This window comes from Musa acuminata, chromosome BXJ3-7 (assembly GCF_036884655.1).
Source record: "Musa acuminata AAA Group cultivar baxijiao chromosome BXJ3-7, Cavendish_Baxijiao_AAA, whole genome shotgun sequence".
NCBI lineage: Eukaryota > Viridiplantae > Streptophyta > Magnoliopsida > Zingiberales > Musaceae > Musa > Musa acuminata.
In genome coordinates this window covers 2,258,325-2,375,289 of record NC_088355.1, presented here as the reverse complement: position 1 = coordinate 2,375,289, position 116,965 = coordinate 2,258,325, and the positions used below count along the sequence as shown (strand labels likewise).

The following is a 116,965-nucleotide window of genomic DNA, read 5'->3' as shown; positions in this document are numbered from 1 at the left end:
AAATTACGAGGGAAAGAGTTTCTTCTCTAAGTTTGGATATATATCATTTTAGCACTTTGTATTTCCGAGAAACGACTTATCTAAGCACAAAATGATGAATGAAATTGATTTGGGTTATATATGTATATATATATAAATATAAATATGTATATATATATATATATATATATATATATATATATATATATATATATATATATATATAAAAGTTGTTTTTATAAGAATTCGTCCTTTAATTTTTAATATATATATATATATATTATTTTTTTTAATGTTTGGGAGGAACATATGTAGTGTGTTTTATGTTGCAAAAAAGTCCACATTGCAGTTTTATTTCATATTCGTCCTTTTCCTATTGTAAATTTCAACCACTACCCCTCTCTTGGCTTGCACAACTCCTCGAAGAGAGGCGGCTTCCTTTTAAGACGGCGTTTCCTCCGTCGAAGACGACTTCACAGCGAGGGTCGACACAGCTTCGATATCTTGTCTTCACTCTCTCTGCGTTCGATCCTTACAAAAGGCCCTTTCGCCCGCCGCTGATTGTTCGTCGAGGTGGGAGTCGGAGAGAGGGGGAACCCAAAACCCCTCGTCGAAACCCTAACCCTAGATAGAGTGACACAGAGAGAGAGAGGATGGACGCCATCAGGAAGCAGCTCGACGTGCTCATGGGGGCCAACCGCAACGGGGACGTGACGGAAGTGAACCGCAAGTACTACGACCGCGACGTCTGCCGCCTCTTCTTGGCCGGCCTCTGCCCCCATGACCTCTTCCAGCTTACGGTCGATTACCTCACCTCCTCGAAACCCTAATCCTTCGATCCATCTCGCTGGCTTGTATGCCTTTACAGTTTACATATAGATATGGATCCTGGATCCTGATAGCTAGGGTTTTGTTAAATTCTGTTGGTGTGTTCGTTTTGGGCAATTCTCCTGTTATTGTTTGCCGTCAAAATCGTTTTTACCCCTCGTTTTGAGATTATGCGATGTTTGGCTCTGGTTTTTTTTTTTTGTTGAGTTTTTAATGCTTTTTATGATCATATGTTTATATCAGGTCTTCTTAGTGTCGAAAATCCAAAACTTTTTGTACCTGCAGCTTGTTTTAAGTTTATTATTTGCTGGTGTTTTTATTACATTTGTAATTTTGATGTTGGTAACTTGATAATGTAGTTTGTTTTTGCTTTTGTATTCTCTGGTCTGGAAGGGGAAGCTTGTGGAGCTTATAATTATTTTTAGCTTGGTTACTGTTGATATGATAATTTTATACGATAGAATTACTTGAGTTGTGATTTTATGGTTAGTTTTCCTGGCTGTTGATGTTCCATCTTTCGTGCTTGGATTCCATGGTTCATTGCAGCAGTTGGTATCATTTCATTTGCCTTTTTTACTTGACTTGTCTTTTCGGAGTGCCCTAATGATAGTTTTGTCTGTAGTTAAAATCTTGAAATCTCAAACTATTTATCTACTTTTATGGGCGCTGATACATCTATACTGGTTTGTATCAGAAAATGGATATGGGTCCCTGTCCGAAGATTCATTCCTTGCAGCTGAGAAAAGAGTATCTTTCTGCTCAGAAACTATGCATATCTTCTTCTTCTTTAGAGTCGTTGACAACTGTTGCATTTAGAATGAGGACTTCTAGTAAACAATGAACCTTTCCAGTGATTATAATCGTTAGTTTCATATTGGCTATGCACCATGTAGTAGCACATTTTTTGTCGCATGTGTAGTTTTGTGGGACAAAGTTTTTGGACTTCATACAGGATAAAACATCTGCCTTGATGTTTTATGTAACATTGAAGTTTAAATTTGTGTGCTTGCCGATTGTTATGCAGCTGAACAATGACTGTTTCTTCATCATGACTTTAATTATTCAAAATCATATTAAACGGTCTCTAATATCTGTACATTTTTTTCTGGGCAGTTACACAATTTTTAACAGGCATATTCTACAATATGTAATAAGCATGTGTATTCTCTTAGCTCAAGTCTGTTTTGAAGCCAAAGGTTCTGATATTTGACTGCCAAGTTGGTGCTTCTTGGAGTGCAAATCTTGTTGCTTTGTTTGTACCATTGATATGGGCAGAGAAGTTCTATCTATCAAAATTTCACGTCTTCATCGTAATGCCGTCTTATAGTTTTACAGTAATATCTTTCACTATAATGTAATTAGACTTTCACATATCGGAAACATGTTTCTGCTGCTTGATTGAATAATGTATTGCTATACAGGATTCGAACATGTAGATTTGTATGTCCGTAATGAACATATATTGGATAAAATTAATTCTCATGTTTCATTCTTATATTGCCTGAACACCTTTATTTAGTTGGCTGGATGCAGTCATTTGTTAATTAGATAATGCTGGACTTTTAAGTCTTCCTGGTTATTTTTATGTTTATGCACCGGAGCATCTTAGCGAACAATGCCAATACACCCTTAATCTTGGATGGAAAAAGTTATCAGGATTTTGAATGAGTTTCTCACTTATTTGGTCTCCATTGAATCACATTATGGAGAGGGATCAGTAAATTTGTTTCATAATGTTTGGAGCAGCTCTTAGATTTTGACTTCTTTGTGACTTTTTTAGTATATACATGTCAATAGATATTTTCTTTTGCTTTTTATGCATACATATTTGTCATTAGATATTGTATGACCTACATATAAAAGTTCACTGTACACATATGCATGCTACATGTACACATGGATGTTCTACACATATAAAGACATCTGTTTGCCTGGATGGCCAGAATTGCTCCTAATCAGAAACTTCAGTTATTTGATTCCATTTTCTGTTGCTACTGAAGCACTGTACATGTCTTGTATTCCTAAACTCTTCATAGATATGAAGAAGCAAAAGCAAAAGGTGATCATAATTTTGATAGAGAACTTGAAGATATGATAGAAAGACTCATTGTAGAGTGTGAAAGGAAAATTCAAAGAGCCCTCAAGCGACTTGAGGATGAGGATGCTAAGGCTGCTATAGCAATATCTGTATCCAAGGTTACTCAGGTAATTGTTCTATTCTTTTATATGTATGATGTGATAATCAGTCATGTGACAGATACCACAAGTCTGTGTAATGGTTTTTGTCCTTTTAAATTGTAGACGCCTGAAGCCATCGAATTGTCGAAGCAAATAAAGGAGAAATTAAAAGAAGCTGATGTATTCGGTAATTTCTTTTTGTTCATGATAATATTGAAATTTACAAATTTGTGTTTGACGCTAATTTTATATGGGCAATGGGTATGCTGTACTTCAAGTTGACTTCATTTATTGGTTTAAGATTAATGTTTTTCTATGTAGTCTACCCAGTTTCATGCTTATTGAAGGTTGGAAGAGTAGAAGTGAGGTGAACAAAGATTTTCCTCTTTCATGCATTAGCCAACAAAAAATCTCACTAGGAAGATCATAAAAAAGATCAATTGAAGCATTCTCTTGAATTTAGCAACCAATACAAACAGAAAAGAAACAATCTCACCATAAGCATAAATGTAGATTCTCTTCCATCTTTTACCAATCACTGAATGAATATTCTGAAACAACAGTTGAAATTAAAGGGACACTCAGTTTATGAATATTCTCTTTCATTTTCATCTCATGCTTCATTGCCCACAGATTATCTTTCCTCTGCCTCATGCTTCATTGCTGCAGATTATATTTCCTCTGTATGATGGGAAAACTGATCAATGACTTTATGGGCTTAGAACCACACGATCTGAAAGGCTTAAGCCCAAGTAAATGATACTAGGTGTAAGTCTTGACGTCCTTGTCAACATCTAAGTTCCAATGCATAGTCCATAATCATTGCTAGTAGGCGGCATGTGAGGTCCTATATTGGTTCATGTCTTCATGTGTCCCTAGCCCCATCCATGGGTTGCACCTTCCTACTTTGTTCTTCTCACCATGGCTTGTATTGAGTCCACTCCGATACCAACTGTCATAAAGCCCGATATTGGCCCATAACTTGATAACCTTATATGGGCTTGAGTGCAGGTTGGTTCAAGTTGCTTGATACCTTGGCCATGATCCGACTAATTTAAGTCATTTCAGGATGTTCAACCTGAGCCGGACCCTAGATCGCGTGCAATCCTGTTACACGCCCAGTTTGCGTGGTAGCTGTATCTAGATCTTTTAGCACATTTGCACATTTACTTTCTCGTGTATGTTTTACATGCATTTTCAATTGAGTAAATTTCTGGGGTTCCATCTTAGTCATTAAACTTATATATTTCTTTTCCTCCCTGCCATGAAGGCATTTATTGAACATGTGTTTTGAATTGCAAATAATTTCACAATGTTTTCCTACAACTATCGTCGTAGGTACTTTGATCATTGTCAAAATATGTAACTCTGTGGATGTTTTCCATTCTATTGGTCTTTCTTGTGGCTTGTATCTTGTACATTGCATCCATTGCACATGTTATCATGGCCAATAATTCCTTACTGCTTGTCCCACTAAACAACATGCAATATGGTTGCTCTGTGATGCTATAGATTTTGAAGGAAAAACTGATAGTAAAATTCGGGTCCTAGAGGTGGTGGAAGAACTCAAAGCCCAAAGAGCTGACAAACAGGTACCATTCTGCAGAGTCACTGAGTAGATTCAAGTCTTATTATTCAAGATCAATGTGTAACAACTTTGTGCCATGCAAGCATGTAATTATAGGTTGCTTATGGTGCTTCTGAGTGCTCTTTTGTTTAGTCAGTTGTGTTTTTTGGCAATTAAGCCAGGATCTTGTTTTTGCTGCAGTCGGTGCTTCTTCTTGATGCTTTCAACAAAGACAGGGCTTCTTTACCACAGCCAATTCAAAATCCTTCTCCGTTAGCAACTCTGCCTGTTCTTAATCCTCCAGACCCTCATACCCAGGAAATGATTAATGAAAAACTAAAGAAAGCGGAAGATCTTGGTAAATTACTCCCTAGTTTCTGTTGATGAGTAGATATTTCTCAATATGTTTTTGAGTTCAGACCACTCATAGTGCATTTCCCAATATGAATAGATATTTAATATCTTTTGGTCAACTTGCCTCCTTATGCTATAAAAAGTGAAAAATAAATTAAATTTGGCTTTGTTGGAAAAATGTGTTGCTCATGTCATGATGACATGGCCCTGACATGGTATATGGGTGGCATTCATGTGGGCCCACTATATATTATATCCCATTGTGCTGTTTTGGTGGTGATGTGGTGCAGAAATGGCACCATGCCTAGTCCCATGTGGGTTTCAATGGACAGGTTGTACGGATGCTGCGTCATTGTTGACTGTGCTTCTTATTTCAGCCAATCAATTGGCTATGTCAGGACCATGTTAGTATCCCATAGATGCCGACAACAATCAATTTAAAGATAGTTTCACATGGCTATTTCTTTTTAACTTATCATTTAATGCTTGATATGGCATCTCTTTATGTGTCAAAATTCAAATGCTAAGGGCATCAAATTTCAAGGCTGGGTTGTTGACAGCAAGGGTCTAGTGTCTAGTGGAGCAAATTATAGATGGATTTTATGATACTTTTTGGGAAAATGGACATCTGGGAGACTAATTGTAATTTCTTTCATTTTCCTGTAAGGCTTATTTTTTTCTTTAAATTAACAGGTGAGATGGGTATGATAGATGAAGCCCAGAAAGCTCTAGAAGAGGCAGAAGCTCTGAAAAAGGTTTTGTACTTTTGACATTTAAGACATGACTGTTTTGTCTGTCAATTTATGATAAGTTTGTTTGATTTGTTTACATGGTAGAACTGTATCTTATATTATCTTTTAAGAAATTTTGTGCCATTACAATTATGAGTACACTTTTTTTCTTCAGCTGGGTGCACGGCAAGAGCCAGTCCTAGAATCTTCGAAGTATAGTGCTGCTGATGTTCGAATAGTGAGTTCAACAGATATTGTGAATTTTGTTCCATCATCTCCTTTTTGCAACACAAATTGATCTTTAGTATATTTAAATGTGTTCTTTTGTGAGTAGACTTGTAGTTGTATGCTTGTATAATTAAAATTGAGTGAAAATAGTTGATCTACAAACAGTCCTTGTCATACAATTGTAGGAATTCCAAAGGTTGTGGTTTTTGGGACCTTGTTTCTTATATGCTTGTATAATTAAAATTTAGTGAAAAATAGTTGATCTACAAACAGTCCTTGTCATACAATTGTAGGAATTTCAAAGATCGCGGTTTTAGGGACCTTGTTTCTTATATGTGGATGTCATAGCTATCTTTATATTCCAGTCATCCTAACTTTCTGTTGTAGCCTATAGAGGTTCCCGCAATCCAAGTATTAGCATGTGTATTATCATCCTGCCACATCTGTTCTTGTTGTCATGAGAACCTGTTTCTGGTAGGATTAATTTTTTATGGAGTACAACTCTACGTTGCAAAAGCTCACTGGATAAATTAAACAATTATTTTATCTGATGGCCATTAATGTTATGTTAACCTTCTGAGGGGGACTGAGCCGTAACTTGACTATGTAATTTGTAGTTTTTTAAAATTGTCAATTGAGGATGTAGAAAAGACAGGGCAGACTCCTTTGTGAGTGGGGCATTAAGAAAGACATAAGCCAATTAAGTTGTAAGGTTCAACTTGGAAGGATCAGGTATTGTATTGGAGTTTGAGCACAATTTACCAGGTAATGATCTGAGTATGTGTCAAGGCCATTAAGGCAAGGATATAATGGGAATAACAGGGTATGTGTGTTGGTGTGATAGAGTATAAGATACGGGATTTTAGCGAAACATGGGTATCTTGGCTGTAGTAACAGTTATAAGTGGTTTGGGTTTTTCTGTCCTTCCATTTTGGACAGCTCCATTTATCACTGCCTCGATATCTAATTGTATATGTATTTTTGACTTGTCTTGTGTCATTGGCTTTTTTATGTCTCTTTCGTTCAGAGGGTTGCTATAGAATCTAATATAAGAATGATAACACAATCTGGGTTTCTTTCGCAGACTGATCAGAAGTTGCGGGTATGCGATATTTGTGGAGCATTCTTGAGTGTCTATGACAAGTAATTTTCTCATTTTATTGTATAAAAGTTATAATTATTATTCTGAGAATCTGAACCCTGATTTTGAAGTACTTATAATAAATGCATAACATCCTTGCTACATTCTGGCCTTATGCATAGTTTTATGAGAATTACCTTTTTTGTTGTTAATAGAGAATATTGTATTTTATATTTTGCTATATTTTTAGAACTTAAAAGGCTATAACAAATTGGTAAGAGCTATACATATTTTGTATTTGTCCTAATGAATCAGCTGCTCATTGGTGTGGTGTACAGTGACCGTCGCTTGGCTGATCATTTTGGAGGGAAACTTCATCTGGGCTATATGCAAATCCGTGAGAAATTAGCAGAACTCCAGGTAACCTTTACACGTCATTTCTTTATGTACAATTTAATATCCTAGAATTTTTTGATGCATTCTTAGATTTGGAACTATTCACTTTCTTTGGGATAGATGCTGCTGCTGTACTGTACATAAAATCCTGAACAGGATGCACTTATTATTTTGGTTTACATTCTGTGTTGATTTGGTTTGTCTTGTTACTAAATGTCTTTGAAGTTCAATCTCTGAACATGTTCGTCAGGTGCTGGTTTAATGTCTGACATTCTGCAATAAAGAGTTACACTTAAATTTGACATCAGTGAGTTTTCTTATCTCAATGAAAATTCAACATGTGGTTATGTTTTTCTGTCATCACTTCTTTTTGGCTAGCACACTGTGATGTGGGAGGATCTTTGGAATAATCAAAGGTGGCCATATATGGGCTCTGAGAATCAGTCCTATTCCCTGTCTGGACAACTGCAATCACATAAGTGAAAGAAACTGTAAGCAGATGAACAGTATGTAAATCATATTAAAATTGGTAGCTGAAGATTCTTTTCTTTTTTATCTTGAAGAATTTGTTCTTTTTTTTATGGGCCTGGTTTTTAGTTGTAATTTGGGATATGATGCTAAAAACGAAAGAGACCTCATAACACCTGTTAGGTAACTTGTGGGCCATCTTAACAATAACTATTTATTTGATTTAAGTGTTTCTGAATGAATTATTTGGTATGGAAGCGAACTTTTCAAAATATACAATTTGAAGTGAGGACATTGGTATCTGTTCTGGCCCAAATTGTTGGTTTCTAGATCATAAGATCAATTTTTTAGCAGAAAATTGGAAACTCTTTTTGAAAGCTTCAGTTTTAGTTACCATTTTGATTTCAATTGATAAACAGACAACTGAATTGGCCATTAGCTTACGTTTTGCAGCTGACAGTTGTTGTAAAAAGGCTTCTATATAGTTCATTGACCTTGAGTCTCGCTACAAGTACTTTCTCGAGTAGGCATTGATGTGTTCATCCAGACAAAGAACAATGTTAGTTTCATTTGTTCATTCTCTTTCTGAAAAGTATCTGATAAAACCTCTATGACATATCACTGGGAGCCAGTGAAAGTTGTCCAATTGTTTGTGCACTTTATCGATGCCTTCAGTGATATTGATAATTGAAACATTTTCAACTGACAAAGGCAAATTGTTCTTTCAATGTCCGTCTTCAATTTCTTTATTTTCCTTGCTTTTTGACTTCATGACATATTGGACATCATATTCTGGTTGCGATTGACTAGATATAATCCACTTGTTTGTTTTTCAATATCAATGTTTTCACAACTATTTTCCCAGGAAGAGAGAAACAAAAAGCGGAAGATTGACCGTTCTGAAGATGATAGAAGGTATTTACTTTGTTTGACATGCTTTGGACAACCCTATGTAATGCCATTAATCTACAACTATATTTTTAAATTAATGCCTTAGGTCAAAAGAACGGAGTAGGGATCATGACAGGGCAGGAAGCAAGGATCGAGACATAGATAGAGAGGTTCGAGGTGATAATCGAGATAGAGGCAGAGAACACGATCGAAGAAATAGGGATCATGATCGGCATTATGATAGAGATCATAGAGACCGAGACAGAGATACTGATCGATCTCGCAACTATGATTCGAGGAGTCGAAGAAGGTCACGTTCTCGATCAAGGGATCGTGGCAGAGATTATGACCGGCATAGGTATTGCTGTATATATATTTTAATATTTTTATTCTGTTTGTTCATTCAGTAGCTAGTGCAATCCAAAAACTACATATTAGAATTTGTTTTTGCTTTTTTTAACCATATTTGTCATGAGTTGGTTGTCTAAGCTAAACACTGTATAAACTTGTGTGTGTTTGAAAATATTTCTTAAGACATGGTTTAACTTTAAATTTGCAGAAAGTGATGCTAATCTTTTTCATATTAATAGTGACCAAGAGCAAATAAATATGGGATTTATCATTCACTTAGTTGTTGTCATATCTTTGGTGTTCTCATCATAAATTACTCTTTATCAAACTTTCACTTGGTCTTTCGAGCACATTTTAATTTTTTTGCGTTTTTTGTGCAAGGGTAGGTTAATATTATGGTGAAGGTGGGTTTTTTTCCCTCCACTTTGCATTGCCTAGTAGTAGACTCTTGATGGCCAATATTATGATTTCTGTAATCCTCATCCTGCAATATCTCTCAAGAACTCATTTTATTTTTTTCTTCTTTTTTGTGCAAGGTTAAGTCAATATTATGGTGAATGTGGGATTCCATTTTTTCTCCACATTGCATTGCGTAGTAGTAGAGTCTTGATGGTCAATATCATTCTGTGGTCATCAGCTGCGATGTTTTTGTTTTCCTGTTTTCTAATAATTTATTTTTCAATATCATGAATGGAATATTATGTGTGCTTCTCCTTAAAATATTGTCAATGAAATTGTAGCTAATGTCCCTTGAGTCAAGATCAAACAATGGGAGATTATAGCAAAGCAATTTTGATAAGTCATATGCTATGTTAGTGTGTTTTTCAGTATCATGAGTGGAATATTGTATGTTCTTTCCATACAGTTTTGTCATTGGAACATATATGATATCCAGATATCGTGAGTCAAGAACAAACTCCGGCTGACTATGAGAATTTTGACAAGCTCTTTGTCATGGTATTTCAAAATTAGTTTGTAGCTAACAATGGAAAAAAGGAGGAATCGACATAATATGTAAAACGTATTTTTATATTCCAAACAGCTTTTTTCAGTTCACATTAGTTTTACTGTGCAAGCATTGCCTTGCTTTTATTAAATTTATGGCTTTCATTTATTTAAAATTATGACTAGCTCAATTTGACATTTTTAATGTCTTGTTGCAGGCGTCATGATAGGTACTAAAATGTTTTCCCCAGCATAACTTGGATGTCAGCCATGGACTGTGTAGGGTCTGGGATGTATCAACTGTGTTCATGTGGTGATATTTCGTTTTGATCTTGCTGACAGACAGCCATTGATTTTCTCATGTTCTGTGAGTGATGGACGATGCCTGATTAGGACGGCAAAACTGGCAAAAATGTTTTATGATGTTGAAGACCTCATTACGATCTCATTAGATTTGCATGAAAGTACTTTGTAAAATTTTGATGAGACAATGTTCCTCTTCTTTGTTTCCTTTTTGTGCCACTTGAGCCCAAACCTGGGTTTCACATTTAAGTTGGTAGCCTAGATATCGTTCATGGAGTCTGAATTTCTGTGTTTTTTTTGCCTTTTTAAATTAAAGAAAGGATTGGAACCAAAATTTCCTGTATCTTTCTGCACCTGGTATATGGCTCTGGTACATATATATCATAAACACTAGTTTGTTGGACATTTATTGCTCATCTAATGCTCCATTCACTAGTGTTTATTCCTCATCCAACTATTTGGATGAGCAATAAACACTAGTTTTGCAATCTTAGTGATGCTAGCATTCTAAATAGTTGGGTGTTTTTGATCCATAATTGTCCACAACCATGACTTGATTGATTCTGGATAAAAATGTCTACATTTCTCATTTGCATAAAAAGGAAGAAAATAGATATGATGTACTTTTACAGTGCTGCTACACTTGTGGTGAATAGGAGGATGAACGAATCCTTATTTTTCCTATTTATGTTCATAGGCTAGGAGGGTTTGGATTACTCTTTAGCAAAAATTAGATTTGAAATTTTCAGACTACCGATGATTGGGGCAATATATTTCAAGTATCGAACATGACTAAAAACTTTCGTTCATATCTATGATATATTCGTCTAAGATCAAAAAATATTTGAATTTGATAATATTTTTTTTATGCCACATCAACATAATATGATAATATTTTCTTATTAAAGCACTGTTAATTTATTTTCACCCAATCTAAAGATTGATAGTATGTATTAACATGAGAATATATATATATATATATATATATATATTAAATTAATCGCAATAATATATATTCCTAATTAAGAGAGCAATTGAACGGATAATTATCTAAAGGATCACCAAGTATACATATACCATTTGGTGTTCCCCCGTAAGTAAAAGGATATCGATTTATTGTTACTAATCTAGACCGCGAGTTACCAGATTTGGGGCCGGCATCGTACGCGCTCGCTCTTCCTCCCGCTCCATCCCCGCTTAGGGTTTTCAAGAAGAAGAAGAAGACGACGACGAAGCTTTTCGCTTCGCCTTCCTGGTTCTCGGCCGTCTCGTTTCGCTCCTCGCGTGGCCTCCTGCGATTCAGGTAAACCTCCGCTTTCCCATATGTCGTCTCGCGCTTCAGAAAATTCAGAAAATTTTGGATCAATCTGCGTCATTCCTTCCAAGAATGACGAGATTGTTATCTCATCGTCGTTTTTGCGTTTTTTTTTTTTTTTTTTGCACCAAAAGAAGATCTTGATGGTATATCCCTTCGTTCACGATTGCTGCTGGGTGGTCCAATTCACCCAGACTCTGGCTCCCAATGTTCCTGAGACCTCTGTACGAGCTTCTGTTGCGTTTATCTCCCTATGAGTCACCGTGTCGACGGGATGGTCGAATGTTTGGAGATTCCGCCGCTTCCGAGTTCGTCTCTAATCGGTGGTTAGAAACAGGAAGAGAGTTCGCTGACCTCACTTACCTGTCCAATTTGTTCTTTCGTGAGCTAGAGGAGAAGTTCGAACGGTTGTTCTCTGACGTAGGCCACCCAGTGCCTTCCACGTTCACTGATTCATATCAGGAGGGACTCGTACTTCTGTTGAGGTGTTGCATGGTCATGCTGCATTTTCTCGAATTTGACCTCAGCTTGGTTGTAGAGAAATGCAAGATTCTCTTGTCAATTCTCCGGAGGTTGTGTGTACCAAATTTACCATTTGCTTTATGTAGCTGCAAACTCCATCCCGAGGCAGATAATATCATTAGTGGGGTCACAAGCTTAGCTCCTCATTGGTGCCCTAGTGATCTAATTGGGATAAATGGGCCAAATGAGGGAGCTAGAAGGCCAATGCTTTCCTTTTTCCGAAGAATACTTGAGGTAATTTTTGGTATGCTAGTCTTTCATATGAATTGTTTTTGCGATCATTTTCATGTAAGGGATGTCTTCTAAAATGTCACTTTTATCCTGAATGTTGAAAATTGGAATTATTATTTTCCTATGGTTGTCAACTTTTGTTAAGAGTATCCACAGTGTTCACTCAACAAGGGAAAACAAGATAATATTTAGATACAAGAGAACTTACTTGTTCCTACTTTGTAGTAATCTAGTCGACATGACAGATCCGTGAATGCTAATGAAGATTCGTAACAGATATTTCGTGCTCTGTCAACAAACATGACCTTAGACAATGATGCTGTAGAACACTAATCCTTTGTAAGCATTCAGAGCTCAAACTTGATTTTACTTCTCAGAGACCTTATGACGTTAACAATAGTTTGGCATGACAAAAGTTATTTTGAAGTTTGCTAAACTTTAGAAACCTGAGTCTAACATCAATAGTCACTCTCTATCACTTGGGGGTTAACTTTTACATAATGGAGTTCATGCTCAAGATCCCTCCCTTAGTCTTGACCTTTATAGATACAATTGTGTTGATGACCTAGACCTTGAGATAAAGAGCTGCAAGACCTTATTAGATTGATTTGATATCTCAAAACTTAAAACTTCAGGATGATGATAATGTTGCTACCAAATATATAATTGTCAAGAACCAATTTTTGCAAATGGGAAAAATCACAAAATTAATGTTGACAAGTGATAGATGGACCTTTGTTTATTTTGAGATTCCGTTGTTGTTAGGTAAATCTGAGAATATTCTGATTTTTTTACTAATGTGCTAGTTCCATCTCCTAACTTTGTTTGTAGATTTCATGCTTCGGCCAGCCACTATGTAACTTGGTCCACATGATCAATTGTGCTTTGAAATGTACATTTAAAAGCATGCCGCATCTCATGAAATAGCAAAATAGTGAAATATGCATTAACTATATTTCCTTTTCTTCTGACTTATTATTTGGGTTATGGTGCTCATTCCTCTAAGAATTGCAATATTTTTACATGTTTTATTCAATTCTGGTATACACTATTTTCCAATTTATTGATCTGGATAGATGTGTGTGTTTTCTAGTATGTTTATGTGCTTGCATTTTAATACTCTTGCATATTTGAAATACTTATGGTCAGTCACTCCCAGGTGTTTATTGATGAATTTCTGAAGAACTGCCAAATGAGAAAACATTTTACAATGACAGATAATGTTTCCGTCACAGAACAGAAGCTTTTTGTATCTCATGGCAGTTACGGCGATATATATGCTATTCAAGAGATTATTTCCAGTCATTTCCTTCTATCAACTAATGATGAGTGGACATTCAATGGATTTATTAACTCACTGTCTTGGGCCAATGAGGTTGAGAATGATGTATCTGAAATATGCCTGAGCACAATGTTGACATTGCTAGGTTTCCGCAACATGTTCTTCATACCATGTATGCTTGAAGCACATCTGCTTTTGTGGGCTTCCAAATGCATCAGCATACAGAGGCCTAAAGTTGATAGGGGGTTGAATGAGGAACTGATGAATTCCCACATCTTAGCATTTGAACTTTCTGTCAATGTTTATATAGGTCACATTTCAAGAATAGGACTTGTCAGTAATATAAATGGAGAGCATGTTCAGCCATGTTATCATGACAAGAAATTATCTTTTGATTCTTGTATCCAACCCATGACCTACTATAAACTTCAACATCAGATGGACTCTTTGTTTGAATTCTGTTGCTTAAACTCTCAGGATTTTCTTTCTGAAACAAAAGCAGATATTGCAAATAAATCTTTTGCATTCATCAAAGAGAATAGTCATATTTTAGATGACATTTTCAGGGATGAAGCTTGTTTAATTTTACAATATATAGTGATAAATATTCTTTCAGAAGAAAATGTGGAAGACACAAAACATGAAAATGAAAGCAAAATTTCGCAAGAGATGTATTGTTTTGCTGCTGTATTGAAGTTAATGAGTTCATCACTCTTGCAAATCATATGGAACTTGAGACAGAAAGGGTGTGTAGGTGGCTCTGAAGCATTGGGTAATAAGGTTGCTTGCAGGGAATATAATTTTATAGCGGGCATTATCAGTTGTTTTGGGAAATATGAATTGAATCAACTTGTTAAGAGAATTCTGCTGGATGTTATTGGATCAAATTCTGCAAAACATGAGTCAAATCTGATGTTGGCACATTTTGCAAGCTTATTATATCATAGTTTCAGAAGAAGGCTTGGGTTTTTGTGGAATAGTTGCATTATTATGATGATGGTGATTCTCAATCTTCTTATTTTTGAAGAGGGTAATTTGGATGTATTGATGCCATTGGTTGTTATATCGAAAGTAACAATTCAGCAAAGTTCTGAAGAAAAGCAAATAAAGGTATAATACTAGTTGATTCATATTTTTCTTTCTTTTCTTTGGTAGTTTTGTGTTTTGATTTGTAGATGAGAAAGCTCATTTTACACAGGCATCAACTTGTAGAAGTTCAGTAGTAGCATCAAACTTGCATCATATTCAAATGCTCTATTTGAGGTAAGATGCTATGTGTCCTCTTAGGATTAGTGGTATGCCATGCAGATGTGTGAATTTTTTTATTTTTTTTTTTATTTTTTATTTTTGCACAATATTTAGTCTTTTACCTGCCATCTATCTAAAATTACTAGCTGTTAACCTGCTATCTAATCATTGTTTTTACTTATGAACTAATGACATGGATTGCATAAGTTCATTGTTGATCAATCACTATTGTGATAAATTGTTTCATAAGTTGAGACACAAGATGCAGACACAATAATTAATATACTGCTAATATGTTTTCTTGAAAACATATTTTGTACAATTTAGAAAGTTACAATTTTCATACATATAGCTCATAAAGCATTGTTAATTGAGTGACTCTTTGATTGAAGAAAATTTGTTGTAAGCAAGGTTCACAATTTCATGTATCAGACATGGCTTAAACAGGTTCAATACTAGTCCATACCGGTGTATTGAGTATTGGGATGCTAGTGCATATTGAGTTTTGAAAAAATAATGAAAAGAAGCTTTAAAAGACAAAAACAAAAGAAACTGCCTGGTAACAGGCTTATACTGCCCTGTATCGAGTATAAGATGTGTACTGGGTGGCAAAGGTCCTGGACCAGATATATCATCCGATTTACCCTGTTTCACGTACCAGTAGATTGTTGGATGGTAAACATCTACTGTACTGGACAGTATTGCAAACCTTAGCTAGAAGTCAATTGTAAGAGCTACAATATTATAATTAGATGTTGTTTGAAAGGAATATCTTATAAAATAGTATCACAAAGATGAGGATTTTGGGATGCATTAAAGTTACTGGAATATGAAATATCTTGGGTTGTGGCACCAAGTGCAAGAGCAAGATAGAATGCTGGTGTCATAGTATTAGTTGGATTACTCTTTTGGATCGATCTATTTATCTACGCATTCATCTGCTTGATCCATTTCTAAGGTCTTGTGGTTTAGAAAATTCATTAGCTTAATAATTAAAACAAGGAGAAAGATGTTAGATAACTTGAAATTCTGAAGTTGATGACTCTTTCTTATTTTAATTCTTTGTAATATTTTTCTTTCTTCTAAGATATTGAAGTACAAATGTATTAACTATGTAGTTATAAAAATTAACATCCATATAGCGATTAGCCATCCCTTTGTTTCTCAACCCAGCACAATATGTTACTAGAAACTTTTTCATAACATTTTTCTAGTTTATTAAACGTCATATTGCAAGTTTTTCTTCCTTTTCTTTCTGTTTGTTTTATTGTATCAACAACTAAATACGCCATTTCGTCTTCCACCAGATGCATCACCAGAAACAGGTAATAAAAAATAGGGTTGATCCCAACAACCACTTGCTCATTCTGTCCGTTCCTGTCTTTCAATGGTGATTGTTTTTCTAGATTTGTATTTTAATTATCCTTTTTCCTTTAAAAGTAAATAGCCCAAGATCTTTCACTAACATAAAATTAAAGCTTGTGGAGAAGGAATCACGTGCAATGGGATGGAAAAAACTAGTTTTCTTTATAGTTTAAATCATGTGGATATGAGTCTATGAATCAAGTATATGTTACAAGTCAAATTCTGTATTTATCTCAAGCTATCCAGTTATGTAAAATAGTTAAAAGTTTGTGGTGTCTGTAAGTCTATTATACTGTCCTACACTATATGAATCAGTGTGGAAAGTTTTTAAAGAAAAACCTCTATGGAAAAAAGAATCAAATATAAGCGAATTCAATAGAGTTGTTATCAAAAGTAAAGCAAAATGAAAATATAGGAGGATGCATGACAAGCATGATTTGTCAAGCTTATCAGAAAGAAAAAAAAAACTTACAATTAAGCAGTTTTATCTTACCGATTGTGCACCCATAAACTTGAGTTGTTCCTCCACAGTGAATTCCGCCTCATTCATCTTAATCTGCATAGTTCATCAATAGCATCAAATCAAGTCTTGACTAACTAAAATTTCATTTCTTGCATAGGATTTTATCAGGCGACTAACTTGACATGAACCATATGATATTGTGCCAATAGCTGATTGTTTGTCTTTAGGAGGAAGGAATCTGGAAACCATGGATTCAGATATCCTTGTGTACCGAATGTACCATCCATATCATCCCAGTCTACCTATTTGATAGAATGCAATATACTGCACTAATATTGAGGTGTACTGAGACCACCTAATATTTTAGTATTTTTCCTAGCTCGGTGGTATGCTGTACCATTCTAGGAGGGGACTGGTATGTTTGGTATTTGAGACTTGATTCTCTTCTTGGAACTTTGATGTTTGATCCTGCACCTGCACATTAGGGTTTACCCTATCTAGTATTTGTAAGAGTATTGATAATTTGATTTCCAACATCTGTCCCTACTTTAGGCAACACAGACAAAATAAATTTAGATGTTGAAATTGTGAGTGTGAAGACCTATATTTTGGTTAAACAGTCTATAAGTTCACACTACAAAGAAAATTGTGTTTAGTAACATCAAAAAAATTGTATAATGGGGAAGTTTAACTTAAAATGACAAAGGTTCCAAGCTATTGTGTTTCTTATGTACAATTATAGGACAAAGATGCAAAGCAAATGAAATATCTTAATTATTATACTATCCTAAAAATCTTAGTGTACGAACACAAATGGATTTGTAAATGTTGGTTTCTGGAGAAATTTTGTGAATAGCTTGTAGGCTTTCCCGCAATGAGTGTTACGATAGGCAGCTCTAGTATGCATGAGAAAAGGGAAAATATACACTTGGTCAAAGTTACAGATTTAAAAAAGTGCCAGTGAAGTGAAGATAAACTATAAGAAACTGAAAGTAACTAAAAGCGAATTTGGAACTCTTGCATTCCAGAACCAATGTCAATGTGGTTGGGAGAAGTTCCACATCCCATTTGTAGATATTAATTAGTAAGGGCCCGTATTTCTTTAGATTTAAAATAATATGCTGACCTGAGGATAAATATTACTTTGATGAAATTTTTAGTTGAAAAACAGAAGGTGAAGAATGATTATTTTAGTTTCCTTGGTGAAGCAGTTATGGGGCATCGAAATGGTGAAGGGATTCTGATTTAGGGTGAAAGATCCATTATTGTGGGAGATTAATAAGTGAAAAAGAAAAACTACTGCCAGACAAGCTTCCTTGGAAGAGAACTGATATATATTAAGGGAACTGGTCTATATTCCTAACACTTATATCATCCTTTGGAGAGTGGGATTCTTAGGACAGGAAACTAAAAACAACATTATTCTGCCAAGTGATTTCATTAGCATTGATTGTTAAATGCGTTTATGTGCCATTTGTTGTGGTGTTTATATTTTTCTTTTTCATCTGGATAATATTTTTAAGTTATTTCTGTTCTCCAGCATGTACTGAAAATAACTTTTGCTTTTGCCGGATGACATTAGGAAAAACCACACAACAGAAATACATGAAGACCAGTCCACAAAATGTCTAACTTCTATTGAGGATGCAAAGTGTAATTCTTACATTAGTGGAGCTAATACATGTAATGGTGAAACTTTTATTCAGTCTTTACCTGGAAATCAGAAAGATCCATCAGAATGGGCTGATTTGGTTGACTTCATTGAGGGCACGCATGGTAAGGATTACTCAGGTTGGTTAAGACATCGAAAAAGGTTCAGAGTATGGCAGCATGAAAAGAGACTCGTGATGAAAGGGCACAAGAAAGAAGTTGTAGCTGCAAGGAGACTTAGGTCCAAGAGGGCTAAGTGAGATTTTTATGCTATCATTTCTGCACTTTCAGAACATTCCCTTGGACTGGGATGTCTGGCTGACTATTGAATGCAGGTATGGCAAGAATTACTCTGGTTGAACTATTGAAAAGAAGGTTCAGTGGCAATTATTTTTAATAATGAAAAATGCAAGACATTCTGATTGAAGCACACAATCATGTGAGCAAAAGTAAACCGCCGCTTTTGAATTTGGGCACTAAAGCTTCAGGTAGCGATGCAACAAAGTCATCTTCTTGGTGCTTCACATGCGATGTGCTATGATACACAAAATCATTCATATTTTAGTGCACAAGAATGGTAAAAGGATGTACCCAGGGCATGATGCATCCACCAATATAGAAACTCTTCCCATGGGTCAAATCTGGATCACTCAGATCGCAAAGGAGCAATTTTATGCCTGTACCAAGAGTCATTTCAAAGGGTTGGTACTAAAGTTGAATCACGAAAGTACCTTTTAGGAAGAGGAGAGAACAAAAGAAATAGCAAGGGGTACCTATTTGGTCTGATGATATTCTTTATCTTTCAACAGCCAATGGTTCACCTTGTTATATGGTATAGCCAGTTGTATGGACTGCGGGGTCATGATTCCACAATTGATATGTGGTCCTTACAACATCAATGGATAGATTGGTGTAATATTTACGCATCAGGTTGTGTTTTTCTTGTTTCAATGTTACAGATTTAGAATATGGAAATGCCACAATAGAGTTTGCTGAAAGCAGCTCTCACTGGTTATTGTAATCAATTTGTGTTTCATGCTAGATATATAAATAATTTGTAGCATCTCTTTCCAACAATCTTAGAATTACCAGCATTGGATGCACAAAACATGGTGGATTTATTTCATAAAGTATTTTGATGACACAAAAGTGTGAACAGCTTTCCCATGTTATCTCTTTTTGGAGTAATCACCTGGATGTGACTCGTATGTAGTATTGTCATAATTTTGAATGATGTAAATTCCACGTGTAGTGATACATGAATCAGAACACCAGGGAAGCAGTTTGATAGAATCTCATGAACAATGAAGCTGTGGTAAATGAATGCTCATTATGCAATACACTGTAGCATCTTCTGGTTCAAACAATGTGATAGCTCATTATGTTTTGCTGAGGTAGGTAACCGATCTTTCTAATTAATATAATATTATATGAGTGATGAGTGATGGATTTGAGTTCACACATGTGATAGCTCATTATGTTTTTTGCTGACATAGGTAATGAATCACTATGTTTGAGTTGAGCGTCAGTTATGTTATTTGATATAATAATTTTTTATTTTAATTTTAATTTGGAGGGTTATTTATATGTTATCATATTATTAAAATTTATACAGTTATGAAATTAAAACATCTAGCTTCATTTATCATAACGTCGTTGATTTTATCGTCGAAAACATAAAATCAAAGGATAAAAAAATAATTTTAATGTTTCAATTGGTGGTAGCAGACGTTAACATCGGGGGCCATAGGTGGCTTTGAAAATGGATGAAAAGAGCGATGGTGAGAAGTAAGGGCTACTCTCAATCTGTGTCGATGTTGACACAGTTATTTAGTAGCCTTTTCGTCGCTTTGCATTTACATCATTTTCAATGTAGTTGAGAAGCGACGAAAGATCTGCTCGATATCTGTATCGGTACCGACACAAATGCAAGCAGTGTTGCTCGATAACTGCATTGGTGTGGATGTAGATGTAGAGCGACGCTACTCGATATCTACATCAGTGGTTCTTTCGCCACTCAACAACTGCATCAATGTCGATGCAGATGTAGAGTGAACGAAAGGATCGCTCGGGGTGGCTATTATGGATGAGGAGAGTGGTGATGAGATGTGAGAGTCACTTTACATCTGTGTCGACACTGATATAGTTGTCGAGCGGGCACTGATGCAGATGCCTAGTGACATTGCTATTCATCTGCATAAGCATCAACGTAGGTGCTGAGCGACGAAAAGGCCACCGATGTAGATGTCAAGTAGCTCTCACTTCTCGCCACCGCTCCCTTCATCTGCAACAATCACCCGAGCGACCCTTTTGTCCCTTTGCATCTGTGTCAGTATCGACGCAATTACCGAGCGACAAAAGGGCCATCAATGTAAATGCAGAGCGGTGAAAGGACCGTCGATGCAAATGTGGAGCGGCGAAAGGTCCACTTGGCAATTGCATGACATCGATGCAAATGTAAAATAACCCTCACCTCTTACCATCGCTCTCCTCATCCACAACAATCACTCGTGTCTTCAGCAACGTTATTGTTCGTCACCATCAATGACGTTCGTCATCACTAACTAAAATATTAAAATTATCTTTTTATCATTTGTTTTCATATTTTCGTCGGTAAAACTAATAACATTAGGATAAATGAAACTAGATGTTTCACTTTAATAATTATAGATATTGTAACTACATAACGTATAGGGTAATATATAATTAACCCTAATTTGGATGGATATAACTTTTAATTATGCAACCAAGATTATTTACCTATTGCTTCCTCAAATTAAGAGTAAATAATGAATAGATTAGGAGGCTTATGAGATGTATAAACTATTGAGCCAACATGCTTAAAACTAAATTAATAATAATATATTTTAATACTAATTAAGTTTGGTACAAGTGAATCATTAATTTGATAAGCCCTAAACTGGAGACATCACAGTTCTTTGGCTTGCACAAGTCGACGAGGCATGAGGTCGATGAGCTCCAGGTTACACTACTCTCAGTCATATTACATTTGCAGAGATCATGGTCTCGATAATGTAGCCATGGATCGCGTTGCACGCCTGGAAGTCTTCCCGAAGCACGCCATAGTTAATCGTTCAAGCAGAAGATGGGATCTCGGTTTGTCAATGGCCATTTCTTGCTCACCCGGAGATCATGCAAATCCACGTGTTGACTTTCCTGTCAGGCAATTCGTCGAACACCCCAGAAGCATCAACCGACATGGACTCCGGAGCGTCTCCCCGTTTGATTCATGATGCAGGTCGGCAGCCTCGGAGTGCGTCCTGGGTGCTACCAGTTGCTACTGGGATTGCAAAGCTTCGGCGGTAGACGAGTGGGTGGAAGAGGCGACATGAAGTTTGGAGGTTAACGGGGTTCATGGGTTTGGAATTCTGACGTATTTAGAAAGAATGGTCAGGTGTAGCTGACATCTTGAACCCTAAACCATAAACAACTAGACAGTAGTGTGCTGGGGACCCCGCATACAGGAAGAGAGGAATTAATTCCAATTCCGATTCCCTGGTAGCATATTCCTTTCGGATCTCCTTGCTTCCTCCTTGCCTTCTCTCGAAAGGTCTCGTCTTTGCTACTTTTTGCGATCACCACTCCAGGAAACTCTCATTTGTGTGGAGTTGTTGCTTGGTTTTGGCATTGAGGCGGGGAGGAAGGTGGATGTTTGGGGCGACTTAGTGATTTCGGTTTGTTGTGGAATGCCAATTTGATTTGACAAAGGATTTTGGTGAGTGACCAGCTATTGATTTGTGGTAGATTGCTTACTAATCTTAGTTCGCATCTCTCTTCTTCTACTACTTTGGTTAGTTTTTGTTTTGTCTTTTGTTCTTTGGTTTGTGATGATCGCAGGGAATGGTTTGGCAATTTGGATAATTTTGCTTGGTGTACTGTAATCAATTCTTGCTCTGTGTTTATGGGTTATCAAATTCTTTCTTCAAACTCTACCATCTACTATGTTTATTTTGGCATGGATACTCTGTATGAAAATAGGTCATGGGAGAAAGATCAGTGATAACTATTCTCCTTGGCAAATGACAAATGCAGATAGGTTCATGTTCTTCTTGGATGAATTTCTTTTTGAACGGTAGGCACTTAGTAATTTTCTTCACTAATTGTAACTAAGTTTTTCTTTGATATTTTCAGGTACAACAATAAGTTCATAGATCTATCCTGTAGCTGCATTTTATGTGCTTGATAAGGTTCAAGGTTTCATAATGCTGGAGGACGGTATGATAGAATGCAGTAACTGTCATTCCAAATTGCCAGCTCCAGGTGGTAAAGGTATATCTAGGGCATATGACAAAAACAGGAATAAAACACCACCAAAACATCGTGCTCTCAAAGTTCTTCTGGTTGCTGGCGATTGTATCTTGGTTGGCCTTCAGGTAATTCTATGATCAATATGTTAGTTCTAGTCATAGCTGCCTATACTTCAAACTGAATTTTCTTACTATCGGTATCTCAACTGTTCCAAGGTTGACTCGCAGAAGCTTGTTGAAGATGAGGTCCACAACCTCATGGCTTTTGATTTTAAAAAAGTCTCACTGTGCATTTCTGATGTTGTCATTTTTGCTACTGTTTAAAATCTATGATCAAAGAGTTTGGTAAGTGTTGGACTTAAGGATACTTATCCATGTTTATGTGGGCTCAGGAGCCCAATTAACACTAGCAGCAGAAGAGGACCATAGCAAAGAAAACTAGCAGAAGAGCAGTAGCAAAAGAATGGCATGGCGAAAAAGGGTTGGGTGGGAATATTTTGATAACATAACCAAGAAAAAGGACAATAGAAGCTATCTGGTTTCTTTCCCCTTCTTGTTAATCAGAAATCTTACTAACTTTGACAGATAACTCTAATCTGATCTATCAAATAAGTCTCATTCTGAGGTTTGTATCAAGACATCAAAAGAAAGAACTAATATGCTAAAATAAGGAGGCGCGCCTTATAGGCTCTAGATCCTTTTTTGAAAGATTGCAAGCAGCACGCAAAAGTGTAGTTTATTCACATGCATAATTGATTACATGAGACTTTTCTGTTTGGGTCTAGACAACGTGCATAATGCTTGCATCCTGCAATCTTAATCCTCTTTCTGAAACCCCTATCCTCCTTCATGGGTTGTAACATTCTTCTCTAAGAAATGTGTGCATGGAAGGGCAACATGAATTAGATAATTAAAAGAAGAAGAGACCAAAGAAAATTGCAGCAGTTTTAAAATTCTAATTGTGGTGATTACTGGAAGTTTTGACATTTACTAAGGAGAAAACAGTGCTCTTCACCTTGAAATATAATAGCTAATTAATCATGCTAGACATATGGCAGCAGAACTTTTCTTTTAATTTATTTTTCCACATTTTTCTAATAATAATCATCTAGCGGTACATTTCTAAATACGTATATTAATTAAACTCAAGGATATTAAGGAAAAAAAAATCAGAAGTGCAAGCTTTATGTGAACTCAAGGATGTTAAAGAGAAAATGTTAGAATTACAAACTAATGCTATGTTACACGCTTTTCTATTTGTTGCAGCCTATTCTAGTCTACATGTCTAAGGTGGATGGGAGCTTTAAGTTTAGTCCCATCAGTGTTAATTTTTTGACTGAGGCTGCAAAGGTTCTCTTTGCCATCATCATGCTGTTATCCCAGGTATGGTAATATTATCACTAAATTTTTTTGCTTGAGTTTATATTTTTGCTATTTTATTATCTAACTTTTCTATGACATAAAGTGCAAAAGTCACTGTGTTATGAACTATGAAATAATTTTAGGAAAGCAGGACATTAGTAGTTTATTTCATAGTTTTTTGTTATATCCTTCCATGCAACTTATGTGATGGTAGTTGATTGTTACTCATGGTGCATTACCTCAACCTCTTGTTTGTCCACCAATTCTTATACATTACTTTTTATAATAACATAATATTATAATAATTATTTGCAATGTTTTTTAAACGGATGCCTTTTGCCCTTGAAGCTTTCATTGACGATGAAGTATTCCCAACCATTTGTTACAGACTTGCCATCTGTTATTTTATGGTTCCTGTTATGGTATAATAACAGCTTGTTTGGTTATCTACTGCAATTATAATTATTAAATAGCACAGGTGCACTAAGAGAAACCATGCCTTGCCTGGTTATCAAACACATATGTAATTGGGAATCTGATGACAAACTGCATATCTATACATTGGGTTTCTTTTTTCTAGTTTGAGTGGGCTGTGAACTTAGATTCATGCAATTAGAGAGCATGATTCTAATAGTTCCCCTTGAAAAGGATATGAATGTTAGGAAATAACAAATCATATAGTTGCATGACTTCTGAAATTTGTAAAATAGCTAATGCCTTTCATGGACTACCTTGCAATTTTTATTTACTTTTACAGAACTATATATATTGGCTATTTCAGGTATCTAGTTGCATATGATCCAACTTCTGTGGTGTATAGCTTTCCATTTTTTTTCTCTCACCTAGTGAATCAAATCTATGATATATCCATATTTTTTTTCTTTTTGCTTTTTTTTCATTTATTTTGCTGTCTTTGGTATAATTGAGCATGTTCTCGGCTCTAGTATTATTTTATTAATCTTTTACTAGCATATAAGCTGCCATGTCATGCCCTTTACTTATTAATTGGCAGGCTAAAAAACAAAATAAAGGAGACAAACCCCTACTCTCGATATCCACATTCGTGCAGGTAAAACTCTTATGCAATACTATTGACTTTCATAACACAATTTCTATTTTCTTTATCACTTTTTTTCTTTATTAAGGGTTTGGCCTGACCTAATGTGTTTGCAACGTTTTTTTGCAACCAGATCCCCAATTGGATCAATAAGTTATGTCCATCTCATCTTAATTACTCTTTGCTTTTTTATCCAAATATATCATTGTTAGAATTGTTTGAATGACCCAAAGGCAGCAAGAGATCCATGTAGCCACCTCAAGTAGTTGGAACACTATGGCTTTGTTATTTTTGTTCTTGTCATTGTTGTGGAATTATTTGAATCTTCCTGTATAAGAATTGCTTTTCTTGATGTTATACTTCAAATTTTTTTTGAACATTTGATGAAAGTTGATATTAAAATTAATATCTTCTTGCTATTGCATTGTTTTATCAGAAAAAGTTGCAAATTTTGAGAAAGTGTGGCCGATGAGATTTCGTTATGATTCTAGATTCTTAGTATGAAACAAGCTTATGGATCTGAATGTTTCTGGTTGATACTAAAATTAATATCTTCTTGCTATTGCATATTTTATCAAAAAAAGTTGCAAAAATTGAGAAAGTGTGGACGATGAGATTTCTTTATGATTCTAGATTCTTAATATGAAACAAGCTTATGGATCTGGATGTTTCTGATCTCGTCTAGATTTGGAAGCACATTCCTATTCAGTGACATAATCTTTCAGTTAGAAGGGAGCTGTTGATCTGTTCTTTGTGCTTGACTGCTTTTTGTGATAGTTTGTGCATGCTGCTTTTAAAATCTTTTTTCGTATACGTGTTGATCATCACACAAAAAGAATATTCTAATGTTAATACTTTGAATTTTTAAATAAAAACCAAAATTCTTGGAATGTCATACATTTTGTTACTATGCTTGAATTAGTTTGCTAGGTACTAATTGCTTATTGATGTTTTCATTACATCTAAAAGGTTTCATGATAGCAGTTGCTTGTCTAGAATTTGGTGTGACAAGGAAAGATGCATGCCTTGTGAAAGTGATATAAATAGCTAACTCAAGCTATTCTTACAAGGTTTTGCTACTATACCAGAGAATCGGATTTTCCATGGTAGTGGTTTATCCATAATTGCTCTTCAAGATCCTTCCAGTTTCAAAAGTTATAATGCAATTAGTTTCAAACTTTGTTTTAGTGAACAAGCATTAGCATCTTCTTTCAACTGATTTGTTATCTTTGCAGGCATTTCGCAATAATGTTCTTCTTTCTATTCCTGCTCTTCTTTATGCAATCAACAACTATCTGAAATTTATAATGCAGGTATAGTCTTTTTTTTATCAGATCAAGCATTGTTACTTCCATTTTCTTGTTTATCCATTATCTTCAGGAAATATTAAAGTTAATATTTTTCACCCAGCCTATATAGCTGCATTGAAGATTTATATTTTCTTGACTAAGCTGATTATTTGTTCTATGCTTTATGCAGTTGTATTTTAATCCTGCAACTGTTAAAATGTTGAGCAACCTGAAGGTAATACGTTTCTGAAACTATTAGTACCTGTGTGTTAACTTGATTGACAAATGTTTTTGTACTAAGTGCTTTAGGTTGGTTATCTGGCAGAATTTTTCTGAAGCTATTAGGACCTGTGTGTTAACTTGATTAAAAAATGTTAGTAGCTATTTGCTTAATAAGTTTTCATAGACTAACTTCTATTGCAAAAAGCTATATTTCTGGTTTTTTTATTGGAATGTGCATTCTCATACAAACTCTTCACATCTATAAGCTTTTGTTTAGTTGTTTTTCTTTCTTTTCTTTTTATTTGAATTTTTGCTTGAATCATTCAGAGTTAATTTTAAACCAAAAATCTTTCTAGTGGTTTCATAAAGGTGTTAATATATGACACAGCTGACCCTAACACAACATAAATTTGTAGTTTTGGTTTTTGTTTGTGTGTTTGGGTCATAAGCAGTTGACATAATTTGCCTCACTAATAAATTGGTCTGGTTCAGTGTTGAATGTGACTGACAAAACTTGATTAATAATAAGGTTAAATATATTAAATCAACTTCTAGTCCTATGTTGATCAATAAGCTGTCAGGGCATTGAACAGTGATCCTGTTGATGATTTTGATGAAATGAGTGCACTGCTAAGTTGTGCTCCATAGGAGTTAGCTTTAAGAGGGGAACTTTTGATACATTTATTATGCCACTCTATTGTTCATGGCTTAGGTGTGTCTTTATTTAGGGTACATCTGACAAAATCTTCACTTAGTAGCACTATTTTTCTTGTATTCCAATTCTTATTTAATAAATTGGAGGAGTAACTGGCTCCTACTCTTCCTCCCAAAAAATGAAGAGTTCAGCATTTTTATTGCTATTTTGTCTGAAACTATACATTGTTATAATTGATCTTTTACTATGGCAACTGGTTGTTCTATAATTAAATTGCTGAAGTACTAAGAAAGTGTCTTTAACCATCAAATGACTGTTTCTGCTTGTATTTGTCATACCATTCACCATGCTAGACCTCAATTTATTTGAGCCTATTTGGGAATTCTGTAGCTATCATTGATAGGCATCTGTGGATATGGTTATAACAACTAGGACTTTGCACATGATTTTGCATGTGAAGAGGACCCAAACACCATAAGCAACTTATAGGCAAGTAGAACTTCTTCGTCACAGAATGGACAGCCCAGGCTAATATGAAACATAGGTTCCATATATGAACCAAGCACATTACATTCATAGAGAAAAATCATCCGGTGCTTGGTATTTGTGTGTGTTCATTTATTTGTCTTGTGTGTCTCATATTATGTATTTTATCATTTTTGTCATTTTATGTGTTATATTTTGAACATTCCTATATCAAGCATGTTGCATTCATAGAATTTTCTGGTCCTGAATTTGTTTTGCTGGTGCTCTAATCTCCTGCAGGTTTTGGTAATCGCTGTCCTTCTAAAGATCATTATGAGAAGGCGCTTTTCCATAATCCAGGCAAGTTAAAGCTTCATTGATTTATCACTTAAATAGTTTATATAATGTAAACTAGTTTATATAATGGAGGTATGGAAGACAATGTTGTACACGAAATTCTTAGGTTATTCCTGAACATGCCATATTCCTCTTTAGCAGTAATATATATTCAAAATTGATATAAGTTGAGCTATAAGAATAGATGAAGAATGCCAATACTTTTCTAATAATTTCATGCTTTATTATTTGACAGTGGGAGGCTCTTGCACTTTTGCTAATTGGAATCAGTGTTAATCAGTTAAAGTCACTGCCTGAGGATACCAATGCACTTGGTCTTCCTGTTGCAATGGGTGCATACTTGTATACACTGATGTTTGTAAGTGTCATCAACTAGGGGGAAAGAAAGCTCTTTGAGAAACTAGAAATTACTGTTTGCAAATTGAAGTTTCTATAAATGATTGAGTTGTGCTTAACTGCTGAACCGGACATTAATATAAGGATGACTTGAAACTTACCCGATTGTTTTATTTTACTGGCTTACAATTAGATTTCATTTAGTATTAATATGCTATGACATTCTCAAAAATGCTACATCTTAAATTTATATAATGACAATTTTCTAGCTTACCTCTCCAATCAAATTTCTTGTTTAAGAGTCTCAATTTCATTATTTGACATATTGTTTTCTCTAGATCCACGAACTTATCTTTTGACTTGTTTTATAGATGAAAAACAAGATTGATTCTTTTACTATTTTATGTTTGGTATAGTTGTTTTGACTTTTGAGCACATTCACCCTTTTTCCAGCAATTTCACATAATATCTTAATGATACCAAAATATATTACTTTCTAACTAACAATTATTTCTACTAAATCTTTTCAATTGATCTACAATGACCATCATCTAATATTTCCCTTAGTTTTGTTCAAATTTGTGGTCATAAATTCTTACCTTGAAACAAAATTTCAGGTTACTGTTCCTTCTCTGGCTTCGGTCTTCAATGAGTATGCTTTAAAAAGCCAGTTTGACACAAGCATATATCTTCAGGTAACTTTTGTGAATTACCACTATAGATTTCTAGGGGTTATAATAAAAACTGATAGTGACAAAGAGACCCACGTAGCTGATCCCAAATAGTTGGAACATTATGGCTTGTTGTTATTGTATAATAAAAACCTACATTTTATTGTGCTAATAGAAACCTACCTTTTACTATGCTAATAAAAAGGTACATGTTGTTGTGTTTCACCAACACCATATCTATGCTTTTCTAGATGCAGCTAATTTAGTCCTTCTCATCAAGAAGTTATGTAGATATGGTTGCCATGTAGCAGCTTAACATGTTTAGGAAGATGGCAGACAGTGGGTTGAGCACATATCAGCCACTGTTTTGATATGGAGACCTCCATGACCCCTTTTTAAACACTGGATATAACAATTTGCAAACATTGGGGATAAGAATCGCTCATTTTGAATGTTTCTGTTGTTTCACTTGCAGAACTTATTTTTATATGGCTATGGGGCTATATTTAACTTCATTGCAATTGTTGGAACTGCTGTCCTGAAAGGTATGAACGTAAGAAATTATCAGGTCTCCAAATTTTGCTATAAATAATGATGACATGTGCAAATTATTCTAAAGAGATATTCTTTAAATGAATTTAGAATCATTTTTTTATTTTTTTAAGCTTAAGTAAGTGACTTTTTACCTGTTTATTGAAGGGTCTTCTCAATGTATAATATATTCAGTGTTTATCAAACACAAAACTAGGGCACGGATGCTTCCTTTGCTAAATGTTGTATGAAATGTCTGTCACATGAATAATCAAGCATTTAGGTTATCCATCTTCCACTGAGCTTGTGCAATTGATGTCTGTTGAAACTTGCATCTTTTCAACTTTTCATGACAATTTGCTGAGTTCAACATATTCTTTACAGCATTCTTCAGCTGGAGGTTTATGAGAAAACTTTTTCTTTACCTATAGAAACTAACCATTCATCCCACCATTGGAAGCTTTAACGCCAACTCTCATGGAATTTCATCACTTAAGAGGCTATAATTGAGCTGTTGCTAGCTGTATGTATCATTCATGCCAAACCAGTTGTGCCTGGTTGGGACCTGCAACCTGCAGAGGATTTTATTCACTGGAAAGGTTATGGATCTATTTAATTATTGAAAGAAATAAGAACAGTTTGTGTTATTTGTATTTGTCAATATTGATTGGATTTATCTTCCTGATACAAGAATGCTGGCAACTTGGTTTTGTTGATCACCTAATAATAGAGGTGGCAGGTGTGTTAAAATAGAAGAGAACACTAGGGAGAAAAGAGAGGTTCTGGCCTCTTCTTCATATAATTTGTTTATAGACTCAAATGTAAATTGACAAAGATTGACCACCATAGCAGGCTATATATTTTGCTCATATCTTTTCCATATTAGGGTTTTATCCAAGGCAATTGTTGTCTCATATGTGCGGTTTTTCTTTGGTTCTACATAACTTCTGAAGATGTAAATAATTTGTGAAGGGTAGTTGGTTGCAATTTGACTTCCTATGTTTAGTTGTTTAAGATTCTGTGGAAGCTAGATATGTCCTTCAGCCAACTAAACAAGGAAATAAAAGTAGTGAAACAAATGTCGTAAAGGCCCAAAAATTTTGTTTCCATGGTTGTGTATCAAAATTAGCTTTATTTTATGCAGCTTTCCTGATTAAGCTGTGATATCACTTGAGCATTTTATGTCGTGTTAATGGAGATGACTAAACGAATTAATATATACCATCAATTCAAGATTAGTTTTTATTAGCAAATATATTCATGTCTAGGAGATTCAATTTTAATGATTAGGCCAGTAATCTGATATCGGTTGGTAACCCTGAAAAAAAAAAACAGTTTATTGGGAAACAACAGTTTATGAAGTTTTATCTCTAACTTACGCTTTCCCATTCTCTTAGACACCTAGCCTCAATGCTTCTACTATTCCTGAATTTTTGTGTAACCTTTAACAAAATCAGAAGATGACTTATATCAATGCTGTTACTCATTTTGCCGTCAATGAACTCCTCCACTGGTTTGCCCTTACTAGGTCCTGGCATTATTTAGAACAAGTTCTTTAGTATAAAATCCGAGAGGTGATTAAATATGGATTGCAAGGATTATGATGTAAAATTTTCTTGATATTGCAATCTCGAGAAGTTTGACTATTCAATATCATTACACTTGTATCAAGCATGCTGCTTTTTAATGTTGATTTATATCTGGGCACTGCCATTCTTGAAACAATAAGGTAGAAAAGCCCTAAGCTACAAATGCTTTTTTGTTTCAGGATTTTTCTATATATCCCCACAGAAGTCCTTAGTTGCGTATCTGTATTCCAATCCACCCAGTTGTAGGTGGAAAAAATGAATATATTGGCAACATCTATGAATCTAAATAGATGTGTATATATATTTTTCAGGGCTATATATATGCACATTAGATATTGTGGTTTGTTTCATATGCGTTGGATTATTGGTCTGGAAGGACCAATGGTATTTGCTTTAATGAGCTGGTCTGCATCGTGATGGTGATACATCTTCCTGATGTCTATGAGTTTGATGTTTTGAGAGTTTGCATCACTTATCACAGTTTTCTTTTAATTACTTGCAATTGAAATGCATATGAAAGTGATGGTGACTTTTATAAATACACATGAATGAAATGTTTGGAATGACATGTCATTGTTTTCAGGGCCAAGTAGCTTTGATATCCTTCAAGGGCACTCAAAATCTACGATGTTTTTAATATGCAACAATGCTGCACAAGGAATCCTCTCCTCATTCTTTTTCAAATATGCTGGTAAAGCTGCTGTTGCTTGTCTCTCTTTATGAGTTTGAGTTTCTTGATATCCTGTAGTAACTTGGAATATTCCGACTGAATTATATTGTTGATATATTCTTCTTGATGCATTATATTATTACATTCATGGTCAACGATTGCAGATACGATTTTGAAGAAGTATTCCTCTACCGTTGCCACAATTTTTACAGGCATTGCATCTGCTGCTCTGTTCGGTCACACTCTGACAATAAATTTTATCTTGGGCATTTCAATAGTCTTTATATCAATGCACCAGGTAATTTCTACTTTTTCAAGTCATTTTCTTGGAGGACCATATGCTAATATTCTTGTGCATCTTCACATAGTTCTTTTCCCCACTTGCAAAAGCGAAAGATGAGATGCCTGATAAGAGAATAGAGATGATGGATGCTCAAGATGTCAGGTTTATATCTATTCCTTGTTTCATTCTCCTAAAGACTATATTTTCCTTTTGTTATCCTCGTTTAACCTATATTTTTGTCTGAGAGAGTAAAAAACTCTACCACTGTGAATTACTACATAGTATAGATTTTGTTTTTTTTGTCAGCACAAACCAGCATATGCTGAGACATCTGTACTGGTTCTGGCCTTTTTATTTTTTTTGTTCTTATGGCCAGGTCAAATTTTGACAATATCTACCAACACTGGAGGCATGATACTGTATCAATCTAACAGTATACCAAAACCCTCCAAATTATCTATATGAAAGACCTTGCTCTTGATTATTTTCTTTAAAGTTATTATCCTTTTTTAGATGAATAATTTTGCATATGCTAGAAGAAACTACAACAATCCATAGACTGGGTTGTGAACTCAATGCACATGCCATGACAGTAAAGTTAGAATTTCTTTTCACGCGCAAGCATGCTTGTGTCTCTGCATACTTCGACTTTGATGGCCGTTTAACTTATGAAACAACAATTGAATGTTGCTTCAGTTGAATGAAGTAACAATTGAATATTAATCTAAATTGTCCATTTCACTTATGAAATTCATGTCCATATCTTTACATGCTCATCATCTTGTATAATCCTTGTTAGATGTTATCAGTGATACTTTGCCCTGAATCTAGCATGTGTTCCAAATCATCTTGTATATATTTGCAGGTTAAAGGAAGCTTCGTATGTAAATATAACTCCTGGGGCAACTAAAGATGTAAGAAACAAACATGTTCAATTATTATTCGATGAAATTTTTTGATAAAACAACTTAATGTTGAGATATTTTTCATGCATCACTTTCTATTCAGGCTAGCCATCCTGTTGGACCGGACGAGAGACAGATGCTTCTACGTGTCTAATATTACTTTCAAGGTCCATGCTTCTTTCTTTCAGGAAAAGTAATTAATACATGTCATGATCGATTTTACTTTATTACTAAGACAGTATGATTTTGATATGTTTTAAGATTCTTGCATACTTATTTGCCGAGAGTATTAAACACTACATGATACCATTAGCATACTAGAAAGTTGATGTTGATAGCATGGCAAGGCAGGAGATACGTGGCATTGACATTTTCACTCAGCTAAAGTAAGACTCCAGCTATTTCAGTGAATAAACTAATAATTGAGTATTAATCAAGGTTCGCAATATCGTACCGTACCGGAGTTTCGACCTGGGCTCAGTATCGGTATGGTACGGTATACCGCTCGGTACACCCAGGTGTACCGAGCGGTATATTCATGCGTGCCGAGCACTGTAGCAGTGCTACAGTGATACAGTACTGTTACAGTACCTGACCGGTAACATGTGATCCGCGTACCGGAAGCCTGTCGGACCGGTACGTACCGTCCATACCGGGCGGTATGGACCGGTACGTACCGTCCATACCGGGCGGTATGGACCGGTACGTACCGTCCATACCGGGCGGTATGGACCGGTACTGCAAACCATGGTATTAATCTTTTTGAAACTCATTATAATTTGATATTTAACTAGAATGAAGAGCACTGAGTTATATATTTGTTCATTCCTGATGTCTCGAGCTATGATCAGGATAGCAAACCTATCATATGACATCTGACTCTTAAACTATAGATATACCTTGATACCGAGGTAAAAGTGTTGTGTGAAGCCTAAAAGAATTAATTTTGTTTCAACTGATGAATGAGATTCTCAGAAGATCAATCATAGACTATGACCAATCATAAGTAAAAGCTATGATCAATCCCAGTATGATATTCTTAGAAGATCAAACCATGTTTGTTTCTTGTATAACCATGCAGAAAAGGCAAAGTGAAAATTAGACTTTGCAGATTTTGAGGCCCATATCATCATAGACAATAGATTCTGGCAAGTTAGAAATTGTTTTATGTTGACTTGGACTATATTTTTGTTATTCTCACACAAAATGTGCCCGCTTTGTTTCCAGGAGAAGTTGGGTTATTAAGCAGCATCAGGTACATATATACATGACTTTGCTGCTGAACAAATGTTAGATTTGTATTCTTCATCTAGATTTAAATACCTTAGCAGGATCTTCGATGAAAGTTCTGTTGCCGGAGATTATGTACCGATGAGCTATTTCTGATCATAACAATTAAGCTTCGGCTCGAAGACAAGATACATAGATCCAGCTATTTGTTGGTACCAAGTCTCGAGCAATTTCATCCCGTCAAAACCTGTCAAATTCAATGAAAAATTGGAGGGTGTACTATTTTATATATTTTTATATGGGTAAAGTTTTCAAAAATATCTTAAATTTTTATTTATTCCTACTAAGCATCTCTTTTTTATTTTAGTATCGTAAAATGTCTCTTATCTTCTCAAAGATGACATTATTCTTGACTTTCGTCATATTGGTTGTGTCGTTCTCTCGTCGTTATCGTTGCCTTGTCACCATCCTCGATCCCATTGTGAGGCCTCTCAACGTTATCCTTATAGGCCTTGTGAGGCTTCTCACCCACTTGTGGAGGCTTACACAATCCACAAAGCCTTTCGTCATTGTCCTTATCACTCACTTTTGTGTCTCTCAATGTTATCCTTATAGGCGTTTCTCACCACCATCATGTCACTTGTGGAGGCTCACACAATCCACGAAGCCTCTCGTCATTGTTCTTATCACTCACTTTTGTCCCTCGTCCTCCATTGCTTCTGTTGTTATAAAGAGTTAGTCTTTTCGATCCCTCGTCCTCCATTGCTTCTGTTGTTATAAAGAGTTAGTCTTTTCAAAACCTCTTATGGTCCTTTATAAACTTGAAAAAAAGAAGATATGTTTAAGAAAGTATTTAACCCGAAATCCATAAACAATCATCTCTACAAACACTTGATAGACAATATAAATTATAAACATAAATTTTATAAACTTTAAACAATCGTATGATAAAGGATCCAAGGTAATCCGTCACGATCATAAGTCCTCACAATATAAATTACAAACACCCTAGATACTACCCCAAAGATCTATCCAATCATATGCCATCCGACTGACACTCTGTACCACTCTATTATTGGTAAAGAACCGATTCATTGACCATTCCTATATAAATGACTTTCAAAAAACTTGTTAAGTCGAGCGTCGACCGCTTTGCATGCACCCCTTGATCTCCTGCGGTGGAGGCATAACTTGCTGATGACAGGAAGGATGGAATATGAGGGGGTTGGTTTTGGTCTGCCGTCTTCCCATGAGATAAAAAGAAGAGCACAAGGCAGCACGCTTTCGCCACCGAGCCCATTTCTTCTCTTTATTTTCCCCCTCTCCGTATCAGAAAGGCTCATACAGGATGATGGTCTCAAGAACAATACAGGATGATGGTCGCGGAAGAAAAGGAAAGTACCAAAAGACGATGAGGATAAGCCATGCCCACAGTGAACTTATGCCGAATAGTTGGTGGGTTTGTACCACCTCCGCCGCGCCTAAAAGCCTGATATAAAAAAGGCTGCGACGCGGCACAAAGGAAGGCAGCAGAAACCAAGTAGTAGTTGGCTTTGCCCAATAATAAGCTGATCGGTGACGGGAGATGCAAGGCTTACTCCTCCACTGTATCTCTCGCCCAAGGAGAGTTGCCCTGCAACTGGTTTTAGCTTAAAGCATCTTCAAAACCTGGAGCTCATTGGTGATGTCCTTCCTCCCCAACAATTTTAGCACAGTTAAAATAAGGAAAAGAACGCACCAACAAAAACAATAAGACGAAATGAGATGCTTGCTGTCGTACAGATAGGGTCAAATTTTTTTTATTTGATTTTGACCACACATTCAACTCAAAACTTTGGAAATGTCACATGCAAAGTGGAGGAGCTTACTGTAAGCAGGCAGCAGCATTCCATTGTTTTTGTTACCATTTACCAATCCAAATGTGTAAAGCTAAACTGCAATATTTACAGCTTTCTACCACCTAACAATATCAACAAAAAAAACCCCACTAATAAAAGGCAGGACCAGTGCAATGCTGCCTATGTGCATCATAGAGAGGTTGTTTAGCTTAGTAAAAGATCTCTAAAATGGAGTTATGATTTTTATCTAGTTATAAGAGGTTGTTTCTCAAGGGAACATGAAATATAAGTCTTTCGTGTACATTTGTATATCTTTCTTGTGTGATGATCTAGAGAATCATCTGGATGTTAAGCTAATAATAAGTTGGTTTTGTAGCAAGAATTCATTTAACCAGAAAAAGACATTGATAATAATAAGAATAAGAGTTTGATGATCCAATGTCATTAATTTGCTAGAATATAAATTTTAAGGGTTAAAGATCCATCATATCAAAAGTATAATTGTCTATTAAGTTCAGGCATATGTCCTCTTCAAAGAAAGAAATGTGTGAACTAACCAGCTAATGCATCCACCAGTGACAAGACAAATATATCAGCACATGAATCAAATAAATAATAAGAGCTAAGAGAAGACAGATAGTCTAAGAGGAATATTAATTAAACAAAAATATATCTTCTCCAAGACAGTTTGAAGTGACCCCTAGATATAGATTTCAATAGACTTCATAACAAAAGCACCTGAGATTATAAAGTAAAACATGAGAAAGACAAAATAGTAGATAAAAGGTATTCAAACATGATGTTTTGACTGTGAGACTTCAGGCCTCCATGTATCTTTCCTTTGATCTGCTTTGGTTCAGATCATACAGGTTTCTTCCGAAACAATTTATACAGGTTTCTTTCGACCTGCTTTGGTTCAGATAATAGGGTCATGTATCCTCATCTTTGAATGAGACTGCTATTTCTCATGATATAAGCCCTAGAAAAGGAATACTAAATTGCTGCTATTTGAGGATGGACAGTGACTCATCTGCATTACCAAGCTTCGACCGCAACTAATGCAGAACTAATCATAGCATATGCACTAGCACCAATGGACATATAAAACCTGGCAACTCTCTAGCACGCAAAATTGCTCATTTGGTTTTTCGTCTTGTGTCATTTGGAGAGTCAAACAAATTTATCTTCATAATCAGAGGATCAATCCATGCTTAGAAATACCAACCATCGTAATGTCGTTGGTAAAATAAACATCATCTTTCTAGAAGGAAGCCATCGCAAATGTCATGGAAAAATAAGAAAACTGATGCCAAAATGTCAAGGAGTCCGAAGGCTAACATCTTGACCATGTGAATACAACCAAGATTTACAAGTAGAAAATCATTTACCATCAATTTGCCATGAAGTCAAATGATGAAATGAAATCCACACTCAGAAAATAGTCATTCCCTGATTATAACCGGTGGAAACTTCATGACGATAATGAAGGTACCAAAAGTTACGTCCAGCATGCTCTATTAATAAGGGAAAAAAAAAAGATTGAACTGTTCTTTTATATAACTTGACATAGAACAGAATTCCATGTAGATTCCACAGAAAAGCTGGTATCCAAAAATTCTAAGGCAAGCTTACCTTCTCGGAATGGTCTCTGAGATACCAATTACATGCAAAATAAGGAAAAGGAAGAGAGGTTTACCGTTGAGTTGTGTTCCCAGATGCAGACTTTATTGGAAGGGGAAATGGATGTATATGACCCTACATCAGAAAGAGTAGGAATTTTAAGTGATTTCAACTGACAAAAGAATTCTACATGCATTGTTGATTGAATATCAACTACTCCACTTTTTGGTCTAGAGAGCACAACAGAAACACACATCTACTTTCTACCTTCTCTTGACTAACACTGTATGTACCCTAAACATATGCATCAAGTATACAGATATCTAAGTGATTCTTGTGATCAGAAGTTAGCTTGAAAAGTAATTCAAGAGAGTAAATCAGAAGCATCTTACCATATACTTATTAGCAGCTTAAAGAATATTTGCCACTAAACTTGATTAAGATTCTTCTTTCTGAAATGGAATAATAAGCAGATAACCACAGAAGCAATAATTATTCAGTAAAACATAAATTTAACTGCACATTACTTAAACAACAAGAAATGGCCAAGAATTTAGTCCACAGTCATAAAACCAAGAAATCACCAAGAATTTATCCTTCCAAGATCTTTATTATCAAGATTTATAAGAATAGCATTGTTGTCAATTTTTCACAGGGGTTGCCAATAAGTTACTACATTCAAAGTTCAAGTAAATCAATCAATGACCTAAAGCCTAAACAATTCTTGAAGACGAGTAATTAGATGCAGAGTATAAATTTGCTTGGTGGTCCACAAGTACAATATATATATCAGATGGAGACACTTTCTATCATCTACTTTTCACAACTTTGCAACTTTAGGAGTCAGAATTGTCTCAGCTAGACCAACATAGGAAAAGAAATTACCAAATTATTCAAATTGAGCATTTAAGCTACAAGTACATTAAATATAATCAATGTTTCTTCCTCTGATGTAAGTTCTAATGAATACCTTACTTTTTTAAAAAAATATTATTTAATCAAAACAGGAATTATAATTAAGGCGGTGTACATTGACCCTCCTCAAAACCCGCATTGGTGGTGTACTGGGTGCAGTCCTTTTTATCATAGCATCAGAAACCAAAATACCACATATCAGTAGAATAAAAAGTATCAAGAAAAGATCAAAAGAAGAATGTCTAGCATGCACTGCCAACCAGTTGGCTATGTTTATCTTCCCTATAGATGGATTTGACTTTGTAAAATTCAAGGGAGTTCAAAATGCTGCAGCATTTTGTGATTGTCTTTACTAGTATCAAAAGAACTAGAAAACATAACTTGGACACTCAATTGTCATTTTTGCGTCAGTTGCCTACGCCCGTTTTTGTAGTTTACTAACAATCCAATAGGCATATATAAAAATCATCTTCAGATAAGGTAACCTTAAATGTTATGGCCTTGTACAGAATTTCAAGATAATTTTCATATCCTACTCCTCAACAATTGTTAAGGACAAAACCTTCCATGTACAAAGAGCTATTCTAAAGCAAAAAACATTCACTTAGTCACAAACACCAGCAACAAGGCTCTGAACAATGGGGAGAACAGTCGATAATGTGTACGGACTAATAAATTCAACAGATGTTGTCACCCTGCAAACCGATGCTAACCACCATGCAAGGTAGAGATAAAGACCACGACATCCTTCTCCTCCAACTCCGTGTCCAGGCTGCCACATAGTTCCCAGTCACAATCGTTTATGAGTACTAACACCCCCGGTGTCCTACACACCCAACAACCAAATTCCATTCGCGAACTCAAGAAACAAAGTCTCCAAAACCCTAATTTTACACGAATGCATCACCAAGATGGGAATTATCTCATTTCTATAATCTATCAGAAAAACTTACACCGAGTCCCCTTTCATGAACATCTCAGGTCGCTCCTTGATCAAATTCGACTTGACCCAAGCCAACAGGTCGCGCATCGTTAGCTGCGAGTTATGCCGCCCCACGAGATGACTAACTACAATAACCCTAAAAAGAAGGCGACGAAATGATGAGTTCGTACCTTGTCCTCACCGGGGTTTGGTTTCACATCTACGTTGTGGATCTTGGAGGATTGGCAAAGGAGCTCCAGGCCGCCGCTAAAACCACCACAGATTGGGAAAAGGGTGAGATGAGACCAAGTGATAGAAACCAAAACAAGAATAAGTGGAGGTGAAAGCAAGAGAGATTACCCAAACTCCAGAGTGAGTTGCATCGAATCTAATTGGACAAGAATCGATCGTAGAAGAGACGACGAGCAGAGAACAAGAACTATGGGGGCGCGACAAACGAGAGAGAGAGAGAGAGGTGCGGAGCCTTAGTTAATGAGATGTTTATTTACGAAAGAATATGATATTTAGAAGAGTAAATGAGTTATTAACTTTGATAGGGTAAATAGATATTTCAAATAAATAGCATTAGTCTCTTATTTTTGCTCTACTCTATAATATCACTCTTTTTGATGCAAATCATTAATTGAAAGATAAATTCTCTAAAAAAAAAAAGTTTTTTTATGTTTTATTCTTGCATAACATTTTCTTTTCAAGATCAAACTACGTTTAACCGTTATTTTCTCATCGTTACTTGTTACGTTATATCGTAGGTTATTTCCATCATCACGATCGCCTTCGTATCATCCATGATAGTAAAGGCGACAAGCGATAGAGACTGTTACAATAAGACGAAAGTCAAAGGTAATATCGTCTTTTAAAAAAATATTTTTTAAAAAAATATTCAATCGAAAAAAGTAAATATTTTAATTTTTAAAAAAATATATGTAATTAGATGTTAATTATGTATCTTAGGAGTTTATGTAGAATTAAGAGTCTTAATTAGAAAACCTAACATTGAGATATCAGTTATCTTAGTTGATAATATATTTATCAACTAAGCTAACAGACATTTCTGAAAGAAAAAAAAAACAATATATATATATATATATATATATAATTGATCAAATAAAATTTAAAATTCTCAAAAGAGGGTTAAATATAAACACCATTAAACGACTGTTTTAGATATTAAATGTTTAGGTGTTGATGACCAAAGTCATCATTGTTGTATTGTTTCTTTACCTATATATTATTCATTCCTGATGTGCATTTTGAGCAAATCATTTCCTAATAGCAAACAATTTACACCAGCGAACACAGATGATGGACTTTCCCAAACTTTGGAATCCTTGTTGAACTGAGCTGAAGTCTTCTGCCTGCCTAAGTAGGCTGCAAGAATTCTGGGAAGTATTGGTCTCCTCGCCATTGTTCTTCTTTTGTTCATCACGCATCTTACTTTTTCCTCGACAATGACCTTTGCGGACTGGCTTGTAGCTCAAGACTTTTTCCTGAGAACAACTACTTTAGTGGTACATATACCTTTCGCAGAATCCTCCGACCTCATCACCGAAGAACCTTCTTCCATGATCATTATTACCTCATGCGCAGCTGAGGACCATGCAAATTGCGTTGGTGCAGCTGTCGCAGCGGATGCGATCGAGGGAATAAAGTGTTCCCCAGTCATTCGAGAACAAGTTCTTCCTCATCTCTGTCTACAAAAGGGAACGCCATGGGAGGAGCTCGGCAGCTAGCGTCGATCGAGGACTCCTTGGAGGGGTGGGTGGAAGAGGAGAAGCAACCTCGGAAATGTCGTACAGGAGCCAGCAGCAGCAGCAGAACTACGCGAGGCTGCACGGCGAGGACTACATGAGCTACGTCGCCAGGATCGAGAAGACGACGAGCATGGTCGAAGGGCCGCACTTCCCCAACCTTCACGCCATTTACAAGCACAAGGAGGGGAACGAGGAGGAGGAGGAGAAGTGCCAAGTCGGGCGCTTCGGCAGGGCGGTACACCTGGAGAGGTTCGACGACGGCAAGCGCGCCACCATCAAAGCAACCTGAGAGTACCATGCATGGCTTGGAGATGAAACTATAACGCTCTATGTACTGTTGATATATGCTCCGCTACTTCTCAATAAAGGTTAACTAGCTATTAAAGATCTTATGCTCCATTGACTTTGTGTTTGATTCAGGTTAACTTCTTCTTCTTCTTCTTCTTCTTCTTCTCCTTGTGGCTATTAGTGATGGAATTTACAGAAAATTACATGAAAGATGGCATGAGTGTGTGAGAATTCACAAGCAATAAGTGACAGAATATAAAGAGTGCAGAGACCAACAATTGAGGGCATGCTAAGAATGAGGAACATAGAGTGGTGTGGTGATCGGTGAGGGAGTCTGCAGTATAGGGATTGGATGAGAGGTATGAAGCAGCATGTATGAAGGAGTGTTCCTCTTCAGCATGAAACAGAGTTGCTGAAGAGGAACACTGCTTCATTGACCAAAGAAAAGGTATTAATTATCCCAAAGCCAAACAGATATAGCATAATATGTTTATATTAGGGTTAAAAAAGAATAAAAATATATATATATATATATATATATATATTTGAGGTTAAAAAATGAAGTCTTCTGTAATAATATAGGAGAAACTCCTATTTATAGAGTACAGAGGAAAAATACATAGAATAAATAATATTACTCATGTAATTGGCCCAAAATGCTAATTCATATGGAGCTCAAACACAACCTCTTGACATAATCTTCCTCTTTGTCAGATTGTTTTTGTTGGTCACCTATTTCACTCAGTTCATGATCATTAGACTATTACATAGATATCTTTTCTGATCATCCATTATGTATCAGTAGAGTATCATATAGATTTCTTTGATATGTTTACATTCTTTAGCCAAGAACTCATCCACAGCATCAAATCTTTCACAACCCCAATTCTGATTTCCTTGGAACATGCTTCAATTATCAATCACCACATACATTGGGTTTGCCCCCATCAAACCAACACCACCAGCATTCAAGGCAAAGTGGGCAGACCTCTTTTCCAACCATTTGCTATATTGGCAACATCCAATGTTTACGGGGCATATCGAGAGACTCCCTCCGGCCCCACATGTGGGACCCGGCTAACCATGCCATTCCCCATGTAGCAACACATGCACGCGCGCAGTGTTGACCGCGGGTCGATTTCGTAATTTCCCGACTGTCGGGGGGGTAGGGAAGGGTTTCCCGTTGCCCCTCCCCCCGGTTATTTGTGATATAAACACCCCCGGCTTGTCCACTTTGCACCCCTCTGTTCCCGCATCACACTGGGGAGGCGGTGAGGGACGAGGGGGCGTGTAATGGTAGGAATAGCGGCGTGAAGGTACGTCAGGATAACGTTACGTTGGTGCGCCGGTACATCGCCACCGCATTAGAACGGCACTGTCTCTCTCGCTTCACTCTGTTCCCCTCTCTTGCGATTGTCGCTTTCCTTCCCTTCCGGCGTAGCGGCCTCCCGTACCGGTTTTTGAGTACGTAGCGGTTTTCTTTAAAGGAGAGAGAGAGAGAGAGAGAGAGGGCGCCTGGGGATCTTAGGCGTCGCGAGGATGGAGGGGGGAGGCCGGGGGAACCCTTTAGATCCGGCGGCTGCGGAGTTCTACCCGGTGGCAGGCCAGTTCGCTCTCGGCCACCCGCAAATTTACTACAGCTACCCTCCTCCCCCTCCGCTGGCGGTCGCGCTTCCGGTGTTCCACCACCAGCAGCCGCAGCAGGTGGAGATGGCAACGGGGACGAGGGCTGTGGCGCTGAGCATGGTGCCCCGGCACGTGGGGGAGGCCGAGGTGAGGGCGGGGATGGAGGCGTTCGGCGGAGTCCGGGCGGTGGAGATGGGCGCGCTGGCTGCGGACGGGGTCGTGACCGTGCACTTCTACGACCTGCGGAGCGCGGAGGCGGCGGTGGCGGAGGTCCGGGAGCAGCACGCGCGGCGGCAAGCCCGGATCGGGTACGGCGGCGCACCCGGGAACTGGGCGCCGCCGTGGCTGTACCGCTCGCCGGAGCTCGGCGGCGGCAGCGGCAGCGGGCTGGGGACGATAGCGGGCTACGCCGTCTGGGCTCAGTTCGCAGCCTCATCGCTCGACGAGCCCAACCAGGGTTCTATCCTCGTCCTCAATTCCGATCCGCGCGTCTCCTTCGCCACTCTCAGAGACATGTTCGAGCCATTCGGTATATATTCATCTCTCCTGCAATCTTCGTTCTCATAGTTTCTTCTTTTCCTCATACGTCTTGTGTCGTTTCAGTTCTCTATATTCCCATCCTCCCAAAGATAGATCGATCGAGGAACAACAAATCGTAATTATATCGCATATTTCACCTGCAATAACTATTGGGCCCGATTTACTTTGTTTCATCGTTGTCGAGTAAGAGACAACGAATTCTATTATGAAGGCATCTGTCGTCCTCAGTTTCATCATTCTTGCCGTATGGCCTTTTGTTCACTCACACATATCGTCGTCTTTCACCTGACAGGAGCTCTCAAAGAGGTGAGGGAGACGCCCTCGAAGCCGCAACACAAGCTCGTGGAGTTCTTCGACACGAGGGACGCAGCTCGCGCTCTCGCCGAGCTCAACGGGAAGGAGATCAATGGCAGGCTGCTGCAGCTGGAGTTTGGTACACCTGGTAGCGGCCAAGTCCGGAGGTCTTACTCTTCTTACTCCAAGCTTTGTTTCGCTTGTTCGTGGATCCTCGACGGATTACCGATGGTGTAAGTTTCGCATGCTACGACAGCAATTACCCGAGGAGGGAAGCCGTGCACGGCCACGGCCTCCGCAGTTCCCCCTTGCCTCCGAGGTTCCTGCGAGGCGGTTCACAGCCCAGCAGATGGTCACAAGCAAGTGGAGCTTCCGCGAGATCATCCTCCTCGTCCTCGCTTCCCGGAGCAAGCGGGGAAGCAAGCCAGGGATCTACGGTGGTGCCAAAGAAGACCAGTACCAATACGACTCCCGCTGCTGTTACCAGAAGACGCGGAAGCAACAGTAGTGGTGGGAGGAAGGCCAAGAGCAGCGGCAGCTCCAATCGTCCCTCATCGTCATCGTCGCCGCCGCCGCCACCGCAGCAGCAGCAGCAGCAGCAATCGAGCGGCGGCAGCAGGAGGAGTTGGAAGAACCGAAGCAAGAGCGGGAGCAGCGAGTCGAGGTTCCTCTTCAAGGAAGTGGAATCGGAGGAATCATCCGAATCCTCTTGTAGGGATTCCAGAACTACAGTCATGATTAAGAACATCCCAAACAAGTACAGGTCCCCCACTCCTCCCCTCCCCACCACCTCAAAGTATCTTATCCAGATGTCGGAGTTTCTACATACATATGATCTCCATTGGTTAATTACATGCATCCTTCACTCGGTTCTATTTCTCTCTCCGGAATGCAGTCAGAAGCTGCTGTTGAACATGCTCGACAACCACTGCATTCAGTGCAACGAGCAGACTGGCGAGGGAGCCGACGAGCCCTACTCCGCCTACGACTTCGTCTACCTACCCATCGACTTCAAGTAAGTTTTTGAATCTAGAGATAGATAGATAGATAGATAGATAGATAGATAGATAGATAGAGAGAGAGAGAGAGAGAGAGAGAGAGAGAGAGGAGGTCGTCGCAGATATATATATATGCTAAGAGAAAGAGGGAGGAGGAGGGATCACAAGGAAAGACGGGCAGACGAGGGGGATCGCTGCCGGCAGCTGCTGCTGTTTCACGAGCTGGTCTCTCATTCCCGTACGCTGCTGCGTCCAAATGGCTTTAGAGACCCTAATGGCAATGAGATCGCTGGCTGGCACATAAAGACAGATCCCCTCTTTCCTTTCTCTCTCACCGCGATCTCACCTCCCTCCCGCTGGAGCAAAGATATCATTCACTCACTCCAAGTGTGTGAAACCGTGAAAGGAGAACGAACCCATCAAACCCTAATCAGCAAGCAAGGCTTGCAGACATCATAGAATATAAACAGAGTCATCCCTCGTGATCTTACTTGTGCTTCCACCAGTTGATGAGACACAACAGAAGGGTTTCAGAGATATTTCTGATTAAGGCCTTTTTGTTTTTTTCTCTCATCAGAATCCAAAGTAGGAAAAGCAGCAGAAAAATTATTAGAAAGCTAATTGTCGTTTGGAATAGTGTTTGTGTAGTAGCAGTAGTAGTCATTGGATTGACTCGTGGCTTGTTGACGTTGTGAAGCAACAAGTGCAACGTTGGGTACGGGTTCGTCAACTTGACGTCGCCGGAGGCCGCGTTCAGGCTCTACAAAGCCTTCCACCAACAGCCATGGGAGGTCTTCAACTCCCGCAAGATCTGCCAAGTCACCTACGCTCGGTTGCAGGTTGCTACAGGGCTCTCTCGTGTTCGTCGTTGTCTTGTACTGTTACCTACCTGCCGTTGCTTTAGCTTTGAATTATTCTCTTTCAAGGGATTGGAGGCGCTCAAGGAGCACTTCAGGAAGTCCAAGTTCGCGTGCGACAACGACGAGTACATGCCCGTGGTCTTCTCTCCGCCCCGCGACGGGAGGCAGCTCTCGGAACCTGTCCCGGTCGTCGCCGTCGGCAGCGAGCAGCGCCTCGAGGACCTTTCCTGGACGCACTGCCAAGGCACCGACCTCGCCGACGCGTCGCAGCAGGTAGCCGATAGCGGCGGAGCGTCCTCCACCACCACCTCGACCCACGCGCCATCCGACAACGCCGACGGCGGCGATGATGATGATGATGACGACGATGTGGTCGGCAGCGGCGGCGGTGACGAGACCAGCGTAGGGCTGAGCGAAGCTGTGCTGCACCTATCCTTCAACTAAATGATCGACTTCAGAGCACTGTGTACCGGTCGAGTCGATACATCCCATCTCACGCCAGGCGCCCATAGACATCTTTCTCCGGCCTTTTTTCTTGGATAATTTAAGCTTGCAATGACAGCATCCGAGTGTCTTCAGAATACGGTGGTCAAATTATGGTTGTTGATGATGATATTGTTCTTCACATAAATCATTATTTTATGCTATATATATATATATAGTAGAAGAAAAAGAAGATAAATGTTTTGACTACATTCTCCACAAGGAGAAGAAGCGGTTCTAATTAATGCAAAGGGTGTCACCACCGGTCGTAGTCTGCTCTTGGGAAGACCTATGGAGCCGACGTGGTTGGAATCACAGGCGAGGCGGCAGGCACCTTTAAGATGATGGACGATACATTACGTATCAGGGCTGGAACGCCAGCACTACCACCTTATCATTCCTCCAACATAATTGGCCGGCGGACGGTGTGATGGGGCGCAGTCCTTGTCCATCGTTCCATCACTGTGTGCAGCTGTACGTTGCCGCCCTTTTACTGTCGTCGCTGATACGAAGAATACCGTTCTACGAATAGCAGCAGAGAGAGGCGATGTGAGGGGGCGTCGCATTGTCCGGGTATTGGGATGTTCTGCATGCAAAGGGAGGGAAGGGGCGGGCGTGGGACGACGTTTTTGAGGGAAGGCGAAACGCCAAGGGGGGAGAAGACGAAGGGGAAAGGGACAGGGAGGGCTCGAACATCGAGGCAGCCAGGGTGGGGTTGTCAGAATCCAAGTGCCCGACAGGTAGACGCGTCGAACACGTAGGCCGATATCCCCCATGACGTGTCCTTCCCCGTCCCCACCCCCGGTCAGCGCCATTGACCGACGCTTCACGGCTCGAGCCAACTATCACGCAATTGTAGTTATATTAGTTATTAAATTGATGGATGTTAATTTCGGTCTTTATTGATATATTCGAGTAGGTTAATGTATTATTGTATAAAGTGATAATTCTCATATTCGAACCTAAAATATCTAATAATTATATATATATATATATATATACAATTTTGATCGATTAGAATATTATTGTATAAATAATAAATCTTTAGCCAATCATTTAATATAATATTTTTTTAAAATTTGTTAAAATATACATGAGATAAAATATTAATTTAATTTAATTTTTTAAAATTATTAAGATAGACACTATAAGTTTATTTAAAAATAAGATTTCAAATATGTACTCTTATTAATTTAGGGATGAGAATATGAAGTTACAATATTTTTATGTATTCATCAAAATATTATAAGTTCATTCAAAAATATTATAATTGAACGATTAGATCATTCATCATATGCTCTAGTTGTCCAATTAGGGATATTTGAAGGACTACAATAAATGAAAAAAAAAGTAAAAATAAAGTTTTTTTTCTCGAAAATTCGTCTATATACAGTATAATATAATGTATGCAAGACTATAATATACAGTATGTAAAGAGCAGCTGATGAAGTATGATTTATGTGGCACAACTTTGGTTGAGGCTGCTGCCTACACGCACGCTGCGGTACGGAGGATAAAGCAAAACCTGCAGCGGCAGCAGCACTTGGGGGCAAACACAAAAGGAGTTGGGAGTGTGAGGTGGGCAGTATACGTTCCTGAATGGCTTCTGAAAAGGATTAATCTCATCTCCTGTAGCTTTCAACTGAATCGGAGAAGTACTGACGAGCAGGCAGCCTCCAGATTAAGACCCATCACCCACCCCCCTGCTTCGCTTTTCCAGATCCCCACCATCTTTTTGGGATGCATTCCGCAGAGGGCAACGCTTGCTACCATTCACTCCTCAATTCTCTCGTTTCATTTCCCTGTTTTATGAACATTTCATATTGAAATCTAATTAGAGATCTTGAAATACAAAAGAATGAAGGAACAGATCACTGCAAAGCATGCGTGTTTTTCCCAGAGAATAGAGAATGAACAACTCTAACTCATTAGATTTTGTTTGTTACTGCAATGAATGTCTATGCCATGGATCAGAAGATGAGAACATGAACAAGTGAGAGTAATATAAATGGTCTCGGAGAGGCCCATGCAAGAACCCATAATGACGAGAATAATAGAATTTGAGAACAGATTTGAGGCTAGCAAAGCAACTAGTGCTGTTCATGCAAGCAGAGCAGTCTTGGGAAAGTCACAGAGATTGAAGTGTGATAGTGATGAAGTGTACAATAACCTACCAAAATATACTCTCCAACTAAAGAGAAATTTCTATCCAAGTGCAAAGGTCATAAGTATGCACTAAACAAAGCATAATATGGAGTCGGCAACATCAAGATGAAAGGCTCAATTGTGGGGAGCGATGTTGGATCCCAATGAAATGTGCAACAAAAACAATGAGTTTTGGTTTCAGGTCAATGACCGGCAAGGGCTGCACATCTCAAACACGGCATGGCTTAATCACATTCTTCCAACGGAAGACAAAAGCTTAAGGTCTTTATTTTAGGCATAAACAGGAAGTAGGAACTAAAGAAGTATGCACTCAGTTGTGATTATTATCAGCAAAAAGAAAAGTACCGGGCACCATCTTTGCGACAAAGACTAGTGGCGGCGTATCTGCACATGTTACTGCAGCTGAGGCTTTTTGAGCGAATTGATTTGCTTCGCAGGGTTCAATCCCTTGGGGCAAAAGCATGAACACAGTTCTGGATATTATGGCAGCGGTATAGCTTGAATTCATCATATATTGCCTCGAGCCGCTCCTTTGTGTACTGATCCCGACTATCTTGTATCCACCTACTCAACAGAGTAAACAAACTGTTGCAAAAATATTTGTCCATAAATTGAATTAAAGAGAACCCGAGCTCCATAACAAGCAAACATGCAACAGAGGAATGCAAAAAACAAAACAGAAAGAAAATAGGAAGCATTTTCCAAAGAGTTCAACATGAAATGGCAAGGAAAAAATAGCAGAAGTGTCGTACAACAACAAAGAGATTATATATACCAGTCATGAGGATAGAAATTACCAACATTACATTCTTTTGCTTTCATTTTCCTTCTCTTCCACCTGTTTTCTCAACATATGCTTGTTCGCTCGAACACCATATTGCAATCACTATCAAGTAATAGTAACTAACACCAGAATTTTCAGAAAAGTATCCAGAAAATAGATACAGAAGTTTTAAGGGCTATGTCAGTCAAGCATTATTACATGATGGTCTAACAAAAGCACCAAATATTGGAGACATCATATTTTGGCCATGAACATTGCACAAAATTTTACATGTTTAGTGCTGAACAACTTCCAAATGCTATTGTTGTATCTCTACAATCAATAACTCAAGGTCTTTTAGCCACACCCAGTAACTTCTGTGCTGACTATAAGCTCAAGGAATTTATACCTTAATACATATCGTTACAATTTAAAAAATATATATTATACATTATAAAGTATGCTCAATCTCTAAGTCTTTAGAAAAAAACACAATCCCATATGTACATGCACAAACAGCTGTCTACTTGTCTGAGTAATTATAGTGAGATGAACCATCTTCTCAGTCCCTCCAGTAATCCACAAGTATTTTAAGTGGCTCATGCTTTAGATAGAATGTATGAATTAAGCAATCAAAGATATCCGTGTAGAAAGCAAAACCTTGTGTTTTCTCTTTCCATAAGAAACCTACTTGATCCTTGAAATCAGATTGAATGTAATGGATATATTTGCAGGTCAGAGATCGTCAACTGCAACTTGGATAAAGTACATATTTTACCTATTTCCCCACAATCCTGAATATGGAAGACTTCAGAAAGATGGATTTTGGTATTTAAGTAGGACTCATTTGATCAAGCTGTCTAGACTACATGACAGTGGATACCAACATGCCAATAAATATTACACAAACTAACTCATAAGCTAATCGACCCATAAATTAATATCTATATATTCGCTAAAGTTGCAAAAGTTCATTCACCTTTGCCAAATAATTGGCACCAAAGTTCGTGCCATAAAATCTGCTCACAAGTAAAAGTTCACATGGTTATTTTTGTCATTTAAAATGATATGAATGTTGTACACAACTCATCAAATTTGACATAAAGGTACACATGCTAGCATTAGCTTTCTAGGAAGCACACAATGCTTTCCTTACCCCAGCCATATCAGCATACAGAGTCCTAACAAATGGTGGCAGTTACAGAAAATATATCATAGCAGCAAGCAAAGAAGAAAGTCAAGGTGTTTAGGAGTTGCATAATTCTGCATTAAACTTATTTGCCGCACTTCAATACATATCTGATATCAATTTCCTCTCAAATTTTTAGTTAATAATAGTTCTGTCTCAAAATCAATTAGATACATAACAATAGCAGTGACTTACCGTAGCATGTTCAGATTATAAGTAGTTCATCTGGGCTGGCAGACAATTTATGAATATTTTTGTAGATATAACTTGTCAACAGATAAACTTGAGATACATAGTAGAACATAGTTGTAAGATGCATGGGAAAGCCCATCACTAACTTAAATTCTACTTGCCTTAAAAAAATGTTTTATAGAGTACCATAACCAAATTGAAAGAATTCATTTTAACAGGTCATTTCTCAGCATCTCTTCCTATAAAAACTGGGTGCATTACAGTTGGATTTTGCGATAGATACTTGCTTTCATATTTATTTTAGTAAATAAAATCATTTTTATTCTACTGTTGGAGAATAAAAAAGGGGATTAGGGTTTACACAAAAATCAGTGAGGAAATCAGTTCCCCAGGTCTGGCAAATCTTTCAAGTATGTCTCCTCTCCCTATTTAGCATTATTTAATTCTTATCAAACTCATAAATTGTCTGCCAATGGCTAAAAAGCAGGATCTTAATATGTCATGCTTAGCCAATAAACATGTGGCACAATCATCATTGGAGACATCATCTGGCAAGCCAAGATATTTTATTCCTTGAAACAAAGATTCTGATGAAATATTGTGTAATATAAGGAAACAAGATTACAAGGAGAGAGAAGAAAACTTGATGTCCATAGATAACTTTACTAAAAACCAAGTCTTGTGGAAGCATTTCGCAGGTTTCTTTTTGTCACAGAGACTTAAACAAACATTTTGAAGAATTCAATGATTGTACAAGAATGGAAATAAAATGATAAAAAATACTGAAGAAACAAACATGAGAAAGACCTATCTCACTACCTTGGAAATCTTAGTTAACCTAACTTTTCTTAAAGAAAGATCTAAGCAAAAGTTTCTTTGGCAACTTGCTAGTCTTAAGATATTAAGACTATGAATACTGCAAAAAATATGGAAGATATGGTACAACTAAAAGTGAATAGAAGAATACAGAACATTATCACCATAATAATGAGATGCCACTATTATAGATAAAGTAAAATCTATAGATAGATATCCCAATAAATGATAACAATATTAGGAAATTCACATGTGAAGTATGGAATTCATTAACTTTACAGTATTTTCATTCCTAAATCTATGAGCATTAAGAATTACAAATAATTCTACCCCTTAATTTCCTAATGTCATGGAGAGGGTTTTTCCAGCCACAAATATAACCTTCTTAAGCACTTGATACAGGTCTTTCAGATACTCATAAGCAATTTCATTTCAAAACAAAAGAAGGGCTTAAAAAAATAATAAAGATGAGAAAATAACCAAAAAGTTTCATGGTACACAGTTATCTATCACAAGGTACAACCATACAGACTTCTGCAAATTCTTGCAATGTTACAAGATGAAAATTTAGCATGTGGTTTCCATCTAAACAACTTGAGCCAGATTGTTATCCAAATAAAAATTTTATTTTATCCAAATCACAATATAATAAAACAGAAAATCATGATTCAGTAAATTATATATCAGCAACAGTATGCACTATAAAACAAAAAAATAAACTGGAGAAAAACATAAAGGCCACAACTTTAATAGTTCTTACTTCTCGAGCCCACTTTCCAGCTGAAACATTATAAGAAAAAAATTATCCATCATTCAAATATACCTGAGTACTCTATGATGTCAAAAGAAAAATAACTAAGTAGGTGCATACAAGCGAGTTTCAGTCCTTACAATGAACATGTTGGGGCTAATGATATGATCTTACATAATTTGAACATGATTGCATCAAATTATAGGTATTTTCTTCTCTTTTTTCTGAATATTTCTTGCAAATGGCAGCATATAGTGAGCTTATATTTTGGTTCTATGCGCTTTGATCATTAATATTTTTATACAGTAATGAGAATTAACAACTGCTTCACAAGAAGCTGAGACAATGATCTAAAAACACGAACTGTTCAATCTCCCCCATCATGTTATATATATTAATCATCACCTAAGAAAGAAGGACCATTGCAAGAGACGCATACATATGAAGAAAATTTCTTTGGAATAAAAAACCATATCTCTACATTGATAAATATACGATCGATGATGCAAGGGAAGGTCAAAGGAGAAGAACATACCTATGAGCGTGGAGGAGAACCGCCGGGCCAAGATATGCCTCGGGGTTCCACCAGTAGCTGGGACACGAGGTGCTGCAGCAAGCGCAGAGGATGCACTCGTGCGTCCCATCCAGCTTTGCCCTGTCCTTGTTGCTCTGCGGGACTTCCTACCCCATCTCCGGCGGTGGGTCCTTCTGCTTGAGCCACGGCTCCACGCTCTTGTACTAGCTGTAGAAGTTGGTCATGTCCACCACCAGATCCTTGACCACGAACATGTGCGGCAGCGGCGTGATCATGGCCGCAGCCGCCGACTCTGCGGCCGGGATCTTGGTGAGGCAGGCGAGGCCGTTGTCTCCGTCGATGTTCATGGCGCAGGAGCTGCATATGCCCTCGCGGCAGGAGCGGCGGAAGGTGAGGGACGGGTCCACCTCGTTTTTTATCTTGAGGAGGGCGTCGAGCACCATCGGGCCGCACTCGTTGAGGTCGACCTCGTACTCCTGCATCTGCGGCGACTCCGGCCGGTCGGGGTTCCACCGGTAGATCGAGAAGGTCTTGAGGCGCTTGGGCTCGGCCGATTCTGACAGGGAGGAGTGGGTCTGCGCCAGGAGCAGGCGGGCGGTGGCGGCGGCGCTAGGTCGGTGACCGGGGAGGAGGCCTCGGCGGAGAAGCACCCTCGCGGTGGCCATCACGGAAGCCAAGAGGAGCAGCGGAGACGGCGAGCGGAGGGGCGCACTTTTAACAGCGATCACCATAACACGACGTGTTAATGTTAATTGTTGCGCCAAGTACGACAGTGGAAACACCCTGTGGGCGAGGGAATCGCCCAGACAAAAAGAGGGCATGTGGATCCTCTCCATGATTCCCTACAAAGCGAACCGATCAAGAACCAACGTGAACCGTCCATTGCCACGGCCTCAGTGGGTCCAGCCATCAGGTTTGAATATGAACGGCCGGATTGTGTTGAGATTCGCACTAATGTTCGAGGGGATCCCAGCCAAACAGAATCAAGATACACCCCTGCATGAATCCGGAAGCGGTAAAGGCCCATCATAACGGGTGTAACGGGGAAACACTACAGGCCGTTAAAAACAGTTATAAAGCTCCGTCATCACTCTCTTTTAAAAATCTGCTGTTAAAAATAAGATAGATTATTTCAAAAGGCTAATAATAAAGGGGGAAAGATTTTACATGTGACAGTGAAAATTCAAAGATCATAAAAAAAATTACTGATAAAAAAAAATTTATCTTTAATTGTCTCATCGAAACATCCCATTCAAAACGTGGATTAAAATATAAACACAAATTAAAATATAAACACATATCGATTGTTTAAACAAACTCGTAACATATCATGATGAATGACATCATCATACTTTTTCCCTTTTGTCATCAACAAAAAGAAGAAATCCAATTCTCATATGTTTATGATATTAATTTAACTTATTACATGAAAAACATAATAAAGGAGTAATCATACGAAAAATAAATACAATCCACGAGAAATACACTTTACCACTAATTATCAATGGCATGGAGAACTTCTCAACCTAAAGGCTGCATCTTTTCCACCAAATAATAACAATTATGATAGCTATATATCAGCTCTGGCAGACTACTCTCAATATTATTATATGAGGACAGCTGGGCATAAGTTATATGCAGCAGCTCTTTATATGACATACCTCATAAGAGAAATAACACATGGCGAAGCCCATATCAACTGTCATTACTGGGAATGCAGATATTACTAACAATTCCATCTCGGCTTTCAAGAAAAAATTAACCCGCCCCTGCAGTAGATGTCCCACAAAAGATACAAACTCTAAAGTACTTGCAACATATTGGCGGCAAGGTTTTATATACAGTACAAAAACACTGAAAATAAAATAATATATATATATATATAGCAACTTAATTGTTGCTGGAGAACAAAAAATACCAAAGCTGGTGGTCGTTCAGTTGTGCTAATCAGCAGTCAGATCCACCGCATAGCAATTTGGTGATTGTCAGACTAAGGTACTTTGAAGGGCTTCTCTTTCAGCATCTTCACAAGTCTGAAACTTCTCCAGATCTTCCTGTTGGTGATGCCGAAGAAGCAAAATCCATTGGATGATCAAACTTACAAGCAGGCCCATATTTGCAGATTCCGAGACGGCTATAAAATGCACAGACTGGTTGATCCTATATAAATTGATATATGTCAAGTGAATGAGAAACAATTAAAATCATAAGCAATGTCCAAAACAAATTAAGGAAATCTGAAATATGATAGAGCTGACTTAAAAATATAATGATCCATTAGTTGCTTTCTGACATAACTGCAAAGTCTTAACACCAGAATTCTGAGCTGGACATTTGGTTGCCTAATGCAAAACCATCACAAGCAGCAAACCTGGTCTTCTCCCTTTTCTACTGACTCTAAAAATGATCCAGTTAAATATAGTATATAAAATGGCTCAATGGAAAGACCTCTGATTCATTGTGAATGAATACAGCACATAATTAACACCAAGACTCTGACTGATGCACGATCCACGAAATAGTTATAAAGATTTATTGGTGATAAAATAGATGGTACCACCCAGATAAAAGTTAAAACAGATGGGCAAAAAAAAAAAAGCACGGCAGAGTATCATTCAGACCTCAGGTATTTAGCAAACAAAACTAGAGAAACAACCATTTGTTAGTAGAACTTCAAGAATATAAACCAAAAGTTATCAAGTACAAGAATTTATAAGTGAAACTCACAGGTCTCAAGGGAAGCCCTAGAGGACTAATATTGCAACTAGAAATTCCTGTAAGGCGACTTCTTGGATGATGAAATTTACATGCTGATTTGAATTTACAATCTCCAGTCTTCATAAAGTATGGACACTCTGGTTGACCAGGTCTCTCAGGATACACCATGTCTCCCTGCTGCTGTATAGCACTTGTATTACTAATGGAAATTGCACACAAAGGCTGCTGTATATTCCTCGATGAAGGGAAAGATGGGCTTGATGGGACCTAATATAGAGGATCATAATCAAAGTCAAATAAAGCAATCTAATATCAATAAAGAAAATATAAAAACATAATATTATTTCTTTTATTAGTCAACTTGCAAAAAAGCATTCAAGAAACTAACTGTTAAGAAAAATAATATAACACTGATCTTTCTTCAGCCACTGACTAGGGTAGATAATTGAAACCATCCTTCCAGTATCAAGATTGACTGAAGAATAAAAAACAATTCTCTCTAACAATTTGACAACAAATTTTTTTCTACTATGAAGATGAAACAAAATGCATTTGTATGTTCAATCATCTGATCGACTAAAAGGGATACGGACTTCAGTGGATCAGCTTCAGTACATCCACATAGAATATGTAAACTTCAAACAGATAAAACTATTTAAAAGTTAGTTTGTGCTGAATGGTGGTAAGAACCATAAGAAGCAAGAGAAGCTCAGAAAAAGTCAAAAAAAAATACAAGACACAAATAAGTGCACCCGTAAAGGGTTGAATCTGTGTTTATAATATTATTATTGTTTCATGATGAATAATATGCTAACTTCAATATAACCCTAACAACTTGGAGAAAATAACACCTAAAATGCAGATCAAGGTAAATATGCCAAAGTTTTCAGAAAAAGCAGATCACCACAAGAAAAAAGGAATACTAACATTCTAATGAGCCAATTAACAACAAAACTCAAAAACCATGAAAGCACAATTTCAGTTACAGACTATGATATGATTCCAAAAAAGGTGTAAACTTATGCCATTTACCGTTCATTGGCATCTGTCATATACAAAATTCCTTTATTGATCAAAGCTACAAATGACTAGGGAAAAGTTATTAAACAATAACTACAAATCAAATTACCAAGAGCCCATCAAATAAATATTCTAAGAATTTTGGAACAATTTCTATAAACAGACCCGGGTAAAGTGCAACAAAAATAAGATAAATTTATCAATAGCAAAAGCAGAAAAATATTCTTTCGTCTGGAAGATGATAGATAAATACAAGCCATAAGTTACCTGGGACCTTAAGTTAGGGTTGAAGTTGAAACCTTTAGGAGGAGGGACGAAGCTTGGGATGTAAGATGGTAAGGAATCCAAGTGAGTAACTGTTTGATTGAAGCTATGAATGTGATTTGGCATATTCATTTCCGCTGAAGCATGTCGTTTAGGAGATCCACCATTTTGATATTCCAATACACAATCTTGTGCAGTTACAACAGTAGGATCAGGATGGTTAAACCAGCAGTTACTCGAAAATTTGCAACTGCCAGTGCGCATGTAGTAGGGGCATTCTTTTTCTCCCTGGAATAATAAACACATCGAGTAGAAAAAATATGAACTCTGCAAGGTGAAAAGTCAATCAAGAAAATATATGGCACACCTCAAACTTGTCTCTAAATAACTAATATGCAAATAGATCAACAAACTTACTGTTCGGATTGGAAGCCCTAAAAAGTTAAGCCTAATTACGGATACTTCAGGTTTTTGTTGAGAGTGAGCAAACATGCAGGAATTTCTAAACTTGCAACCTCCCGGCATTAAGAAGAACTGCAAAACCAACACAAATCATTAAAACATCAAGCACCATGATAAGTAAATGACAGCAAAGAAAGTTAAAAAAACTGATTGCATTCTAGAAATGGCCAATTCATTACTAAGACAAACTTTCATCATAATTTATAAAACATTTTTTCACTAGCAAAACATGTGAACATTTCCTCAAATGAATATGTTCACATTTTAAATTGTCAATAAAACATTGAAACTTCCATCACAAGCAAAAACCTCAGATCTATAAATAGATTCTCAAGGAAACCAACTTAAAAACTAGACACACAATAAAACTAAATCATTTACATCACTTTTTGCACTTCAATCATAGAACACAAAAAATATATATACATTTTATTTGTATAATAAAAGGGATCTTCGAGACTGATGTAATTCATTATTTTCTGAGTAAATGACTTTCTACGCAACAACAAAAAATGTAGAACTCTACCAAACACAAAAGTTAATGGAACAACCTAAGAAGACCCTTCCCCAGCCGAAATAAACGGAATGGCAGAACCTTCTAGTTATAGCCCCAGACCAGTTATTTAATTGAACTGGCACAAGGCTTAGTCAAATTCTAGACAACTGGCCCCCTTGAGCTGCTAACTGTTCAAACGATTCAAAATTTCAAGTTAAGATTATTTGACCTTTAACCTAGGGCAACACACCCATTCTGTCATTTTGTTCCACTGTTGGAATAACAATTTTTTGACACATCAAAATGAAATGACTAAGAACTAGAGCCTTGCTTAGTAATGGACCAAATTTATCCGGTCTATTATTGACTTGCCTAATTTGGATCTTGAATTCTTTCATAATAAAGAAAAACTTCAGAACATAAAACATGAGATGCAAAAAGAAAACTTGGCAAGTGCTTATAAAAAAGGTACAAAACCTCTTCATGAAGTAACAGAATAGAAGCTTGCAATAAAACTCAGGATAAGGATAACAATCTCTTGAAAGAGAAAAAGAAAGACAGAAATAGAGATTACAAACATACCCAAGTCTGCACAAGAATAGAGAACTTTGGAACTTGACCATCTAGAACAAACACATTAAAGGTGTGGTACACATAGACCTAAGAAGCAAACATGCAATTAAATAAGATAGCCATCAGTTTATATAATAGTTTTGTTATCTTATGTAAAAATTCTTTCTTGAGTCGAGCCCATAGTTATACTGAGAAAACTTTTCATGTCATCAAATGCTCAATAAATGTTTTGTGTAATCCCATTATCTTGTTTACATCCACACTTCTAAATTGTCTTACAAACACCAGCTAATCAGTTCACTGATATCAATAGTTATTATTGAAAATAATATTCATGTTCTCATATTTACAACTTTGTAATGATTTCCGGCTAACATATTCTTCTATTAGTTCCTTTTTCTACATTGATCTATCTTCTTTGCAGTTAATGGTTCTGATCAAAAGTCTAATTTCACTGAGCTGTATAGTGCAACTACCGATAGATAGGTCAAATTAATGAGGATCAAAGTGAAGGACATCTTTCTAGGAAATGAATCATTCCCTCCCCCTCCTATGACTCTTCTACCTGCTTATTTTACCACAGATGACTATGCCGAAAGAAAAAACATGAAATGTCAATAAGTAGGAAAATTTTGAATACAAATTATGTCAATAAAACAAACTAAAAACCATCTTGAAACTGTTATCTATAAAACAAATGATGGAAGTAGCAAAGCTTTTATAAAACAAGAAGTTGTTAATTGCTCAACATGTAAATAGACAAAAAAATGTAGAAACAAACAGGATTAACAAAACAATTTGCAAAAGGTCACGAATCCAAGCATATTAAAGTTATTTAACAAAACAAGTATTTTACACAATAGCTAATAGCCATAAACATAGAAAGTATACCATCGAAAGTTATTCATAAATAAAAAAACAAAAGCCACAACATTCATGCAACTACAGGACACCCTCAACCTAGTGCTAAAAACATGACAAATGAAGATAAAGCTAAATACATCGACAATAATGTACAATTATTCAATAAAAATAAACATAAAGTAAGACCCCGAGGATAATATGCAATACAGGTTTCTTTCAACCTTGCATTCTTTTCGGCCAGCCTTTTCTGGGAATTCCTCCTTTTCCTCCATGCTAATAGGCTGCTGAAAAAATTCCATGTAATAATCACACACCATAAGACCACAAAACTACAATATTAAAATATTAAATAAGTTAACAAACAATGAAAAGTGTATTCTTTTCAAAAGAAAAAAGGCAATCATTCAACAAGTATTGCAATCTTCAGAAACCAAAAGCATATATGCTCAAGTAATTAAGAATTACAATGGGGTTCATCCACATGACAGAATCACTTCAGTTCAAGAAAAATGTATCAATGAATCTGAACAATCTTAAATGAGATGGATGTGAATAGAAGTGAAGATCGAAAAAAAAAAAAAATTCCAAGCACTGCAGAGAATCAAGGAAGACTGTACATAAGAATATGCATATTACAAGTTAAAAAAAATGGAACTTTCAATTACAACATAATTATATAACTGAATGTGTATTACAAATAAAATAAAACCTAGATGACACAATCCGACATTTATTTTTATACAAATCAATTATATTCTATATTCTGTTAAAATCTTTTGTAATTTAGAACAAACAATTTTCAGCGATAAATCCATTACCTATCAACACTTGAAATCTTAGGTTAACATTTATGTTTTAGCATTGTTGTCAAAGGCATAAAGCACTACAAAAGGTGCTAACATTACAAATTTGCCCAAGGCACTTAGCACTCCCCTAGGCACTTGCTTGAATGAAACAAGGCGAGCATCTTGAAAAATTATAAAAAAGTATAATTAAAAATAAAGATAATCATTTAAAAAAACTTCAATCAAACATGAGCCAATAAAATAATGAGAAAACAAATTGTGAAATGATCAAATGATGGATATTTATGATGAGAAATTGTGAAATGACATGTCGTGGGAATTAATGAATGTGCTCCTTTAATCAATTGTGAACTAGTGACCAAATGAAAGATTATTATGATGGGAAATGACCACTGAATGTACCAGATCTGTACAGGCACTAGATGGACTAGTAATGGTCCCAGCAGGTATATGTCTTTGTATCACATCTCATTCATTGTTTTGTAGTCTAAATTCAGTTTATAGATGTCTAATTGATGGTATATCACTAGAAAAGGGGAGAAAAAAACCCTAATAGGGTTTCCTCTTGATTTCTAGAATTTTTTAGGGTAAATCCAAAATCTGGAACATATCAGCATATCGAATGCCTGCTTTTTTTAAGGCTAAATCTGAAATCCAATAGGTACCGATGTACTAACACTCTGTACACCAGTATGACACTAACCATACCGGTGTGAGCCTTAACTAATACACTACCAGTATATGAAATTGTGAACCTTGATTTCAATCAAAAAATTCTATTGACTGGAAGTGAGATTTATTTTTTTTTAACAAAAGAAATAGTATCCTATTGTCATTGTGCATGAAGGACTATTAATACCACACGAAGTACCTAAGAACCTACTTCATACCAATTTGGTTGATAAAAGCAAACAGAGAGCAAGGGCTCAGGATTTAGGATTTTGATTATGGAAGGGAACATCTCAAGAAGGGTTTAAAGCACCAGTCGGTATAGTCAAAATACTAGTTGATATCTTGGTACAGTTGGCAAAATTGGTATAAACTGGTACTTAAAACATTAATTTCAAGTAGTTATTCTTCCTTGTTTCCAACATTTTTAATCATTGTAGACATCCATCGACTTTACATGCTCAATAAACATATTTAACAACTCACCTACCAACATGTACTAAATTTTACATCTAGTCTAACAAAAACATATCAAGTTTACAGGTGTTGTGGACCTGCTCAGAATTCCAGCCACAAGGCTTGTTCTTGGGATACTTAAAACTGCAAAGAAAAAAAAAATTGATGCAAATAAGGTTATATAAGGAATACAAGAAACTTACTCACATTGAGGAGAATATGTTCAAATATAGCTTGATTCATTAATTAGTTTCACAGTTTTCTACTCAACTAAAAGGCTGCCGTGCTACTACAGCCAACCCGTCAAATACCATATTTGCGTACATGTCTTAAAATTAGAGATAAAGTTAGATTTCCATAGGGATCATAAGATTCCAAAGTTCCATCAATAAGAGGTACACCATTACAAAGTTGCTTCATGACATTCTCATATGAACAAAAGCATAATGTGATGTGTCTTGAAGATCATAAATGCAGACTCATCAGCTCGATTATTTTCAAGGATGGTAAGTACTTTCGAAAAGTGATCCAGCAAGGCAAGCATAAGGCACATTTGCAATACAGAACAAGTTAGTACAGTGAAAGCAATCATACACTTCCACATAAAAGAAAGTGAAAATCACTAAACATTTATTGTTATACATACATTTGAAGGAGAGAACAGAAACAACATATAAGATGCTCTTAAGAAACTCCTACAAATCCCAATGATAGACTGTCAAAGAACCAACCTCTACAGATGCTTGAATCAAGTTTTTTTTTTTTTTTGAACATCTGAATCAAGTTAAAATTAACAGAAACTGCTCATTCCAGAGTTCACAACATATGAGGGACATAAACCTAGAATTACAAACTTACATCTGTACAGATCGGTGAAATAGAGCTATAACTCACCTGAACCAATTCTAGCTCCCGAGTTCTTGCCTTCAGATTTTCAAGCTAACAGGAAAAAACAAAGAATTATGTATCAAAGACTCAAATTCCCAAACTTATGATCTAAGAGAACGAACCTGAGTGAGCCTTATTCTCGGAGGATGATTAAACTTGCAGTTGGCTCCGTATCCACAAATCCCAGTCCTCAAGTAGTAAGCACAGTCAAGCTGCCCAGGCCTCTGCGGGTAAGAAATCCCCATACTCCTGTTCTCCCCTTCGTCATCCTTGGACGCGGCATCGACTTTCTTGGACGTCTCCCAGACCTTCTCGACATCAGCTTTCCCCGTCAATCCTTCCTTCTCACCACCCACACCCCCCTCCTCATCCGACTTCTCTCCACGGTCCTCCTCAGTCTCAAAAGCTCCGACTCCTCCAGTGCACTTTTTCTGATCAACAGCGCAGAATTGGAGCTTCTCCGCTATCTTTTCGTCCGGGCCCACCTTCTCGAGGTCGCCATCGATGGCGTCTGTCCCATGGGAAGAAGGGGGAGGAGGGTTAGGAAGAGTACGAAACCCTAACCCCAACTCCTTCACCTCTCCGTTCTCCTCATCCGCCGTCGGCTGCGCATCGGGTTTTTCCATTGCCATCTTCTTTCCAAAAATAATTAAACCCTAACGCGACGAAAAATACTTCATATAAAACTCGAAACAGTGAGAACACAGAGAAAGGCAATAAGGGTTCTATATTGGGCCCCACCTTTAGTTCTATTACTTGATACGGTTATATATTATTACGAATTTAAATTATTTTTAGTAACGTAATGTTATACCAAAATAATCTTGTCATTCCCGTACGTACATGCAAACATGTACACCGTGGGTCCCACGTGGCCGCCAAGGTCTGGTGTTGCAATCGGTCGCGGTCACGAGTCACGACGGGATCGTCGTAGTCGTCTGCACGCGCTGTGCACGTGAGCAAGTCAATAAAGATGATGCCACGTGTATTTTCCTTCGTTTTCGTGTTTTGTTTCTGAAAACCGAAACAGAAACAACTCCCGAGAAGCATTTTTGTGGTCAGTAGATGGGTCAACACGAGTATGCTCAGTGAAGTCAACTCGTTGGTTTGGAAGTAAGTTTGCTCGAGGGAGACGGAAACACTCGTGCGAAGTAAACAAAAGCTACTTCCCGTTTATTTGGGTGCGAAGAGTTCCCAAAAAATCAGATCAAACACTAAGAATGGTTGCACGGAGGTAAACGCGGTAGAGCATGAAGCTGTTCCATGTACAGTTCAACAGATCTGCCAAACCTTAACAGATACAACTCAGGCTTATCTAACGATTCCATCTATCTATGGCAAGTTTTCAGGGCCGCCAAATCCGCCTCCAAATCCGCCTGCAAATCTTTCACCGAAGATTACGTCTCCAACTGCATCTCTAAGCTTACTCTGGAGTTTTGAAGTCTTCATAGGCCTCTGTTGCTGCCGGAGTAGATTTCTGATCCATTTCTCCTCTTTGAGTTTGGCCTCATGGCTTATCAGGTTGATAACGTGCAGATCGAGGAGAAGGCGAGGGAGAAGTCGATCGACGACTGGCTCCCCATCACATCTTCCAGGAAGGCGAAGTGGTGGTACTCGGCCTTCCACAATGTCACGGCCTTGGTCGGCGCCGGCGTCCTCAGTTTGCCCTACGCTATGGCGCAACTTGGATGGTAAACATGTGATCGCTGTGAGTCTTTTGGATGTTTGGCTCGGCTTAGCTAAGAACATGGTTGCTTGGGTTCAATGGAGCAGGGGCCCCGGCATTGCAGTGCTCATCCTGTCATGGGTCATCACCCTCTACACGCTGTGGCAAATGGTGCAGATGCACGAGATGGTGCCGGGGAAGCGGTTCGACCGGTACCACGAGCTGGGGCAGCAAGCCTTCGGCGACAAGCTCGGCCTTTGGATCGTCGTGCCGCAACAGCTCACCGTCGAGGTCGGCGTCAACATCGTGTACATGGTGACCGGCGGCAAGTCCCTCAAGAAGTTCCACGATGTCCTCTGCCCCGACTGCAAGTCCATCAAGCTCACCTACTTCATCATGATCTTCGGCTCCGTACACTTCGTGCTCTCCCAGCTCCCCAACTTCAACTCCATCTCCGGGGTCTCCTTGGCAGCCGCTGTCATGTCGTTCAGGTTGATCTGTGTCTTCAGATTACTTCTCCTCCATCATAAAGCGCATGGCTTCCTCAAACCAAACCGTTTGCTTGCCTTGCAGCTACTCCACCGTTGCCTGGGGAGCTTCGGTGCACAGGGGGAAGCAAGCCAACGTGGAGTACGTCTACAAGTCGTCAAGCACCGCAGAAGGCGTCTTCAACTTCTTGAGCGCACTGGGAGATGTGTCCTTTGCGTACGCCGGCCACAACGTGGCGTTGGAGATCCAAGCTACGATCCCGTCCACTCCCGAGAAGCCCTCCAAGAAGCCCATGTGGAAAGGCGTCGTCGTCGCCTACATCGTCGTTGCTCTCTGCTACTTCCCCGTGGCTTTCTTGGGGTACTGGGCGTTCGGCAACGGCGTCGCCGACAACATCCTCATTACGCTGAATAAGCCGCGGTGGCTGATCGCCACGGCCAATATTATGGTCGTCATCCACGTTATCGGTAGTTACCAGGTGATTGAGCTCTCTTTTTCGTAGTTCTTCTACTTGTCGTGTACTTGATCTGATCACATAAATACTCATCCATGCAGATCTACGCCATGCCTGTGTTCGATATGATAGAGACAGTGCTCGTCAAGAAGCTGCACTTCCCGCCGGGACTAGCTGTTCGCCTGATCGGACGCAGTACTTACGTTGGTAATCTCCATCTTCCTGCGGCAAAGCCAATGCCTTGACGAGCTTTTCACGTCCGGGAACAACTCATTTAGCTCTTCTCGCCTTGTGCAGCGTTTACGATGTTCGTCGGCATGACCTTCCCTTTCTTCGGCGGACTGCTTGGGTTCTTCGGCGGCTTTGCTTTTGCCCCGACAACATACTTCGTAAGCCTCCGTCCCCTTCATGGAATCCAACAACAAAGAACAAGTAGATGATGATGATGCTTTCTGATCTCTCCTTTTGCAGCTTCCCTGCGTCATGTGGCTTTCTGTTTACAAGCCTAGAAGATTCAGCTTATCTTGGATCATCAACTGGGTAGAACTAAAACACCCTGTGATATCTCATTACCGACGCACTAAAAGATATGTCGCTAAAAGTGTTTTGTTCGTACGTTGCCTCAGATCTGCATTCTGCTCGGAGTTCTGCTGATGATTCTGTCGCCCATCGGAGGACTTCGGCAAATCATAATGGACGCCAAGAGCTACGAGTTTTACTCCTAGGCTGCCGCGATGGACCAATAAATCTGATGGTCTCTCCTATGTGCATAAGTGTAGCCACCTGTAGTGGCTTAATAAATGAGGAGAACATGGCGTAAATACATGTGGAGCTGTTTCTTTTCTTCCTGCTTATCGCTGGTACATATGATCACTGTTCTCTCCTGCAGGCGTTGCGTGAAGCCATCCATCATGCGTGTGTTGTTCTCTAGAGAACATATCAGAGTTCGATTTCACGAGACTGATCGTGATCGGCCAAAGAATGCGACTCCTCGATGTGTGCATGCATACATCTAAACGAAACATCTTCTACTATTAATTAGTAGTCCAAAAGTATATGAAAATACGTTGACCCTTCGATGCACCACAGACCAAAACTAAATTAAGCAGCTCGGCTTACGCGATCGATTGATCTCTAATATCCTCTCCAGGCTTAGAGGGTAAGAAAAGGGACGAGTTTACAGGGTTGTAGATCGCAGGAAATCAGTGATCAGCTTTCATGTACACTTGTTATACGAATTCTGTGAATGAAGTGAAGAAAATTATTCTGCTGCTAACCCCAGAATGATGATGTCGTTAAAGAAGACAAGCAAAACAGGGGAAGGAATAGTTTTGAATGCTTGTCGTACACAGGCCAGTGGAGATACATCCAAATAGATCATGTGCTCCAGCGCAATAAGAGCAGGAGATGAGTCCGGAGTTCCATCTGCTTTCACTTTGATTCCTCTACCTTCACTTTGTTTTTGCCCATTTGCAGCACACTGGCATATGAGGCCGTCCTTTAATGATTGATGATGCCACAATCTCTCTCTCTCTCTCTCTCTCTCGCTGTTTCTCTCGTGATGGCATCTGTTTGTGGAGCACAGCAATAGTTGGCTTAACAGCCTATCATGAGCCTTCCACCACATACTTGCTGCGTTCGACATCAGTCCTATCGTACTGAGATGGCGGAGCTGGGGAGCGTTGCGGTGATCCGGTGGCGCGGGGGGAGGCTGCGGAGGCGGCGCGGGGGGACGGTGCGGCTGGGAGGCGAGCGACGACGGAGGCTGGTGCTCGGGCGGAAGCTGGTGCTCCGGTGGCGGCTGGTGGCGGAGCTGCTTGGTCCGATCAAGAAGGCGCTGGTGGAGGCGGCGTCGGGCGGGCTGCTGGTACAGTCGCAGCACCTGCCGTTGCCTTTCATCTGCATCTCCCCATGTCTGACATCCTTGTAATCTCTTTGCTAAGTACCACCATTAGTAACATATTTTTTGAAGATGAATGAAGAAATCTGTGTCATGTATTTGGATCAGCATCAGACTCTGCCAAGATTCTATTCGAATTGAGTGGATTCAACACCACTTTAATCTGGGTTTCAAGTTTAGCTTCAAGCTGAGAAAGAAGAGCAGGATTAAACCTATCTCATAATTAATTAGCTCTAAGCCAACATTAAATCTGTAAACCATGCAAGAGAGAGTCCTAAATATTGACACCACTTAACATCATTATTTATTTTTATTATATGTAATTATTTCTTCTTGTTTTCTTCAAGAAATCAACATATGAAGCCAAATAAATATCCGAAGCTCATCCAAATGAAACTGTCCCAAAACAATTTGCCATCCATTAGGTAATTAAATTATCAGCTTAATATTAGTCTAAAATAGGAGGAAAAATAGCATTAACAACTATAATGGTGTAATCAATTGGCTATGTACGCCACGTGGCTTCTAACGTGTTCGGGTGGCGGGACCCTTCGCCACGCGGCCGTCGTAAAGCCCACGGAGCGGCAGCTGATCTCTGCGCCGCTGCTGCTCACGGAACCGCCCGGAGATGCCGGCACCGCGTTCGTGGTCCTCCGGTAGGGCCCCAGCCACTTGGCGATCATGTACTGGCTCTTGCGCCACGGCGGGATGTGGAGATCCTGCGCCCGGAGCGACCTCTGAACGGCGTCCGCCACCACCCGTACCACTTGCCGCATCGTCTCCTCCCCTGCCACTGCCGCCCGCGGGAGCGCCGCAAGCACAGTTTTGTACGCCTCCGTCGCTCTCGCCACCTCGAACTCTGCCGCGAACTCGAGGTCCACGATGTACCTCATTCCGGCCCCCTCCGCCGCCGCCGACACCACGTCGATGTATTCGTAGCTGCCGGCGTTGAGCCCGCCGGACGAGTCCGACCTCGCCTTGCAGATCCCGGCATTGTAACCCAACGCCCTCAGCCGCGCCATCACCGCTCGACGTAATCCAGCGGCGCCGCAGCAGGTCCTCAGCCCCGAAAGCCCCTCAACCACCGAGTAGACGTCTGCCGCGAGCCGGACTCGAAACCGATCCCCCTCCGCGGCAGGGTCCATCAGCTCCCGCACCACCGCAGCGGCGGTGCAGTCAGGATCGTCGGCGTGGTCATCGTCAGAGCTGTGATGGGGGTGCGCCACGGCGCCGACATCAGCGGAGAGGGAGTCGCCGTGTGCGTGCTCAAGGAACGCGTGGACGAGACCGGACAGGCTAGGGGAGTCGTGCTCGCTGCCGCTGCTGTCGTAGCCGGACACGCGGTGGCTGTCATCGGCTTCCCGAAGACGGACCTTTGCCTTGTCGTCGTCAAGCAAGGTTGTCACCCGCGTCGCTCGAAGGAAGACTGCCATCTAACGTAAGGTCTCAACTCTTGTGCACTTCAAAGGAGAGAGAGAGAGAGAGAGAGAGAGGTGTCTGTTCTACGAAGAGGAGGAGGTTGGAAGAGGATGAGCTGGTCTTATAAAAGAAGAGAAGAACAGAGACACGCAGTGGTATGCATCCGAGATTCTTCAATGAGCTATCTTGCAGCTCTCAGGGTGAGAGGGAGGTGGAAGCAGCGCACCCAGGAAACGAAGGAGACACAGAAGAAAACCGTGGGTGGGTCAGTTCGATCGCGGAAGAAGCGGCCTTTTGGATCGAGTCGCCAGAAGGAGCGCTTCCCAACGCAGCCAGGCAAGCAAGACGACGCGCACACACCCCCCTTGAGGATAACGTCTCCCCCATTGTTGACAGCGGACTATTGTGGCGACTCGATCGAGATGCATGTTATGGCACATACAAGATGACAAGTGCACGTAACTTGAAATGACGTATCTTATTCACGTATGTATGAGTATGTTGACCATTCTTCTTCTTGTTCGTGCAAACATACAGATCGTAGGAAGCTTGTTGTCGCCGAAAGTGAATTGGAAGCATCAACACTGCTGCTTACTGCTTTGGTGCCAGCAAGAAACAGTGGGAGGGTCGAAGCAGCCGAAAGAGATGATCCCTGGCCATCAATCATGTCATGTCATGCGATCGATGAAATTGATGGTTGTGATCATTTTGGAGTTGCACCCTTCCATATCTTATGAATGCAGTGGAATCTCTCTCTCTCTCTCTCTCTCTCTCTCTCTCTCTCTCTCTCTCTCTCAACAAGTAAAAAGAAAGACTTTGACAGCATCTTCTCATGTCTATTCCTTATGCCTTAATCCAAGCACAGCAGTGTAATTTTCTCTTCTGTAAGTCAATGGTGTTGCAATCTTTTTTCTTCTTTTTTTTAGTTGTAAAGTATTTTTCTTAAAAAAATAATTAGACAATCTATGAGTTATCAGATTCATTTCTTAGTTTCATATGAAATTTTCTTTGGGTCTTTTCCAATGTAATTTCAATTAGCATGTTTCATTTAGCGAGCATAATGGTAAATCATATATGGAGAGGGTGAACCTCATCAGCTATATATAGGTACATGAGTCTCCACAAGACTCTGATTCGAGTATTTATCCATCGATTCAAATCCAATCTAAGTGGGCCGGGTAGATCATATACCTAAATCCTTCTTGTTGCTATTTCTATCTCACATTATAATCACATTTTGGAATGTATGTTTATGAAATCAAATCCATTTAGGTACTTCAAGCCAATCAAAGTCCAACTTCTATACATATTTTTCGATTGAACCCGTCAAATTTAATTATAAGTTATAAAATCCAATTTAAGTGGGTTGAATAGAATGAATATTTCATTGTCATCTCTAATGTGTATATATATATATATATATATATATATATATATATATATATATATATATATATATATATATATATATATATATATATATATATATATATATATATATATATATATATATATATATATATATGATCTTAAATAAACATGAATGAATTAAAAAAAAAAAGCTTTAACCTTGAGAATTTTCACAAAGCGTTTCAACATTGAAAAATTTTTGTAGAATACTCTTAGATGTATGAAAAGATGATTTTACTTTTGCCTCCATAAGATTCACTGTTATCTATTCCGCCTTACATGATTATCCTGTGTATCCTCTGTCATTGCCCCTACGATCTTGTTGGACCATAGCAACCACTTTCTCTCCCCTTCGTCATCTCCATTGCATGAGGAAGGAGACAACATGAGGATCGTCGTCGCCTCCACGGACTCTACTAGCTTGCCACTATGCATCTCACTCATAGCCCTCGTGCGAGGAAGGAGGTGACGATGGCTCTCGTGCCCCTTCTTCCTCATTTAAAGGCTATGAGCGATAAATTTGATGGGGCAAAATGGAGGGGAGGTAGCCACCGAGGTCTAGCGAGAGCAAGACCTTCGTTGTTGGTTGCCTCTCTGTTCAATGAACATCGAGGGACTATTTGAGATAAAGGGGGTAAATGAGCGACTAAACAATTAAGGGTTGAGTGGTAGTCGATAGGGATATAATAGTTATTTAAAAAAAATACTTTATAAAATTTCTCATGAGGTGCTATTTGAAAAATTATTGAAGCTAAAAGTTTTTTTCTAAAAATTTGTCCAATAAATATTACATACTCAAATCTCAATTTTGAATTGATAGATGCTAGTGGTCACATTAGCAAATTTACTTGCTTAATTTGAGGATTATATTTGTCTTATGCTCAATGGTTAAACACCTATTAGCCATAAATGGGATAAAAAATCTCAAAAATTATAAGTTCAAACACTATTATATAAATACAAATAATAAGGGTTAAAAGGATTAAAAGAAACATTATTAAATGAAAGAAATACTATTTAAGAAACATTCCATTGCATATAAATAGGGCCATCCACCAACATAATTGTAACAAGTAGGCCACTTGATATTTGAATTCTTTTAACTCTAGGGAATGTTTGGGTGCTCACATTTGATATTATAATAATCAATTATTGGCAACTACTTCATAATTCCACATGGTGTGCCCAACATGACCTATCTTAACTTAAGTGGATAGGGGACTCAATGATAGTGATATAACTTCAAATCAGACGACGAGCATCAATACTAATAAAGAGTAATAATTTGTTTGGATCGAGACTTCAATTACGATAGATCTTTGGTGAATCCGATTCTATCTTAATAATAATATTTATTTTAAGTAAAAAAAATTGAATTGAACTAAGTCAGATTACGTCCTATGAGTTTGAAGCCTATTATCATTCTAGAGGAATCATAAAACTAAAAAATAAATATAAATTAATATATTAATCCTCTCCAAACTCCTAAGTTGATAATGGATAAGAATTGGCTCACAATTTTAAATTGAGACTACGATTAAGGCAAGTCATTAGTGAATCCGATGGTAATAGTTTTTATTTCAACTTGGAGAGGTATATCGAATTCGAGTTCAAAGCATATTATCATTTTAGAGGAACCTTAAAACTAAAAAAAATATTAAGGAGACTAAGAAAAGTAACATAGAATAAATATTTTTCAGAAAAAGCTCTTGTCAACACTAGCAATGTTTATTTATATTGTTATAAAATAATTGCAACATAAATCATTAAATGCAATTGAAACAAAAAAGAATATACAAGAGGTAGTCGAACATTGTTGCCTACTGATTGATATATCGAGATTTCGTGTACCCAATACTCTTGGAATGCAAGTCTTCGAAGCATACACAGTTCTCAGTGCTGTGTTTGATCCTTTCTTCTTCACTTGGGAGATGACCCATTCCACAGTGTTCAAATAGGAGACACATCACTCTCACTTGTTAGGAGAACTGCTGTGGTTGCAAGTGATTTTATCTGCTTACTTTGGGGGAGGGGAGGGGGGAAACACAGATGTCATCCTCCATTAGGGAAAAAGAAGCCTGTAAAAGATGAATGTTGAAGATTCTGATGCTGTTTCATGTGGATGCTTGTGACATGCACACAATAGTTCCAATAGAAGGAACAGTGTTTGTGCACTTTGTTTGCTTTATGCATCCATCAGTGTGCATGTTTTTGAAGTTTGGAAGGTTGCAGTAATGAGAGTGTGGCATTCAGAAGAGATGAGCAGATATGAGAGTATCTAAATGTCTATATGTGGAGCAAAAGAGAAGTTTGGTCCACAGCTTTCCAAGCTTCCAAACCATTTGTTGTTCATCGATAAGGCCCTTTGTACATTCTACAAAGAGGAAAAAAAGAGCATCAATGAATGAAGCAACTCAACAAACAAAAAGGCAATCTAGATTGGATGTATAGCATCCAAGGAGAGCAAAACCAACTTTAAAACAGTTCCAGTTGCCATGGACAGTATCAGAATAATTTTCTCCTTTTGGTTCTATCAATACATATTTTGGCTTTTTCATAACTATCATGCTGATGGTTTATGTATTATTTATCTATTAGACAGTGTTAAAATGAATAATACTGATCTAAGCATTGTATAGTTAATAAACAATATGTACAAAGAGTTTTGTTAATGATGAGGTGGATGTAAAGAATTATTAGGAAAGATAAAAAAAATATGTGCTAACAGGTGTAGTTTCGATACGGATATAAATATGTGCTAAAAATACTTACAAATAGCATAGTTTAGATTTAGATTTTTTATTTAATAAAATTATTTTTATCGATCAATAATGATGAAAGAGTCGTAGTCGACCCTAAATTAGCTAAGATCTTATGATTCTATTATTGTTATCGTTGTCGTCATAACTATTTTTAAACATATTAAAATCTTTTTTTCATGCACTATGCAGACTAAAACTTCAACATAGCTAAGCATTTTTCTATTTGTTTTACTGAGTGAGAAGGCAAGTTAATTGGGTTTGAATGACAAAGTAGGATTCAGCAGCAGGTTGTGAGAGTGGCTTATCCACACACCAGAGGAGTTGAGGTTTGAAAGGACAAGCCTCCCCTCCCCACCAAAGAAAAAACAAATGAAGCAAAAGGCACATTGAGTTGATTGCATTGGGTCCACACTAACATGCTCTTTCTTGGTGCTTTGGATAAGGAGCAAAGCTTCAAGTGGATCAGAGCCAATGTTCCATATCTCCTGCTGATGTGGAAATCCTGATGCAGACATCCCACCCCACACTCAACTGTAAGCATTGAATTGAGACACCAACTTAAGGCCCTGTCTGGAATCATCAATGCACCTGTGAACCAGATCTGAAACATTGTAGTCTGTGGATTTAGTTGTAATCCTCACAGTGATGCCTTGTCTTCACTTTTGCATGAGGCACTGAGAGCAACCCATCAACTGATGAGCACTGGGATTGTTCTTCCACTCTCCTCACAGTGCTCCTTGGTGGATGCAAGAAGGAACACAGAGCATGGAGAAAACAGTTGGGGCCAGACCTCTGATGCCCATAGATTAGAGAGATACCATAGATGAAAGAAGGTTTGGATGGTGACATGAGCCCACTTGACCTCATTTAGATAGCAAATTGTTTGCAGCTGTAAAGCACTTTGACAAATGTGTGTTCCCCACACAGCTGATGGGGAGCCCACTGGTATCTCATCACATGTGTTCTTCATCATCAGGATGACCAAGTGATGGTTGATGAGATGGATGGAGAATGTGGAGGCCAACTGTCTTGAGGGTCACAAGCAATGTGTTAATTAATACATGCAAATCCTTCATTTGGACCACATAATTCTTGAAATTTGTCTGGATCAAGTCCTGTGGCTCCAATATAACTGCACCTTTCTTTGCAGATTGTGCAGTTCAGAACTTGTCTTCTTCATTGAAGAAAAAGGAGAAAATAAGCAGACTATTCTTCCTAAATTTATTAAGCAGCATCACAGAATAGTGTCAGATACCTCTCATGCTTTTTTTGCTCTTCTAGACATGCTCTTACCAGAGCACATAGATTTAGGCTTGTTAATGCAACTTGGCACAACAAAGATTTCTTGAGCTAGCAGACATCCATATCTGGGTTCAGTGCCTCTGTCTTCTTTTCTTTCTTTGTATGATTTCAGGTATGGCAGACATGATGGCAGAACAAGTTGATGCATGCTAAGTTTTGTTATTTTCTTTCCAGGAATGTCTGCTTTCAGAGAACTGCAGAACAACTGAAGAAATTAGTGCTGGAGAAAGTACAAGATAGATAGGGCTGGATGTAGCTGGGTGGCCTACAGAATAAGAATAATTGCAACTTGCAAGCAAGATTGGAGCTTCAGCAGTTGACTTATTCCTTGAGAAGTACTGACACCCAAACCTGAAATAATCTGCAGAACTTAAGCAAGAAGAAATTGTGATATTGCAGCTGCTTAAGATATCATTCTCAGACTTTTTTTGTGGATTTCCAGAAAATGTTACCAAGAATCATCCAATTGAATAAATGGTAGAATCAAAATACAATTGTTGAATCTTGATTTCCAACCTCCCTTCCTAATTATCATACATCACAAATGTGGTGCTCTATTTGGACCACATTATGGGACTCTAACTAGATCATACAACTGATATAACTGACAAGAAGTCCCCAAAGAATTATGTTCCCTCAATAAATTAGAGAGTAGAACAAAAATGTGCTTGGATCTGAAGACCGTTGTTAGTTGAAAGCTTTGCGGGCTGCGATTATCCAGCGCCGCGATATATACATACAGATTCATCTTGTTCCCTCCACACCAACCAATTGTTCAAAGCTCAATTTTCATTTGAGCAGCTGGGGAGGTGCCTGCATCCGACCGATGAAAAATCAGTAACATCTAATGGATTTATGAAGTTAGCAAGCGGCACGGTTTCCTTGTAAATGTTCATACCACCATGGAAGTTGTGAGAGGAAGCAACAATCTCCTGATCTTGTCCTATGCCCATCTGAACAATATTTTGGAGGTCATCCTCCCAGAAAAACCCTAGCTGAATGTTCAGTATTCGTTTTTATCAGTCTCAACAAAAAAACAAAAAAAAAATCTCCATAGTAGCTTTATAATCGCAGATTTGACAATGATTTATACCTGAGATGAAGAATCTCCAAATCCACCAAGGCAGGCCTGATGTGCATTGAGATCTTGGTGGCCTGTGGAATCTAACAAGTTCATAGAGCAGTGGAAATCGATCCCGTTGGTCGCAATGCTATGAAGAATGTCCTTCTGTTGTGGTACATCAGCATAAGATGACACCATACTCATTTCAGGTGAATAAGCTGAATTCGGCACAGGTCCACCAATCTGAATCATCTGAAATTTATGACCAGAGTAATTAGTTGATGCAAGCATTATAGGCTGAATTTTGATTGGTTTTAACTGGTCAGGAAATTTCCAAACTCACATCCTTGGCACGGAGATTCGCCAAATTGTCAAAGTCCAGCTGTGGGTTTACGGTGGCCAGCTTCATGGAAAGAAACTACAACAAGAACAGAAAGATGAGATGAGAAAACCATACTTGCATATAGAAATTGTCATGTGTTGTATGATCATTTTACCTCGACTTGTCGCTGCAACGACTGCACATAGTTTATGATCTCATCAAGCATGACTGCTTTGCCAGTTACCTAAACAGAAGATTGCAGTTTGAGACTAGATTTCCAAGCAAGCTAAAGTAGATCTTGTCTCTGGTGTTCTATTCATAAGCTGAAACAGGGTGACGAGAGCATCTTTGAGATCAAGTGTTACCTTACTGCAGCCTGGAACGAGATCTTGCAGCAACTTCATTCGTTGGCTAATCTTCTCTCTTCTCACCTGGTGAACAGTTGAAGAATGATCAGAATCATCAACAGAGACGAAAGCCAACATTTGGATCTCGAGATAGCATTCATCACATACTCTTTCTGCGAGACTGTGGCTATCAGTTGCTTGGCCTCTTCTCGCCCTGACATGGATGTAGTCCTTAGGAGGCTCGGAGGGCTTGTCATTGCCTGCTTTCCTCTGCTTCTGCTCAGCATTTCCATTACTTCTGGCGCCATCGTTTTGCTCCAACTTTGGCTTAACATTGTCAATGCCGATCTCATGAATTTTCCCCGAGGATCGACATCGCTTTGTGTCGGAATCCTCTTCATCTGCCACCTGAAAGCTGCAAAGTTTGAGTCTTTCTTGGTAATACACATCAAGAAGATGAGTTTGGTACCTTGGGAGGATCAGTGGAAGGTTTCGGTGAAGCAGCATCCTTTTCTTTGCTCTTCGAAGGAGCTTTTCGCTTCTTGCCGTTGCTCGCAGATATCGGATCGGACAGCGACATTTCCTCTCTGGAGATTGCCGGACCAGCGCTATTCATCTTCAATTGCAGTCCATTCGATACTGGAATTTGCCTGTTGCTCTCCAAGTGCCCAATTTGGAGCCCGCTCGCCGTGAGAGACTGGATGATTGCCGCAGTCGAAGGCTTGCCGCTCCCAGGGAGCTCGAAATGGCCTGAGAACCAACCGTAACTCTCGCCGTCGAAGCTGGAAAACCTTGCTGCCCTCTCTGCGAAGCCTGGGTCAGCCGGAAACTGATCCAAATGTGCCAGGGCCAGATTTCCTGCAATCACTAACCCTCCCAAGGCTTGGGAATTCCCAGAGGAATCCATGAAATGGGACTGCGGCGGGACCTCCTCGCTCAAGTGGCCAATTCTCTGCAACCCTCTCTCGAGCTCAAATGAAGACTGCGGCGACATGAAGGAGCCAAGCGCCGATCCAAATTGGCTGATGTGATCGACGGAGCGATCCCAATTCTGGTTGAGAAAGCACTTCGGCGATCGATCCGACGACCCAGAGTTCATCTCCGCGAGGTCGGCAATGCAAAAAGATCTCTCCTTTATTGAAGTTGAGCACCCAAAAGTGAAAGAACAGTGAATTCACCGAGGTTTCCAATGCCCAAAGATAAACGAGGAGTTCCGGAAGTAGAATTGGATTATGGCAAGGTTGAAAAATCTCTGCTCGACAGAAAGCTACAATCTTTGGGGGGAGAATAAAGGGCGAAAAGAGGAGAGGTGGAAGGTGGAGGAGAAAGGGAGAAAGGGAAAGCAGAGGCAGAGAAGTGAAAGGAAGGAGGGAGTGATAAAGGTGAGAAAATTGCAGAAAGGAGAGCTTTTTAAAGAGGTGGGGAGTGCAACACACAAGGGGAGGGAGGGAGGGAAGAAGAAGTAAACAACTTGTTGACCTTCTCTGAGAGGTTACATACAATGGAAATAACTGAGAAGGAAAAGTTCATGGAGCTCAAATGGTTGAGAGGGAGAGAGAGAGAGAGAGAGAAGGGGGAGATCAGCAATCATTAAAGGAACGAAAAGGAAAGCTAGTGGAGTGTGTACACAAGTTTATTACACTTTTATTGGTCCAAAGATGCACAAATGCTATATTCTTTGTTTATATCACACTTGTTCTTCGAGGTTTGAGGTGGAGACGAATTTATTGGCTCGCTATAAAAGATTGTTGTCTTGGTTTCATTAACCTCTCTCAATCTAAATGAACAAAGCATATTAACATCATCAGGAATCACAATGGATCCTCAAACACTTGCCTAGTTTTTTACCTCTGTTCTAGTCTTTGTTCATCATGTTCATGAACTTGAGCTGCAGAGGACCGACCTTTAATTGGGTGCCACCCTTTTGCCTTCGGCTGGTGAAATGCATCAAAAGTAGAATGGAGACAAATTAGGTTTCTTGGAGTGTAGAGAGAGGAAGCTTTTCCAGTTTTCTGAAATGGAAGTGTTTGAACCTAATAAGCAGTTCATCTTCCTCTCATTAAATGACCTCTTGTCTGTCACATGCAAGAAGATGATTTGGAAGAGTGGGCTTCCACCAATGTCCCTCTTCCACCCCCCACTCCTCCCTCCCCCTTTCCATCCCTTTTCCTGGTTCCATGCTTCCATCATAGTTTACAGATCACCGCCATCTTCTATCATCGTGAGCTTGTAATCCGCCTGTAGTCAATTGTTTTAGGGAATAAAGGGTGGATGCCAACACACATGAGAGAGAGAGAGAGAGAGAGAGAGAGAGAGAGAGATGGTTAAAAAGGTCAAACAGTGAACTGGAAGCATTGAAGATTACTTAGAATAAATAATCTGTGTTCTTCCAGGTCAATCCTACCTGCATCTAGCTATCGTCCACTCCGCTAAATCCGGCTCTTGTCGGATTCCATTACCGGCTCAATCTTGGCACTCCTCCCATCTCGATCTCGCAGTAATCTACGCTGATATCCGATGCTCCAGTGGACACGACATTCCACGTGAGCAGCTAAAACTGCACACAGCAGCCGCCTGCTCTGGTGTTGTGTGTTATCTTCTTCCAGAAAAGAAAGTTGGGAGCAGCTTCCCTACCTTCCATGAATCATACTCATGAGTGACTACAAAACCAAGTACCCGACATGAGATTTGGCTGCTGCTCTCTCTTTTGGTGCTGACACTGTACACAAACTGCCTCCTGTCGATGGCCAAAATTGAGAAAGATCAAACTGCAGCATGCAGTTAAAACAAATACTGAGATAAACCCAAGAGAGAAAGAGAGAAAGAGAGAAAGAGAGAGAGAGAGAGAGTTTTTACTTGTAGGACTTCATAATTCACTGCAGTTAAGCTGATCAATTAGCACACTGAACACTGTTGCTTGGCACAAGTACTCTGAGATAGCAACAATGCAATGTTCTTCTGAAAAGAATCATAGGACTGGAAAGATCATTTCTCTTATTACTTTGTTGAACTATATCAGGAAAAAATCTCATTCAACAAATCAATTACAAATGCTTGATTTTAGTTTTCTTACTAGCTTTAGAGATTATTATATTTGCTAATCTCCTTGATGTACCCCTAAGAAGTGGAGAGGAAGAACAAAAGAAGAAGAAGAAGAAGAAACTAAAAGGCTAAATAGAAGTTTTTGCAGCTTGATTCATCAATTTATGACTAGCTGATTAGAAAAATGGGAGAAATTGTTATCATCTGAACAAGGAAAGAGCAATTTCATATAGATTGGGAAGGACAAGTTAATCTAATGAATGATTCCTCTTAGTGAGGAACAAGTAATGCATACTAGATTTATAGCCTGGAACAGGTCAAGATCTAACAACCACACACTCCCCCTCCCTTTGGCTCCATCCTTGAAGGCATCTCCCACCTATTACTCCTGCCTTTAGGAAGTGCCAAACCACTCCACCACCAACTTCTCACCTCTCTCAGGGAGTGGCATTGAATTCCCTTCTTTCTCTGTCATTTATCAGGATATGATTCTTGCATGGCAATGTAGGTTAGATGCTTGCATGCATGTCTTGCTAATCAAATACTACAGTAACAATGCCTAGACTTTGGTAATGTGTATGGTCTCAATTATTGAAATATAGTGATGCAATTTATTGGTAGATAAAGAGAAAAATGTGGTGTCATATTCAAGTTTCATATATTTTAAACTATGACTAACATGTCAATAGAAGCATAGATAATATATATATGTCATCCGTATGATTTGTAATATCTATGTTTCATAAATATAAAAAATGATATGCTCATATTTTTTTTTTTAAGATTGAAGAACATGTTTTCTAAAAATATTATTTTTAATATTCTACGAAATATTGGTTAAGCATGTATAAACATGAATGTTCACATTAAACATGAGGTTATATTATGATAATAAGCATGTATATAATGACTAAAAATGATAGTTGAATTTTAATCGACCTTAAGTGAATCCGAATGAGTTTGAATGTAATTAAAGTAAAGAAACTTAAATTTTAAACCTCGTATATATAGAGGATAATAATAATAAATTTAATAATACACGGATGGAGTGATAAATTTTCACTGCATAGGAGGTGATATATGAATTTAATGAAAATGAGATTGAGATTGTGCATAAGTGATGTTCACAAAGGTTTTTTATTTTTGGTAATTAAAGACCAATATGATTAATAATGCATCTGATGTGTTTTAATAGACCTGATCCATGGGCCTTCAAGGTCATTGGAGTCATCATGATCAGTAGTAAGTTACAAACTAATATGGAGCTAAATCAAGCAACCCAATAATTAGATCTAACATATGAATTTTTTTATATTAAATTGCTCTATATTGTAGTCATTAATTTATTTATATTGGTTTTTAAGCAAACCACAAAAAAATTCATATCAAACTTATGAAATGAAATTAAGGAAAGAAATAGAAGGAGGAGAAAGAGGGAAAGAAAAAGGCAATATATTATATCTCACCAAAGTCAATGCTTTTGACCCCTCAAAATATGATTTTTGCATGTATTTATCCAAAAGCTTTTATGAATATATATATATATATATATATATATATATATATATATATATATATATATATATATCCTTTTAGTGAATCTCTCTAATTAACATAACCCTTAAAAAGTAGCATTGTTATGATGATGATAATATCAGCTATGAATCTTCGTAACAATTTTTTTGGAAAAAGAACTTAAGATTTTAGATGTAAAAAAATCCTTTACATCAAACTAGATGTAAATTCTACATCTTTAATCAAAATATTTTTGTCGCCACTTATCTCGACAATATATTTATTCATCAGATTCATCAATTGATTTTATTATCAAAATTTAAAATTTAATAAAAATTAATTTATAATCACCCTTCAACCTAATTAGATATAAATTGTCATTACATCGTGTTGAGTCATAATTATTGGGACATGTTGGGTTGTGGACAATAGGCCATATTGGATTGTGCTAAGTCACGACTTATGTAGGGCCACAGGCCACATCGAGTTAGGGGCTACATCAGGTCTTTAATCATCAAGCTATGCTTAGACAAGTTATATTTTTCTCCATTTAATCGATAGTCTTACTTATATTAGATTTGTCTCTCCCATATTCATTTTTTTTAAATAAAAAATTTAAGTTAATTAATTTAAAATTTTAAAAATATAATTATAAATAATGATTACAAGATCTAAATTAAAAAATATGTTAACAATAAATATATTTGACATTTCATTCAATCCTTTCATATCAAAAGAGCATATAACAATACATAGGTATGTCTAGTGAAAAACATATCAAAAGAAGTGAAGTGAGATTATAACATAGCATAATACTATTCATTTTTAAGTGTTCACTAGTCTCTAATATTTATAAATTCTATCCACCTACATTTGGACGAAGTCATTGGTGCGACAGAAGCATCACAGGCTTTACATATAACTCTATTTTCATTTCTAACAAAAGTTTACATTATCGAATAAGCATTGAAGTGCAATAAGAACATTCTCATAAAAAAAAAGGGATATGTTAAAAATACATGTGAGACAACGAAACAATACCAAGCTAACATAAACATATCAATTATAATAAGAATCAATGCCTAAGAGATAAGAAAGGTTTTAAAGCAATAACATGAGACTCATTTAAAGGAGGATTTTAGTTGATAACAAATTCCAATCATATCAAATGGACATAGATGGTATGTTGAGATCATAATATAACATAATTTTGCTAATTTCTAGATTGATATAACATAAGTTTAGAGCTTCTCGTGATTCCATAAGAAATATACAAGAGTCTACTTAAAAATAAATAAATAAATAATTTTACTAAATCAAAATTTTACATTGAATGTTATAGTCAAAATAATACATATACGTCAGAATTTATTCCTAAAGAACAAGCTTACAACTCAAATAAGGTTAATCTTATCAGAACCATGTAAAGCTTTACAAATTATTCATAAATAAGAAGGAATCAAATATAAGAATTATTATAGGATGGATAGAACGTTTGCTATGCTTTGTACCTCATATAGTTACTAAATAAAATTTTCAGGTTAACTTGTCTCACACACTTATGTTAGTAGTTTAATAATATATTATTATATAAAATATCTTACTTGTAATATTATGAAAAAAGTATAAGTTGGCGTGTGTAAATGTAGTAAAAAACCTCTCCTATTTTGAAAGTTTAAAATGTTAAATAGGAAAACTTTATATTTATGTGAATTTATAGTAAATGATTGATTTTTATTATTATGATATTTTCATGTGAGTCCATAAGTGGTCGTTAATAATTTTAATTTAACATTAGATTTTATGATGCTAACAAGTGATATGTTACATGATTATAAATTAAACAAGTTTTATAACATGCGTAAATCAAAATTAAATGCATCTAGTGTCCTTAGATTCTATATTATGGATTCTAAATTTAGATATATGGGTAGTTAAAAAATATTTTTTATTTAAGATAGACTCATACCTCTTTCATGTCATCTCCAAGCAAAAAATATTTTTTTAAAAAAATAAAAAATAATAATTTTTAATATACATATATATTTTTATGTTAAAATTGGTAAGACAACTTAAAATTTGATGTATTTGGAAAGAGTAATTTCCTTTAATAATCCGTCAGTGGATCTAAACCAAAATCCGGTCCAGATTCGATAAAGACTGACGCAACCTCATTCTGCGTCCGCATCCATGAATCGCGAATCGACTCGTTCGTTGCACCGTTCCATGCTACGCCACGTAGGTGGAACACTGTACCCCTTCACCTCCATATACGTCTCCGTGGACGGCGAAGCCTCGTTCTGACCGTCGCCAAGCATCATTAGGGGTTTCGATATTTCGACATTGTCTTTGGGTGTTTTGATCGGATTCGAGCATAAGCTGAAACTTTGTTGGCGATCTGAGGACACTACGATGGCTGGTGCTGCGGAAGTAGTGCAGGCTGCCGAGGCCAAGGCTTGCTGCGCCCACACGGGCCCGGGCTATGCGTCCCCCATCGAGGCCATGGCGGGGCCTCGCGAGGCCCTGATCTATGTCACCTGTGTGTATAATGGTGAAATACATCTCTCCTTTGCTTGTTTCTCTGGGTAATTTTTGCTTGGGAGACTCTTTAGGTTTGATTCCGATGCGTTTTTGAAGTAAATTATTATCTTTTTTTCTTGTTTCTTTAACCCTTGAGATTCGGTTTTGTTGTAACCCTTACACGCTGCGTCTCTTTAATCTACGTAGATAAAGAAAAAGTTACTCGTACTGATCCGCAAAACTTTGATTTTGGACTTGATTCTATTGTTCTTGAATGGTGTCTTGGGCCAGGAGCTGCTGCCTATTAATTATTGATGTTACTTTTGTAGCCTTCATAGTTTTTATTGTTATCAGGCCCCTTCTTTGGGAATCGTATCATCATCATTTTGAAGGTTTCATTAAGAAGGATTTCTTTTTGGCTGAGATTAAAAAATCTTTAATTCCCTCTATTTTTAGGGCATAGCAAGAAGAGTTGTCATTCAATACTTTTTAGCTCCTTCTCGGCATTAATAGAATTCATTTCTTCGGACTTAGCTGGAGTTACAGTCTCGTATCACAGACTCTAGCCAGGGGGCTTCCAGGCCTTGGCTTCAAGAAGAGATTTTTAAGTTCATTGTTAATGTTTGATTCCTGTGGTGGCTTTGGAGGAATCTTGCAGGTTTCCAATTCATGCATTTTGAACTTGGTAACTGTGCAGGCACTTTCCTAAAGCATCCCACACAAATGGCTAAAACAAACTGGCCAGTATCAGGAGATACAGAAAATCTTATTATCCGATTATGAAAATTTATTCAAATTAGAATCACCTATTATTCCTTCCAGCAAAGCATAAACCAAAGCGGCACCCCTTGGTGCGATGTAAATTTTTTTTTTTATAATTGATTGGTAATGCACTTACTCTTCAGTAAATTATTTATCTCCTTTTCTCATGCACGCTCATTTCCTTCCATGGAAGGTGAATTGACAAAGGATACTTGAGGAAGTTATATATGAAAGATCATAGATATTTTTTTTTTACAATGTGGTTTTGCATAACTAATTCTTTCTGGGTCTCTTTTCTTGTCATTTAAAATTGTTATGGTCCTTGTAGCTGCGCATTTTGCACTTCTTTTATTTTTGGATATCGATAACTAAAATATTTTTCAGTAGGCTTTGGTAGGTGTATATGCTATGCTACAAAATTTCTGCAAGCTTAAAAAAAAATGCTTGTTGGACAATACATTTTATTAGATTGCAATGCTTATCACTCACTTTAATTTAATTCAAATAAAGATATTTTATACAAGCTTTTGTTGGCAGTTATATTTAAGTTTTAGTTGATAGACTTGACAGCAAATACCTTTTCTTCATTTATGTAGGAACTGGAATAGAAAAGCCTGACTACTTGGCAACAGTGGATGTGGATCCGAACTCCCCATCCTATTCCAAAGTCATTCACAGACTCCCTATGCCCTATGTTGGTGATGAACTGCATCATTCTGGTTGGAATTCCTGCAGCTCTTGTCATGGTGACCCTTCGGCAGTTCGGAAATTCTTGGTTTTGCCTTCATTGCTGTAAGATTGTATATGTAGCATGTGGTGTTCTGCTTGTTTATATTCTCACTTCTTATGAACAGATGTTGATTTTGTTTATTGGTGCTTTTATATTTGGTCCTGTAAAGCATACTTTTATCTAACACGCTATACATGATTATAGTTCTGGAACAGCTTAAACAATATTCGGAGCTGTTCTGTGAGTATTTAAGTCATTAAGACATTCATTGTCAATATCTATGAATCAGTTTTATTTCATTCATGTTCACTATTAGCAATGATCATTCTTATCTTCACCTGACAAATCCTAGGATTTTCAGTTAGATAGCTGCATGGTCTGCCAACTTCCCAAGTATGTCTTACAAATAAATATTGTATAAATATTGGTCATAAGAAACAATTCACTTGCAAAAGACCAAGGTTCTTTGTTGGATAAGATTGTTAAGATGTGATATATTCTCATAAAAATATAACTATTTCAATTGTCCATGAAATTGATGTTTTATGCTTAAATTATAATTGGATGTAAAATAATAATTGTTTGTGTTATTCCCTAAATCAAATTGTACAAAGCACCTGACATGAAGGAGTATGTTCCTTGATTTTAGAATGTTTATTCCTCGAGTGACTTAATATTAAAATATTCAAATCCGTTATGTTCTATCTTTATCTATTATGCCTTACAGGGATAATATTTACATTTGAGAATTCTGTTATAGGAGTGCTTCCTGTGATGACTGGTTCAAAACCATTCTGAATAGCTCCTAAGCTACATCCTTTGTTGTCTGCTATTTAGATGTGTTCAATAATCAAGCTTGCTCTTTTCTTATCTTTTCAGATCCGGCCGCGTATACGCCGTTAACACTGCAAAATCTCCGAGAGCTCCATCATTGCATAAGGTTGTTGAGCCTGAGGATATTGTGCAAAAGACTGAACTAGCATATCCTCATACTTCCCATTGTCTTGCATCTGGTGAAATAATGATATCTTGCCTTGGGGATAAAGAAGGAAATGCTAAGGGTAATGGCTTCCTTCTTCTTGATTCGGACTTCAATGTAAAAGGAAGGTATGCCCATTCACGTGTAACGAGACATCTACCTTAATAATTTTTACTAATTTCTAGACAGATTGTTTTGTGCATAAATTGTCTGGTTCCAACCTAAATCAGACAGATAAAGTTTTCTTCTCTTTCACTAGTAGAATATCAGCATCTTATTCATCTTCTAAAGATGAAAATTTCCTGTAACATCAATCTCTTTTACTACAACTTATTGGAGATGTGATAAATGACGTTAGTACTGAGGCAAGGATAATAAAGTTGATGATGATACTAACCAAATTGTCATCTTAGTAATGAATTGACATTTAAATCTATTAGTACGAAATGCTTCCTATTTCTTCAGATGTTCTGCTGCTGTAAAGTATCGAGTTATGTTGTTTTCCAGCATATGGTTTCCTAGAAATCATTGTGGAAAAATCTTGTTTATTGGTGCATGAAAATTTGTATTTCACTAATAATTTAACTCATTAAATATAGTTAATGCATACCTAGGAATCCGATATTAGTTTTATCATGTAGTAGATATACATGTCATAGAAAGGTTGAAAACCTATTTATCTGTAGCTATGAATATAGGGACTGATGCAGTATATCTGTGTCGTGTAAAGGTTCAAAACTTATTCCTGCATGCTTTAAAGATAGTGTTGGGCCATGCTAAGGCCCCTATTAGGTAATACAAAAGACAAAGTAAGAAAAAAATTATCTAAAATGAATACCCATTGAACTTGAGATATGTAGCAAATCCTATGATATATTCCTTATTTGTTGTGGGATATTTATTTCCTTCAAAGATTTTTAAGGGTTTTTCTTTATTCTTTCCTTTCCTCTTCCGATATTGTTTCCTTAAAACTGCAGTGAGAGTTGAACACTGCAACATGATATACAATAAGTAGCAAACACTATAATGGTAGCTTTTTCCCTATTTCACAACCGTGTCTCTTCTTTTTCTTTGGGGATTATAAGATGTTTTTTCCATTTCTGTTTATTTGTTTCATTTGACTTCCTTGTTGCAAATGAAGTTTGATTTGATTGTATATCACATCCATACAGATGGGAAAAACCGGGCCATGCTCCCATATTTGGCTATGATTTTTGGTACCAACCACGACACAAGACCATGATCAGTTCTTCATGGGGTGCTCCTTCGGCTTTTTCAAAGGGCTTCAACCTACAGCATGTGTCAGATGGATTATATGGAAGACACTTGAATGTTTATAGCTGGCCAGATGGTGAAATAAAGCAGACATTGGATCTTGGAAATTCGGGGCTGCTACCCTTAGAAGTCAGTATTAGTTGTGTTGAGCTTAATATTAAACTCCAGTAAATTCATATTCTGAAAACTATTACTACTTTCTGCAGACAAGGTTCCTTCATGACCCATCTAAAGACACTGGCTTTGTTGGCTGTGCTTTGTCCAGCAACATGGTTAGATTCTTCAAGACCTCAGATGGATCCTGGAACCATGAGGTTTGTTTTCCCATTTTCTTTTCTAGCCCTCTGCTACTACTACTGCGTTGCCATTGGGTATAAGGTACTAAAAAATCTCAATGCAATGTCTGCTTTTCAAGGTTGCCATATCTGTAACACCGCTGAAGGTCCAAAACTGGATTCTCCCGGAAATGCCAGGGCTGATTACCGACTTTCTCATCTCTCTTGATGACCGCTACCTCTACTTTGTCAACTGGCTTCACGGAGACATTAGACAGTACAACATTGAAAATCCTGCAAAGCCGGTGCTGGCAGGGCAAGTTTGGGTTGGAGGACTCCTTCAGAAGGGAAGTGATGTAGTCTATGTGTCAGAGGACGGGAAAGAGTCACAATTTGCTGTACCTGAGATCAAGGTCAGTATCTTGCAACCATAAGTAAACCATTCTCATTCCATGATTATATCGCTACATTATTCTGCATTCCATGCTGTCGTCATTTTGACGATATGCTTCTTTGTCTTTTTTTCTTTTCCTTACACAAAAAAGTTGCAGACTGCACTCTTGCAGAGTTTATAGAGAATCCTTGGTCACTACGAGAGGAAATGAGAATTAATTTTCGATACATGCTTCTATTTCCAAACTAAGTGAAGTGTAGCAAGCTAATGTGATTTACATTCAAAAATCATATTGTTGCTACATTTTGTCGTAAAACTGAGACCTTGTCATAACAACTACTACTGTTTTACCAGGGAAATCGACTAAGAGGAGGACCACAGATGATTCAACTGAGCCTGGATGGGAAGCGGCTGTACGTGACCAACTCCCTCTTTAGCGCGTGGGACAACCAGTTCTACGGTCCAGACCTCATGAAGAAGGGGTCTCACATGTTGCAGATCGACGTAAACACCGAGCAAGGCGGACTGACTGTAAATCCAAACTTCTTTGTTGATTTTGGATTAGAGCCTGAAGGACCTGCACTGGCACATGAGATGAGGTATCCTGGAGGAGATTGCACTTCTGATATTTGGATATAAGGAAATCAAACCGCTGTTTTGTTGGTGCTGCAGCAAATATTCATGCAAGATTGATAATGTAATTTGATACTTTATATACTTCCATTGTCTTAATCAATAATGCTCACCAAATGCTTCATGGTTACCTGTCAGTTATTTTCTCCATATAGCAGCTCTCTCTCTCTCGATAAGAGCAATGCAAATCTATGCCTCAATCGGGCATCTATTTTAGATCGAATTAATTTGGAATTTGAAATATTATGAATTTTCACATATATCCCTCTCATATTAATATTCAACCTTAAATAAATAATAATTATCTCTAATAAAATAATAAAAATACTTATTACCTGCATGGCCATCGTATTAACCAGAAGATATACATGAAGGTTAGCATGTTTTGCAATTAGTGTCTAAATTAAACTAAACTTAATTTGAATGATGAGATAGATAGCGCGCGCGCGCGCGAGAGAGAGTACAACTTAATTTGAATGATGAGATGTTCGCATAGTCATTTATGTAAGTACACAAGTCACGAAGTTCCGCATAAAAAAAATATAGGGAGTACCCTTCGATGTTTCACTTCAAGCTGACGTGGAGAGGGGCTTAAACCCTAGCTGATCCCTTGCCCTATTTAAAAACCCGTCTTCCCCCCCTTCCACAGCCGTCGCACGTCTCGCTCGCTGCCATCTTCTCTGCCCCTACCGATTCCTCTAGGTCTGATTTCTTGTTTTCGTTTTGACTCCTTTTGCGTTCATCTTTTTGGTTTAGGTGTCTTTCATCGCTTCGTTTGCCGATGTGAAAGTTTGCTTTCGTGGATTCTCATTGGATCTTGTTGAATTTTTCATTGTTCTTTTTTAGCTTGTTTCTTTTATTTTATTTTTTTATTTTTAGAGATTTGATGTGTAAGCGAAAGATGCCGCCGTTTTCTTGGATTTTTTTTTATGTGAGCTCACTTTTCTTCTTTAGGTTGAGTGGACGGATTATTACTGTGTTTTCTGGACTAATAGATGAAGAAAATAGGATATATATATAGCTAGTGCATGAAACTTGTTTATGTACTTTGGTTCCGATGTAGTCTCATGGTGAACTTAAAGATGGAAGGGAACAAGTCTGAGATGGTTGTCTGTAAATCCAGTATCGAGAAAACGAATTTAATTGTCCGGTATTCCGTTGTCTGTTTTTGGCTTTAAGGACTTGAAAAACAATATAGCTGATGTTTTGAATCACAGACATCTTGCGGAGATTAGGTTTCCACCCTTTTTTTTTCTTTTTGGGTGTTGATTCTTGTACTTCAGGAGGGTATAGATGAGAGGAGTAATAGATCTATCTATATGATTTTGGTTTAAATCCTTTTTGTCTTCACATAATATTCTGGATTTAGAAATAGTCAAAGTCAACAATTTCATGCCTCTGATTCGATAAGATGTAGGTTGAAGTCTGGAAACTAAGGACAAACAGATGGGTACTACCAGAGTTACTATCAATAGTTGCTAGAACAATAGGATATTCAGCTTCATTTAATTCCAGTTGCTGATGATCTTTATATATTAGCTCTTAAATTAGACAATGTTTGACCTACCATGATTTGGTCACAAAAATGGGGCTTTCTGCCTATCTACCTAGAGATTCTATAAATTATTTGTTGTTTTCTACTTTTGGTTTGCTTTTGAATATAAAGTTGATTAGTTGACAGTCCTTTATGTTTATAATGTCAAACCTTTTGTGGTCAAGGGTTTGGTTATCTGGGGCAAGGTTTAAAATATTGCTAATAGTATCTTCAACACCTTATTGGTGCAATTCTGTATTAGCATAACGAGTGGTACACCAACTTGCACCATGCTATATCACTATATAAGAAAAAAAGAAAGCACACTGATGGATAATGAACTATATGATCTATTAGCAGTCTTTGCTCAGATTGATTAATATTGGTTGGTATGTATTGTTCCAATCCATATTGGAAACCTTGGTCTGGGATATTCTTTTCGGTATGTGTTTTGCCTGCATAGTGCACTTGCTTGCTTAATGCTCTGCATCTATTTGTGTTTCAAATACACAAAAGCACTGAATTAAGTGAGCACCTAACAATTCTCTAGATGAAAATGTCTGTTCAGTCTGTTGATGTCATCAGATTTAGGAACTGAAATTCTATTTTAGAGCATCACCTGAAGCTTGTCATGGTTCGCTGGTTTTTTCATGCTCTTTTACACAAGTTGTTGTTTTTAGCTTTTTATTATTTGTTTTGCTTGTTGCTGCAATGTTTTGCTATGTTCATCAATATATATTTAGCGTCATAATTTTGATTTTTTCAAAAACTGCTGACCTGCCTCCTGCTATATATACAGTAAAAAACTGTGAGATGGCATTTTCCAGTAAACTTGGTGGCTTAATTAGGCAAGGACTAATGAAAAATGGAATATCAGGTGCCCCAAGTGGGGCTATGCATCTGCTTAACTCTATGCGCTATATGTCATCAAAGCTTTTTGTTGGAGGTAATATCTCTTTCTGTTCTTTCAGTTAGGATTTAGATATTTTGCATAACATTTCACTGGGAAACATAAATTACCTGTCTAAGAACATGTTGCTGAATGCATCTGTTATCTTTTCTTTATCTTTCTACTACTTTGTTGCTTACAGGTCTTTCCTATGGTACTGATGATCAACAGCTTAAGGAGGCTTTTAACTCCTTTGGAGAAGTGGTTGAAGGTTAGTAGCATGTTTGCTCATCAAGTGAAGAGTTTATTGTGGTGATGAAATTATTGTCATCTGGTTCCCGTATAACTGAAATATGCCTCATATGGCCTATGTATTAATTTCTCATGACAAAATTCTTTTGTCGTTATTCTTATTAAGATTCATGTGTCTGCTATGATAATACAATGATTAGTTTTATTCCACGTTGCTTGAAAACAAATTCTTGGTAAAACATCATCTTATTGTTTACTACAAGCAGCACACTGTAAGTAACTGTTATTGTTGATGCAGCAAGAGTTATTACTGATAGAGACACAGGAAAATCGAGAGGATTTGGGTTTGTAAGCTTTGATAGTGATGAATCAGCTAGCAGTGCTCTGACTAGCATGGATGGCCAGGTATGTCAGCCTTGTTTGATTTATCCTTTTCTAGCTGATTGTATCTGAATGTGAAATTCTCACTTGGTGCTGAATAACAATGCATCATTTGACATTTTTACTTTTATTCGTCAGGAATTACAGGGCCGGAACATTCGTGTAAGCTATGCTAATGAAAGACCTAGTGGTGGGTCTCGCGGTGGCTTCGGTGGTGGTTATGGCGGCAGCGGTGGTTATGGTGGCAGTGCCGGCTATGGTGGTGGACAGAATGACTTTTGAAGGGGTATTGTTGCAGGGGTTTTGAAGCAGTTTATAATGAATACTATTTTTATGATGCTATGTTACCTTTTTAGATATGCATTCTGCACTTGTTGAACTATTATTTATATTTCAGTTTACTTTTGTTACTTAAACTGCTATTAATACTTTGATGACATGAAAAGTATCGTAATTATTAATGATCATATATACTGGTTGAGATTCAGATCATTCTATTACAAATGACTTTGTTAGTAATGGTGTTGGTTATACTTCAGTGTTCTCTTCAATTGTTTTCTGTTTGGTTTCTCGATCAATGCCATTATTTTTCCATTATGATTGGATAGCAGCTGTAATGGTAGGTATCGTCCTATTTCATCCTATTTAATTCCCAATCTGACTACCTATCCAGCTACCTGAACCTTTACTAAAACCTATTTTGGTATATATTCTGTTCTAAATCAGATTAAGAGTATTCTAATCTTACTTTTAAAATCTCGAGCAGATCCGGGTATTTGGAAGGAAGTATCTTATTTTCTACCATGGCTACAGAGATTAGGAATGATGACACTATATAGATCAGGAAAGGTGATGGGTTAGGTTCCCCCATGAAGTCACCCTATCTGTTCTTGAATTATCTGTTGTTGAATCTGATCAACTACCCAGTTATCCAAACCCATGCCAGTTTTAACTTGGATACTTGTAGTATATCTGTGGATCACATTTATTACCTCACAATTGAAAACTCTCACCAAATAAAATGATTATTGTACATTGTGGGTTGTTTTTACTAAATAGGCTCTTTTTGCAGTCACCTTGACAACCTCTTGGGCTACTTGGGTTTGTGCTATTTGGATATTGACATTGCAGTAAGATGTCAAAAGAGCTACCCATGCTTCTCTCAACCCTACCTGGAAAACCATCTGCAATTTGCCAAGACCTTTCACTCATAATTATTCCTGCTGCTTCCAACTCTAGAAGCATACTTGTTAGTAGCAATATAACCTCGATCGTTGGCAGGCAACAAAGCGATAGATCAAAGTCCTTTGGTTTTTCCTTAATCTACAGCATAACAATGAGATGCTGTCTTTGCATTAATATAAAACTGTAGAATGATTGAGTAAAACTGTAGATTAGATTTCTTGAAACTCAAATGGTTACAGAAGTTGAGAATGCGAGAAGCTCTTTTGTTGAAAAATATGGTTTTGTCAGGGTTATTTTTCCTTTGCAAAAATGTAGTGGAGTGGGAATCACTGGAGGGAGGATGGAAACATTGCTTTTGGGAAAGGGGTTCTCCGAGCACATGAGCATCCCTTTCAAACTTCAGCTTTATCTTCATATGAGATGAGGGAAAAATGTGAGCAGTTGTCACCTTTAAGGCTTTAGCTACCTTCAATCAATACTCCCCAATAGGTGTTTGTATGAAGACAGTGGCTCCAGGCATCATCATGGCTGGACATTATATCTGTTTCTCTGTGTTGTTACCTGACCCTCGTCACCAGCTTCTCCAACCTGCTATGATAGCATCTAAATGACTTTTGAGTTAGTTTAAGCTTTCACTATGATGTGTTAATGTAGGTACAAAATTCATGTTAAAAGTGCTGCATAATATACAACTCTCTGTTGCTTTTGCAACTTCATTGAGATCTTTAACTGGTGCCCGTCATACCATAAACCTATTTGGTGTCTCTGATTCTTTTACTTTGGTCTCATGCGTTTTCTTCTCTCTTTCTCTAACATGAGTTGTACCTCCACAAGGATTTGGATTTAGAACCCTGTATTATGATGTGACAAGAGTAGAGAGAGAGAGAGAGCCACTGGTGCAATGGCCACCGGGAGAGGCCAATATTATTAACTCTGGAAGGAATCTCAAGTACAGATTTATAGCACTTCATGTGCATACTTCTGAGGCTGCTGTTGCTTCCCCCTCAAAAGATGAATGAAGTAGTAGCTTGTGTGTTGTTATTCTGGGCAGCAATGAGGAGCTACTGGAATTTAGGTGGGTCATCCAGATTCAATTCTCAACTCATGGGATTTCTTACTTGTATATAGTAAATGTGTTAGGTAAATTGCAAGTACAATTTACCTGCAATTTTAACTTGGTTCTCTGGCATGATCATTGGGATTCTATGACACAAGAAAACTTTTACACATTGGTGTAGTAGATATCTTTTATTTGGGGAAAGGGTGCATTTGCTTTGAATACCTCCTATGCACACCAAATTGAATGTATAATTCATTAGCAAACAGATTATATGGATTCACATCCCACAAGATAGATTGACTAGTTAACCAAAAAAAAAAGGAAACTGTGATGAACAAATTTAGTGAGGGAAGAAGAAAGAGAGAGATAGATGGACCATGACATGACATCATTCTTCTGGTTCCTCCTCACTGTCATCTTCCATCCTTACCCTCTACCTCTCTTCCCCATCTTCATCTTTATTGCCATTGTTATTAACCCTACAGTTCTCCAACAGTAATCTAGTAAACTCGGGCACAACAGTTACTACACACTCACTTTGGAGTGCGGTGGCGATCCCCTCCCTCCTGAGGCCGACGCCTCCTTTTTGCTCTTCCTGTCGTAGTACTCCACGTACCACCTCACAAACTTCTTCAGCCCGGTGGCGAGGTCGGTCGTCGCCCGGTAGCCCAAGTCCCCCTCGGCCATGCTCACGTTGGCGTGCGTGTACGGCACGTCGCCGTTCTGCGGCAGCGTCACCACGTGCTTCTTGGCCTTCTTCCCCAGCAGCTCCTCCAGGATGCCCACCATCTTCGCCACCGGCACCGGCGACGTGTTGCCGAGGTTGTAGACGCGCAGCTGCGCGGGGCCTCGCTTCTTGCCGCCGCTGCCGGTGCTCCGCTCCGCGGTGTCCAGCGCGCCGAGGCAGCCCTTGACGACGTCGTCGATGTAGGTGAAGTCGCGCTGCACGGCGGTGCCGTCCTGCATGCGGAACAGGGTGATGGGTTTGCCCCGGAGGATGTTGTTGGTGAAGGAGAAGTAGGCCATGTCGGGGCGGCCCCATGGCCCGTAGACGGTGAAGAAGCGGAGGCCGGTTATGGAGAGGCCGTAGATGTGGTTGTAGGTGTGGGCGATGGCCTCGCCGGCTTTCTTGGTCGCAGCGTACAGCGAGGCGGGCCGGTCGGTGCAGTGGAGCTCGGAGAAGGGGGTGGCGGTGTTGAGGCCGTAGACAGAGGAGGAGGAAGCCCAGACGATGGCGGGCTGGGGGTCGGCGTGCTTGGCAGCCACCTCGAGTAGTGCGACGAGGCCGGCGACGTTGGAGGTGACGTAGGACTGGGGATTGCGCATGGCGTAGCGGACGCCGGCCTGGGCGGCGAGGTGGAGGACGTGGGAGAAGGGGACGACGTCGAGGAGCTTGGTGAGCAATGGCGTGTCGTTGATGTCGCCGTCCACCACGAGGACGCCATGCCGGGAGAGGAGGGACTGGCGGGCGCGCTTGAGCGAGGGGTCGTAGTAGGAATTGAAGTTGTCGAGGCCGACCACGCCGTCGCCGCGCTTCTTCAACGCGAGCGAGCAGTGGGTGCCGACGAACCCTGCAGCGCCGGTGACGAGGACGGTGAGGCCAGAGGGACGGCGCGGCGTGGCGGAGCTGCGGACCTCCCGTTCCCAGGCTGCACCTCCGTAAGTGACATCGGAGGAGAGAAGGCTCCGGTGGCTGGAGCGGGCGGCGGCGGCGGCGGAGTAATGGGAAAGGAGGAGGAGGGGAGGGTAGTGCAGGGTGAAGAGGAGGATGAGCGCTACGGTGGCGAGGATGGAGGCGCGAAAGAGGAGGCGTGAAGAGGCAGAGATGATCTTGGCGCTGTTGACGCGGCGGAGGTAGTTGTTGCAGCGCTCTAGCTTGGCGGTCTTGCTTGTGTCCGGCGGAGAAGCCATCTCCTCTTTCTCTTTCACCCAAGAAGTGACCAATTGGATCTGCGAGGAGGATGAGCTGATGGTGTTCCTGATAAGGAACCGGAGGTGGATGACCGGGGGGGGGGCGGGGGAAGTGACAGTGATACAGGACAAAGGGAGCAAGTGAGAGAAGGGGTGGGTCCCTCCGTCAGGTGGCCAATTGGTTTGAAATATAAAGATCAACTTATGTTGCTCGTCCTTCTTCGAAATATAAGATCAACTACTGTTGTCGGTCAATCTCTAAGACGGATCAAAAGATAATTCAAATCAATTTAAGAATCAATTCTGTTCTAAAACATTTCAAAAATATTAAGAATCGATCTCCTACAAAATATCTATATAAATATTTCAAGAAGATCATAGAATAATTCAAAGATTAAGGGATAGTTCGAGTCGGTTACAAACTATCGGGATATTATTTTAGTATAAAAATATACTTAAAACTCTAAAAAAAGTAAAAGGAAGATAAAAAAATAAAATCATTAACTTGAATGTCGAAGGGATCAAACTCCAAAAAAAAAAAAATCGCGACCTTTGAATAGAAATTTCGCTTAACACTACCTATCAAACTAACTAACTACAGGTGACTACTCTTTCTGCTGCTGGATGAATTCCAACACAAGGCATCGAGCAGCAAGCAGTAACAGCATATAGAAACCGCTACACAATCTTTGTCATGCATTATTTGTTTATAACTATATAATGGCACTACTGTCATTGTTTCTATCAACTGTCGGCAGGAGATTCCAACAAATAAATGTATTTGGATATTGAAGGATTTGGCTTCTTATCATTAATTTTGAAGTGAAAGAAATGCATGATAAGCATGTCCTGTTCAATTTGGTTGTCCAAAAAAAAAAAAATCAAAGGACTCTTATTTTCCTTCTCCATATATGCAGAGTGATATCACTATGCATTTGCGATCGACGCTGACATAGTTATCATTATCCACAATAGCCACTTGTGACCACCGATACCATCGTTATCCACCACCACCGACGTCGTCCGTCACCACAAATTAGAACGTTAAAATTATCTTTTTATCTTTTATTTTCGTATTTTCATTGATAAAATTGACGTCATTAGGTAAATGAATCTAGATGTTTCACTTTCATAACTATAAAGATACCAATGTAAATTTTTAAAATATAGAGATTGTGATGCCAAAGATAACTAACTACATAAGATAATTTATTATTAATTCTTATTTTCTTTTGATAATTCATTCATACTTGAGTATTTATATATATATATATATATATATATATATATATATATATATATATATATATATATATATATATATATATATATATATATATATATATATATAGTCATCAATGTCAAAAGAAAATAAACAAAATACTCTTCTGAATTTAACTATACAATTATGATCCTATAATAATATATTACAAGTATAGATCGAATGTTGCTTGCACAAATCAGATATGCACGATGAAAATTCTTTGTGATGGCGATTGGATTAGCTTTCTATCTATCTTTTTGATGTAATATGCTATTTGATTGTTCTTCAATATTTATAATATGCGCTTTATTGTTTTGTTTCTCCCAATGTCTCTTCTTACATTTGTGTGGGTTCTCTCTCAACCTCGACAACCAATGCATGCCCCTCTCGAAGTAAATTTCCTATAAAGTTTGTACCATTTGCAAAAGAGGAGACATGTTGGGGAATATAAAAAACAAGTACTCTTGGCTTAGATGAGATGAAAGACAATGCCCACTTTTGATTATGAATGATGAGTTAGGACCCTACCCAATCATTACTCCCATCTCCCAAGATTTCCTTTAGATGGAGTCATGCAATTATATTGTACTTGGTTTCATACAACAATATGGATCATCATATCATTGTTCATCTTCATAACTTCTGTTCAAACGAGTATTTCTCATTACCTTCTCTATTTCTTAATTCTTAAATTGACTGCCAAGAAGCAAATTCACATATTGTTCAATAAACTATCATAAGATTCAACTATAAGGGTCTTTTGTCATCATTGAAATCATAAAAAGTTAACATGTTTAATTAAGAATTCTTATTAAGAGTATTTAAGAATATTTAAATCTCTTCTAACTACTGCATATTTGTAGGTCATGGACATACATATTCTACTATGGTAATAGATATGTATAGCTCTTTAAGTGTACTAACTGACTCATTCTCACATATATGGAAGGGTGATGGATGAAGATGGCACACTGTGAGGACATGAGTGTCTTTGAAGCCAGTGAAAGCTTCCACCATGATTCCAAGAAACAAATTCCAGTTGCCCTCATCATCCCCACCATGCATGGATTGAAGTCCTATTGGGGGGGGTACTCAACCAAATCAATAAATCATGGATTCCTTTCCAAGTGTTGTTGGACTTTAAGGGAGAGGACACTGCCCTTTGTTCCTAGTGGGGTCACACTAAAACACTTGGGTCACTCACTACTCATGACCAATGTAGCAAAGACATTATTTCATTGGCTTGTGGGACAGTACTAGGAAGAATACATACAGAAAAGCATGTTGGAATCTATGTCAGATCAATTTGCTGGGTGGACCTGATGCTTTTACATGTTCTAATGCCAGCTTGATCATTAATGATCTGGTTATAAATCTTACCATGAAGTGATATAGCATGAAAGCAATGGTGGTGTCACTTATTTTGGTGAAAAATGCCAATGCTAAATCAAGGATGACAGATATAACTGGGATCCAAAGAACATTCTGTGATCTGCATATCTTTGCTTTCCATCATCATAGAATCCAAGCACACACTATTTTGTGTAAGATATTACTGAAGGTTAAATGAAGAACAATAAAATTCATAAAGTATCAGAAGTATATATATATATATATATATATATATATATATATATATATATATATATATATATATATATATATATATATATATATATATATATATATAGCTATATTAAAAGTTGAACAGATTAAGTGTGATTAAGTCAACTAAAACATAAATGAACTTAAGATGAGTCGATCATCAGAGGATGTGAAAAAACTAAATAAACTCCTTAAGATGCACCAAAGGTTGAGTGAATTAAATTAGAGAACTTACAGGATGAGTCAACCATTACCTTGGAGTGTGTCTGTTTACATTACCTTTCATTAGGATGCTACTATTTGGGCAGACTAAATCACCCCTGCAAACTATAGTAATGTCAAATCAGTATCAGAATAAAAAATCAAAAATAAAAAATCATATGCATAGCACATGCTAGTAATAGCACTCACCATAGGTGATCAATGTATTTGAATCAGGAATAAATCAAGAATGAATGGTTTAAGGGTAATGCGTGGAAAAAAGAAACAGTGGCTGATATATTTAGGATGCTCTCTAAATTTAAATCTGTAAGTTGCCATAAGGATAGAGTTTGTTCTTTGTTACTAAACTGATGGATGCAAAATGACATTGTGCATGGTAACCCAATTCAAACTAATAGGATGGTTTCAGGGTTAACAGCATTGTTCCACAAGCAACCAATGCCTGCTAGACAACACAAATGAGAACGTATCATCAACTAGGGTTTCAGCAAAGATTTAAGTTTCACTTGAGCAATATAAATATAAGCTACTTTTACAAGTCACAAGGATTACATGTCCTCGAGTAGTCAAATATTGGCACATCAGGCCAAATACATATCCATAGTTTTAGCCAACAGATACATATATCTGTATCTCCAATATGGCTTTTCAGATTGCCCTATGGGTAAGTAATTGCACCTCCAATATGCATTCATTAGCACCAATCAGGGTTTTGCCGCCACCTTGTTCAGGGCTGCATTGATCCTGTCCTCCGGGATGAGGATATTACCTTTGGAGTCGAGCCTGCAATACTCGAAGAACTCCAATATTTCCATGGAAATATTTTTGACCTACAAATAGCAGTGCAGCATGTGGGATTTTAATTTCAACAAACCAATCAGACTCGCAGAAGCAGTTGGGTGAATCTATAAATGATGATCAGCAATACTTACAATGTTCATGTCGACACGGAGTTCCTCAAACCATGTGGTCAAGTCCTTGTCTTTGAGAACACAAGCAATGTATATGCAGGCTAAAGCAATCATATGGGGAGGGTGTATAAGAATCAGATCCATCTTGTAGGTATCATTTACAAGACCCCTGTTTGTTTAAGGTATAGAAGATCAGAATGCGTTCCCCTTTCATTAAACAAAATGCATACGCACATGTCAAGGAATAGCCCATATTATTAAAATTTTAAATTTATTTTTCTTTATCTCACAACTATTGTTCCAAAATTGCTATAAGAAAATAATACCATTGGTAATCTGTATAGCCTGTATATTAACTACTAATGGTCTCTGAATCATTTTGGGTTTATGTATTTACGAAAGGCAAGTTCAATCATGCACCAGGCATGATGAAAAGGTTTTTTTGTTTTTGTCCTATCCAACTAAAGTGCACTTACTATCAAAGAGAGAATATTTACTGCTCTAACATTGGCACTCAAGCTTGGGTTGAGCTTCTTAAGTGAAAAGAAACCTATACAAATTAAGCCAAAAATTAGCATATTGAGTTTAATTGCTTACCAGGCAACCTGGGTCAGATCTGTTATACCAGCATCCTGCAACAACCTGTCAAGTAAGTCTTGATTTTATTCTTAAAGCTGGATTGACCACACAGTTGTTTTGCAAAGTTATACTGTTTAAAGAACTTGCTCATTTGAAGGAACACTTAACTTTCCCCTTTTCGCTTCCTTTTTTTTTCTAATAAGGCATGCAATATGGAAAAACTATCAAATTAAAAGGTACCTTAAAAATTGATATAAAGGAACTTAGTGATAATACCAAAACAATTTAAAATTTGGCTTTATGCTTCTGAACAATCAGTAACTTACAAGACATGCATCCGATAAATTTTCATGTTGCTGTGAGGAATTGAAACCCTTTATATCACTTGCCACATATGTCAAATCACAGATAAAAAACTTCAGTAACCATTGACTTATCAAGAAATAGTGCAGGGTTATTTTTCTGCATGCACCGAGGGGAAAGAGGGAAAGGGAATTCCTGAAACTTAACCAATTTCATAATTTCTCTGGAAAAATAACATGATCCAACAGAAAGTCGGGTGCATCAACAAAACTAATAGACCCATCTTTAGCCTAACAAGCTTGACTTCTCTTTTGGAAATTATGTCCTTCACTCTATAGAACCATGAAAAAGTTTAAGCCTGTACGAAAATTTTCTATCATTCTGTCATGATGTTCCTACCATGCTGGAAAGCCTAGGATTTATAACAGGTGATCTCCTCCTAGCTTAGAATAGAGCTTGTGTGAAATGTGAATCACTTACCTACTAATATTTTTGATGATGCAAGCAGAGTTGGAGCACAGAAATTAACTGCTACACCTTAATGGCAGTGTTTGTTTTCAAATTTATGTGAATCTAAAGAAAGGGCCAAGCAGAACTTAGACATCATGGAAGGGACAAGTTCAAAGAAACCATTACGATCAATTTAACATTGTTCATTTGATAGTGGCAGAAAGTACGGAAATCTAAACGAAAGCAGCAAAAGCCAATACCAAACTAGAGGTTTTTTACTTCTGATAGGTAGGCTTGCTCTCCCCTGGGCCAATAAGAGACAGTAAAGGCCAAATTGTGTTTAATAGACAAATGCCTTCAACCTATCAAAACAATAAGCAACAAAAAAGAACTTATCCGAAGTGCAGTACCACAAACTCTACCACCAATCTTAAAACTTCAAATCAATCAAGTGGATCTCAGTCTCTCCATTATTCTTTCTGATTCATCTTGTAATGTTGATAATATTGTAAAAGAATAAATGTTTTATGTTATGTTCTTATTCAGTAATTTCTTTGTGCTAAGAGCTTATTCGAACTTAATTGACTAATTCCATTGCATCAAGGTTCATTAATTAGATTGTATAACATTCACCTTTTATTCAATAGTTACAAGATATGTTGAAATTTTCAACATATCTTGCAACTATTAAATAAAAGGGGAGTTATACAATGTAGTTAGTGTACCTTGATGCAAAATTAATATTATGTACATCGATCCTTCCCAGAGCCAGATTGGGGAACTCTTTCTGTCAAACATATTCAAATCAAAAAGATTTTGCTCGCTATGCATGAATTAACCCCCTAAAAAATCAATTCCAATTTACTCGGATCTATTCAATGTAATCCACATACCATTATATACCGTAAATTCAAGTATCATATCTTCTATATACTAGAAAGCCAGCAATCAAGTTAAACAACCTTATCTCTTATGATTATGCAAGCTTCTATCAGATACCCTTAATTTTCAAGATATTTAGAAGGGGATACTTAAACAAAGCACCTAATCCAAAAGGTATAATCTAACACAGTCTTATATACACATGATTTGAGACTCGAACAAAGCTTACTATGAGAAAACTATGGTAAATAACCAACATATAACCTAAGTGTCATATAATGATAAATCACATAATGCCAACAAAATCTATAAAGAAATTTTTTGAACAGTTCAGTGATATAGACAAAAACTTACTGAAGGAGTGGACGATAAGGGTGAAAAACAACTAAATAATAATCAAGGGCTTCCAGAACCTTCATTTCCATTTCAAGAATGTCCTTGATTTCAAAGCGGTATTTTTCATCTGAACTTGTTGCACCTGCATCTGATATACGTAATTCATAATAGGTCACCGGAACAATAAGGGCATAAGAATAGTAATGACCCTAAAACATTAAATGGACGATATGTTAACAAAGATAAACAATTACACATTTTTTTGATGTAAAATACAAGGAGTCTAGCCTGCACGGTGCTCTCCTCTACTTTCGATGCCAGGTACAAGCAAGTTGGTGCAACTAGGCGCGGATCATATTCGGTCATGCTCTTCCTGCACACAGAAAGCAAAGCAAATAGCCAATTTCAGAATATCTACCACTCTGAGCTAAGCATAGGATTGCTTGTGAATGCTGTAAATGAAAATATTACATACAGTAAGAAGGAATATTTTAATCATCAACTTGAAGAAGAAGATTCATAATAAGGAAACTTTTCATCAAATGAACTTTTCTAACATTTCGTCAAATACATTTAACTATTCATCAGACTTTTGCATTATTTGGGTCCCACAGGCACCTGTATTAATGGTCCATCAAATACACAACTAAATTTACACCCTAAGTCCTAACTAAAGTTGTAAACAATAAAATATTTGTTTAGTTGATAATGAGGATGACTAGCGCAGTTCAGTCAAAAAATGTAGACTTGATCCTCCTACCTGCAATACTGTGAGTCTCCAACTCCTTACTAGGAGACTGAGATTAGGTGTCCAAGTCCTTCAGGATTCCATATGTTGTTTGCTAGATGCAGTAATGGAGATTGCAAAAAACAATGTTGTATTGAGCGCATACAGACTCGAATCATATGTGAATTATGCAACATGATGGAAGACTAAGTGGCTCAGGTGACGTAACAAGGGCTCTTTCAAACATGACTATTGCAAAGTCGCAATCTTCAAACTGCTCTCTAACAAGTCCAGATGAGCTCAGAAGAGGGCTGATCGATTTCATTTTAGGTGACATAACGTAGCAATAGCTTCGCCAGCCAAAGTATAGAACTTGAGGCCTTCCTGTGCTTTTAAGTATTGCAGACCAAGTTTCAAATTATACAGGACAACAGTTGTACTGAGTTACGTAGAGATCCTCAGGTTTACCAACCATCTCAACTCATTTCCAATTGATATTATTATTTTTTAAGAAAATCTTCCAATCCAATTTCTTTAAACGAGCTAACCCAATCTTGTGAACCTTGGAATCTTTAGAAAAATGATAATTTCGTGCTTGAGGCTCCTATCAATGACTACTGTCTTTATGTCTGAGGCAGGAAGGGTAACGGGCCTACCTATCTCGATAGGACACCAAAAAGGGCGCAGTTGAGTGGTTCCATATTACCAAGCCAAAGGGCAGAACTTCTGTACATGATCATAGTATATCACATGTTCTCATTCTCACAGCATTGAAGAGTACCTATATAAGGTCTCAACTTTGAATTAATGTAACATAAAACCTATTAGTCTGAAAAGCACCATGCAAAGCAACATAAGTTCACAGCCTAATTGACAACAAGTAAAATCTCTATTCAAGCAAAGCAAAGAAGTTATTTCCATCACTCAACCAACTGACACAAAAGTCATATAGAAGAAACCATAACTTTCCAAGATTTCCATGAATGTGAAACCATGCCTTGCACATTTCAACAAGACTCTCACTAGTATTTTTCAAATTATATGACTTTCACATTGATTAGAGGACTATTTCTAAATCTACTTAAACTGTATGAGATGGATTTTGGAAAAAAAAAAAAAGATCAACCAACTTATAATATGTAATCTGTTCAACTAACCAAACACCAACAGAACTCACACTGAGCCTGCACTACCTAGATAAGATTCAAAAAAAGATTCTTAAAATTTTCCAAGGCATTTCTAGATAACCTATTAACAGATCTGAATATGTTTTCTTTTAGTCTCAAATGGAAGTAACAAATGTCTTTCCATGTTCTCTTGAGAAAATTTATCTACAGCAATTATAAGTTGCAAGAAAATTAAAAATGCCATGGCATATCAAATCCCTAAAGTGGATGGGAATTTGAATATACCTTGTATACACACGTCTGAGATATGTAATTGCAGTTGCTATAACCCTGAAATTAATGTAGATTATTAAATAAGAAACATAAAGATTCAAAGCTAAAGCCATAATACATAACATCATGTAAGCCTTCAATTTAAAAGAAAAAAAATAAATTTACAAAAAAAAAATAAGTTTTTGCTTATATTGACACTATCAATGACTACTTTCTTTATGTCTTTATGTAACATATTTCTGTAAAAAGTAAAAACTATCATTTTTATGTGGTTTTATCTTTTACAAATCAATGACTACAGTCAGACTTTTACAGCAAATCCTACACAAAATACAAACTATACCTGTTTTTCTTTGTTCCCTCTCTAGACTTATTTGTATTTTCTATCCTTTTTTGATGGCATTACTGCAACAACAAACTTAGTTTCTATTGTGCTATATTTACTGAATGCTGCATCTTAATTTTAATTAGTTAAGATTCACCAAAGTACCATTTGTCAGGGATGGTATCCAGATTCTTCATTAATTTCAATTTCTTTTTGTGTTGCTGGCATGATCAGCTAGACAAGTTTTGGCATGGCTTGGGATGCTGAAAAATGTCACTAAGGCAGCCAACCAGAAGGCCTAACACAGGTCATTAATCACCAGCCTGCTACCAATATCATGGAGGTAAAACAACTCGTGTTTCATCTATTCCACAAAACAATGATTAATTTATTTTTTGAACTAAATATATAAAAAAAGGTAAATGGAATTAAATAGATTTTGTAAATATTTATCATCAACTGTTTGTTATTAGGGATTTCTTTGCTAATGAATCATGCTAAGTTAGCAGGTTAGATGCATACAAGATAGTTTTTAATATTCACCCTGAAACATAAAAATATATCTATTTCCTTCTACTTGTCAACATCTGAAATTCAACCCCTACAAATCTTAGTAACTTCAAACCACTAAAGGTCTTAGTACTATTTAATTGCTACCATATGCATATGCTCAAGAACAAACTAAAACATATAAGTAGACTAAGTAACCATCATGAGAGCAGCATGTCATTGTGACACTGCATGATACATGCTTGGAACTAGCAAGTTACCATATCAGCCCTATACAAAAACGATGCTTATAGCAATGGTTCGCCTTACTGGTCCGTATCAGTACCAACCAGTTATCGGTACAGTATGTACCGAACTGTACCAAGCATATTGATACATGATACATGAGAGCGTACCGATGGTCTCCTATCATATTGGTATGTACCACCCTCACTGAGCGGTACAGTGAACCTTGCTTATAGCTATCCTAGCAAGCAACCGTATCAGCCCTATACATAGTGATGCTTATAACTATCTTGTTATCTTTGTTGTCATAGTATTATCAAACCAAACTGGGTTTTCTCCTTCAGTTGCCACATTAATTGATAATGGGACACCAACGGTGTAAAGCAGCCTGTTGATTACTAAAATGAAGATAGCCAAAGAGTGTCCATAAATCCATATCAAAAGGTGAATCTTAGTTTCATCAACCCAAAAAAAGGTTCAGAAATGGATATCAAAGTGACAAACTGACATAGATTAAGTGGTTGGCAAAAAGGGAAAACCAATATCTAACACATAAGAATCCACATCAAATAGACAGTTTAAATACATAGAGTAGGTAGGAAAGGAGTAAGACCAAACCTTTGCCTCACTTTAACTTGTAAAGCCAACTTCCAAATTTCTGAAAGAAAAAAAACATGTTTGCTATCAATTAGAACAAAAGAAGTTCCAAAATACAAATAATTGGGACATACTTGTGAAAAAAGTAAAAGAATATTATTTCTTTTTAGAACAATAATCAAATTTTGGTCAATATGATTCCAATAAAACAAAAAAAAGTGTTTAGTTGATGTAATAAGTGAACTATCAACAGTATTGGACTATAAAATAAAACATAGAATAGACTAATCAAACAACAACAACAAGGCCTAAATAGTATAGAATAATCAAAGAGCAAAAAGAAAAAGAAAAGTCTCTTAGGAAAATTGCTAAATACTAAATAATAGAACCTATTTAGATAAACAAACATTTCTATATATTAAATTATAATCTTTTCCTGGATGAAATAACATAATGAGTTTCACATATGTCAAAATTACTCCCTTAAGATTGCTTGCCCGTTCCAAAGGCATTCTTAGACATAAACTCCTAGTTAATTTGTTCTCACATAAACTTCCTCAAACAAAAAATAAAAATTCTCCTATATTACTCATCCATTAATTTCATTTCTATAAAAGAAAAATGATGGATGATTCTAATAGTCATTTTCACATTAAACTCACTACCAATGGTTTCCATTCCATGGCAAAGGGCACATACTAGTAACCTTTTCTAGCATTGTATATTGTGTCGTGTTATACTAGCACTAGTCCAACCATGTGTCAGAACAGTTTGCTGCATGACAACCCATGCCGGGCCAATCCTTAGTCACCATAATGATAAGATTATTGTTTTAGCTCCCAAAGGTGTTAGTGAAGCTAGTGCACAAGGCTCCCGCATATGTAGGGTATGGGAGGATCAATGTATGCAGCCTAACCCAATAAAGAGATTGTTTCGGAAACCCAAACACTGATATTTTAAATCGAAAATGTTTGTAATAAACTATGCAAAAGAAAACTAACATGGTTCAGCCAATGCCCATACAACGTAAAAAACTTCCACTTTCAAGAAAATTGATTACAAATCTGACATTAACTATTCCCTAATATGTCTCTCTCTCTTTTTCACTCGCAATCTCACTATGTCACAGTTCCCCTAAGATACACCACACCGTGACCACTCATGACTTTGCAACACCTCAAACCTCAATTATTGCGTCACACAAAGAACCAGTGGCCTCTAACATACTACTCATACAGCCACATCTAAAGTAAAACCAGTCGACTATATAATATTTTAAATCCTGACAATGCTAGGACTGACAGTCTTAATTTGAACCATCACATCACATTAGTTTGACACAAATAGGAAGAAAGTTGCATATAGCACCTTAATAATGTACAAAATAGATAAGCCATACTCCTCAACCCTCCCCAGTGCCGTAGTTATCATGAATTGCTGATTACTGCAGCTGCAGATTTTCAAGTGCTAGAAAACATAAAATATGGTGTAGATGTCATTCCTATAGGAAGTGTGGAACAAGGATCTTCATTTTGAACCGACAGGTACATACCGGCCAATATTTACAGGTTCGAGTGTGAATTGAGATGCGGACCGCCCATTTTCGGAGGGTCAGGGTCCAATACATGGCTTATTTCCAGGTAAGCCTAGTTCTTTTTTCATTAGAATAATGTTTCGCCCAGCCCAGCTCTCTTTCTCATGCAATTTCTCTATCTCTCGCGCTCGCCTCCCTCACGCCGGCTGCTATCACCCGCCCGCTGCTCGTGTCACCCGCCCGTCTCTTTCGCATACGTAGAAAAAAGGCATTCTCCGTATCCCACTGCTCCAAGATTATTTCGATTCTCACGTAGTGAGAAGCAAATTTCACAAACATTTCATATAAGTGCCGAATCAAAACAAAGGTGACACCATTGACCACTCCAACAATCAAGAGGATTCAGGGAAGATAACGAAAGCAAGAAAAACCTAGAAATCCGAGTAAGGGGATGGGAAGGGAGAGATGAGATGAGCTTACGGAGGCTCATGTGGATCTTGATGAGCCGGAACTCCTCCAAGGTGACGCCCTTCTCCTTATCGAGGCGCTGGACCACGTCGACCTTGTCGGGGTCGAGGAGCTGCTTGCTGCCCAGATCAATCCAACATAAATGCATCATCGAATCGAGAAAGGGGAAAGAGATCGGAAGAAACATGGACGGGAAGGAGAACAAAGAATGAATTACTAGTGCGACGAGGTCCAGAAGTTGGCGGCCATCTCCGGGGAGAAGGAGAAGAAGCGAATTGAGATGGGATGCGGGAAATTTTCTCGGAGCACAAAATAGGGTTTGCGATGATCGATAAAAGAAGCAACTTTCCGCCCTTTACCAACGGAAGAAATAAGATAAATAGTGCTTTATAAATATAAGAACAAATTAAGATTTCTTTGTAGGAGTAATGAGGCAGTTAATTAATGTTACTTAAAACAATGAAAATTGTAAATTATTAGAAAATATTTAGTACTCATAAAAAAATAATTAAATAACCAATAATCAATGAATATTTTAGTATGTGTTAAAAGAAAATTATAAAATATTTTAATTTTATATTATTAAAAAAATAAATCCAACTAAAAGCCGAGATTGATACGAAGATGATATCATTGTTGCAATCAATAAAAAAATAAAAACTTCTTTAATAATTTATTTTACTAATTATATGATTTTTATTCTTATCCTCCCATTATACTTATAACATTAAAAAATACATGAAGATACCAACTGAGTTAATTAGTAAAGATTTTATTATATCATTGCATGATCCTTGAGATTATATAGTTTCACTCACAATAATATATATATAAATTTAATTTTCATCCTTATATTATTATAATCAAGAGCGGCACTAAGAGAGAGCGTAAATTAGTGCAACTAAAAAATTACTCGTTTCAAAATTCTTCGATTAAACCCAATTCCGATGAAAATCATTTCGTAAAGATTTTAACTTGAAAGCATATAGGAGCGTAGAGAAAGTAAAAAGGTAAAATAGTTTACAAAAAAGGTAAATTGCTCAAGACGAAATGCAAATCAAAATTTAGAGTGGTTAGGTCGTTGTGACTTACATCCACTTTCGGATTCCTCCTCTATCGAGGTCATCGGTATCCACTAATGACCTTCCTTCAATAGGTGAAAACCAATCACCTTTTACAGTGCTTTCTCCTTTTCATGGGTTTAGGAGATAACCCTTACAAGTCTCACACCTCTCTTTGAATGATCTCTAGAAAGGGAGGAGTACTCTAGCACTTTTACAACACTTTAATACTTCAAAGACTGCTAATACTTTCGTGTCCTTTCATGCAGAAAAGGGTTGGATATTTATAGGCCCCGATGACTTCAAAATTGAAGCAAAAAATATCACATTTTCGGATTTCGGGATACTCGTGGTACCACTATAATTACTGGGCGGTACTACCACCTACCACCTGACATTAGGCGGTACCACCGCTTGACAGAGCTCGGAGACCGTGCTCTGGCGGTACCACCGTCGACAGCATTAATTGTAAGTGATACCATCGCCCAGAGCTCTTGGGAGACCGAGTCCCGGGCGGTGCCACCGTCGGCCGTGACTTTAGGTGCTGAGTGGACTGTTCAACCAGCCTAATTCAGCCCTGTTAAGACCCAATTGGCCCCTATCTTAGTTAGTGGGATTACCTCACAATCCTAACTCAACTAATATACTAACTATGATTAAGGCAACCGATTAGTTCGGTATGTTGATTTCTCTCGGTGATCCTCCGGTGAACTTCTCGACGAGTCTTCCGGCGCGCTTCCGGCGAACTCTCGATGAACTCTTGGTGATCTTCCGACAAGCTCTCGGCGATCTTCCAACGAGCTTCCAGCGACGAACTCTTAGTGATCATCCGACGAACTCTCGGTACATCGTCTGAATCTTCGATTCCGGCTCATCATTTGCTGTACGCCTTACTACTACCGTAGTTAATCCTGCACATTTATCTCGACACATAGATTAGGTCAAACAACTTACCAATTGATTTCATCATCAAAATCTAAGATTCAACGTATATATATTATATATATTATGTGAATTTTTGAAAAAAAAAATTCTTGTAAAACACTCATATTCAAAAATTTATGAAACAACCGTTTTTTTTCTTTTTTTGATCATTCGAACAACTTTATTGATCATCATCTTTACCTTTGTCATTACTTTTGTTAAAACCCAATAGTATATAATGATAGTGTTCATCTAAAGCCTGATGTGAAATAGTCTTGCACGTGTTGAAAGGAGTGATCAGCCCTCGCACGAGGGATATAGACAATGGGCGGTGATTGGTCATCATGCAAAGCTACAAACGAACACCATATAATGTTACAAGCATATGAGAGCGGCCCCACACACTCAAAGGAGGCAATGGGCGACGACGAGCTATCGCACAAGGGACAAAGTGGTCTTTTCATATAGTCAAAGCTTCATATATATATATATATATACTATGGGCGACGACGAGCTATCGCACAAGGGACAAAGTGGTCTTTTCATATAGTCAAAGCTTCACATATATATATATATATATATATGAAGCTGTCAAACCCCTTTGTCGTGCAATAGATTACGCCCCGTGGGAAGGGATTCAAAACCCTAGCGCCATGATCTACGACGTCAACTCCCCTCTGTTCCGCTCCTTCCTAAGCCAAAAAGGAGGCAGCGCCGCCGACAAGCGGTAACGATACTCCTCTTCTTCTCTGCATACCCGTGTCGCTGCTTTGCCACTTCGACGAACACTGTTGATCGATGTATGAAAGATGAAAGGTTCTTTTTCCCCAGAAGATCCAATCTTTTGCGGGCTGAATAATCTTGGATGTGTGTGTGTAGTGGTACAGTGGTAGTCGATACTAGTTAGAGTCTTTTATTCGATTTGGTTTATGATTTGTGAAGGGTAGAAACATGTTATTGCGTGAGGTACCTCTTGGGATTTATGTTCCTCAAGTTATGGGTTGTGTTCCTCAATAACTGAACGAAGGCAATGGATTCACCCAACCTACAAGTCTTAGCAAAAGTTCCAATTTAATACGTTTGAATTAGCAATAACTGGAACTTGTCTTCATTTTCTTGAGGAAAAAAGAATAAGAATGTACCAGTGAATGACTGAGCAGGGCGCAAATGCTGTACTATCTCTGTATTTGAGAGGAACCTTTGCATTATAGATTAATAGTATAGCTTAAGGCTAAAGCTCAACTGAACTATAAGCACTTGTTGATCTATTTTCAGAATAACAGTTAATAAAAACTGCGAGCTAGAAACACAGAATAAACACTTACAGGGGACAGAATGGTACCTTTTTTAATTTGTTCTTCCGTAGATGAACTTCTTTTGCTGATATGGTTTTCTGACTATCAGCATAGGGGCACCTTTTCACTTCAAAATTTATAATTCCGGGTCAATCTTCAACTTTGCTTTTCCTCTATTCTTTACTTTTTTATCCTTTTAGTTGATTATGAAAATATTTAAAAATAATTTTTTAATGACTTTCGATTCTCCATGAAAGCTTACCACGTATATGTGGGGCTAGCTTTAAATTGTATGAACTATGATACGTCAAATCCAAAATTATTGTGTTGATTATTTATCCATTACAAAACTTGATGACAAATTGTGAGTCAATCTAGGAAAACTTCAGCCAAGTTATAGACTTCGAAAATGAGAAATTGCTCATTGGGACATGAATTTCAAGTACTTGCAAATAAGAACCCTGAGGCCTTTTGCTATTGCAGAATTAAAAAGTAAATAAGTTGCATTTGACTCTATATTTTCATCACTTGGGCGTACAATTGTAGTTCTAGTTACTCGAGGCAATGTACTTTAAGATTAGTTTTATTTGTATATATTTCCTTTCAACCATCCATTATATTGGATGGTAAAGCATCTCTTTGACCTTTCAGGAGGCTTGGGATTTTTCTTTCATGAAGTTGCACATTTTCCTGTCATGGAACTACGAACTTGAATAAATTTAGTGAGTCTTGTATCCGACTTGTGCTCTACAATAACATTGTGGCCTTGTGGCTTATATTGAGGGTCTAGTTTCCCTTCTCAAAAAATATAATATCCTTGTACTCTTAGTACTTCCTCTTGTCTTTGTTGTGATACACTTGGTTGAAAACCAATGAATAAGAATTGGACAAACAAGTCCCTTGTTTGAATACTATTGGTGTCAGTCCTCTTCTTTAAATCAATTTTCATCATCCAGTTCCTATGTAACGTCTATTATAATGAAACACTAGTCACATATAATTTGGCATTTTAACTTTTCCTCCTATTCCCTTTTCTTAATTTTAATATTTTTTCCTTGACTATTAAACTCTTGCTTGCTCTTCGTTTTTTGTCATCTACTGTTGGTTAGTAGTAACATAGAGAATTATCTGATTAATGTTTGTTTTCTTTGGTGCGTCTTCTGTTGAATTTGATTTAGTTTCCAGTCTCTTCCATCTACTTATTCTGTGCTCATTTTGTTATGCAAATGCCATTATGTATCTGCATGAGTTGCTAAATATTTATATGTACTTTTATTTGCTGTGATTGATGTGTGGTCCATTACTGGATTGGTGATGTATGAACTGATATCATCATATTGTTACTGAAGTTCTTTAGTTTAGTAACTGATATTTACCAGTTTTTTTCTTGCGTATTTGTGCATTATACTCTATTCTATGTAGTCATGTCTCAAAGATCATACCTCTTGGAATCATTCTGGTGTCCCGTATTAAGTAATTTCAAAATGGATTGAACTTACAGACACAGATATCAAAATATTGTTCCAAAATTGTCCAGTCCGATATTTTATTATTCTGTTTTATATTTTAGTTCTCTTTTACTACAAAATATAGTGCTGTGAGCACACTGCACTTGTCAAATGATGTAATGATGCAGTAAGAGGATCATTGCATCCCTATTCCCTATATTATTTACTAAATGCCTAGCTGAAAGTTCAGCTTCACTTCTGAAAATAACTGGGAATACAGTCAGCAAGCTTCACTATTAGAAATTTTTTTCCTGGAGATTTTTGTATCATTTAAGGATATACAGAGAGAGATAGAGAATTAATTATTCAGTTTTGCTAATAAAAATATTGAGTATACTGCTCGTCCATCTGCTTTTTATGAATCGGTATGAAATATATGCAAGTTGATATAATTATGACATATATATGAAATGATGACTAATAAAGAGTAAAACTTAAGGAAAAAATGCATGCATTATTTGGGAAGGAAGTTATCTTTTCATGAGCCAGACAGTTGTTTCCATTGGTGTTGCTTCTATAATTTGAAAGTGGCAGTATTTGATTTGAAGTGCTTTCCTGTTGAGTGTCGAAGTGTCATCTATATTATTTGAATTTTATGTGAAAGGATGAAAAAAATGAAATGTACATCTATTTTATCGAAGTCTTATATTGTAAGATACAAGGGAAATAAATCTCCATTGGGGAAAGCCTCTGACTGCATCTAGGGGTAAGGAGACCCTCTGAATTCAATGCAAGACCTAGTTGATATCGCTGTCATGGCCATAAAATTACAAGTTTTCTTCAGTAAAAGAGGTACTACCACTAGTGGTACTTTAGTTTATGAGAAAGGTTCATAACAGAAAAGCTTATACTTGGTGGCATCACAGTCTTAGATGAAAAGAGAAACTCACAAAGAGAAATATACATATGCCTAGCTGTCTCCTATTGTAGCTCGCACGATGTTGATATCGCTGTCATGGCCATAAAATTACAAGTTTTCTTCAGTAAAAGAGGTATTACCACTAGTGGTACTTTAGTTTATGAAAAGGGTTCATAACAGAATAGCTTATGCTTGGTGGCATCACAGTCTTGGATGAAAAGAGAAACTCACAAAGAGGAATATACATATGCCCAGCTGTCTCCTTTTGTAGCTCGCACGATGTTGCTATCTATATAGAGTTTCTTATGTATTTCTTGGATGGGATTTTGGATCAGAAGTACTTCCAATTGGAAGTGCTTTTAACTGGAAATACTTCCGAGTTGTCGGATGTTGTTTATGTATCACACAGCTCCATTATTCTCTGAAGTTGTGGAGAACATAGCATAAAAAAGACAATTCTTTTTTGGTAATTTAATAAATGCTGCCATAGCACTTCTTTTGTTTCAGATCGCATTATCATACCACTGTCTTGTAAGATTTTTGTAATGGAAAATAAAACTGAGACATGCTCTATGTTTCTCTATGCAAGTATTGGTAATTGCATATTTCATGTAGACCTCATTAGATCGATTTGTGTCTTGTAACATTTCCAATGGATTCTTTCTTCACAATTACGCTTTTCTCAAAAATCTTTATGATTGGCTAATAAAAGACTGTTGTCTGTCAAATGTCCTTAATTCTCTCCAAATGACGGAACTCTTTGTGCCTCTATAGGAAATCTGAGGAGCAGAAGCCAAAGGAGCAGAAACCCAAGGCGAGCGAGAACAAGCCTGCGATGACAGAATGATATGAGTTGCGTGACAAAGATGGACTTTGAAATGCATATCTGAATAGTGATCTCATCTACTTCTAGACTTGCAACCGCTTTCGGAATGCTTCGATCTTTGGTGTGATAAACTTTTTTTTTTTCCGAATTCCTTTTCAAAGAAAAATTATATGCATGTATGGAATAGTTTTCTATTTCTTTTTTATTTCCATAGGTTTCCTTAGTACAGTCTTGCCATCTTAGAACCTTTCTCATTTTATCGAAGCTATACCTACTTGCTCACTAAAGAAAATATGTATTATCCTATCTTTTCTAAGAATTTGACAAAGATGTGTTTATATCCTACAATCAAAATTTGTCTCGCGACAATAATTAACAACAACAAGTCATAATGTTTCAACTCTAAAAGTGCTTAAGATATATGCTCATAAGATTTGGTATAATTTATGTTATCCAACACAATAATTCATTTTCTCATTCAGACTTATGGTGGACATTATTGGTGTTATGAAATTTGTCAGAATGGATCAAATTGACAAAAAAATGATCCAAATCCAAATCAATACATGATGAATTTTGCATGGTATACTGATTGTTTTCCAATCTTTGATTCTTCTAATACATGTGATTGGATTATTAGTATATTGTAGCACTAAATTATCATTTCCTAAAAACAAAAACAAATCATTCAGATTCATGTAACAGCAACAAAAAGAGAAAAGCTTTGATGAAATGGGACTAAACATTGTAGGATTAAATTTACACCCTCATGCCATGCAAAACCTTCCAAGCTTTCCTTACAGTGCCGCAGCCAAACCAAGGGAGCTGCACCTCTTCTTCGGTGATGACACCAATGCATCCCTTCAAACCAATGCCCTCTCTGTCTGTACATTCTTCCATCTCACCAAACCAATACTTCCTTAATATACGCATCATCGACCATAACATCTCACCACTTTCCCCACCCTTTCTCCTTATTCCACGTCCCTCACCGAAACACCTCTCGGATGTCGCCACGTTGTCCGGTATAAAAGTTGGGTTGGCTACATGAAGTGCACTCGATGTTCTCACTGTACCTGCGCAAGTAATGATCACGTAAAAGAAGCCATCTCATGTTGTATTTATTACATGTAGCCAACAGCAGTCCATCGATATGGTTGTGCGGCAAAGTAGCCACACGAGCACAGATGGACGGGAGAAGTCCTGCTACGATGGAGACGGAAGAAGAGGAGGCCACGCCGGAGCTGATGCAAACAGCAGAGCTGGTGGAGGAGGCCATGAGCGACGAGATGAGGAGCTTGGCGGCGCGCATGCGCGAGGAGGAGGAGGAGGATGCAGTGGTGGCAGCGGAGGATGAGATACTGGCGCAGATCGAAAAGCTGGTGAAGGTCATAACACAGGTGAAAGAACAGATGGCAGTTGGGTCGCAAGAACACGAGGCGGAGAAGAGGAAGGGGAAGAGGAAGTTGGAGGAGGAGGTGGAGGTGGAGGCAACGTGGACTGTGATCCCGGTAGAGGAGGAGAAGGAGACAGTGGAGGGGAACAAGAAGATCGAAGGGGGGATCGTTAAGGTGGAGGCGGTGATCGCGCCGGCGTGGCTGCCACCGGAATGGCTGGTGATAACCAGACGGAGGAAGTCGGGAAGGAGCAAAGGAAACAAAGACAAGGTTTGGTGCTTCTCAATCATTCTCGTGCATTCTTCGTCTTCACCAAATGTTCTTCTCGTGCATGCTCAATACATACATTCTTCTTCCTTTTCTTGATCAAAGGTTTCCCATATTATGATGAAGTATTATTATTTCCTTTTCTAAATAATACATAATTTTCTTTTCCTTTCCTTTTGAAATAAACAAAAAAAAAAATTGAACTAATACATTACTTCTTCTTTTCTTACTAATGTCTTCCTCTTCTCACTAACATCTCTTTTCTCCCTTTTATTTTTCTCTTAATATCTTATCCTCCGAAGACACTAGCTTCAAAAATCTAAAAATACTTCTCAATACTTAGTTTATTCAATATTTTATAAGTTCAGTGACTTGAGCTTTGATAAAGGATTTTATCAAGCACATTTTTTACATTCTTCTTCTTTTTTACATAATTCACTTCGAAGCCAACTCGACTCGATCAACTTGATTTGGATTCAATAAGATACAACATTAAATCTTAATCTCAGCTATCATGATACACGTTTATTATTTTAATATCTAAAAAATAACAATCTCATCACCATATCTATCCTTACTATTTGACTCTTCGATGTATCCTCTATCTTTACAAAGCAAGATCTGGTTGACCATTGTTATTGTAATTAATAAGATAATAAAACTAGTCTCGTCATTAGCAAAGAAATGTTATATATAGATTTTTGAAATAAAATCTAATCCAATATATCCTCATCATTTTTTAAAATATAGTTCATTTAATAAATATAGACAACTTAAAGCTTATAATGGTTTAAACCATTATTCCCTTTTTTTCAATGTGATAACACAATTGTCATTGCTTTGTTTATTCATGATTTTAGTTTTAATGACTTTGAGATTTGAAGAAGGACCTCGTTGGCCATCCTCTTATTTTCCATAATCTACTTCAAAGGACATCTCAATCAACTCGACTCCGAGTCAACAAGGCATGTCACTACATCTCGATTTGAAGCAATCTAATGTATATCTATTTGATTTAGTAGCTTAAAATATAATCATCTCGTTACCTCGACATGTCTTCATTGTTTGACTCTATGATATAAAATCACCTCCGTAAAGTAGAATCAAGTAGTCCCTTATGATTATTTATAGCCGATAAGACAATAAAGGCCTAAACGATTATTCCCTATTTTTTCTCTATGATGATAGCATATATGCCTATAAGCTTAAGGAAAGGGCAAGTGTCAATATATATATATATATATATATATATATATATATATATATATATATATATATATATATATATATATATATATATATATATATTCACAACTTCATTTGGCACAAAAAGTCAACCCTCCCAAAAGTCAACTTCATTTGAGAAATGTTTCAAAGTCAAACTCTCTCACACACAGACACTGAAACACATTATATTGTTTCTTGAAACATCAAATTAGGAAGATCATACAAAGATTATATGCATGCTTGTCTTCATTTAAGAATCTAGTTTGCTTAATTTTCTTTACATGGACTACAACATGGATTTGAAATACTATTTCTTTTCCTTTTGTAGTACTACTATTCGCCCATCACTATGAGGAGATTTAGGTCGCGAATTGAAGTCGAAAGCTATATTTCGATGAAATCATCAACCATAGCTCAAAAGAAGGTGTGACTCAATCAAATGTTTACAGTTTTGCTTTTCTTATTTTTGTGACTCATTACTATGAACAATTCAGGAAGATGAGAATCCACCATGCAAATCTGAAGGTTCAGGAAATCTTCACAATACTCCATTGATCCAACAAGTTGGTGACTGGTCATCGGGCAGCACATCCACGGAAGGTATGAGAAGAATAAAGCTAAATTCGCGCACACATCATATTGTTTGTGTTATGTTGTTAGCTTAATTTGATCCTCATGAACTGAGATATTATATATCCAATGCTTAAGAATCAACCTTACTTTGCATGTCTCCTATCGTAAC

At 37.6% G+C, this 116,965-nt stretch overlaps 14 protein-coding genes, 1 long non-coding RNA gene and 1 pseudogene across 32 annotated transcripts; 9 read left to right on the top strand and 7 right to left on the bottom strand.

Moving 5' to 3' along the window:
- The first annotated feature begins 391 nt into the window (after nucleotides 1-391).
- On the top strand, nucleotides 392-10,507 carry LOC135643359 (uncharacterized). 3 transcript variants are annotated; one of them, XR_010498219.1, is made up of 13 exons: nucleotides 392-779; nucleotides 1,502-1,554; nucleotides 2,844-3,012; nucleotides 3,109-3,172; nucleotides 4,498-4,577; nucleotides 4,754-4,910; nucleotides 5,600-5,661; nucleotides 5,813-5,875; nucleotides 6,950-7,008; nucleotides 7,285-7,366; nucleotides 7,593-7,833; nucleotides 8,676-8,725; nucleotides 8,808-8,897. XR_010498219.1 is itself a non-coding variant. In XM_065160197.1 (13 exons), exons 1-13 carry the CDS (start codon nucleotides 633-635, stop codon nucleotides 10,232-10,234), a joined length of 1,257 nt encoding a protein of 418 aa, XP_065016269.1. In that variant the 5' UTR covers nucleotides 393-632; the 3' UTR covers nucleotides 10,235-10,507. The 3 variants fall into 3 exon arrangements, 1 of the variants encoding a protein (XP_065016269.1); XR_010498220.1 differs by having other exon boundaries at nucleotides 7,593-7,649; nucleotides 8,808-8,872; XM_065160197.1 differs by lacking the exon at nucleotides 7,593-7,833 and adding an exon at nucleotides 10,216-10,507 and having other exon boundaries at nucleotides 393-779; nucleotides 8,808-9,059.
- Nucleotides 10,508-11,416: 909 nt separating this feature from the next.
- Nucleotides 11,417-19,453, top strand: LOC135643615 (uncharacterized). Its single transcript, XM_065160788.1, has 5 exons — nucleotides 11,417-11,603; nucleotides 11,810-12,371; nucleotides 13,528-14,760; nucleotides 14,849-14,913; nucleotides 18,309-19,453. Exons 2-5 carry the CDS (start codon nucleotides 11,823-11,825, stop codon nucleotides 18,634-18,636), a joined length of 2,175 nt encoding a protein of 724 aa, XP_065016860.1. The 5' UTR covers nucleotides 11,417-11,603; nucleotides 11,810-11,822; the 3' UTR covers nucleotides 18,637-19,453.
- Nucleotides 19,454-21,290: 1,837 nt separating this feature from the next.
- LOC135642554 (CMP-sialic acid transporter 4-like) lies at nucleotides 21,291-34,632 on the top strand. 7 transcript variants are annotated; one of them, XM_065158799.1, is made up of 17 exons: nucleotides 21,293-22,112; nucleotides 22,529-22,770; nucleotides 23,911-24,027; nucleotides 25,019-25,075; nucleotides 26,299-26,376; nucleotides 26,543-26,587; nucleotides 27,995-28,054; nucleotides 28,287-28,409; nucleotides 29,005-29,082; nucleotides 29,534-29,603; nucleotides 31,762-31,869; nucleotides 32,013-32,146; nucleotides 32,217-32,293; nucleotides 32,997-33,045; nucleotides 33,140-33,203; nucleotides 34,264-34,291; nucleotides 34,368-34,632. In XM_065158799.1, exons 2-15 carry the CDS (start codon nucleotides 22,600-22,602, stop codon nucleotides 33,188-33,190), a joined length of 1,218 nt encoding a protein of 405 aa, XP_065014871.1. In that variant the 5' UTR covers nucleotides 21,293-22,112; nucleotides 22,529-22,599; the 3' UTR covers nucleotides 33,191-33,203; nucleotides 34,264-34,291; nucleotides 34,368-34,632. The 7 variants fall into 7 exon arrangements, with proteins under 7 accessions (XP_065014873.1, XP_065014871.1, XP_065014868.1 ...); XM_065158796.1 differs by adding an exon at nucleotides 22,235-22,433 and having other exon boundaries at nucleotides 34,264-34,632; XM_065158797.1 differs by having other exon boundaries at nucleotides 21,293-22,433.
- A 529-nt stretch (nucleotides 34,633-35,161) lies between these two features.
- LOC135643808 (ubiquitin-related modifier 1 homolog) lies at nucleotides 35,162-40,074 on the bottom strand. 4 transcript variants are annotated; one of them, XR_010498354.1, is made up of 6 exons: nucleotides 39,922-40,074; nucleotides 39,753-39,828; nucleotides 39,593-39,675; nucleotides 39,309-39,465; nucleotides 38,117-38,176; nucleotides 35,162-37,859 (listed from the first exon to the last, which is right to left on the bottom strand). XR_010498354.1 is itself a non-coding variant. In XM_065161172.1 (6 exons), exons 1-5 carry the CDS (start codon nucleotides 39,942-39,944, stop codon nucleotides 38,127-38,129), a joined length of 345 nt encoding a protein of 114 aa, XP_065017244.1. In that variant the 5' UTR covers nucleotides 39,945-40,074; the 3' UTR covers nucleotides 35,162-37,859; nucleotides 38,117-38,126. The 4 variants fall into 4 exon arrangements, 2 of the variants coding, with proteins under 2 accessions (XP_065017244.1, XP_065017245.1); XR_010498353.1 differs by having other exon boundaries at nucleotides 39,334-39,465; XM_065161172.1 differs by having other exon boundaries at nucleotides 39,353-39,465.
- An 806-nt stretch (nucleotides 40,075-40,880) lies between these two features.
- Nucleotides 40,881-41,732, top strand: LOC135641977 (uncharacterized). Its single transcript, XR_010497844.1, has 2 exons — nucleotides 40,881-41,090; nucleotides 41,200-41,732. It is a non-coding gene; the product is annotated as an uncharacterized LOC135641977 (long non-coding RNA).
- Nucleotides 41,733-43,160: 1,428 nt separating this feature from the next.
- LOC135642816 (protein terminal ear1-like) lies at nucleotides 43,161-46,410 on the top strand. Its single transcript, XM_065159268.1, has 6 exons — nucleotides 43,161-43,776; nucleotides 44,080-44,248; nucleotides 44,338-44,844; nucleotides 44,977-45,096; nucleotides 45,777-45,918; nucleotides 46,006-46,410. The coding sequence occupies exons 1-6, from the start codon at nucleotides 43,161-43,163 to the stop codon at nucleotides 46,381-46,383; spliced, it is 1,932 nt and encodes a 643-aa protein (XP_065015340.1). The 3' UTR covers nucleotides 46,384-46,410.
- Nucleotides 46,411-48,938: 2,528 nt separating this feature from the next.
- LOC135643171 (succinate dehydrogenase [ubiquinone] iron-sulfur subunit 1, mitochondrial-like) lies at nucleotides 48,939-53,916 on the bottom strand (annotated as a pseudogene).
- Nucleotides 53,917-54,515: 599 nt separating this feature from the next.
- Nucleotides 54,516-62,734, bottom strand: LOC135581311 (zinc finger CCCH domain-containing protein 33-like). 5 transcript variants are annotated; one of them, XR_672167.3, is made up of 7 exons: nucleotides 62,173-62,734; nucleotides 62,021-62,101; nucleotides 59,453-59,515; nucleotides 57,254-57,370; nucleotides 56,872-57,124; nucleotides 55,562-55,819; nucleotides 54,516-54,994 (listed from the first exon to the last, which is right to left on the bottom strand). XR_672167.3 is itself a non-coding variant. In XM_065158140.1 (7 exons), the coding sequence occupies exons 1-7, from the start codon at nucleotides 62,680-62,682 to the stop codon at nucleotides 54,860-54,862; spliced, it is 1,449 nt and encodes a 482-aa protein (XP_065014212.1). In that variant the 5' UTR covers nucleotides 62,683-62,726; the 3' UTR covers nucleotides 54,516-54,859. The 5 variants fall into 5 exon arrangements, 4 of the variants coding, with proteins under 4 accessions (XP_065014212.1, XP_065014213.1, XP_065014214.1 ...); XM_065158140.1 differs by having other exon boundaries at nucleotides 56,840-57,124; nucleotides 62,173-62,726; XM_065158141.1 differs by having other exon boundaries at nucleotides 56,840-57,124; nucleotides 59,453-59,512; nucleotides 62,173-62,726.
- A 785-nt stretch (nucleotides 62,735-63,519) lies between these two features.
- LOC103991128 (lysine histidine transporter 1-like) lies at nucleotides 63,520-65,496 on the top strand. Its single transcript, XM_009410487.3, has 7 exons — nucleotides 63,520-63,741; nucleotides 63,824-64,207; nucleotides 64,290-64,683; nucleotides 64,761-64,866; nucleotides 64,957-65,048; nucleotides 65,131-65,199; nucleotides 65,286-65,496. The coding sequence occupies exons 1-7, from the start codon at nucleotides 63,560-63,562 to the stop codon at nucleotides 65,382-65,384; spliced, it is 1,326 nt and encodes a 441-aa protein (XP_009408762.2). The 5' UTR covers nucleotides 63,520-63,559; the 3' UTR covers nucleotides 65,385-65,496.
- A 1,068-nt stretch (nucleotides 65,497-66,564) lies between these two features.
- Nucleotides 66,565-68,296, bottom strand: LOC135642396 (uncharacterized). The gene has a single exon (XM_065158523.1). The coding sequence runs from the start codon at nucleotides 67,990-67,992 to the stop codon at nucleotides 67,057-67,059; it is 936 nt and encodes a 311-aa protein (XP_065014595.1). The 5' UTR covers nucleotides 67,993-68,296; the 3' UTR covers nucleotides 66,565-67,056.
- A 5,602-nt stretch (nucleotides 68,297-73,898) lies between these two features.
- Nucleotides 73,899-76,833, bottom strand: LOC135642416 (transcription factor bHLH77-like). 2 transcript variants are annotated; one of them, XM_065158551.1, is made up of 8 exons: nucleotides 75,654-76,833; nucleotides 75,353-75,592; nucleotides 75,203-75,268; nucleotides 75,013-75,081; nucleotides 74,859-74,933; nucleotides 74,546-74,767; nucleotides 74,351-74,447; nucleotides 73,899-74,265 (listed from the first exon to the last, which is right to left on the bottom strand). In XM_065158551.1, exons 1-8 carry the CDS (start codon nucleotides 76,281-76,283, stop codon nucleotides 74,228-74,230), a joined length of 1,437 nt encoding a protein of 478 aa, XP_065014623.1. In that variant the 5' UTR covers nucleotides 76,284-76,833; the 3' UTR covers nucleotides 73,899-74,227. The 2 variants fall into 2 exon arrangements, with proteins under 2 accessions (XP_065014623.1, XP_065014624.1); XM_065158552.1 differs by having other exon boundaries at nucleotides 74,085-74,265; nucleotides 74,546-74,758; nucleotides 75,654-76,421.
- Nucleotides 76,834-82,016: 5,183 nt separating this feature from the next.
- LOC103990799 (selenium-binding protein 1) lies at nucleotides 82,017-87,439 on the top strand. The gene is made up of 7 exons (XM_009410066.3): nucleotides 82,017-82,292; nucleotides 83,620-83,815; nucleotides 84,633-84,860; nucleotides 85,905-86,136; nucleotides 86,214-86,321; nucleotides 86,423-86,695; nucleotides 87,031-87,439. Exons 1-7 carry the CDS (start codon nucleotides 82,154-82,156, stop codon nucleotides 87,313-87,315), a joined length of 1,461 nt encoding a protein of 486 aa, XP_009408341.2. The 5' UTR covers nucleotides 82,017-82,153; the 3' UTR covers nucleotides 87,316-87,439.
- Nucleotides 87,440-87,895: 456 nt separating this feature from the next.
- LOC103990800 (glycine-rich RNA-binding protein 4, mitochondrial) lies at nucleotides 87,896-90,852 on the top strand. The gene is made up of 5 exons (XM_009410068.3): nucleotides 87,896-88,011; nucleotides 89,643-89,789; nucleotides 89,935-90,003; nucleotides 90,283-90,389; nucleotides 90,504-90,852. The coding sequence occupies exons 2-5, from the start codon at nucleotides 89,657-89,659 to the stop codon at nucleotides 90,645-90,647; spliced, it is 453 nt and encodes a 150-aa protein (XP_009408343.2). The 5' UTR covers nucleotides 87,896-88,011; nucleotides 89,643-89,656; the 3' UTR covers nucleotides 90,648-90,852.
- Nucleotides 90,853-92,838: 1,986 nt separating this feature from the next.
- On the bottom strand, nucleotides 92,839-94,626 carry LOC135643822 (UDP-glucuronate 4-epimerase 6-like). Its single transcript, XM_065161187.1, has one exon. The coding sequence runs from the start codon at nucleotides 94,519-94,521 to the stop codon at nucleotides 93,136-93,138; it is 1,386 nt and encodes a 461-aa protein (XP_065017259.1). The 5' UTR covers nucleotides 94,522-94,626; the 3' UTR covers nucleotides 92,839-93,135.
- A 3,468-nt stretch (nucleotides 94,627-98,094) lies between these two features.
- Nucleotides 98,095-107,234, bottom strand: LOC135642181 (cyclin-C1-1-like). 2 transcript variants are annotated; one of them, XM_065158099.1, is made up of 9 exons: nucleotides 107,077-107,234; nucleotides 106,872-106,978; nucleotides 104,879-104,918; nucleotides 103,213-103,257; nucleotides 101,328-101,446; nucleotides 101,092-101,221; nucleotides 99,121-99,165; nucleotides 98,545-98,692; nucleotides 98,095-98,442 (listed from the first exon to the last, which is right to left on the bottom strand). In XM_065158099.1, the coding sequence occupies exons 1-9, from the start codon at nucleotides 107,106-107,108 to the stop codon at nucleotides 98,317-98,319; spliced, it is 792 nt and encodes a 263-aa protein (XP_065014171.1). In that variant the 5' UTR covers nucleotides 107,109-107,234; the 3' UTR covers nucleotides 98,095-98,316. The 2 variants fall into 2 exon arrangements, with proteins under 2 accessions (XP_065014171.1, XP_065014172.1); XM_065158100.1 differs by lacking the exon at nucleotides 103,213-103,257.
- Nucleotides 107,235-109,446: 2,212 nt separating this feature from the next.
- LOC103990803 (wound-induced basic protein) lies at nucleotides 109,447-113,555 on the top strand. The gene is made up of 2 exons (XM_009410073.3): nucleotides 109,447-109,571; nucleotides 113,281-113,555. Exons 1-2 carry the CDS (start codon nucleotides 109,498-109,500, stop codon nucleotides 113,351-113,353), a joined length of 147 nt encoding a protein of 48 aa, XP_009408348.2. The 5' UTR covers nucleotides 109,447-109,497; the 3' UTR covers nucleotides 113,354-113,555.
- Nucleotides 113,556-116,965: the final 3,410 nt, after the last annotated feature.

Excerpts from the sequence above, each read along its gene's own strand:
- LOC135642416 (XM_065158551.1), bottom strand. The coding sequence starts at position 76,283 with ATGAACTCTGGGTCGTCGGATCGATCGCCGAAGTGCTTTCTCAACCAG. Across the intron at positions 75,269-75,352 it reads GCCACAGTCTCGCAGAAAGA|GTGAGAAGAGAGAAGATTAG; the intron begins GTATGTGATGAA and ends ACTGTTCACCAG. Across the intron at positions 75,082-75,202 it reads TCGTTCCAGGCTGCAGTAAG|GTAACTGGCAAAGCAGTCAT; the intron begins GTAACACTTGAT and ends TCTTCTGTTTAG.
- LOC135642816 (XM_065159268.1), top strand. The coding sequence starts at position 43,161 with ATGGAGGGGGGAGGCCGGGGGAACCCTTTAGATCCGGCGGCTGCGGAG. Across the intron at positions 43,777-44,079 it reads AGACATGTTCGAGCCATTCG|GAGCTCTCAAAGAGGTGAGG; the intron begins GTATATATTCAT and ends TTCACCTGACAG. Across the intron at positions 44,845-44,976 it reads AACATCCCAAACAAGTACAG|TCAGAAGCTGCTGTTGAACA; the intron begins GTCCCCCACTCC and ends TCCGGAATGCAG.
- LOC103990803 (XM_009410073.3), top strand. The coding sequence starts at position 109,498 with ATGATCTACGACGTCAACTCCCCTCTGTTCCGCTCCTTCCTAAGCCAA. Across the intron at positions 109,572-113,280 it reads GGCAGCGCCGCCGACAAGCG|GAAATCTGAGGAGCAGAAGC; the intron begins GTAACGATACTC and ends GTGCCTCTATAG.
- LOC135581311 (XM_065158140.1), bottom strand. The coding sequence starts at position 62,682 with ATGGCAATGGAAAAACCCGATGCGCAGCCGACGGCGGATGAGGAGAAC. Across the intron at positions 55,820-56,839 it reads ACCCTAACTTAAGGTCCCAG|GTCCCATCAAGCCCATCTTT; the intron begins GTAACTTATGGC and ends CCTCTATATTAG. Across the intron at positions 54,995-55,561 it reads TAGGGCTTCCCTTGAGACCT|GATCAACCAGTCTGTGCATT; the intron begins GTGAGTTTCACT and ends CAATTTATATAG.
- LOC103991128 (XM_009410487.3), top strand. The coding sequence starts at position 63,560 with ATGGCTTATCAGGTTGATAACGTGCAGATCGAGGAGAAGGCGAGGGAG. Across the intron at positions 64,208-64,289 it reads GCCGCTGTCATGTCGTTCAG|CTACTCCACCGTTGCCTGGG; the intron begins GTTGATCTGTGT and ends CTTGCCTTGCAG. Across the intron at positions 65,049-65,130 it reads TTGCCCCGACAACATACTTC|CTTCCCTGCGTCATGTGGCT; the intron begins GTAAGCCTCCGT and ends CTCCTTTTGCAG.
- LOC135643615 (XM_065160788.1), top strand. The coding sequence starts at position 11,823 with ATGTTCCTGAGACCTCTGTACGAGCTTCTGTTGCGTTTATCTCCCTAT. Across the intron at positions 12,372-13,527 it reads TTTTCCGAAGAATACTTGAG|GTGTTTATTGATGAATTTCT; the intron begins GTAATTTTTGGT and ends AGTCACTCCCAG. Across the intron at positions 14,761-14,848 it reads CTGAAGAAAAGCAAATAAAG|GCATCAACTTGTAGAAGTTC; the intron begins GTATAATACTAG and ends CATTTTACACAG.
- LOC135642554 (XM_065158799.1), top strand. The coding sequence starts at position 22,600 with ATGCTGGAGGACGGTATGATAGAATGCAGTAACTGTCATTCCAAATTG. Across the intron at positions 22,771-23,910 it reads GTATCTTGGTTGGCCTTCAG|CCTATTCTAGTCTACATGTC; the intron begins GTAATTCTATGA and ends TATTTGTTGCAG. Across the intron at positions 25,076-26,298 it reads CGATATCCACATTCGTGCAG|GCATTTCGCAATAATGTTCT; the intron begins GTAAAACTCTTA and ends TTATCTTTGCAG.
- LOC135642396 (XM_065158523.1), bottom strand. The coding sequence starts at position 67,992 with ATGGCAGTCTTCCTTCGAGCGACGCGGGTGACAACCTTGCTTGACGAC.
- LOC135642181 (XM_065158099.1), bottom strand. The coding sequence starts at position 107,108 with ATGGCCGCCAACTTCTGGACCTCGTCGCACTA. Across the intron at positions 104,919-106,871 it reads CAAGATCCACATGAGCCTCC|AAATTTGGAAGTTGGCTTTA; the intron begins GTAAGCTCATCT and ends TTTTTCTTTCAG. Across the intron at positions 99,166-101,091 it reads CCTTATCGTCCACTCCTTCA|GTTGTTGCAGGATGCTGGTA; the intron begins GTAAGTTTTTGT and ends CTTACTTGACAG.
- LOC135643822 (XM_065161187.1), bottom strand. The coding sequence starts at position 94,521 with ATGGCTTCTCCGCCGGACACAAGCAAGACCGCCAAGCTAGAGCGCTGC.
- LOC103990799 (XM_009410066.3), top strand. The coding sequence starts at position 82,154 with ATGGCTGGTGCTGCGGAAGTAGTGCAGGCTGCCGAGGCCAAGGCTTGC. Across the intron at positions 82,293-83,619 it reads TGTCACCTGTGTGTATAATG|GAACTGGAATAGAAAAGCCT; the intron begins GTGAAATACATC and ends TCATTTATGTAG. Across the intron at positions 83,816-84,632 it reads TTGGTTTTGCCTTCATTGCT|ATCCGGCCGCGTATACGCCG; the intron begins GTAAGATTGTAT and ends TTATCTTTTCAG.
- LOC135643808 (XM_065161172.1), bottom strand. The coding sequence starts at position 39,944 with ATGCAACTCACTCTGGAGTTTGG. Across the intron at positions 39,829-39,921 it reads CAACTCACTCTGGAGTTTGG|CGGCGGCCTGGAGCTCCTTT; the intron begins GTAATCTCTCTT and ends TGGTGGTTTTAG. Across the intron at positions 39,466-39,592 it reads TTCATGAAAGGGGACTCGGT|GACACCGGGGGTGTTAGTAC; the intron begins GTAAGTTTTTCT and ends TTGGGTGTGTAG.
- LOC103990800 (XM_009410068.3), top strand. The coding sequence starts at position 89,657 with ATGGCATTTTCCAGTAAACTTGGTGGCTTAATTAGGCAAGGACTAATG. Across the intron at positions 90,004-90,282 it reads CTTTGGAGAAGTGGTTGAAG|CAAGAGTTATTACTGATAGA; the intron begins GTTAGTAGCATG and ends TTGTTGATGCAG. Across the intron at positions 90,390-90,503 it reads TGACTAGCATGGATGGCCAG|GAATTACAGGGCCGGAACAT; the intron begins GTATGTCAGCCT and ends TTTATTCGTCAG.
- LOC135643359 (XM_065160197.1), top strand. The coding sequence starts at position 633 with ATGGACGCCATCAGGAAGCAGCTCGACGTGCTCATGGGGGCCAACCGC. Across the intron at positions 4,578-4,753 it reads CCCAAAGAGCTGACAAACAG|TCGGTGCTTCTTCTTGATGC; the intron begins GTACCATTCTGC and ends TTTTTGCTGCAG. Across the intron at positions 8,726-8,807 it reads CGTTCTGAAGATGATAGAAG|GTCAAAAGAACGGAGTAGGG; the intron begins GTATTTACTTTG and ends TTAATGCCTTAG.